Here is a 144,179-nt window from a genome sequence, read left to right on the forward strand (position 1 = left end):
CTGAGACTGAACTGCTTTGGTTATGCACAATAGACGTTGTCTCCTTGTACACGTCTATTCCTCACATGGACGCCATTGAAGCCATCGAATGGGCTTTACTGCGTCAAGATGATGTCAGAGCCAATAAAGTTTTTCTTGTTGAAATTTTGAACTTTTGTTTGTTCCATAGCTACTTCCAATGGAAAGGCCAATTTTTCTTGCAAGCCAATGGTACATCAATGGGCTTTTCTGGAGCCCCCAGCTACGCGAACATCTTTATGTTAAAATTTGAAACAGAACACATCTTGGCTGACAGTGCATGGACTTCAAGTCTCATATTATACCGTCGCTGCATTGACGATATACTCATCATTTGGCATGGGTCACGCTGTGACCTGGAAACTGAGATCTTGTCACTCAATCACATCAATCCTCGTATTCAATTTACACACCGGATTGAACCCTCCAGCATAGCATTCCTGGATGTATCTCTCACTTTATCTGGTTCTTCCATACAGACCACTGTTTTCACCAAATCCACTGATCGTAATAATGCATTATTGTTCCAAAGTTTTCATCCCTGGCCACTCAAACGCCACCTCCCTTACTCACAGTTTCTTAGGATTAAACGCATCACTTAAGACCCTGTGGTTGGCCTACAGACGATTGAAGTTTCCAAAAATAAATTCCTAAACAGAGGTTATCCTGCAAACATTGTAGATCAGGCAGCTATAAGGGCCACATCCCTCAATCGTGAAGATTTGTTGAAAAAGAAAACACCATCCACTGACAAGAATAGAGAGGTATTTGTCTCAACATTTTCCACTGATTCCCATTTGTTAAAAAAGAGCATATTACAGAGATGGGATTTACTCAAATGTGAGTCTGATTTTCAAGGGTTGATTTCTGATGTTCCTCTTTTCGCTTATAAGAGATCTTTGAACCTAAAAGAAATCTTGAATAAGTCTTGTAACAAACCCAACATGGTGTATAAGGGCATGTCCAAATGCATGAATTGCTCTCACTGCAATAATGTAATGGTAGGCAAGAGCTTACCACACCCACGAACTGGCAAAAATATTAATTTGTATTTCAACGCGAATTGCAATAGTCATCATGTAATTTACATCATTAAATGTCCTTGCGACTTATGCTATGTTGGCAAAACTGAACGTGTTCTTCGAACCAGGATCACCGAACATAAGAGTCAGATTCGCACCAAGACCATCAGTTCCCCACTCGCTCAACATTGGGCAACCGCTAGACACACCATTGCTCAGCTTAAATTTGGGGTTCTTGAAATTGCTGAGGTTGTCCCAGGGAGAAATATGTCGAAAATGTTGTTACAACGTGAGTCCCATTGGATATGGTTCATTCAATCATTGTCCCCATTGGGGCTGAATGATAAATTTGAATTATCATGTTTCTTATAGCAACCATTAATGTCATTGTTGTTATTAGCTCTGTTTATCCATAATCTCTCTGCTTGGTGCTCTATTTTGAATGATTGTATATACTTTCATTTATGTATTGTTTCAAATTTCTGTATATTGCTTTGTTATTAACCAGAGGTTCTTGATCACTTGATGGTGTTGATTTATGCCGTTTTTTACTTATCTCGCTCTTTTTGTACTCATGTTTTTCTCCACTTTTTTTCTCCACTCTCAAACTTTTTTCTCCACTCTCAACCTTTACACATATCTCATCCCCACATGCACTCTTTATCATGGCCGCCACTGTCGTCTTCGTTTTCACGTAGTCCTTTTTTCACCTCGGTGATTTTGCTAACGTGTGCACGCCTATAGATCCACCGGCTCACCTCCCACATACGCGGAAGCCGGCGTTGTGCTCACAGAAGCGGTCGCTTAAGCATTACGGGTAAGCGGTTTGGGGCTCCAAACAACAGTAGCATATCTTTACCACTTAGGCTTAGCACTTGACGTTCACTCGTTTGGTTCTGTGTTTTGATATTTTTCAGAAGTTGCTTCAACATCTCTTCTTTTTGGCCACTGTCGTGCTCAGTACAATATTACGCGGTAAGGCATTAGTGTGACATGCGGTTATTTTCTTTTTCTTTTTCTGTAATTATTACACTTTCGGTTACTATTGCCTTTGATTCATTTTTCAGGTTTTATTATCCACAAGATATTTGATAAAAATTCAGCTCAACACGATATTGATACTTTGACCGCTTTAAGGTATAACAGCTAGTATTGTTTCATTCCTTTCAAGGCTTTTGGTGGATTGGTGGCCACAGTTACGGGTGTTGGCTGTTCTTTCATCATCACTTTGGGTGCCTGAGATATTTTTTCACTTTCTATTCTAAGAATTTTTTTTCATTTTTTGTTCCTCCTCCATCATTATTGTGATCATTGGTTATTCTGGTATTCATGTCCTCCTATGAGCCATATTGTACATATACTTGTTGTATCCATGAATGTATACATATCGTCACTGTTTATTTTCTACAGATTCCCCTGACGAAGGGCTTTGTTTTATAGCCCGAAATGCATTGGGAAACTTGTACATCGAGACGGTTGTTCTGATTTTCATTTGCAAAAGCTGTTTTTGTGCTATAGCAACTTTTAACACTGGTATTCTTCAGCAATAAAAAAGAATCGTTCGCAATCAACATGTGACATCGACTGGACTCTGTTTGATTCAGCGAATATTAGCTGTATGGCCACGCCATCCCATTTTCTCCATCTCCTATCCCAGAAGTCCTGCCCTGGTACTGATGAACAGAGGCAGTAGAGGCCCTGCTAAAAACAGGGTAAACAGCTGCTGATCAATGCCCTGGGCAGCAGGCGAAAGGATTCCTGTGCAGTGAGAGTCCTTTTTTTCAAATCTTTTTGTTTTATATTTAAAAAAATCTTTGTCAGCTTCACAATCAGTGAATTGGGCAAAACATTTTATAAAAACTGCAAAGTTGCGAGCCACCAAGCTTCACCAAATCACTAAGCCTTACTACAAATAAGTTTTATTGCCTTGAGTGGAAGTCCTGCATGTGCAAAGGTCCAGAATGATGCACAAAGGTATTCAACATAGAATTAAGGGGAGATTATATTGTATAGCAAAACGGTAAGTAAATCTTGCACAGAAATTAACTATTGGTCTATTGCTCTCTAATCTTACTAGTAAATCCACAAACTATTGCCAGATGACGTTTCCATTGCAGATCCGGTGGATAAAAGAAATGAAACTTCATTGAAAAGAGCACATTCAGGATTGAATTTAGCCACTAGTGCTGCCATGTATTCACTGTACACCTCCCAGTCGCTAGTTTAGCACTTTCAGTCCATTTCAGCAGCCCTTCTGCATAAAAGGATGTGCACTAGGTTCTGGCAGATTTGGAATCCCATTCAAAGTATCTCTCTAATATAATATTTGACTTTTTAAAGGCTTCTACCATGGAAACAAGTGGGATGGCGGCTGCAAGACACCTTTATTTGAGAAATTGGAAAGTGGTGTCTTGCCTGCTAAAAATGCTATTTTCAGGGGACAATCTATTTGGAGAGGATTTGAAAAATGTATTCAAGAAATCTTTTAAAAGTAGGAAGCACATGCAGCCATTTAAGTTCCAGTTTAGAAAGATAAAATCAAAAAAGCTTATGAGAGCTCAAGGCACAACATTTATGGGGCATTAACAAATATATCTTGTTTCCAGAATACAAAGAATAATCAGCATTCCTGACTAAGCAGGAAACGAGAATTTTATGGGAGAGGTTGGAGGAAGATTGCTCCTGTCGCACAAGATTTGGCAGGAGCAGGTCGAAAACAATTAGATAAATCAAGTAGTTTCTCAAAGGTAGACATCCTCCCTAAAAATGTTTTTTTTCTGACCTCTACCATCAACCCCAAGAGAAACAGAAATGCTCTGTATCGGAATGCATTAATCCTAGTGCAAAAGAATGCAATAGTACCAGTTCCATAGTTGGGACAGTGATGTAATTTGTTGATCTCCTTGTTAAAAAAATCATCAGGTGAGTACTCTCTCATAATAGACTTAAAATACCTGAATGCGGTCCTAAAGACAATACACTTTAATATGAATACTCTTCAACAAATAACTTCATTGATAGCTCAATTGGTAGGGAAAGGAAACCTTTTGGCTTTCCGGATGCTTGTTTACATGTTCCTATCAGCCAAGACCTTTGAAGAGATTTGCTGTGGGGGGATGCCATTGGTAATTTTAGGTTCTGCGTTTTGGGTTGATAGCCTCCAGCAGGGTGTTTATCAAGATTCTGGGTCCCAATATTTGCAACTCCCCATGAGAGAGATGTTCAGGTTCATCCTTATTTGTACGATCTGTTGATTGTCTTTCTAGCCCAAGAAAACCTGATCATGAATCTGTGGGAGGTGATGTTGACATTAAGGAAAATATTTTTTGCTTCTGAATCACAGGAAATCAGTTCAGGGACCACCACACATCCTAGCGTACATAGCAACATGGTTCCATATGATTGTTGGGCTTGTTTGCTGGCTTAGAAGAGAGGGTTCAAGTTAGTTAAAAGACTATCAGCTCTCCTACAGTGGGGCTATGCCTCAGTGAGAGAATTCCTGCAGGTTTAGGGGGATATGGTAGGTTTTGCTATAGGCATACAAATATATTCAGACTTGCTACACCTTTTGCTGGGTTCTAATTTCCTTTACTTTGTAGCCAGCAGGCTGGGACCATTGGTTCTTCACATGCAGTGATATTGGAAATGTCAACGTCCTGATTCCAGTTTTAGATAACCTAAGGTTTTAGAGGAGGTGCTGGTTGGACTCTTTAAATCCAGACATGGTTGTTTCTTTTTTATCATAATCCCCGCAACCACAATTGTCAGCAAGGAGGATTGCGGTTATTTTTGGGATCAATATCAGCCTAGGGTCATTGGACAGTTCATCAGAGTGTTCATTTCTTGAATTGTAGAAAGCTGATAGCAGTTTTAGAGACTTGTTAGAGTCGGGGATCTCTGGTTGGCGCAAGGTTGCCCTTGTGTCAAGCAGGAACCCTCTCCTCCACGTCAGGGCGCAGGATAACCCCTCGCGAATGACCCTTGCTCACCCTCTAGGTGCGTGGCGTGAGCAGCCAAGGCGATTCCTCAGGCGTTGTTGGTTAAGCACTTACAATCGTACACACAGTAAATACATCAATCCCCCCAGAAACGGACACCAGGCTTGGATATATATAAAAATACGATTCTTTATGTAAAAATAGGTATATATATCTCAGCAGACTTATCACAAGACCAATAACGTTTTCGCTAGGCCACCAGGTTGTAAAGCAGGCAAATGTTCTTTGTTCGTAGCTTTAAATGGAGACCTTGTAGTCTCTTGCAAATGTTACTCGTGGTTCCAGTACTCAGAGATCGACTCCTGCGAACGGGGAAATAAGGCGTTGCGGGCCCCGAGCCCGATACTGGAACTTCTTTCGTGATGTGGAGAGTCAGCACAGGTCGGTGCGACTCTCAGCTTGGGAAGTGTTCTTGGGTCCTCAATCAGCAGGTGTGGGCACGTAGGCAGGCGCGGCCAGCGACCCTTTAGCACGGCGGTGCAGGAGGGTCTCCACAGCGGGGGCGGCGCGGCCTGAGATGTCCGGGGATAGCGAAGCGGGGTCGCAGGGCACGGTCAGTGCAGCTAGATGACCCGGCGTAGATCACAGTCGTCGGACGGCTTCCGGCGGGAGGGGTGATAGCGCGGTCAGCGCGCTCCAGTAGCAGGCGGTGACAGGGATGCAGGCGGCCTGGCCCGGGGACAGAGAGCGGCTCGGGACGGAGCGGGGCTCTCACGGGTGTGAGGCAGGCGAGCTTCTGAGTGTCACGGCCCTAGGAGGGGCGATGAGGGGCGCAGTCTCTTTCCAGCGGGATGCACACACGGCTCGAATTGGAGGACGAGCAAAAGCACAGAGAACCCACTGTTCCTGGGGTTCAGTTCAGGGGGCAAGCTCAGATCAAGCCCTTGGAGAATGTTCAAGCACAAAGTAGCAAAGTCTTTTCAGTAAGTCTCTTCCTCTCCTTTCTCAGCAAGGCAAGCAGCAGGCCAGCTCCTCCAGCGTCTTCTTCTCCTTCTAGTCGGGCAGAGGTTCTTTGTGGTAAACAGGATTCTGATTTCTTAGGAGCCAGGCTCCTACTTTTATACCATGATTCTTTTGTTCTTTAGCGCCAGGGGGCCTGGGCCTGGCTCAGTCCAGTTCTGGAGCACTTGGTTATGGTGACTCTGCTCTTTCCTTTCAGCAGCAGGGCAGAGACATCAGCCGCTCCACGGGGGGCGGCGCCGGCTTTGTGGTGGCAGAGCACAGGTCTATTCAAGAGTCAAGGTGTACTCCTCCCACCCATCCTGGTGTCACCTCTCCCCCCACCACCTGGCAGCCAACCTGTCTCTGGGGATTCCCCAACCCTGCTCCTTACTGTTGCCAGGCAGAACACACACACACAGCAGAGGCGGACTGAGATGGTCAGGTCAGTAAATACTAACTTTCTAAAAGTAGTATTTACAAACCCAGGATATTAAAATAAACTTGACTACAAGAAGTATTTTATCATCCTGAGTTCAGGCATACTAAACTTGACACTTCTACCATGCTCTCTGAGTCCACTGGGGTCACAGCGTTGGCGTGATCCCGGCAGCCCATTCTGGCCTATGGAGAGCAGGTAGCCTTCAATAGTGAAGAACGGAAATGGCTGTAATTCATTACTAAGACATGCCACACACATCAGGGCATGTCCTACCTTATGCCTACAATGCACCCTGCCCTTGGGCCTACCAGAGGGGTGGCTAATATGTAGGTAAGGGAAGGTTTAGGGACTGGCAAGTGGGGGCACTTGCGCAGTCAGCGCGACGGTCCCGGACCGCGCACAGGGTCTGCGGTGGCAGACCCTAGACACACTTTACAAGGCCGCTTCCGTGGGTGGCGCAACCAGCGCTGCAAGCCCACCAGCAGCATTGGCATTCACAAGCCCTGGCACCCCTGGTGCACTTTACTGGGGACTGACAGTGAATCCAATAAACCAATCATGAACATCAATTACAGGTACACTTTACTTAGGGAGCACTTGCACTGCGGCACGGATTAGCCGTGGCGCAGTGCCCTGAGCGGACAACACCAGCAAAACAATCGAGGCACACCATCAAAAAGTGGAAGGGAAACCCACGCCAAGGTGCCAGGTCTAACAAGACTCTTCCATTTTTTCAGAAGTAAAAAAAGCGGATTTAGTACTCTGAACGAACAACTCAATACCCGTGTATTTTTCAAAACAGGAAAATTGGCACAGGGACATCGTCTAGCAATCATCTGGTCCAAACAATTTGCTATTGGGTAGTGATCTAATCTCATTCAGGGCTGTTCATATAAAAGGGAAGGAGTAGATACCCAAAGCAGAGTATTCCCCTCATCTTAGAATCTGGGGCTCTTAATTCCGACATTTCAAGAGATATGTTTGAGGTTTTTCAACCTATAAGTGGATCTGTTTGATGGGCACCTCAATACTCTCTTTCCTCAATGGTCCTCAATTTATCAGGATCATCCAGCCTGATGGGTGGATGCTTTGGCATGTCAATGGCCAAAGAAAGTGTTACCTGAATTCCCTCCCATTCCTCCAATCACTCACCTACTGCAAATAATCAAGCCAGAGGAGGTGGAAGTAGTCCTGGTTTATCAATTTTAACCGAAAAGGTATTGGTTCCTACTTCTGAGGGCATATTTCCTGGGCCAAGTGTGGTTTATTCCTCTGCACCATGATCCTGCAGTTTTTTTGTTTACATGATGGATTTGACAAAGGTTGGTCTATCTCTAACTTGAAGCTACAATGGGTGACCATTAAAGCTTTTTGCTCTCCATGGGGAGCTCTGTCCGAAATTGAAAATTGGGTCTGTAATTGTATTACAAGTTTTGAGGATCCGAGACCTGGGGATAGCAATATGTTTCACAACTGGGACGCTTTTTTAGTATTAAATACTGAGCAGAAATCTCCCTTTGAGCCTTTTGAGGAAGGTATCCTTAAATTCATGGCTTTGGAAGTTATTTTTTTGTCGCCAGGGATATGGCTAGCTGTTTAGGAAATGGTTGTCCCCCTTATCTCAGGATCTTTGAGAATAGTATAGTGTTAAGGTTAGAGGCAGTAATTTGTTCCAAAGGTGAATACCACATTTCATGGATCTCAGGAAATAAATATTCCAGGTTTATCTTCCTAAATGATTTAGATTATGAAGAAGCGCTCAAAGTAGTTAGAACAACTAAGATGTATGTATGATTCATTGTTTATAAACTTTGGTCAGGCTAATAAAGGTGGAAGAGCTTCCCTTTCTACCTTAATCCTTTTGGGATAAGGAGGCATTTCAATTTCCTACATAAATTCTGTTCTTGAGCTTTCAGGGTCAGATCAGGCTTGATTGACCAGTGGGATGGCTGCCTCATTGGCAGAACGTCTTACTGATATTTTTGCAACAACGACTTTGTTCAAGACAATCTACTTTTGCTATGCATTGTATACTAAATTTGCACGAGGATCCAGAATTGTGGTTTGATACAAGGTTCTGAATGCAAGATATGTCTGATAAACTGTTGTGTATATGCTGATCTCAAGTTTATTTAACAAACTATTCGGTATGATTTCTGTCATGTATGCGTCTTTTTCTCTTGATGGAATTGCTTCGGTATACCTGCAATACTGGGGAATAGGACGAGGAATGTGGATGGGGATGGTAATGCTTAGATTACTTCAGTACTCTGATTCCACATTCCTCATCCCATTAGTGACGCTCCTGCGCAGCCTCCCTGGTGGGTAGGAACTAAATGAGCCCTTGTAACATCAGAGTGAGTTGGGATTGCACTTAGCTTTAATAGTTAAAGTGGTTGATATTGTTCTAGGGAAATAGTAGAATGTTGCTTTTTATGTGTGCCTGTAGTGAGGCTGGGCCTCACGACTGCAGTGGGGAGTAATGTGGAATCTGGGTAATGAAGATTACTGGTAAGTAACCTAGGCATTACCTTCCTCATCCCTCTTCCTCTTCACAGTCACCCAGGAGCACTACGTGTTTGGAGCACAGCATTCACCCATAGAAAAAAATCCCCACCCAACATGGAGGCCTGACAGGAAGTACCTGTCACCTGACCTATAAGGGTCGGGCAGCCCTAGACCACATCTTGTTTTGTTCTCTGTCTTCCAGCTGGAACACCCATGAATATTGCACTGCTATGCGGTGGTCAGTATGTTTTACTTTGATTTATGGGACTGCTACAGCGTCTCCATGTTTGCTTTTATTTTTTTCTTTATTTCAGTACTACCGCCGCTCCCGCTCTGGGTGTTGGTTCGGTGGTTTTGTTTGTTTTCCCTGTCATCTCCCCTCCTGCACCTAGGGATTGGGAGCGGAGGTGTGCTTCCTGTTTTTTATGCCTTAATTATGCTGCCGCTCCTTCGCTGAGTGACTAGGGAGCGGCGTTGGTGTGTTTTGTCTTTGCGCCACTCCTGCGCTTTGGCAGTCAGGAGCAGAGGTCACAGCTCATGGCATTGTGCGCCTCGGCTCACACGGGGCACCTGAGTCTTCCGCATTTTGGACAGGGTCTCCTGCCTGCTGCTTACCTGATTTCAGTCCTCCCGGCTGGTACTGGCCCCCCACAGGGTGGTTCTCGGGGGTGGTTACAGGTGTGAGATTACTGTTTTGGCATGCCGCGTTGCTTGGCAATAGTGTCTCTTGCATGCTTTTAAATGTTTGTTCTTACTCCATGTCGGCAGTTGTGTTTTTGTGTGCGGCCATGGAAGGTACACGCTCTGAGAAGCGTAAACATCAGTCTTCTGGTTCTGAGTCTGAGCCTGCTTCCTCCCAGCATCCTTTGGGCATGGATCTTGATGTCCTTCAGGCCATGATCAATAAGGCGGTGGAATCTGCTTTTGCGGCTCGGGAAGGGCCGGTGCCTAAAGTTCCCAGAGTTTCTTCTCAGCCTGACCCAGAATCTGATTGTTCGGATGAGGAACAGCGGGGATGCTTTGTTAAGGGCACTGAGTTGAACGAAATGATGACTCACTTGAAGAACAATTTGGCCTTTCAAACTGTGGTTCCTCTGGATGAGGAGGAGGATTTTTTCTCTCAGTACCGCCGGAAAGAGCCTGACTCTCTTCCCATCCATAAGGTCAGCTGGGGGCGTTTATCCAGGGAATGGTCTGATGTTGAAAAAGCTGGGTTCCCTCAGTTCCTCGTAAAGAAGTACCCTCTTCAGAGTTTCCTGACTGAGTTCCCCCCCTCAAGTGAAGGTGGACTCTTTGGTGGTGGGTTGGGCTTCCAGTGGTTCTATCATCTCGGAGGATGCCTCTCCTAGCAATCCAGTTGATATGAAGGTGGACAGTGCTGCCAAGCGGGCTTACTCCGCCGCTAACCTTTCCATCAGGGCTGGTGCATACACTTTGTATGTGGTTCAATGGCTCCTGCATGATTTTCAGGCCTTGTCAGAGGACCTTCAGCAAGGGGAGGATGTAAATTCGCATCTGTCTCTTATGGAAATGCAGGTTCGCTTCTTGTCTGACAATACCTTTGATTCTCTGTCCGCTGCAGCAGCCATTTCTGGTGCCATTGTTTCTGCTCGACGTAACATCTGGATGAGGTCATGGAAGGCGGAGGCCTCCCAGAAGTCCTTCCTGTCTTGTTTGCCCTATGAGTGGGCTACGTTGTTTGGCCTTCAACTAGAGGATCTTCTAAAGACATCGGTGGAGGTTCGTAAGCTCCTGGTGCCTTTGCGGCCTACAGTGAGAGGTTGGGGTTTGGTTATCAGCGAGCATTTGGGAATCCCCCCTCAGCTGGGAAGGGGCCCTCCCTGCTCTTTCGTGGGAGGGTTCATGTCTGTGGCACCCCCTTCTCTGATACGTCCCGGCACCAGCCTACGGGTGCTGCCCTTGCCAATTCCACTCCAAAATCCTGCCTATCTCTGGGCGGGTGGCCGGATTGGACTATATTCTTTCGCTTGGACAAGAGACGTCACCGATTCCAGGGTTCTTCACCTGATGGTCGAAGGTTATTCTATCTACTTTCCTTCTCGGCCTCCAGATCTTTTTGTCCTGACCCTGACTCCTCGGAATCCTTTGCGACTACTGTGTTTGAGGCAGGGGATCTTGGAACTTCTCGAGAAAGGTGCCATAATTTCTGTTCCCATTGACGAGTTGGGTCAGGGTTGCTACTCTCTGATGTTCCTGGTACAGAAGGCATCAGGGTGGATTCTGCCCTGTTCTAGATCACTGGATGGTGAATGCCTATGTGCCTTACCAGAGATTCGAGATGGTGAGTTTTCAGAAGATTCTGCCCCTTGTTTCCCCTGGGGCCTTTCTAACAAGCCTGGAACTTTTGAATGCTTATTTTCATATTCCGGTGCATCCTCTCCTCTAAAGGTATTTGCGGTGCTGTGCCCTGGGACAACATTTCCAATTTTGTGTCCTCCCCTTTAGTTTTGCCTCTGCCCCTCTGGTGTTCACAAAGGTCCTGGCTCCCCTGGTGGGTCTGTTGCATGCATGAGGGTTATTATGTTTCCCTACCTTGATGACTGCCTCATTTCTTCCTCGTCTTTCCTTAAGGCCCAGGAGGATGTGGCGTTGGTGCAGAATTGTCTGGAGCCCCATGGGTTCCTTGTGAATCTCAGCAAATCCCACCTCATCCTGTCTCAGGAACTCCAATTCATTGGCGCTCTCTTTTGATACCCGGTTGGGGATGGTGTTTCTTCCTCCGGCCAGCCAGCTTCGGCTCAGGTCTTGTCTGGAATCCCTCCTGTCTGCCCCATTGGCTTCCGCAAGAGACTGGTTGCGGGTTCAGGGGGCTGAGGGCCACCCTCGGGACACTTTCTTCTCAGGGTCCTTGGACTCCCGCAGAGAGCTGGATGTCTTCAAATTGGAAGGAACTGGCAGCGGTGTTTAAGGCTCTTCTACACCTTGCCCCTCATCTGCAGGACAAGTGGGTTCAGGTCCTGACGACAATCAGGTGGTGCGTGCCTATTTGAATCATTTGGATGGCACTCGCTGTCCACTTTTGGCTCTCCTGGTGGATCAGATTGGGGCTTGGGCGGAAGGCAACCTGCTGGGTCTGACGGCGACTATCTGCCGGGGAGGGAGAATGGGCATACGGATCAACTGAGTCGCCTTCTTCCTTGATTTCTCTGTCCCTGTCTCTTCTGATTTTTCAGGAGATTTCTGTGCAATTCGGGAGTCCTTGGTTGGATCTCTTTGCCTCCCCTCAAGATGCTCTTCTGCTGAGGTTTTGCACCCTTCTCCCTTGCAGGGAGGCATGAGGGGTGGATGCCCTGAATTTCCCTTGGCCTCTGGGTCTTCTCTTTGCCTTTCCTCCCATTCCCTTTCTCAGCAGGGTGTTGGCAAAGATCAGGAAGGAGGAGGTGGTTATGCTTTTTGTGGTCCCCTCTTGGCCTTGCCAGCCTTGGTGTCCCCTCCTGTTTGGTTTGGCTGTTGCTCCCACTTGGAGGTTCCTGCTGTCCCCTTCTCCGCTCTGCTTTCCTCTCCTGTCTTGCCAGGCCCTCGCCAGTTAGCGTTAGGGGTTTGGAAGTCGAGTCTCTTTTGGTTCTCCTCGGAGGTGGCACGGTCCATACAGAATGCTAGGAAGGTTAGTACCCTTCGGGTTTGCGAAAGTCACTAGAGGAATTTCTCTGCTTGGTGTTCTTCATGGGGATTTATCCCTGACTCTTGTGAGGGGGTTCTTTGCTTGAGTTCCTCCTTCATAGTTTCTTGATGGGGCTGTCGGTTTCTACTCTCCGCAGCTGGTGGTCCACCATTAAGGCTATCAGGAGGGCCTCTCTCCTCTCTTTTGAGTCCTTGGCTTCTCACCTTCTTCGCAGTTTCTTTCTTCAGCAGCCTGTCGTTGCTTCTCCTGTGCCTCCCTGGGATCTCACTCTGGTCCTTCATGCCTTGAAGCACTCCCTGTTTAAGCCCCTGCCTTCTGTGTCTCTGGAGTTTCTTACCATGAAGGTGTGTTTTCAGGTGGCTATTACCCCAGGGATGTATGGGGGAGCTTGGGGCCTTGCTTTGCCGCCTTCCCTTCTTGCGCTTTTTTTCCTTATGAGGCGGTCCTTCGCCCTGACCCGGCCTTTCTTCCCAAGGTGTCCTCTCCTTTCCATTCGTCCCAGGATATTGTCCTTCCGGCCTTTTTTCCTAACCCCTCTACGGCAGAGGAAATCCTACTTCATTTTCTGGATTTGACAAGCGCTCTTGCTATTTATCTTGAGCAGACCGCCTCCCTTCGCCAGGTGGATTTTTTGTTTGTCGTAGTGAGCACGGGACCCACGTCTGGGCATACCCTTCCCACATAGGGCGAACAGCAATCCACTCAAGTTGATGGACGGAATGATGCACAGTGGCAAAACATTCACCCCCAGTCACAGATCTGGGTTTAATTCATCGCCACTGGAGTCAAGCTATCCTGGCTGAAGAGGGGTGAAACCCCGAAACCGGTCCTAGGATGCTTGATTCCGGTCCAGGGAAGACCTGGCTTGGCAGTTCGGGCTGGACTGTTCCCATGAGGCACAGGGTCAAGACTGATTTGCATATGGCCATGTCTAAACTGGGGTGGCGTGGTGAGCAAAATAACGATGGATTAAACCCAGATCTGTGACTGGGGGTGAATGTTTTGCCAATGTGCAACATTCCGTCCATCATCTTGTGTGTTTTCCTGTGAGCCGCCATGTTGAGTGGGGAATTTTTTCTATGGGTGAACGCTGTGCCCCGAACACGTTGTGCTCCTGGGTGACTGTGAGAAGGAAAACTATGACTCGGAGTAATGAAGATTACCGGTAAGTAACGGAGTCATTTCCTTGAGCAGCTGTTTCTCTGTTTTTTAAACAATGCTTTTACCCATGCAGATTTCGTTCTTCCGGTCCCAAACGTTACTCCCTGAAGGCACCAGCCTACACCACAGAAACCTTTCCTCTGTGCAGAACTCCATAGTTCCTGCAGAACACTCACTGTGCAGGGCCCCTCCATCAGCTTAGAGCCCTCTCCTCCATTCAGAAGCCCCTCCACCTTTAGAATCACGTGCGCTAGTCATGCAGGGAAACCGCCATCTTGTATACTCCTCTCCTGCATACTTGCTAGGTCCCAACTTTTCTGCAGATGCCCCTACTTGCTGCAGAACCCCATTCTCTCTGCAGACACCCCCTCCTTTCCTCCTTTCAGAACGTTTTCTTCCCTGCAGGACCAGATCACTCATATGCGACGCTCGTGAGAGGCCTTCCTTCCCTGCAGCATGCTCACGTGCTTGTTTGTAGTAGGTTAAATGTACTTCCCCCTGTCCCATGCTAAACTCCAGTACAGTGTGCTCTATAGATGTCCGGTGTCCTCCGTCATTCCTCTACATCTGTTTGTGACCTAGGCAGGTGACTTGACAAAATGGAGGGTAGAGTTAGGTTACAGACCTGAGGCTGTGATGCGCGGGATCTGGTTGCCTAGCAGCCGCCCTCCTGCGCTATGTTCACCTGAGGCCAGGTATGGAAACAGCAGTAGCCTACGTAGTGTGTGAAATACAGGGTGCACAATGTGACTGGGCACTGCTCAGATGCACTGTTGTGAGTCGGAAATCCACCCTGCGGGCTGCGCCCAGAAGACAACACTCACTGACGCATCAGCGGAGCAAAGCAGAAAGATGCGACACCTCTGATGTGCGCGAAAGGATGACATAGGAGGAAAACAAGTGCACCACCGGAAGCATGAGCGGAGAAAAGGGAGTCAAAACTAGCCACGGGTGCTGTGGTGAGTACGTATCCGCTGTGCATTACTAGTTTAAAGTGCCTAGAGACCTGCGCTCCGTGGAGTGCAGAGCAACTGAACACACTAATTCTATTGTGATTCAAAACCTGGAAACTAAAATAGTAAAATATTCCATGGCACAGCGACGCCAGCTGCTACTTTACTGAACTCGTGCTTTCCAACAACACTTGAGCAGACAGACGCGTTGAATCGGGAGGGAGACGCTGAAACGGAATGCGATATGTACGAAGGCTTTTAGGGGAACATAACTGTTTGCGGTGCTTTAAATGACAGGCACTGTCCGGTACTGAGTACCTGCACTTCTTTAATTTTGAAGGAATAGTACCTGCACTTCTCAGCACCGCTGCAATACCTTTATTGAGAGAGTAGCAGTACTTCCCAGCAGCAAACAGGTACCCTCCTTAGTGAGTACCTGCACTTCTACGTGTCCATTTAAAGCCCTAACTGTTTGCCCAAAATGGAAGAGATGGGGAGGGAGGAGCTGCGTAACACTTTTATATCTCTTCAGCTAGGGTTTGAGGGAAGAGGTGGGAGATGGGGTGCAGCATCACTCTTCTATATCTCTTCAGCTAGGGTGTTTTGTTATGAGTTTGAGGGAAGAGTGGGAGATGGGGAGCAGCATCACTCTTCTACATCTCTTCAGCTAGGGTGTTTTGTTATGAGTTTGAGGGAAGAGTGGGAGATGGGGAGCAGCATCACTCTTCTATATCTCTTCAGCTAGGGTGCTTTGTTATGAGTTTGAGGGAAGAGTGGGAGATGGGGAGCAGCATCACTCTTCTACATCTCTTCAGCTAGGGTGTTTTGTTATGAGTTTGAGGGAAGAGTGGGAGATGGGGAGCAGCATCACTCTTCTATATCTCTTCAGCTAGGGTGCTTTGTTATGAGTTTGAGGGAAGAGTGGGAGATGGGGAGCAGCATCACTCTTCTATATCTCTTCAGCTAGGGTGCTTTGTTATGAGTTTGAGGGAAGAGTGGGAGATGGGGGGCAGCATCACTCTTCTACATCTCTTCAGGTAGGGTGATTTGTTAGGAGTTTGAGGGAAGAGTGGGAGATGGGGAGCAGCATCATTCTTCTATATCTCTTCAGCTAGGATGCTTTGTTATGAGTTTGAGGGAAGAGTGGGAGATGGGGAGCAGCATCACTCTTCTATATCTCTTCAGCTAGGGTGCTTTGTTATGAGTTTGAGGGAAGAGTGGGAGATGAGGAGCAGCATCATTCTTCTATATCTCTTCAGCTAGAGTGCTTTGTTATGAGTTTGAGGGAAGAGTGGGAGATGGGGAGCAGCATCACTCTTTTATGTCTCTGAAGCTAATGTGCTTTGTTATGAGTTTGAGGGAAGAGTGGGAAATGGGGAGCAGCATCACTCTTCTATATCTCTTCAGCTAGGGTGCTTTGTTATGAGTTTGAGGGAAGAGTGGGAGATGGGGAGCAGCATCATTCTTCTATATCTCTTAAGCTAGGGTGCTTTGTTATGAGTTTGAAAGAAGAGTGGGAAATGGGGAGCAGCATACCTCTTTTATGTCTCTGAAGCTAATGTGCTTTGTTATGAGTTTGAGGGAAGAGTGAGAAATGGGGAGCAGCATCATTCTTCTATATCTCTTAAGCTAGTGTACTTTGTTATGAGTTTGAGGGAAGAGTGGGAGATGGGGAGCAGCATCACTCTTCTATATCTCTTCAGCTAGGGTGCTTTGTTATGAGTTTGAGGGAAGAGTGGGAGATGGGGAGCAGCATCATTCTTCTATATCTCTTCAGCTAGGGTGCTTTGTTATGAGTTTGAGGGAAGAGTGAGAGATGGGGAGCAGCATCATTCTTCTATATCTCTTCAGCTAGGATGCTTTGTTATGAGTTTGAGGGAAGAGTGGGAGATGGGGAGCAGCATCATTCTTCTATATCTCTTCAGCTAGGATGCTTTGTTATGAGTTTGAGGGAAGAGTGGGAGATGGGGAGCAGCATCACTCTTCTATATCTCTTCAGCTAGGGTGCTTTGTTATGAGTTTGAGGGAAGAGTGGGAGATGGGGAGCAGCATCATTCTTCTATATCTCTTCAGCTAGGGTGCTTTGTTATGAGTTTGAGGGAAGAGTGGGAGATGGGGAGCAGCATCACTCTTTTATGTCTCTGAAGCTAATGTGCTTTGTTATGAGTTTGAGGGAAGAGTGGGAAATGGGGAGCAGCATCACTCTTCTATATCTCTTCAGCTAGGGTGCTTTGTTATGAGTTTGAGGGAAGAGTGGGAGATGGGGAGCAGCATCATTCTTCTATATCTCTTAAGCTAGGGTGCTTTGTTATGAGTTTGAGGGAAGAGTGGGAAATGGGGAGCAGCATACCTCTTTTATGTCTCTGAAGCTAATGTGCTTTGTTATGAGTTTGAGGGAAGAGTGGGAAATGGGGAGCAGCATCATTCTTCTATATAGCTAGTGTACTTTGTTATGAGTTTGAGGGAAGAGTGGGGGCTGGGGAGCAGCATCACTCTTTTATATCTCTTAAGCTAGTGTGCTTTGTTATGAGTTTGAGGGAAGAGTGGGAGATGGGGAGCAGCAGCACTCTTCTATATCTCTTCAGCTAGGGTGCTTTGTTATGTATTTGAGGGAAGACTGGGAAATGGAGAGCAGCATCACTCTTCTATATCTCTTTCGCTAGGGTGCTTTGGTATGCGTTTGAGGGAAGAGTGGGAGATGGAGAGCAGCATCACTCTTCTATATCTCTTCTGCTAGGGTGCTTTGTTATGCGTTTGACGGGTAACAGAATGAGCCACCTGCAAACAGCGTATGTGGATAACCTGAAGCTTACTGTAAAGTCAGGTAGCTAGAATCCTATCCTGAAATCATAAAGACAAGCAAGGGCAAGGCCAATAGGTCTGGCTTCCATGTGTATCACATCAAGAGTAGGAATTGACAAATACTGCAGCCATGCATTTTCTCATTAAAGTCAGACCTATTGGCGTTGCCAAAGCTTTTGTTGTTTCTCAAATAGCAACATTTATCTAATGACAAAGTACGCTAAGAAGGTGCTGCCACTCAATGGCAGGGTTTCTTTTGGGCATCTGCAGAGAGACATGCTCTGCTCTTTCATGCGGTATGCCAGTGCCCTACTTCTCGAAACTCGAAGGAATGCACCCGGGTCATTTAGTTTGGCTTAAACCAAGTGACATGAGTGAGTGCTGCTTAGAGATGTGCACCCTACTTGTGTGCTCAGGTTTCTCAAATATTCTGCACGATTTAGACCAGTGGTCGAAGTGGGGGAAAAAAAGTAGGGGAACTGTGGGCGGAGACTCAGGGGGCTGAAATAAGCAGAGGATTGGATTAGTGGGCTGAGTCGGAGGTGTGGCTAGAAATAGCAAAACATACCAATTTTTTGTACGTTTGGCATTTCACTGACCAGTTACAGTTTATAACGTTATTTAATTCAAACAATCGATAAACATGTTTATTTGAGGTTTAATATATAAGTTGTTTATATTTAATTCATGTACAATGTGGAACATGTTTCCAATCACAGAATATTCCAAATACGCTTATAAGTGGAATCATAAGCCATTTCTCTCCGAGCCATGCAGTTTCTTTCATCGGCACTTCTCCTCCCTTTTTCTAACCATTTCTGAACATAAAATTCAGGTTTAAATTCTATGACAGGACCCCCATGATTTTTATGAACATTATAGAAGACAGACGATTGATTGATATTCTGTTCCGCAGTGGTGTGAGCACATCATTCATTACACTAAAGCCCTGTTTACATTCAGCAGTTGAGGTACAAAAGGTGTTTAAAATGTGCATTAATGGTTTCAGGCCTTCAGGGCTGCAATTTTTATTTTGTTTGTACTCTCTGAAACCAAGGATGTACTGCCTGGTATCAAATACATGCAACCTGCTACAAAGGTTTTGTAATTCTCTCTCACCGTATAAGATGCCTACTGGATCTGGCCAATAAACTGGTTGTAGGAGTTTCATTCTATGTACTAACTCTTTGTATTCTATTTCATCATTGTTTGTGGTTGTGCATCTAGAAACATTTGATGCATTAGACATTGTCATCCTTTTTCGCAGGTTATTTGCTAAGCTCCTAAAGAACTGTGCCCTATTGATGCTAACACAGCCTTTGTTCTGTTGCAGTCCCACACCAGCAAACTGCATCCGTTCAGCAGCATTTAATGCAGTTGTAGCAAAGGGCTCAGGTGAATCAGCCATTGATTCAAACACTAAAATCTGCATCTGTATTGAACAATCGGCCTCATATATGGTCATATCACGCAGCTGCAGCCTTCTGGATAGGTGACCAAATTCTGTGAGAGCATCATATAATATGCCCATATTTTCAACAAACACCTGGGAGGTTAATAAACGGTTTAAACCAGCATATTTCCTCTGCTCAATGTCACTCCTCGTTGAGTCTTTGGAAGATTCCATGAAATGTTTACTAAGTGCTTTGTAGTTATTCCAAACAGCTCTCACAGATCTTTCACTTGAGGACACCCAACGTACATCTAGCACCTTTCCAATTGCCAGAAGTCTTACTTCTACTTCTAGAGCACATTCCCCAAGCTCTCTCTGATTTTTCGGAGCGGCATGGTAGGTGGTATATAGTTTATCCCAAAAAACTTTGAGCTGATTAATGCCTGTGACTTCTGTACAAACATCACCCATGGCAAGCTCCAGCTTGTTGTTAGCACAGTGCCATACACTTAACTGTGGATATTTTAGTTTCAGAAGAGTTGCCACACCGGATTTCCTACCTATCATGTTGGAAGCCCCATCTGTTACAAGCTGAACCAAATGCATTTTTAAATACTCATCAGTAAAACCGTGTCTCTGTAAGCATGCAAGTAAGGTATCTAAGATTATATCTGCTGCTGTGCTTGGCAGCTCAACAAGGTCTAAGAAAAAGGTCAGTGGCTCATCGTGTTTATCAATATATGCTCTTACACAGATAATCTTTGCATGCAGGATTGTTTTTGTGCTGGGAGGGGCACCTTCCTGTACAAAAACAATCTCGAGAGGCTTTTTCCTCTTTCTGTGTGTGCTGCTGAATAAAGCACACTTTGAAAGAGGAAAAAACCAGGAGAAATAAAGATATTTCTCCTAGTTATGCACGTGGGAGTTGTGTGGGAGACTTTTATTGTTGCAGGAAAACTACTGGGTGTACAAGGAACTCTGCAGTGATTTATGTGTTTTTAAGAGAGAGTCATTATGCTTCACAGTTCCACTGGTTTTGTTACTGAGGACTGATTTTGCAGCATTGCTGCAAAACCAGTTCCCAGTTACAAAACCAGCCTCCCATGCAACACCTACGCAACACCTCCATTGCACACAGTAAGGCAATGCAGCAGTTTGTGCTGCTTTGCACTACTCCATATCTATGAAGTAGTTCAAAGACATGCAAAGTGGCTTTACGTGGCTTTTAAAATATGACTTGGAGCTTTGCATTGTGCATGTACCACATTGCAAGGTGCAAGCATGACGCAAGGCCCTTGAAAACATGCTCCTTAGTCTGGTGTGCATGCAAAGCCTGCATTGCAAATCCCTGGTGAGTTGCATTAGTACTACTGGAACAAGGCCAATGAAGGCACCAATGGGTGAGGTGTACTGGCCTCAAGGGTCCTGTGACCCCAGTGACAAAGTCACTGTTGCTCAAGGGTGTGCAGCTTTGTAGGCCTGCCTGCAAGACCGGAGGTGAACTTCACAATGGATTGTGGTGGACAGGGCTTCAAGGTTAACCAACACTGGTCAACGGTAGGGTTCACCTGCTGGTGCTAAGAGACCAGGGCTTCTAAGGTCTAGTGGGTCCTTCTAAGGTGTATCATGGGAATGTGCTCCCTCAGGAGTGGTCTGAAGGACTAGGCATGAAGGCTGAACCAGGTTCCCCATTCCAAATTCGGTAGCTCTGGCCATAGTGCCACATCCTATCCCCACCGAACACCCTTCTGCCCCACAGAGTGAAACTCGCACTGTCTTCAGCTACAACCCAATTCTGCCCCATTATAAACACCTGGATGTGACTGATTTTAAATTATGCACTGCCTGAAAAAAAAAGTAATAACATTCTGGAAAAAGCAAACACTCATAGGGAATGCAGGATTATGTATGCAAAATATAAGCAGGAACGACATGTTACCTTAACGCTTTTACGCTCATTGTTCAGAAATCAATGAGTATTTTTTGTCTCAAACATTGAGGACATGAATATAGGGTGCCTCCAGTACACATGTGTTAATCAGGGCTCATAGACAAAGGAACTCTTCAAGAGAATCTGATCTGACTCACAGAAACCCACAAGGGCTCCTTCATATTCATGTCAAACATAGTATAGCACATATGTATTCAAATGTCCTGCAAAGAAGAATGAGTGCGAGTAAGTAAATGTGGGTGCGAATGATTGAGTGCCTGAATGTAACTGAGCATGAGTGAAAGAGTGTATGTGGATGAAAGTGAGAGAAAGTGAGTGAGAATGAGTCATGTAGAGTAAGTGAAACTGTAAGTTAGAATGAGGTAATCAGAGTAGGAAAAAGTGAGACTGGGTGAGAGTGAGAATGTGGTACCGAATGTTGAAGAGTGAGTGCAAGTGAGCAATTTTGAGTAAAAGGGAAAGTGAATGAGAATGAATAATGGGGGTAGTGAGCCTGAGTGAGATAACATGTGAGCTAGCATGACAAAACACAGGCCTTGGCAAAGTGGAGGTAAATATTTACTTATGGGAGAAACATATTGTGCATCTTGAAAAAAAATGTGGTCAACTCATGGGGAGCATCAGGCTATGTTGTCTTGACACAGTAATGGCTTTTGAGAGAATTTGTGTCAAAATGGGGTGTTGAACATAAAATGCAGTATTTGACCCTATAGTTTTTTTTCAAAATTATCTTGGGAGTAGCAACACCCAGACTGCAAATCCTCCTTAAAAAAAGGAACCCTTACTCGCTTTGTACGCTCTAGTTCAGCTCTAGCATTACTCTACACTACTCTCAAGCATCACCAGCCATGGTGAGAAAGGGTATTGTGGAAACCGAGACAGTTAAATAGTTTATACATTTAACTGTTCCATTGGCATAACACTCAGGAAAAGAAAACCTGCTGCAGTTCTTTATTGATCCTTCACTTTAAAGTGGATCCGAGAAACTACTAATCTCTCCTTACCGGACTACCAATAAGTGATAATATATCTTTTGGGCTCTCGCTACTGGCTTTCTGACTTTATCACTTTTATGGTATCATGTTTGAATAGGAATAAGACTTTCATCAACTGAAACAGCTCCAGCATTACCCGGGCGCTGAGAGAAACACATGACTGACTAGCAGAATTTTCTGCTAGCGCTTTCATGCTCCTCTATCTTGGATGACAGGCCAAGTTTAAAAGAGGTCATATTTTACTGTCATGCTTTCTGGGTTTATATTTCAGCGATAGCAGTAACTGGCACATACCTTTCAACCTAATAATGACTGCCTCTTAGAATGTAATGAGACTGAAGTCAGTTGGATTGCTTTCTCTGACATCATTAAAGCATGTAATTAATTTGCAAGAATTCTAATGAAAGTCGATAAAGCCAGCAGCAGTGTTACGCCATTTCTGCCAACGTTTAACCTCCGTATTATAGATAGAAAAAGGGATGCTCGGGGCAAGAGAATAATGCACAAACAAAAGATCAGCTTTGGCATTCTTTCGCAGAACGTCCCGCTGTACTAGCGGCAGGGCAGGACTTCCTCGTGCTAAATGTTCCCCTTGTTTTACGGTATTCCCGACGAGGAAAATGCAAGACAATCCAAGAACACACAAGACATATACCACGTTTACGATTTTCATACGTGGCTCGTTGGTCTTGAAAGATAGACCATCACGGTTTCCTAGTCTTCTTATTTAAAACAACCAGGTTCGGGTCTGGCAGGATGCTCAAGCATCTGCTATCATAGACAGCCTGATGTGAGGGGACCAAAACAATAAGGACATTAGGAGCTGGTGTGCCCGGCCAAGGTCAGAGTTGGAGGAGCACGAGCATCATGACTGGGTGTCTTCCTAACCCTGTCTGATTTTGGAACATTGTGCTGCTAGTTTCAGATGGGCAGATTGTGTTAAAGCCACAGTTTCGAAGGGGCAAACAAATGCCTATTTACTTCAATATCGGCTACTTCTTTGGATCTCTGGAAAACTGGACCTAGAGAGCTCGATATTCACATGTACTGAACACATTGGTGGCACTGTGAATGGAAATGCGGTGCATGAACTGCACATCTTGCTAGCATTTAAAAGGGGTGATTTGGAGCGAAAGGCAAGAACAAAATCAGCACACCCATCAAATCACTTAAAGCTTTGCCACCGAGGTCACAGAGCACCGGCCCAAAATATACATGAAAAGCTCTAACTCTCTTCAAACCACCCTGCAAGCCAGGTTTTTTTTATGCGGCCTCCTTTGACTGAGCGGGGCATTGAGGAGTAAGTCACACCTATTAACAAAACATCTATGTTCACAGTGGGGGCAGGCAGCGTCCTCACTAAATGAGGTGTGAATCATGGGTTCACGGCAGCAGCAGCGCCATCCGAGGTAGCCGTTTTCGTGCTCTGTTAATACTGATGGCCCTTTCAGTGTCACTTTGCAGGCCCCTAGACACAGAGGGGAAGGGGAGGAGGTCGAGCGCACTGCAGAGGCCTTCCTCAATGTGCACGGTGCACCACACAGGCTGAAAAATAAAGTTGTCATTTTAAAGTAGGGCTATTCTTGCAGTCCCGGTACACTTTTTTAAAAAAAAGAAGTAGGGGAACGGACTAACATAATTTTTAAAAGTAGGGGCACACCGTGCCCTTCCGATCCCGCCCACTTCTAACACTGATTTAGACGCACACTGACCCAGTACCTGCACTCAGTATGAAGGCGCATGCGCCATTTCGATCACCAAGCACTTCCAATCAGGTCAGGGTATCTGGAAAATGACAACTATAATGAAAAGGATCGTAGGGGAGTGGGCGCTGGTTAGGAGCTGCGTATTTAATGTTATACAAGTACTGGCAAAGCCAATATGTCTGACTTGTATTTGATTCCTGCCTACAATATTAAAGCAAGCATTGACAAAGACAATCGGTCTGGCATTGGCCACCAGCCTTGTATTTTTTTTATGGGTTGTGCAAACTATTATTGTTGCAGAAGCTGCCGCGACATCATCAATCTTAAAAAAATAAAACATTGTCTAAAAGCAAAATTATTTTCTCATCTCGAAAAGCACACTATAATAGTCCCTGGAACTTAAGCGAACTACTTTGTGGACTTCTTGTGAAATTGCTATGCAGTAGAGTCAAATAGAGGTTGTGGATTTGAAGTACTTCAACAAGTTACACCTTTTCCCAATTTTCTATCACCAGTCAAGTGATAATGGGCATAACCTTTGACCACATACTAGACACATAAGATATATGTCAAGTCTCCCACATTTGGTAGATGTTACCCTCTGTTATTGGTATATACCCATGTAATAAATAAAAAGCCTCCATAGACTTTAATGGTGTTAACCCCGTTTAAAAAAAAAACTTTGAACACCCTCCCAAAAATAGTTTGTTCTCTATTCACCCTGATAGGGTCACTCTCTAAAAACTTCACATGACCCACAATTTTAACTCAAGAGATTGACATGTATCAACTTGCCACTGATAAGACACCTTCTGCTAGGCCCTAAAGATAGTCCTACATAGTATGTTAAAATGCGCAACACACGTTTCTGAGACGAGCACTCTGGCATACAACCTTATAGACATACTCACAGCCCTACATTGTACATTATTCTGGAGTCTGCAATGCCTCAATATCTTTAGTGATAAAAACAACTTTGTTACATAAAATTGGTCTCTAGCATTGCATTACGCAGTGGAACACTGGTGCAAGTTTGCTTCACAAAGGGGACACAATTAACACAGAAAGCAACAAGGCAAGCTTCCCTCAGGAATAGATGAAGCATGGCACATACCACACAGATGCAACCTTCCCCAGCAAATGGAAAAGGTACAGCATGAAAGCAGCAGAAGGGAAATACTCAAAATAACACTTGCACACATATTGCGCTATAACCTTACCAATCCTGAGGAACTGAGCATTAAATATAAAGCAAAGAACACAATAAATAACTGCTTAAGAATACGTGTCACAGTCGCTGAATTCCATCCATCTTGTGGAGGAATAGCTGCACTACACTGTTTATAATACAGCAGATGTTCGAAAATGGGTCTCTAGTTGGCAGAGGTATTCACCTTGTCCAAGTAGGGACCACAGTCCTATTTAGGATAAGCCAGATACACAACCTAATTTAACTTGTGCTCACCCTCTGGTAGCTTGGCACAGAGCAGTCAGTCTTAACTTAAGAGGCAATGTGTAAAGTATTTGTGCAAAACTTATATTACAGTAACACAGTGAAAACACCACAATGAGGCTCCATAACAGTTAAGAAAAATAGAGAATATTTATCTGTGTAAAACAAGACCAAAATGACAAACACCCAATAAGTAGAACTCAAGATATGAATTTTTAAAGAAGAAGCAGCAATATGCTTAAAAGTCAATATGGCTTAGGGGTTAATTGAGGACGTACTGGACTGGGGTAAATCCAAAGTTTGAGGCGGACTGTGATGGAGGACAGGCTGGCTACAGGACTCACATAGGGCCTTCTGAAAGAGTACCTTGGATGGAGCAAGGGTCGCCGTTGGTTCTGATTAACTTTGGCGGGTCGATGTGTCGAAGTCGAGCCTCGCTGCCAGGTCCTGCGTTGTCATAGAAATCCTTACGATGCAGGCACTGCGTCTTTATCAAACCGCACAGTCGGGTCCTGTGTCATCATCGAGCCGCTCAGGTCTGTCTTTGGATCGGCACTGCGTCGGTGTGGAAGGGCACTGCGTCGGTTCTGATCGTCATAAAGTCATCATTGTGTCGATTTCTGCAGCAAACCCACTTTCAAGGCCACGGACGGACTAGATTGGCACCTCTTTGCAGGGCAGGACTCACAGTTGGCAGAGTCCAGTAGCAGAAACAAAGTTGCCAGCAGACCCTGGTTGCCAGTCTAGTTGTTGTACTAATCAGAGTTATGGATGCTTGAAGGCTTCCTCAGTACAAGGGACAATGAATTGACTTTGGTGTCGATAAAGTGTATGAGGCTCTGTCAACACTCATAATCATCAACCTTAAAGCTTATTATTAAAACACATATCTAAACATGCACCAAGAAAGGAAAGAGCCTAGATATGACATATGTCTTCTTACGGCTCTATTGTGTTTCTGTCACTAATTTTAACAAAGTTTTCAAAGTCTTTGCAAAACAAGATTGATAAAATATAGAACTGAATCTATAAACCAATAAAATTAGCTGTGAGAAGCTCAGTCTAGCTCGATGTCAACTGCTATTCGGCATTTAGACAGTAACAGATACTGTTCAAGGGCAATTTGCTTTAAATTCGAATTCGTTTTTCTTCTTGTTCCAGTTTGTAAAATGTAAAGAAATTGACTGGTTTATCAGTAAATCCGTCTGGGGTGAATGTCATCTAGAGAAACAAAACAGTTTTTGTCTCATTGGTATGTGCCAGGTTTGAGTAACCCACAAAGGCACCCTTCTAGAAGCAAATTGAAACAGTGTGCATACTTTCCCTCCTAGTGTTTCCACATACTGTAATTATTTACAGGTACATGCATCAATGTGGGCTTTTGCAATTCCTTAATTGCGATTATTAAGGCGTCACAATTAAGGAATTGCAAAAGCCTATGCATGTAGGAATCGCTATAAAATTAGCGATTCCCAAACATTCCTTAATTGCGACTTGCAAATTGCGAGTCTCAATTAAGGAATGCCTTCCCATTCATTAGGAATGAATGGGAGATTGCATGCGCAATTTGCGAGTACCAATAGGTACTCGCAAATTGCGCATGCAATTTCAAGAGTGCAAGGGTGTCAAAAGGACACCCTGCTGCACCCCTGAAATTGATCTGTGCACACATGTTGCACACACACATGTTCCAAAGGCATGTGTGTGTGTGTAACCTACAACTTTGAAAAATGCACTTTAGTGCATTTTTCAAAGTTTTCGCAAATTACCATCATGTAAAAATTGATGGTAATTTGCGCCCCCTATTAGCAAAATCGCTATTTGCGATTCCATCATGCATTGCATTTAAGGAATCGCAATTTGCTATTCCTTAAATGCAATCGTAATTTAAGAAATATCAATAATTTGTGATATTTTAAATTGCGAGAGGCTGACACGTTGATGCATCGCAGAAACCCTTTTTGTGGGTGAAAACGGCCGATTTTTGCAAATCGCACGTTTGCGCTCACATATATGGTTGATGCTTGTGCCTGTTACTCTTTAACTGCTTAGACTCTTATTTAACAGCCCCTTGATGACAACAATAATAAGCATTAATGCTGCACTATGAAGCTCTATTATTTTTAGATCTGGCATAAATGCTGCACTATGAAGCTCTATTATTTTTAGATCTGGTCCAACAGTGCAGCAATCTTCATGACCTATTAGTACCAATTCTTTAAAATAACATAAAGTGAGCTTTGGCTAAGCCAGGAACAGTTTTTTTCGCTCATCTCATGCTATTGGCTATTTGGTGTATACCTCTGCCTCCAATGGAATGCTGGCGTTGCTGTGCATGAGGCACAGTTTTACATCTTAAAAGTACCCTGAATCATCACAAATTAGGTTATGTCATAGATACAGCGTATACAGAAAGCAATCTTTTTTGTTTTGTTTACTGCAGTTGTCTGTTTGGATCTGGTGTTAGCCAAGACATTCTGATTTTACTCAAATGTTATGTATAATATACTTATAGGGGCTTTCAGACAGCCCTCTTCGTCCATTGTTCTGTTACTGTGTTATTCACATTTTTCTCCCGCCCACTTCAGCCTACAGTATGGGGCAATAGGACAGCCCACTAGTTATGTCTAGTGTTACTGAATGCATTTTTCCTCTACACACGGGCACAGCCACTCCAATAAATAACCCACTCCAGCAGCTGGGTTGGTGGGCCAATCTCTAATACAATTTCACACGAAACTTTTGTATCAAATTACTTGAAGTTCACGTCAGTTCAGACTAAAGGAGTTCTGGAATGTACTTTAAGTTATCAGACTTTTACTGGAAGCTAATATTATGCACTTTCTTTTGCAACCATACACATCAGACTTGTATTATCCAGTCCTAAAACTACCGCATGTTGCCAGCTATTAAAAGCCAGCTGTTGATGTCCAGATGTGCATCTGTCAAAGAAAAAAGAAACCCCTGTGGCATCTGCTCCTGGCTCCTTTAAGGACTAATGAGGATCCCCTGTGCATACACCCTTCCTCAACCCACATTTTGCCAAGTCCCTGATCAGGCAGCAAATCAGCAAACCCATACACAATAGGAGCTGTAGAGGGACTCTAAGATACCAAGGGCGCCCTCCACTCAAAAAGGCTAAATCAGCAGATGCTGGTTGCCAGTTTAGTTGTTGAACTAACAACAGTTATGGATGCCTGAAGGCGTCATATGTACAAGGGACAATGAATTGTCCTCTGGTATGGTTCATAAAGAATATCATCATTATATCAGATAACCATTCAGTCTTGGAAGAAATAAAAATGAGATACTGTCATGATACACTGATAACACCAAAAAGTAATACATCCTTGTTATACCTGCTGCTCAAAAAAACATCTTACATGATCTACCTTGGACTCATGGACATCTTTGTAATAATACTGTCCTGCTGCTGTTTATAGTTTCCAGATGCAAACTAAGCCCAGCAGGAAGTGAATTTTGTGACTTTTGCTCTCAAAACATTTTATTAGCATGTCAGGGAAATATAACGATTCCAGTGAGGATCAGAATTATAAAGCAAAGAAATCCTGCTAGAAACGAGTACAGAGAAGCATAAGAGTGCGACAGTATCAGGGCTCTCAGCACCGCGCCTCATATTGCAATACCTTTTAAACACGTCTCGCCTACCTCCCATTGTCCCCATCTGTGGGAGCTCATGGCAAACTCCTACAGTGCACTCACGTCACATTGTTTCTGATGCATTGGCCGAGTTCCAGATGCACACATTACTCTCTCTGCAACTTATTGGTGCTCCGCTGGCCCACCACCACATCACTAAAAGAGAGCCAGCACCTTCCACCTTGGGGGGAGAGCGGTACATGCTAACACCCCCACCCTCTCCAGGTAAGACACCAACGGTCTCCATTTGGCCTAAAATAGCATGTGAGTTCTGTGATACCACTGCGCTAGCCTTGGGCAGTCGGTCGTTTTCTAGTTGTGCGCTATCAACTTTTGATATTTTAAGGTGGTCTAGAAAATGCCCACAGCATCATTCCACACACTCACAATGTTTGCCCCAGACAGAATAACATGGAAGTGCAAGAGCTAGTTTTGCACATCTGGTTCCAGGTGCAGTGTTGGTAAACATTCACTGTGCTTTGTTTCCGGCAGGGGGTTCATAGGCGTTGGCTGTCTGGTTAGTACAACGTGAGCCCGTTCAAGATATCATAAACAGTAAATGTATAGTAGTATATTGTCTACAAATGATTTGTTTCCATGAGCACATACTGAGGTTGTGTCCCCTTTAAAATATGAACATCCAAATAAAAGGCGTGGCCAGTGTAACCATCTCTGTTCTTTCTTTCCATTGTAGTATCTTTTGCCAATCTCTTTGGATCTGCAAAGTTCTTGCTTTATCTGGGACATGCTCTGTCTACTTGGGTGAGTGAAATATTTGTCTACCTGCTGCAATCATTCACATGTGTTTGAACCAATATTGAGCAATACTGAGCAACACTGAGTTATGCCCACTTCTTTTATGTCTTACACCACTGTTCCACTGCCATGTAAGGCCAATGGCAGAATTTGCATTGTTGTATGAACCTCTAAAACACAATGATGGAAGTGCTCTTCTGGTTCATTGTTAAATTGGCACATGACATAGAACAGCCGAATTGTCCAGCCCCTCTAGCTCTTTGCTCCCACCTACACATGTGCTCTCATTCTCTGCACTAATTACCCCCACAAAGAGTCTTGGTGAGTCAGGTCGTTTCCCACCTAGCACCCTGCAGTGGAACAGTCTCCTACTTGAACTAAGAGCATTGACTTCCCTGCAAATGTTTACGAGGGCACAAAACAACCACCTTAATCAGGAGGCAGCTACAACACTGAGACATGCCTTACTCAGCGGGGCACACATCTGGGCTGTTTAGTACAGTTCCAAATAGGTCGATTTTGAATGCCATCTGTCTTGCCCTGTTTTCTACCAGGAGCACATGTGGCTTGCTGTGTGTACCCATCAGAATACCCGCTTTATATATTTTTTTGTCTGCCTATACCGCCAGCGCTTCACTTTCTCCCATTTCTTGGCTTATGCAAGTCGCTTTTAGTGTACCGATTTTTACCCCAATGTGCAGCATTTCTTGGCGAGACGCTTCAATAACCTATTATAATCAATCTTGTCATTGAAGGGAGATCGGATGTGGCACTTTGCAGTCTCCGTCTTTCTGGTGGAACTCTATGGACATAGCCTACTATTAACAGCTGTCTACGGGCTTGTGGTTGCAGGGTCAGTGCTTGTTTTCGGGGCCCTTATTGGAGACTGGGTGGACAAGAATGCAAGACTGAAAGGTACTAATCCAACATATGATTATTCACTCTTGATACTTTATATGGGGGATGAGGCTGCAAGGGAGTTTTTTGTTCAACATGTTGACTTATCCACTTGCCTTTGGACTCTCAAACAGTGGCACAGACTTCTCTGATTGTGCAGAACGCCTCCGTTGCCTTTTGTGCTGCCACGCTGATCGTCATCTTCCATTATAAGACGGAACTGATATCCCTGTATCATGGATGGCCCCTTGTAAGCATGAACATTTCAACTTGCTTTTGTTTACATATCAATTGCAATAATTTTGTGTCTTTTTTGGTTTAAATTAATGGAACTTTCACATGTAGGATAGAACCTTATGGGACAAATTCACAAAAGGTCTTATCTGATTAAGTCTAATTTAGTGGGTCAAAAAATGGCACCTTCAAACTGAACACTGAAATATACAAGAAAGTGATGGCTAGAATGCTTGAACTAATGTCAGCCACTGGTAATTACTTGGGTCTGTGTCCCGGTCCATAGTTATCTTGCACACCACACCATCTCAAGTTTGGACCCAGCCATATGCAAATCAGTCCTGGCCCTGGTCCAACGGGAACAGTTCAGGCTGACGGCCATGTCAGGTCCTTCCATCACTTCAGAATAGTGCTCAAATAGTCCACCCTGCTGCTTTTTGCCCCCCCCCCGCCCAGTTTACACCAGGTAAAATATAATACAAATCAGTTAAAACCTTATGAAAATTGTTCAGGTAAACAATGCACGTTCTGAGTTTGCACACATCGGGTCAGTTCAGAGTGCTAAAATAATGTTTTGGCTCATATCTCCAGCCGGAAAGGCTGCTTGATGTCCTTGCTGATCACTGTTTTATGTGTAGTTTTTTTTATCCTTATCTATATTAAAGTGCTGTCCTTTTCTAAAGTAAAGTAGAATGTATCCATTTTGACTGCCATTCTGGGGCTATCTGTGTTCCAAGTGCCCAATCTTCATCGCCTCCTTGTTTAGGCCTTTGACTGATGTGACTCGCTATTTTGAGAGTCAAATACTAAATGCAAGTACTAAGCCTTTCAGTCTGGGATCTGGTAATATAGTGGTCCCTGAACACAAATGATAAACAATTGCAGATGCCATAGGTAGAGCCCAGGAGCCTCTGACTGCAATGGGAATCCAGCAAAAAGATACTCATGTGTAAAAGAAAAGATCCTTCTAAAATCCAGAAAAAATATCACTGTAGTTAAATTTAACACCTCTGCTAAAGTTAGGGGGTGTGATTTCTGATAAATGGTTTCCTATGTAATTTTGACAAAGTTGCTCAATATCTTAAAGTCACCAGTCACAACAAAATTAAGATATGTTTTTTTGCTCTGCAAAAGTGTAGCTAAAGAACCTGGCCTTTGGCAGACTGTGAGCCAAAAAAGGTTCATAGTCCTCATCATGCTGCTAGAAGGTCCCTACAATGTCAACTGACTGTACTTCTCACGCTGAGAGAAGACCCAGAAATGTCCATTGGCTGTGCTCATCACACTGACACAAGGGCCCAGAAATGTCAATTGATTGTACTCATCGTGCTTATAGAATAGCCCAAAAATGCCCATTGGCTGTACTCCTTACATTGATTGAAGGGCTCAGATGTCCATTGCCTGTTTTGATCACACTTATGCACGAGCCCAGACATATTAATTGTCTGTACTCATCACAATGATAGAAAGTCCTGGGAATGGCTGTTGGATGTTCTTATCACACTGATAGATGTTCCCAGAAATGTCCATTGACTGAACTCATCATTCTGACAAAAGAGCCCAGAAATGTCCATAGATGGTACTCCTCACACCTATCAAAACCAAAGGGGATGATGGACGGAGTGTTGAACATTGCAAGCACTCACCCCCAGTCAACTGATCTGGGTTTAATCCATCATCATTCTTCAGCTCACTCCGCCACCCCAGTTCAGACATGCCCATATGCAAATCAGTCTGACCCCGTGCTTCATGGGAACAGTCCAGCCCTAACTGCCAAGCCATATCTTCCCTGGACCGGAAACAAGCATCCTGGGACCGGTTTCTGACTAATCAGCCATCACCAGCCAGGCTAGCTTGAATCCAGTGGCAAAGTGAGCAAGGGATCCACGTCTGGGCATACCCTGCCAACTTAGGGCGATCAAAGCAAAACCAAAGGGGACGATGGACGGAGTGTTGAACATTGCAAGCACTCACCCCCAGTCAACTGATCTGGGTTTAATCCATCATCATTCTTTAGCTCACTCCGCCACCCCAGTTCAGACATGGCCATATGCAAATCAGTCTGACCCCAGATCAGTTGACTGGGGATGAGTGCTTGCAATGTTCAACACTCCGTCCATCATCCCCTTTGGTTTTACTCCTCACACTGATACAATAGCCCAATAATGGCCATTGACTGCACTCATCCCACTGATAGAAGTGCTCAGAAATGGCCATTGGCTGTGCTAATCACACTGGTAGAAGTGCCCAGAAATGTCAATGGACTGTACACATTACACTGATACAATGGCATATGAATGTCCACTAGCTGCATTGATCACACTGATGCAAGAGTCCATTAACTGGAATCATCAAAATGATTCAAGATCCCAGATATTGCAATTGTCTACACTAACCACATTGATACAAGGGCCCAGGGATATCTATTGACTGTACCCATCACAATGATACAAAGGTCCTATAAATCCCCACTGGCTGCACTGATCACACTGATACAAGGGCCCAGAAATGTCCATTAACTGTACTCATCACATTGACAGAAGTGCCCATACAAGCCCATTGACTGTACTCTACACACTAATGGAAGTGCACTGAAATGTCCCTTGACTGCACTCATCACACTGATGGAAGGACCCAGAATGTCCATTCCTTGTTTTGATCACACTGATAAAAGATCCCAGAAATGTCCATTGACTCCACTCACCATAATGATAGAAGTGCCCAGAAATTTAGAAATGTCTATTAGATATGCTCGTCAAACTGATAGAAGTTCAGAGAAATGTCCATTGACGGTGCTCTTTACACTGATAGAAGTATGCAGAAATGTCCATTTACTCTACTCAGCACATTGATACAAGAAGCCAGAAATGGCCATTGGCTGTACTCATCCCCCTGATAGAAATGCCCAGAAATGACTATTGGCCGCACTCTTCACACTGATCAAATTGATACAAGGGCTTAGAAATCCCTCAGACTGTACTCATCACACTGATACAAGTGCCAAGAAATGCCTATTGGCTGCACTCCTCACACTGATAGAAGAGCCCGGATAGTGCATTAGATTCACTCATCACACTGATACAGGAGCCCAGAAATGTCAAGTTGTTGTACTCATCAGACTGATAGAAGGGTCCAGAAATGTCTAGTAACTGTACTAATCACACTGATAAGCAAAGGCAAATCATCCTGTAGAAACATGTGGAGTCTTGCACAAGGTGTGACTGCTTTGAATGGGTATTGTGGCTGTGACAGAAGAATCACTCATCCAGGCACAGCTCCTTCTCAAGAGCAGAGAAGTGTCACTCCGCCTGCTGCGAGCGCAGCAAACAAGCACAAATAAATAAAATGGCATGACAATGCCATTTTTTTATGTTCCTCCGCACTGGCTTGTGCAGTGTACAGCATGAGGGTGGGGGTGCGGCTGAATCCTGCAAATGCAGGATGCCAGCACTGGTCTACAGTGCGCATGTTGAATTGGCAGGCCGTCTTGCGAAGTCCTTCTCGTTCCTGCTTGTGGACAACCAAGATCCCGGCAGAGAAGTCCTGCACCGGTGGTGACCCGCTTTGCACTACGATGAGATGGGCGCCACTACGCCAAACCACAATTTATTAATGCTATCCGCCACTGCACACATCCCTGTATGTTGATCCACCTAAGCTGGCAAATGAATGACCAGATCAGTCAAATTGTATGATTTGTCCAAAGCATGAGGAGATGTATTGTGATCTTCACAAAATCAAAAGAACGCAGACTGGTCGTTTGTGAAATTTGACAACCAATCTGGGCCACCAACATATCTCTGCTATCACGGTCCAACCATGGAACAATTTAATATTTTTATTCCTGCACATGATATACTGCACTTTATTAAGTGTGAAAAATCTTAAATCCACTTGTTTGATTTACAGCACCTGCCAATGACCATTTCTATTAATAATACATTTATATGCCTTCTAAATCCAGACGATTTGCTACCTTGTGGTTATTACTATTGGGACCATTGCTACCCTAGCCAGTACTGCGACATCGATCACAATACAACGAGACTGGATCGTTGTGGTCGCCGGTGACAATCGAACCTGTTTGGCAGGTAAGAGTGCTCTGATGTGAATGGTCTGTACATGCTTCACTTGGCTGCACTGCTATACCAAAAGGCACTCTTTTTTTGCAGAGGAATATAAATGAACATCCACAGTTTCACAAGTTGCGCAACATTAAACCATGTATAAGGAAGTTGTGGTTTGGGCTCCAATCCATAGACAAGAACGTTTGTTTGGATCTTTGTTTAAAACATTTGTCCTGTGCTAAACTGTGCAACATGGACCCAGAACGTGCTTCTTATATTGTTTTCTAGAACAGATTAGGGAGAACATTCTGGTATCATTTGCCTTGTTAGAAGATAGTATAACTGCTCACCCTGTTTATGCGTATGGTTACATAGATGCTTCCATTACAGATAAAGGCTATATATGGCTAGATGCTTCTGGCAAAGTATTCACCATGCACTCAAGTTGCTACACTTCACATCAAACATTTTAAAAAACTGTTATAAAGTGCTATAACTGTCCTGGTGGTTCCTAGGATTGAGTGATGCTCCTGGGGGGTTTGTCTCAACAGAGCAAATAACCAAGTTCTTAAATATCCACCAAAACCTTAGGAGTTTGCATTGGGTGTGAACATCTATTGGCAATGTGTTTCAGAGACAGGCCACTTGCACGCAGAAGTGTTTCCTACCTACTCAGGCTGTACTTGCAGTTGGTATCATCATGCACAGCGTTGGATTTGGATGGGAGAGGATTCAACAATGAATACTTTTGTGTCACATTTTCATGAATTACCCATCATCAGATTGTTAATTGTTCCATGAATAATACACTATTCTAGGAGCTGGCTTTTGAGTGAGTAGTTCAGCTTTCACCCTTATGTGCCAGGTACAAGCAGTGCAAGGTAGTGGTTGCTACTGTCTCATAGTTAATACTCTCAGGTTGTGTGATGGACGAGGATGCCAGAATATGACCAATAATGGTCCCTGCCTATACCGCACTCTTTAAACTATGGACAAAACAACCTGCCCTTTTTGGTCACCGCTGTATCTTGTGCACACCTCTCTTGCCCTTGCACCTGCCTATGTCATATGTGTGACATCAGTCCATTTGGTAAGCAATCGGATATTATTTGGTATCAAATAGGATGATTTTTCAAAGGAATTTCATTGCAAATGTATTTACAGCAGCGGCATTTTGCTTCATTACTTTCCTGAATTCTTTTCTAGCAATGAATGCCACCATGCGAAGAATTGACCAAGTGACCAATATACTGTCCCCATTAGCAGTGGGACAGATAATTACGTTTGGCTCCCTGGTGACTGGCTGTGGGTTCATTGCTGGCTGGAACATTCTTTCAATGGGTCTGGAGTACCTGATACTGTGGAAGGTTTACCAGAAGACGCCAGCCCTAGCGATCAAAGGTGGTCAGAAGGGAGATGAACAGGAAATGCAACAACTAAATGAAAAGAAAGGTATTGTAGATATTGACCAATGTACGAAATATTTCATGAGCATGGCGTTCGCACAAGATTTGCCCATCATTTCAGCCAGAAATATTTGTACAATACGTTAAGAGGGCTGCATTTTTGGTATAGGGGCTTATGCCTTTTTGATGATTTTTCTATTCAAATGTAGTCACATGCTGGGTTCTTGAAGTCTCGTATTTGTTTTAAAACAATTATTGCCCTTTGTCATGCACCTTAACAAGGGTTCCGATCCCCAACAGAGGTCATTAGACACTGGCAAGTGCCTGCCCCAAAATGATGGACCAAAGTATAAAGCCAGGAGGCATGATGAGGGATGATGAGCTGTGTATGCCTGACATCATCAGAGGATAATAACACTTACGAAAGACTTTAACATATGGATTTGTGTCCCTAGTGTCACAGAACACAAGAAGATAAACTCACCCACTTTTCCTGTGTGCTTTAGGACCCCGCTGTTGAACCTCTGCTGCATGCAAACAGCAGTGGTTGTTCTCAGCATCCTGTGAATGCACACAGGGAACCTTTCTTATACCTTTCAATGGTCTTATGTCACTAAAGAACTCTCTGCAAGCCACAGAGAGTTGTTGACGTACAGATTATCATCCTTCAGTGAACACAGTAGATAACAAAATCAAACCACTTTTATAAGCAAGCATTTGGGAAAGAAAAATATTTATTCTGCTTCAATAAAGTCTTTACTCCTCTGAATTTACCTGAAGCATTTTTTTGTGATCAAGTAATTGAAAGATTCTCCTAAGCAAGTTGATTTCTCAATCTCAATAGACAAGTGCAATCATTTTCCATATTGATCTGTGGGTAAGATTGCCAATCAAGTTTGTTTGCTATAAGCTCAACACCTCGTTTTCACCCCATTTAGATATCCTTCCTGCCCTTCTTGATGTTCTGACATACTTCCACACACTGAGTTTACTGCAGTAGTTTCTTCCAGAATATCAACCAGTTCCCCTTGGAACCGATTATCACTTATAATGTATAAGAAATATTGCTTATTAGATTCCAACAGGCCAAGAGTGATTATTAATGCATCACTATTTACTAACATGGTGCCTGAACCTTTCAAATTGACATGAGCCACTCCCTTATTGAAAAAGGCTTCCATTGACCCGAACAACCTGGTCAATTATTGATCGATTTCCCAACTGCCTTATTTGGCTAAGCAGCTGGAGGAATCTATTTTTATCCAACTGTCCAAGTTTGTGAAGGCTAATCATTTTTTACTACCTGCCCAGAAGGGTTCTCACCCATGGCGTAGTACCATCTTGGCAGCCTCAGATTATATTTTCTGCTGTGCTGCCTCCAACATCTCAGCTGCTTTAATTTTACCAGATGTTCTGCTCACTTTTGACACCATAAGTCACAAAAATTCAATAGGCCATTGTGTCTGGGGAGAGAGGATTTAGCTTTCCTATGGTTCTCAAACTTTCTTTCAAAGATATCCTTTTAAATCTCACCTCCTCCTATCACGTCATTTGTTGAACCCTGTGTTTGTCATATTCCCTAATACTTTATCTTTTTACAACTGCTGTTCAATCTATGTATCATTCTGTTGGTTTACCATATCCAGTCCTTTGTGTTTAACTTATTTCTTCATATAAATTGTTTTCTTTGCCTTCACCAGGCCTGTTTTCTAAATTTCGTTTTTTTTGGCAGTAGGACTAAATTAGTGCTAAAGTGCTGGTGCTCTCACATTTGAACATGTACTTGTAAGTCCCTAGTAAAATAGTACTACATGTACCCAGGGCCTGCAAAGTAAATGCTACTAGTGGGCCTGCTACACTCATTGTGGCACCCACTAAAGTATGACTTTAAAATATATTTTAGGTATGCCATTGCAGCATTGCAAAGTTTAAACTACCAATTCAACCTGGCAAAATAAACCTTTTGTCAGATCTAAACCTCCTTTTTAATACATGTAAGTCACCCCCTAAGTTAACTGTAGGGCAGGGTGCTTTGCATTTAAAAAGTAGGGCTTGTGATTTTAATTTTAAATGTCCTGTTAGTGAAAAACTTGTAAATTCTTTTTTCGCTACTGTAAGGCCTACCTCTCTCATAGAATAACTTTGGGTTACCTTATAACATTTAATAAGCGCTAACTGTTGATTGGGAACAGGTGGAAATGTCATGTTTGGATTTAAATTAATTTTAATTTAAAATAATCATTAATTATAAAGTCAGATTTTGGATTACAATTTTGACAATGAAACTTTTAGAAAGTTTGCATTTTCCTGCCGAAAAGTTTCTAAGGCCTTCTAGTAGTTTCGAGCTGTCTGGGACTGTTAATGGCTCCCCCATTCTGAATGCGTATTTTGTAGAGGCAGTGAACAATAGGGGGCTAGTTGTGGGCAGGATAGGCCATGCTGCCAGGATGGTCAGGCGGAGCTGTTCCCTACACCATATATATGTCAATGGGCTTACCACCAACACACAGAAAAAAACCTAACACTAGCCTTTTGTGATGCTGGACTTTGTTGAGCCTTTACAGGCAAAGGGAGGAACTTTACAGAAATAGATGTTGGTGTAGTCTAGAAAATTCCCTTACTTTAAAAGATGGTAGCCGGTATAAATATTGGACCTCCTGAGCCACTCTTCAGTACACTTGTGGACCTCTGGACATTACAGAATAAAGACTGCTTATTCCACAGAGGACTGCCCTGATGCTTGAGGCCTGCCTTCTTCCCCAGTGGGCAGCCCTGCCGCTTGAGGCCTGCCTTGTTCCTCAGAGGACTTTCCTGCTGCTACCAGAGGACTGCCCCGTTGCATGAGAGTTGCCTTGTTCCTCAGGGGACTGCTTGGCTGCTTTAGGCCTGCCTTGTTACTCAGAGGACTTCCCTGCTGCTTGTGGCCTGCCCTGCTCTCTGCGAAGAAACACTGGACCTACTCCCTACATCCCGGGCTACCTGAGTGACTCCAAGGGTTAGTTGGCTGACCTCCTGTTCTGAGCTACAGGGATACAACAACCTCCAGATACCTCCCTGCTACTGCTCAGCTGACCTGCTGCAACTGTACCTGCCTGGATGTGCCTGTGCCCTGCTGGCCTGTACTAGAGTGAGTCCCTGATTCCCAAGAGGTGCCTCCCCTGTTCCTGGACCCCTGGCTGGCATCACGGTGCACACCACTACAAGTAAAGGTAAAATCCTGAAGTTCTGGACTCTTCACATCCCAACTTTAAGAAGGTAACCTTTCCGCTATACTCACCTGGACCCTGTATCTTTCCCCCAGTCTAGCATGACCAGATGCCTGCGAGTGGCACTTTGTGATTTTAAAATACCATTTTTCCGGTTCTACTGATTGGATTGGTTTGTGTCCTGCATAAATACCTTACACAGTGCCTGTAAGTTAAGCCTGACTGCTTTTGTACCAAGCTACCAGAGTGTTACGCAAAGGTTAATTTAGTGACTTTTAAGGTTTACCCTGACAAGGAATATGGTGGTTGCTTGACCAGGGCTTCACCCCCCCCCCCAACCAATAACCCAGTTTCTTACATAGATGATAGCCAAATTATTGTAAAGCTAACAGGAGATAGGATAGGTTTTCAGATATTTGTGGTACAGAAAGTTTTGGGTAGGCTTCGAAGGATTAATCTTTTTTATATCTTGACGGTTATTTCACAGACAGTCCTTGGTCCTGGGATATGCAGGATTCGCAGACCCGTATTTAAAAAAAACTGATTTAATTCCATTGGCAAAAGGTCTCCAAATAAATATATATATATATATTCCATAGGTCTGTGCACCGTTTTATGGGTTTATGAACCTCAGCAATCCACTGAGGGCTTCAGCCAGTGGCGGCCGGCATGTCTCGCGGGTAGTGGGGAGGAGGCAGGCACGCAGGAGAGTTACACGAGGATGCTCATAATAAAAAAAAAATTAACAAGACTTCCCGTCTGGTCCCGCGTCTCTGCTCCTGCTCTCCTCGAGGAACAGGAAGCACAGCCAGGCCCCACTGACCAATAACATTGCTGCAATGCAGCATTGTGATTGGTAGGCACCCAGTCTCCCCTGACCAATCACACCGCTGCAATGCAGCATTGTGATTGGTTTTGTTCGATGCTCAACCAGGAAATGGGGGCCTGGGCATGTACTGCATGCAGGCTGTAATGCAGCTCGCATGGAAAACGAGAAAAGTGCGCATGACTGGTTTGGGGGCCCCGGGGGCCAAACAAACAGTCATTGCGCACTATGGCGTTGGCAAACCACTCCCCCCCTGCTCCGGGAGCATAAAATGATAATAACTAAAATGTATTATCATTTTATGTTTCCTCTTCTCGCACTGCTTGAAAGCAGTGGGGCGACGCTCCTCTGTTATAGCAGAGGAGCCACTACTGGCTACAGTCCCCTGGTGGCTTCTATGTCTTACAGGATGTGTTTTAGGTATGCAGATCGACAAAACAAACGAAACAAAAGAAATTGGGAGTTGGTCACATACAGGATTGGGCACTTGGCTTGGCTGAAAGAAAGGCCCTGTAACCAATCGCTGATTTACACAGTTGTAGGCAGCATGAGGAGAGGGTGGCCCATAGAGAAGGTTGTTTGGGATGTTGAGAGGATTGCCTGACAGGTCGCTAATCTCTCTGGCCAACTCCACTGCGGATGGCTAAAACCAGTGGCCCAAAAGCTGTGCATATCTGCAGCTAGCCACACTCGAGGTCGTGTGCAGGGCTTTTGCAGTCACTCCCATTGTGCACAAAACACTTTCCTGTTTAGGATTGATATGCCTGGTCTTTTTTCAAGTGTCAGAACTGCATTTATCAATCTGAGGGTTTGGGCAAAAGTGAATGTGATAAGTGAAAGTGTGGCATTATATTTCTTTACGTCCTAGGGGACTGAAAAGAAATTCCAAATAATTATGAACAAATTTTTCCAATCAATCTACTCCCTCTCCCACTATCTCCACTACAGAATTATTTTCTTCAGTAGCAGGAATGATAGGGACGTTTAGGTGGTTTCTACTCAGAAAGAAATGGCATTTGTAGCTGCAAATCCACAACATGGCAGTTCTCCAAATTCTGATGGGAGACTTCTGATTTTAAAGTACGAAATGTCTTTGTTTCAACTTGCTCCCCTTAAAACTATCTCCACTTTAATGTAAATTAACGGGAACATTTAATTCTGACAGTTCATTTGTATTTCTCCCTTTTGTGTTTTCCCAAATCCTTATGTATTACCCAATGGCATTATTTGTTTAATTTGAGTCTGTGGGCTGTGAGCGGTCCCAAAGCACGACTTGAAGCAGGATTTCCTGTTTGAGAGTGCCAGGACTTCTATCCCGAGTGTGTGAACTGCTGACACTTAAAAAATAAGCTTTTGATATTTTCCAACACATTATGTGTGCCTGAAAATGAGCGTTTAAGAGGTGCCTATGTTCCATTTGATATTCCCTTTGAAATATGTGTTTCTAGTAAATAATGTCTCATAAAATTGTACACGGTCCTTTGACTCAGCTCTGGAGTCTGCAATCTTATAACTAAAAATGGTGCCCAGAGACCCTACTGTGGATTGTGTTAGAACTTCTGTTTTAGATGCCACAGACTTCAAGGGAAGGAATTTGCCTCTGGGTACTTATAATTAGTACCACGTTTCCATAAGAAATCGATTTTTTGGTTTACTTATAACTTTGGCGTTGTTTGACGCATCCTCACAAAACTTTCCCCAAAAAGATTCTTTCACCTCAGCTACTTTCTGGAAAATTTCGTAGTGATCTGCCAACCGGTGGCTGAGAAAAAGCAGGGGTTCTAAAATGTGTTTTCTCCTTTCAATTCAATTCAAAATCTTTATTCGGATAAAGGATTTATTCATAAAAGCATAGGTCACATAGCAGCATGATAGTACACAAGTCAACAATAAAATCAAATCTATTCATAATCAAACATCATAAGAAAACAGTTTTCAATAGGGCCCACTTAGTTTATGCCTGTCCTATATCATAAAATGATTAAAAAGACTGATCTATAAAAAAGTATCCCCATTTTTTTGACAATGATTGTGAATACAATATAAATGTAAAATCTTTAAGAACAATCTTCATAAAGTGCTCATTGTGTTACGAGCATGTACAGCAACTTTCAAAAAGGAGCCTGCACAAAGAATTAATTCTCCCTGTTCCAATTTGAGGATTTTAATGTAAGCTGCTTCATAGTGGACAGGGGCGTTTAAAAAAAAAAATGGTATCAGAAACCATTTTGCATATTTTAAGTAAAAATTAGAAAAAAATAAAAAGTCTAGCATTGTTTGCCTACTCCGGCCATCACAAGGGCATGGCAATTGATCTAGATTGGCATTATATCCCAGGGGAAAACAGAGTAGAAATTTCACTGTCCAAGCCCTTAGATGAAAGAGGAGTCCTCTCTCCCAGCGGCCTATTGGTTTTAAAAGGTAGGTAGATGGCGTATGGGAGACATCCTTGATAGACATGTACCTGACAACAGTGTTTTTCTGAACCTCCTTTTCATGTCTTGCTTTGCTGTAATGTGCATATAGGGCCTCCCGAAGGACTTTTTTATTCGTGCCATCTAAATCAGTAGGATTTAAAAAGACATGCGCGAGGTTCACGCTACTCCAGCTCTTCATCACTGCGGCTAACTATGGTATTTCCCTACCCCTCTTGCACTTGAGACACTCTGTTATTATATCTCTAGTGAGGGCTGCTGCCGGGTTATTCCAAATTGCCAGCCAGAATATGGCAGGGCGAGCCTTTTTTAAAATCTTCAACGTAAAACAATTTCAGTTCGCTTTATCAGACGCACTGCGATGCAGAGATCGGAGCTCCCAGGAGTTTTCGACAAAATCTATTTCCTTCGCCCTGAATGCTGTTACTTTTTTTGAAACACCAGACCTCTGCACCATATGTTGCAGTTGGGATACATTGTGATTTAAACATGTTTGTGATAGCTAGAACTACCTCTGTCTTTTTGGGCTGCAGGAGACCAAGGATTGAATTAATAGCTTTATAAAAAAAACGTATTCTTGCTGTGCACCACATGATCAACCCGGGAACCGTTAGCTGCAAATACCAGCCCCAGATAAGTAAAAGTGCAAGTGCATTGTAAACTTTGGTTGTCTATAATAATAGAATTTGAAAAATACTTTTTCGTCCCACAAGCCATTATAAACGATTTTTGAAAATTGGTACATAAATCTAAGCTAGCCATAAAATCGACAAAATCCCGCACTAAAACGCGTAAAGCATTGGGTGTGCGGCACATTAAGACTGCGTCATCAACATACAATAGGGCAGGAAGTGTATTGCCATTGATTTTAGGTATGTTGTTGGAGAGTGTTATCAATGATTTATGTAGGCCGTTGATATATAAGATAAAAAGGAGAGGGGCCAGGACATAACCCTGCCTGACCCCTCTACCCACTCCAATATAGTTTGAAACCTTCCCGCCCTTATTGATCTTCTCCCGAGCTTTCAAGTCCTTGGGCAAATAAGCTAAGAAGTGAACTAAAATCTCATCCAAACCATATTTTAATAAAATGGACCATAAGCGTGACCTGTTAACAAAATCAAAAGCTGAGGTAAGGTCCATAAAAGCCAAATAAATAGGGTATTTTTGAGCTGTATTATATTTTCCAATAATTAAGTTAAGGTTTAGACACTGTTCAATTGTACCTATTTTACTTCTGAAACCTAACTGGCATGGTTGTAAGATGCGATCTTCCTCAGCCAATATCTTGATCTTATTATACAGGATCCTCCCTAAGATTTTCAACGTATCATCTATCGGGAGAAAGGTCTAAAACAGCGTGGATTAGATCGATCGCCCTTTTAAAAAATTGGTACACTAATGCTAGTTGACCATGTGCTTGGAATCGGAGCATTAGTTAAATTGTTAAAAACGTTATTAAAGAGGGGCTCAGATCTCAGGTTTGTGTTTAATAATATCGATAGGCAGTCCGTCAGGTCTGGGAGCTTTGTTGCCCAAGCTCTGTTGGATAAAAACCTTGGGCCCGATTCACAGAACTAACTTAAGACAACATCCTAAACTTACTACCATTTTGGTATTCACAGAAGGCACTAACTCATTTTGGTATTCACAGAAGGCACTTACTCATTTCGGTATTCACAGAAGTTAGGAGTCCTAAGTTTAGGACTCCTAAATGCCTTCTGTGAATACCGAATGTCTTAAAATTAGGATTTTTCTCAGTTTAGTAGTAGTATAGTTAGGACTCCTAACTTTAGGACTCCTAAATGCCTTCTATGAATACCGAAAGTCTTAAAATTAGGATTTTTCTCAGTTTAGTAGTAGTATAGTTAGGACTCATAACTTTAGGACTCCTAAATGCCTTCTGTGAATACCGAAAGTCTTAAAATTAGGATTTTTCTCAATTTAGTAGTCCTAAATTTAGGACTCCTAACTTTAGGACTCCTAAATGCCTTCTGTGAATACCGAAAGCCTTAAAATTAGGATTTTTCTCAGTTTAGTAGTAGTATAGTTAGGACTCCTAACTTTAGGACTCCTACATGCCTTCTGTGAATACCGAAAGTCTTAAAATTAGGATTTTTCTCAAATTAGTAGTCCTAAATTTAGGACTCCTAAGTTTAGGACTCCTAAATGCCTTCTGTGAATACCGAAAGCCTTAAAATTAAGATTTTTCTCAGTTTAGTAGTAGTATAGTTAGGACTCCTAACTTTAGGACTCCTAAATGCCTTCTGTGAATACCGAAAGTCTTAAAATTAGGATTTTTCTCAATTTAGTAGTCCTAAATTTAGGACTCCTAACTTTAGGACTCCTAAATGCCTTCTGTGAATACCGAAAGCCTTAAAATTAGGTTTTTTCTCAGTTTAGTAGTTGTAAAGTTAGGAGTCCTAACCTTAGGACTCCTAAACTGAGAAAAATCCTAATTTTAAGACTTTCGGTATTCACAGAAGACATTTAGGAGTCCTAAATTTAGGACTAAAAAATTGAGAAAAATCCTAATTTTAAGACTTTCGGTATTCACAGAAGGCATTTAGGAGTCCTAAAGTTAGGAGTCCTAACTATACTACTACTAAACTGAGAAAAATCCTAATTTTAAGACTTTCGGTATTCACAGAAGGCATTTAGGAGTCCTAAACTTAGGAGTCCTAAACTTAGGACTACTAAATTGAGAAAAATCCTAATTTTAAGACTTTCGGTATTCACAGAAGGCATTTAGGAGTCCTAAAGTTAGGAGTCTTAACTATACTACTACTAAACTGAGAAAAATCCTAATTTTAAGACTTTCGGTATTCACAGAAGGCATTTAGGAGTCCTAAACTTAGGACTCCTAACTTCTGTGAATACCGAAATGAGTAAGTGCCTTCTGTGAATACCAAAATGAGTAAGTGCCTTCTGTGAATACCAAAATGGTAGTAAGTTTAGGATTTTATCTTAAGTTAGTTCTGTGAATCGGGCCCCTTAACTTCAGATAGGGATATTGGAACCCCAGTGGGGACCTGATGTTCAACAGGGTCCTCGTTTTGTGTTGGAGCTGAATAAATCATAGAAAAATGAGCTTCCCATGCCTCACTGGTTATATTGCAACTTATCGGGGTTAATGATTGTCCCATGGACCTCATGTCTTTAACCGCTGCCCAAAAGCCAATCCCGTTATTTAATGTGGCAGAACATGCAAGGGCGTCCCAACGCTCTTTTACAATTTCATCCTTCCAAAGCAAGGGAGCTACCTTGTACTTTTGGCTTAATAATTTAAGAAGAGCAGGGTCTCTGGGGTTCATGGAAAGTGCCTTCCGAAGCTGTCTGTTAACTGAAGAAAAGTCACTATTGAACCATTTTGGTCCATGTTGTGCTTCCACAATGGGTTTGGATAACATAGATTTGATACCCTCACAAAGTTTGTAAAAAGCTCGGATTACCTCAGGATTATGGTCTTGTAACAACAGGCACGTGTCGATGAGTTTCGGGTAGTCCCTTACCATCCTGTAAAATAGATCAGCATTGTTAACTCCTCGCCAAACTAGTCTTAGATTGTCAGTAGTGGGGGTCAGGTTCATAGCACCACACTCTTTATTTTGCCTTAGGGGCAATTCTCAGTATTATTTTAATAGGTTTGCGGTCACCATGAATGGTTGGGACGACCTCAGCTTTCAGCAAGCAAGGGTGGGGGAGATAAAAATATAGTCAATATTGGAAGCACTGCCCCTACCTCTGAATGTTGGGGTTTGTTATTGTTGGTTGTTGAAGCAATTTCCATTACGTTAATTAGGTTATGGTTACGCAGATGATCCAATAGTTCTACCCCTCTATTACACTGGGGCGCCCTAGTGATAGATTCTATAACTGGGATTGTTTCCCTGGGAATCTTGGCATTAAAATCTCCCCACAAACAGAAGCCAGCTAAATTATAAAAAGCCTTCATGGTATTGTAGTGTGGAGATAAATTCAAACAGGTTGGTGAGATTCATGTTCGGTGAAGTATGATAATCGTTATCATAAAAATTAAACAAACAAATTGATACACCCCTTTTATAAATTAATGCCTGGAATTTGTCATTTTTTATGTCTAGAGCCTTTACACTAGTTCCCGCAGAGACATTGACCCAGATTGAAAGGCAGCCAGATGGGCGGCTTAGCTTGGGGGTTGGAACAACAATATTAAAACAATCGAACCCTTCAAGATTTAGATCTTGTGAAGCCCAGGTCTCCTGAAACATAAGGATGTCCTGTTTTTGAACTATTTCTAGCCAATCTGGTAAGATTATTTTAGATGCCAAACCAGCAACGTTCCAGCCTAGTATATTTAAATTTGGATCAACAGTGGGCTTAATTAGGATATCATGCTCACGTGGCTCTGGTGGGTGCACATTGGGTGTAAGGATGATCTCATTGGGTACCAGTAAGGGTAACAGTCATTCCTGGCTATCCAAACCAGACAATGCTGAAAACCTATTACGTATGATTGGGAAGGGAGCGTCATTAGTTATAGACCCGGGGGACGGTTTGTCGAAGTAACCCACTGGCAATGGCCAGATATGAGTTGGATTGATGGTATTGACCTCCCGTACCTCCAATTATGATCTAACCATTGACAGGCTTCGAAAATGAATTACTACGCAATCTCCATCTATGTTCTTTAATGATGCCCCCACCCACCCTACTCTTCGTACCATGATGATATCGTTTATGTTTGACACCTTAAACCTTCTGTGTTTGGATAGCCAGTCCACGCATTTATTGTGCAGTTGATCCCACCTTTTTTCTTGATTTTTCTTAAGGGTAGGTACCCCTGCCAATACCAGAACATAGGGGTATGCTGCTGGTGGTAGACTCAAGACGTCCCTGCTGGGTTCGAGGGTTCTCATTCTCAAAGAGTCTGGGACACCCTCACTCAAACTGCCTGACCTTAGATTTACATTAACTGGGTTGTTCACAGGTTCACAATGGGGAGTAGGGGGCATATCCAGAACAGGACCAGACTTACTTCGAACGCCACTAAAGTTAGAAGGATTTTCAGGCACAGCAGTAAGCTTCGATGGAAAGCACTCCTTAAGTTTACTACATGTTCCACAAGAACGTTCAGTTGAGGAACCAATTGGGTGTGAATAATGTTGATGAAATAGTCTGTAAATTATGATTGAATACAGCATTAATTGACAGATTCAGATCCCCCTGTGATAGCATCAGACTGTTTTTTGTTGTTGGCTTAATTTGTTCATAAGGGTGTCCAGATGATCTAATTATTTCCATAGGCAAGTAAAGTTCTTATCTATTAAATCTTTAATACGTTAAAAAACTGTGTCTACAACGATATTGATGTCTCCAGAACCGCTACAGTCAAAAGTGGGAGTTGTAACCTCAGTCTGGGTGCTACTAGAACAACTCGGCTCCTCATTTAATACAGTCTCAACAATATCAACGTTCAGTGGGGGCAATGGGGGCTGTATCCTCGAGCTCATAACAGTGCAAGATGGACTGGAACAAATGGGTTGTTTCCTTTTGGAACAGATGGGCTTCCCAAGCTTCCTTTTACGTTTGGCCCTTAAAACTGTGGCAGGCACTGCTGAGCCCGTATGTAACCGTGACTCAACGTTATTGTCTCCCTTACAGTTCTCATTGGGGGGAATCCATGTTGTTGTAACCGGGTCCTGTAAGTAGTGAGGTGCTTGATGTAGTGGCGGGCACATTACTGAGTGTGGAAGGAAAGGCAGGGTCAGCTAGGGCCGCTCCTATCATAGGACCAATCTGTTGAGCCTCAATTCCAAGGGACAGGCGCCTCTCAGTTAGTTTGATTTCGTTAGAAACTATGCTGACAGCCCTTTCTAACATGCTGTCAATGCTGGTGGTGACAGGTCGCAGAGGTAGTGTCCCTGTACGCTTCCCCGTGATGGGTACTTAGAAATACTTGACTGTTACTTTTCAGTTATATGGGCACTTACCTCAAGTATCTTAGGGGTTGATGAATGAAAGAGAGGTGACCCAGCCCTGCCTCTTCCTGGCGCTGACGGGCGCATACGGGCCCACCCTTGGCCCGGGCGCGGACCGGACACTCCCGTGCATGTCCCGCTCCGCGGGAGCCCTGGCCGGGCTTTAAGCACCTCCCGGCGTGTCCGTATGACGCTGGCGGCGCCCGTGCCGCTTGGCTGGCGGGGGAGTTGAAGTTAGAGGTTCCCCCCGGTCACGAATTCTGCAAGAACGGGCTCCAGCAGCTGGCCAGGCTTTAAGTGCCTCCCGGCGCGTGCTGGTGATGTTGGCGGGGTCTGCGCTGCTTGGGTGGCTGGGGGTTGAAGTTAGAGCCCCCCCCCCGGTCACGGATTCTGCAAGAACGGGCTCCTTTCATTTTTCTATTGAAGACTTGAGCAGCAATACCTCAAAAACCGCTGAACGGAATTAAGCCAAATTTGGCAGCAAGCTAGATATTTGTTTGGAGAGGGTTCATTTTGTGATATGGTGTAAATATGTTTAGAAGTTTTGGGAAATGAAGGTTCAAAACGTATGTATATTTCACTCCATTGCGGCTCCACTGAGCTGACAGATCAAAAGGACTTAGGGACTTAGCCCCTGTGTCCTGTAAAAAGAAAAAAAACATTGGGACATAGTAGTGATACCCTGCCCTCTAACACTGGTGGGGGGTCCAGAGAAACTACACACAAATTATATTTTTGTTTTGATGGAACTGTGGTCCAAAACATTTTGGTGGGGTCCCTCCTTTTCTTTATTAATTGCGCCACTGGCTGGACCAGGGCTGAAGGGGTGTGGGGTATTAATTTTTGGGAAGGTGGGCATGTGGTTCCCCCTCCCTTGAGTCATACATCAGCCCCGGGAAACCCATTCTCTTGGGACAATATTTTTTTGGTGAGGAGGAGGGCATGCAGCCTACCTTCCCGAGCCGCAGTACGGCCCCCTCCTCTGTCTTTAATAAAATATGTATTTCCCCTGGGGCTGTAGTTATGGCTTTCACTGGGCATGAGCAAACATTTGCTGTTTTTCCCTGCCCATAAGTCTAGGCAAGGAAAAATATTTGCTACCATTGCAGTAGCAAAATATAAAATCTGCTCCCGCAGGACGGGAGGATATTTGTGGCTTGTTTCCGTCAGCACCCAGCATGGGTGCTGGAGGGGGAGCAAGGTGGGCACTGTGGCACCCACAACACCAAAGAGCTCGACTCCCGCCGTGGGAGCCAGCAAGGGCGGAGGGGGCCACTCAGCATTCACATACTTCTCACTATAAAAAAACTATATCCCACTGTGTGATTTTAGCAAAAGTTTGAGTTTTGACTAGGCGCGGGCAGATTTTGCGTTATGCAGCGTAATTAAGAGAACTTTAGTAATTTCATGCTACTCTTGTTAGGCAAAATTCCCCAAATGACCCTACTATGCTACATCCTGTAACTACATGGTGTCCAACGTACCAACATAAGCATGAATGTGCCATTCTCTCTAAAAGTTTACTGCAAACACAAGGGAATGACATGAACACAGAGCTTGAGTGGCTATTCTAAATGCTTATTTTTTGCACTATATTTTTGTGTGAAATGGCAGTTTTACATTTTGCATAATTTCATGTAACTTTGCTTAATTTTACCCAAATGTTGCGTAGTTATGCAAAACCAAATTACACAAATTCTGCAAACCCCTAGTTTGCAGGGTACTCTGGGTAAGAAGTGGTAATGACATCACTGTAAATCACACCAGCCTCAACTTCCCTAGGTGAATAGTTTTCAGAAATACCTCCGTTTGTTAGGTTTAACTGAGTGGTGGCAAAGCCCGGGCTCAAATTCCGTAACTAATACTAGAAAAAAGCAAGATTTTAACAGACGTTTGATGCTTTACAAGGGATTCTGGGTAAGAAAACTTGGTAGAATTCTTGCAAGTTACACCCCCCAGTAGATCCCTGGTTATCTTGTTTTCAGAAATATCTGGATTTGGTACGTTTCCCATAGTTGGCGGCTGAACCCAAGTCCAAATTCTACAGCTATCCACAGTGCCAAAATGTTTCATTTTTCATTGCAAAACTTAGACGTCTCCATATTGCACTTTGGGGCCTGTCATGGGAAACAGCCCACCCACAAAAGTGGGAAACCACCTTTATTGGAAGAAGTGTGGAACATAGAATAGTGCAACTTTTTTTGAATCGATTTTCTTTCCATTTTTGACTTTCAAATGTAAGCGAGAGTGCAAAAAATAACACATTTTGCAAAATGCCATCTGATTTACATGATATTATGGGTAACTCCAATTTCCGTTTTGTACCCCTAATCACTATTCCCAAAGTCAGTATCTTGGGCACATTTGCAGAAAGCTTAGATTTCCTTCATACCCATTTTTCTAACATTAGATTTGACCATATGAATTGAAATATAGTCGGTACACATTGAAAAATCATTATAAGCTTTTGCTCTGTTGTTGGCTCTGGGTATGGCTTGTTTTAGGGCAATCAGCAAGCACTCTCTCTATATATTGACAGAAGTGTCTGACGGACAAAAAGATATGTTACTTTTATTAATCGACAATTGGGGCAAAATATTACAGATGAAAATGTTGTCACCCATTTCTACTTTTCTGAATTATTTTAATTATTTTTTTCATTTAAATGATTAGTTTCTTTGAGAAAGTCATGATCAATCTATAGAAATGACCCTTTGCTGTATTCATTTTCCGGGTTCACCCATGGGTTTCCCACCTGTTTCTACCCCAAACTGCAAGTAGGTATAAACAACAAAAACTGCAACTAGGTAGAAAAGACCAAACCAATTGAAAGACTTGACTACTTCTTAGAAAATTGCAAAAACTGTTGTTAAAAAGGGATTATTTTTATCACTCTGCTTGTTCTCAAAAGCTGGGAAGATGGTGATCTTAGCACAATAAACGATTAGTTGATGCAATTTTTAGAAAAAAACATACGCTTTCTTGCAGAACACTTTTTCCCATTCATCCAATGCTTTCATGTCCAGCAACCCAGTATCTCGGTATGAATATATTCATGAGTTTGTACTAGCATTCTAAGTATTTACTTAGCTGGGCTGATTTGGAAATCCCATGCAGTATATTAGCAATGTGTAGCAAGGCAACTTTCTGTGCTGCATTGAGGAAAGGCAGAGAGCAGAAATGTGCCATATTTACTAAGATATGGCGCTCTTCTGCTCTCTCATAGTCTGGCACACTTCAGGCAGCCTAGCGCCAATGCAGGCACCCTTGCACCACCGTGCAAGAGTGCCTGCGTTACGAGAAGAATTGTTTTTGTGCAGGAAGGCATACCTTGCTACACAAAAGCAATCTCTCGAGGCATTTTTGTTTTTAGGTCTCACCTGGCAAACGCAGTGCGAAAGCGCTGTTGCCAGTGAGATCTATTGTTGCTGACTTGCCTCGGAAGTGGGACAGGAGATGGGCACGCGCAGGGCTTTTGGCGATTGTAGTCTGTGGACGCGCTTGTGGAGACGCGCTTGCATCTAAAGTGTACAGCTGGTGTTTGGCGGCGCGTTAATTAGGCTTGAGGCAGGAGGTAGTATTTACTTTGTGAACGCGCTCAGGAAGACGCGCTAGCATCCAGCATGTGTTTAGCTGGCGCCTGGCGCCATGCCGTGTTAATTAGCTTCCTGCTTTCCTGCTTTGTTGTTCACTAATTGAGGTTTATACAACTTTCCAAGAGAGGCTATGAGCGGCCGTCTCACTGGCTCCATGTGTATTTGTTTAATTAATACAACTTTTCAAGAGAGGACATGAGTGCCCATCTCACTGGCGATATGTGTACTTGGTTTATTAACAAACACTAAAGAAAACAAATGTATGTCGCTTTAGTGTTTAGTTTTTTTAATCTGTCTTAATGGTACTATGTTGGCTACTTTCTGAATGAATTTAGCGGACTTATTGTCTTGCTTTTTATATTTCCTAATTAATAAATTTAGCAGGCTTACAGTCTTGCTTTTGGTATTTCTTTATTGATAAATGTACCGAATTTAGCATCATGTATATTGCGCTGCATCGGGAATCATTGTTAAATTACTACAAGTCACTGCTAACAAAGCGGCTTTCCCCATCTTACAAGGCCCCCTTCTGCCACCGATACTCAGCTGATATTGCAAGGAGGGACGTATAGGTCACTGCTAACAAACCTACCTGGCAATAGCGTGTACCATATAAAAACTGCAGAGGCTTATAGTGAAATTATGTAAATGTTTATTAATTAGTTCTGTATTACGTGCAGTGCCTGCTGTAAATATATGTTAAAGCTTCATTTGCCTCTACCCCTACCATCACTGCTATCACAGTACTACACCGTGCCCCTCTTCTCTACTCCCGTCATTACTACTATTACATTACAGCACTGTGTCCCTCCGCTGTATTCCGCCATCACTGCTATCACACTAGGCCCTCGTGCCCGTCTGCTGTATCTTGTTATTACTGCTATTACACTGCAACACCGTGCCCCTTCGCTCCTTTTCGCTGCACGCCTGTCATCACTACTATTACACTAGAACACTGTGCTTCTCCGCTCTACTCCCATCATTACTGCTATCACAGTACCACACGGTGCCTCTCCGCTGCATCCTCGCCATCACTGCTATCACACAACTACACCGTGCTCCTCCTCTCTACTCCCGTCATTACTACTATTACATTACAACACCGTGTCCCTCCGCTGTATCCTACAACACCATGTCCCTCTGCTGTATCCTTGCCATAACTGCTATCCCACCACTACGCCGTGCCCCTCCTCTCTACTCCTGTCATTACTACTATTACACTACAACACCGTGTCCCTCCGCTGTATTACCGCCATCACTGCTATCACACAACTACACCGTGCCCGTTTTCTCTAACCCCATTATTCTTACTATTACACTACAACACCGTGTCACTCTGCTGTATTCCCGCCATCACTGCTATCACAATACGACCTCGTGCCCCTCTGCTGTATCCCCGTTATCACTGCTATTACATTAAAACACCGTGCCTCTTCGCTCTAACCCCCTCCATCACTGCTAATATACTACAACACCGTACCCCTCCGCTGTACCTTCGCCATCACTACTATTACACTATGACATCGTATCCCTGTGCTCTACCCGTAGCTTTGTATTATGTCAACAGTGGCATGTACAAATCTGGAGATTAATGTGCTCCGTGGTTGCCAAGACTGCAGCGAGATCTATTGTTGCTGACTTGCCTCGGAAGTGGGACAGGAGATGGGCAGGTGCAGGCTTTTGGCGGATTGGAGCCTGTGTATGCGCTTACAGACACTCAGCATGCACATCTCCTGTCCCCCTTCCGTCCTCGCAAGCCAGCATGCAGTTTCACTTTCACTTTTTTAAACCTCGCCCCATCATTGGAGCGGCCCGCAACGGCGGGTCCGCTCAGGAAATAAACATTGACACTGTGCCTTTATCGGCACAACCACTGGACAAATGGAGAATCCCCCATTCACCCGGTCTGCGGGGGAATCCTCCAGAACGGCGGCTGGCTGCGGCGCACTTCCGGAGCACTCCAGCTCCTCTATACTACTGCCAGCATGACGCGGGACTCTCTCCTTAGGCATGGGAGCCCTGCACTGCTATCTACTGCTCTTCACACGGGCCCCCTCCTGGGACCCGGGACTTCAGCTCCCGCACCTCCTCTCTCGCGCGGGGCTCCCTCTTCACCGGAAGGGGACAGGCGCTGCCTGCACTGGTCGCACGCTCCACCACTGGGCACGCGAAAGTTACAGGTACCGCGCCTGCGTGGGCAACCCTTGCCCTCCCAGGTCCCCTCCCCGGTCCGTATGTGAAGCTGCTTTCTGTTTTGCTTGTTATTGGATGTCTCAGATCCTTTCCATCGAGGAAATAACTTTTTTCCCTTTGAGCACTATAGGAAAGATGGTGCATTTTTTTACTTTCTCCCTCGTGTGCTACTTTTTCTGTGTAAGTGCACATAGTAGAAAAGTGGAGCAACATCACTAAGAGTGAGGTAAGCCGCTGGGTCAAGAGCGCTGCCCCTTGACACCATGCTTTATGCTGGTTGGGCGAACGAAAATGGGAATGAAAGAACTCCAAACATAAAAAAAGTTTACATTAATTGCCCTGTTTCAAAGAATGCACTCTCGTTGGTCCTTTAGATGTGAACACATGCACAGTGGTTACATAACCAATGAAACCACTTCTGTGTTAAGTAATTGATGGGGTCGGGATAAAATAACACAAAGCAGAGTAAAGGAGCAGTGTTTAAAGAATGGTGGGCCAAGGGGCTTTGGTGACAGTTGACATCATGAAACATAACTCAGTATCTGCATGAGGTACAAATAATTCAAATGAGATAAGCCAATGAGGCCAACCAGAGAAAACACATCACAATTTGAGCGACACGTACAGTAAGCCTTGGATGGGGGCCATCAAAACGTTTGGGAGGCGAGGATGTTTTGTTATGGTCTCACAAGCTATTATAGTCATTATATACATCTGTTGAGCGCATTCAGTTCAAAATCGGCAACAGGATGGTGAAACTGTTCGAACTTGTGATGGAGAGGCACAAACGGATGAATCACCAACTCGGATTATCAGAATCCCCTTTCTAAGGTTAATTTAAAAAAAGATTCATGCTATATCCTAAATACGGATTCCAAATGAAAGCTATATGGCCACCATTTAATTGTAGCAGTCATATTTTCGGTAGGGGTAACCTAATGGGACATTATCAAGAAGGATCGCTTATGGACAATTCAAGCAATATTTTCCTCCTTTACCAAACCGAAAGTCGCCACATTTTCTTTACACAAGAACAAAATTATATATGTATGAAGGTCTCACTTTAATTCCCAAAACATGTATTGCTTTGATGGAAGGCTTCGCTCTTAATAACTAACCTCCACTGCAGGTCCTCTCTCCAGAAACCATTGAGGTAACAATGACTACTTGTGGCAGGCATAAAAACGAATGAAGAAAATATGGATCGATAACCCAGTGAATTGGTAACTAATCAAACAAGCATTTGCAATGCAATAGGTCTCGCAGTTGTTAGAGTTTGAGCCATTGGCATTGTAAATGGCAATGCCTTTTATTTATGTGTTGGTTTTTAAAACGTAAATAAAAGGCATTGTCATTTACACTGCCAATATGTTAAACTCTCGCAAATGCGAGACCTATTGCATTGCAAATGCTTGTTCTGTGTGTGCTACAGACTAGACACATAAAGAGAGGAAAATATTTTTTTCTCCTCATTACGCCATTCTCTGGGAGGGATAGCAATTTTACGCAATGCCCAGGGGCAGCTCTTACATCAGAGCGGAGGACGTCACCCCACTAAAATGCCCTCAGAAAAGATTCAGAGACAAAAAATGATTTGTTAATAAAGTTAATTCATTTCCATTTTATTTTTTATCAACCCGCCCTGAACCGAGTGTCAGGACGGGGCGAGGCCTGCTGAGTGGCAGCAGTGGTTGGCTGCCTGTGCACTAGCTTATAGTGAACATGTCACTTTGGAGCGCTCCTGGGAATGATAGGTAACGCAATGCAGCGCAAGCCGTTGCATTGTGTTACATTTTTTTCACAAAGCCACGCAAGGCAGCTCAAATCGCCCCATGTGTGGCATTGTAAATATGTACTAGTATTTTGTATCATGAATGCACCTCAAAAGTGAAAAATGTTAGAAATTCTGGCCCTAAATGTGCTAAACTTATTTTGCCATCTGAGCTACCTCTGACCTCACTGATCTTCCCGAGAAAAATAAAATGTCACCAAAGTGTTCTTCAGTGGTGAAATCCTCCTCTCTCATCCCAGCTACCTTCTACAGAGAAATGCTTTTCTCCCTTTGCTTTCCTACTCATTGGTTAATTTTTAGTTCTAAGGCTAAAAAAAGGTACAGCCAAATACCATGGGAGCCGCTCCCTTTTTATTTGCACAGCTGTTGCACTTGGGATGGTGTCTCAAGTCCACTAAACTCATATTTGAGAAAGCCCAGCCTTGGTGGTGTCGGCTTTCCAAACCGCAGCAGCTTTGACAAAAACTGCACATTTTATATAGATTTTTTTTCCCTAGGAAAACAGATAGATAATTTGCCAGAAAAACAGTCAAACTCAAACTATTCATTGCAACCCAAGGAATCATTAGGTGCCGATCACGCCGCCAGAGATGAATTTTCCTCTTGCTCAGCAGTGAGGCTCCTTGAATTGGGGGGTGAAGGAACGCTCATAATCCCAGTCAAAGCATTTTTTTTGCAATGGACTTCAGAAGAGGAACTACTTCTCACTGGAAGGAAACAAAGTTCTACATCCTGTTTTAGGCAAACAACCTTCTGCTGACACAGTCAGAAGCCGTTGCACGTGCAACCTTGGCTGCCTAGTTAGGGGATGAGAACCAGTCCAGGCAACTCCACTCTTTTTGGGTAGCATGCATGATTTGTACTACTTAATTTAAATAAGTGTTTATTTAGTTATTTGTGTATTTATGAGGTTTATAAAGCACTACTTTTCTCCTTATGCTACTTGTCCCGTTTTGCTTACTTCAGAGCGCTTACAAAAAGGGTAAGTCCAGCTTGATTTTTAGATGGGATGGGGCCCTGGGAGTGCAATAGCATCAGGCAGGAAACCAAGTGCAATATGGATCAGTGAGGTGAGTGCCACAACGATGAATTTAGGTTATTTGGAGAAAACGTGATAAGCTAAGCTTTAAGGCAAGGGTTTCCGACAATGTGACAGTCAATTCAAGACTGTCAGCAGTGATCCCTTCAGTTCATTAGACAGTATTGCCAGCGATAAAGTACGATCGATTTGGAATGCATCTACATGAGTAATACATAACAGCCATAGCTGCTATTCCCTGGTACCGAGGTAATAATGTGAGTAATGAGTGTCTCCAACTAAAATAATAGCTTTACATTTATTTTTGGAAATGTAACCAATTTTCTCCAAACATCAGCTTATGAGTTCTAAAAATACACACATTTTCGTCTCTATTACATGCTTTTTAATTTTCGCATACAAACCATAATATAACCAAGCAAAGGCTTTCATGTTAGTAGTCTGAAATGCGCACAGGTGAGCTACTCACACGTAGCGCGAGAGCTACTAGTAGCTCATGAGCTACTCGCTAGAGGCGCCTGTTTTCAGAAGCTCCATGAAGTTCAGGTGGTTAGGTTTTGCTCTCAGGCTGGACTAAGAGCAAATTAGAGTCTCAACCCGTGAAAACCCAGTAACTGCGTCCATGTTTCAGCCTCTTGATGGAACTTTGATTGATCAGGTGGGCCATCAAGGACAAAGGTTTCTACTTAGGATGTGATGAGGAAATCCGTGGGCATGTTTTTTTTTGCAAGCACCCCTGTAGGGTTGATGTGATGCAGTGTGATAATGATAGCAGTGCATTGCACCCTTTTCATGGACACATCTAGCAATCAATACCAGTGGATTGATACTGGCTTATCAGACGGCTGTAGTTATGTGTATTATTTCATCAATTGAGAATTAGTTGTGTAAATCGGTATAAATTTAACCAAGACTATGAAAATTTACCAACCACCACCTTCAAAAATGTAACAACGCAAATGACGCTGATTGTTAGAAAATGCAATAAATGTAGATCAACGATCATAGCTTGCGAGGCATCTCTTTGCATACATTAGCCTCAGTTGGTTTTCTGAATAATCTGCAATATTTTGGGAGCTGGGAAAATACAATCTTTATGTGACAAGTACATTTAGAATGAGAAAAGGGGTCCAACTCACAAAGGCTGGTGTTTAAGTTAGTGTGAGTTAATCTTGTACTTGTGGCTTACTAATGATTTTCAGAATCAGACCCCAGGTTTATCCACTGGAGGTTGGGAGTATTACAGGAGTAAGTGCATCAAGCCCCATATGTTTAGTTTCGGACATTTTCTTTCCTGCAGCTAACACTGATGTAAATAGATTCATAGAAATGTGGAGTGTGGAGACGAGCCAGAAACATTTGCTGCTCTGCCCTTGCTCCTTTCAACTGTAACATTGTAGGCCTTATTGGTTGTCACCTATTCTTTCATGTTCCTGTGTACAGTCGGGTGTCTGTCACGTGCCTATTCAATTATTTTACTCTTTTGTCCCTATGACAAAAGAGTAAACGATGTTAACAGGAATGAGGTTTCCCCACACCCCTTATGTTTTGCGCGGTGTGAGACTTCCCCGCATGTTGTATCTCATGATCTCTGATTGAAAACATGGACATCGTTTTCTAACATGTGCCGGAATCCTGCACCTCACTAGTCCTTGCCTGACCCGTTGCCAGGGGATATGTCGAGGAATTTGAGAGGGAAAATTGCATAATTCGGTGAACCGCACATCAGAACAGGGGAAAGATCTACAAATCCTCTGTAGAAGTGCCAGATATGACACCTACGAAATACTTCACTCCATGGTATTGTTATTTCCCGGGTGCTATAACACGCAAAAAAATATCGAGGAAGTAAGAATGAGCCCTTTTGTGTGATGCAGGCTGCAGTGTGATGGTTGTAATTGAAGGCGAGACTATGCAATGAATGTCCGTGGAATTGGATGCACAATGGGAATACATCTGCACAATATTGGACAGTCTGCAATTATCCCTAGAAGTCAAGGGGCCTGATTTAGAATTTGGCAGAACGGATAAAAACATCTACCATATTGTAGTGCACTAGATCCTATGGTGCTTGTAATAGGGCAGATGGGCTAATTGTCCCATTTGTGACAAAGTATCCCATCTTTTTGTGACAGATATCCCATCTATTTGTGTCAGATATCCCATCTATTTTGACAGATATCCCATCTATTTATGACTAAGGGTGGGCGGAGAGCTCCGCTCCACCCACGGAGTGTGCAGAGTGTTGCCTACTCCGCGCTTCGCGAATAGGCGGAGTCGACAGCACCCCCCTACACACCGCGGCGGAGCATAGTTGACAACAGCCCCACCTCCCAACCGCCCTATTAACAATAGTTATAGAAGCTTAAAAAACAATATAAAGTATTAAAAACGCCTTACTTGAGCTGTGGCATCCTCAGGCTGCCCTCTTCCTCCATCGCGACTTCTTGATGACAACTGCGCATGCGCGAGTGCTTGTTAGAAATCTGCATGCGCGAGCACTCGAGCATGCGCAGTTGTCATCAAGAAGTCGCGATGGAGGAAGAGTGCAACCCGGGGATGCTGCAGCTCAGGTAAGGCGTTTTCAATACTTTATATTGTTTTTTGAGCTTCTATAACTATTGTTAATAGGGTGGGTGGGAGGTGGGTGGCGTGTAGCGGAGCTACGCGGAGTGTGCGGAGATTATTTTAACCTCCGTGGTGCTCTGAAACTGCTAGAGCATGGGTTAAAACTTAGGGGTGGCATAGTAGCTTTCGTGATTGAGGCACACAAATCAAACAAAACAGAGGTATTTTATTTGTGGGTTATATTCCCAGCAGCAAATGCCAGAACACAAACATTTCAGTCCTACACAGAAGGAGATGCACTAATGGAATATTGTCCGTTTGAGGACATTGAAGTTCCACTCATGTACCAGGAACACTTATATTGGTTTAAAGGCACCCTACCCCACATAAAAAGATGAGTAAGACTCAGCCTGCTCAGAGGAGATGGGGCAACATGGCCGATATTAGCGGCCTACACACCACATCCTGACATTGACACAATGCCACCAGGAGACTTACTCATACAACACAAAGAGTTGATTAAAATCTATAGAAATTTGACGCAATTCATCATGAGTACATTTACAGTCCAACCAGCAATTGTTGCAACAAATGGAACTCAAGCTCAGGGTGCATCAACTAAAATCACACCACAAACCTTACACGCAGCAATAGGCAAAATGCCCACAAAACATGAACAAATGCCATTCTGGGTAGCTCAGAAAATAACTCAGCTCGAGGCAATATTCCTGAATACTACCACGTATGAAAAACACAGAATGCTAACAATCTGCTTGCCCATGGGGATAACACCACAAGTAGAAGAGTGTACCACTTGGGGTACAGTCTTTGCTGCCATTTATGCCAGGACTCATGGCATTCCTTCATTAGCGGTGGTACCAGACGTATTGAGAAAAATACAAAATGAGTACGGAGCAGAGCCTGCCCTAAACTTAGGGATGACGTTACTAGGTAACTATGCCCAGGAATCGGCCATAATGCTAGCTATAATTAAAGGAGAAGCAGCTTCAGTGGCAATCCGCCAACGCCTAAGGGAGTTCAGTCCTTTAGAACCGGAACACGAACTACCCAAAATAATTGAAACTGCATATGCAGAATTAGGCAGAGACAGTTTGGGTGGGAAAGCTTTAAAACCACAACTGATGAGCAGTCCTGAAAATGGCATTTCCAAGCAGACACCTACTTCTAGAAAGAAGAAGTGGGATAATAAAAAACAAGAATAATAAATAATAGTGAAACATTGGAAGGCACATCAAATTTTGAATCTATGTATTGTTTTCAACATTACGGTCATAATTTTTTGCATAAATCTGCTAATCCTAGAAATGTGTTCACATACCACCAGTGGGAACATTTTTCAACACCATCGAAGGGCAGTTTAAAAACGTTTACTCAAGAGTTTTCATATTTTTCAAGGTTTAATATGTCTGACCCTGCCTCATATTATTATAAGGTCGCACCTCATCAGCAAAGAAAAATATGCTAACAAACACCAAGCAAATTTACCATGCATCCTTTATTGCCCAGTTGTCCGAACATGGTTTCAACTTATGTAAAGACACAATAGACTTAAAATCAGTCTGGGGTACTAGAGAATGGCAAGTGTAGGGAATGGAAGCTTTATTTAGAGCATGCCTCATCCCTCAAGAGATGATGTTTTTGAATGAGACAGTGCAACAGACGTCTTGCCTTGGACTAGCCAAGAACAAAGACTTGAACACACCTCGTCTGCCAACACCATCACTGACTGAGGATAATGAAACATCACAAGAGATGACATTGTATAATACAATAGATCAAACCCCGATTGGAAGAAATGGTTGATTTGGCCCACAGACACCAATGGTTGTCAGTCAAGATTCATGGGTAAAACCGAAGGGTTTAGCATCCATAGGCCAGATCCACGTTATGTACAAAGACAACATCCAGGGGTAGTGACATCCTACAGTGTTGGGAAGTTGTGCCTTGATTGGCTAAAAACCTCAACACTCACATAGGTGAAACAACACGAGGCCACAGAGAGATTATGGGAAATAGACCGTATAAACCTAGAAAAATCTCTAGCAGTGGTAGACAATGGGTTAACAACATTGACCTTAAGGATATATTCCTTAGGCAACATTGTATCTTCTGCGATAGACACCCTACAACAAGATTTGGCCATATTACAACACGGGCAATCTCAATTACGTTCTATCATGTTGTTAAGCTGGACGCTGTAATCTTTGCGTGCAGGCTATGTGCCTTGGCGTCTAATCAACAGCACGTCTCTGTTTTCTGAACACAATCTAACAGATAAACAGATAGAAGTGGAACAAAGGGGAGCAAAATATACAATGCTGCCTATTGAAAAACTGGATAGGTTACTATTTACAGTGGCATAATCACCGTCCACGGAATGGCTAATCCATGGCCACATAACTCTACCGGGCACTACTTTTCCGTTTCAGTATTGCCTTGAACAAAAGCAGTCAGGCAGATATGGAAAAATGGGTAAGGAATCATGGGAATTACCATACAGATTTCGATGCCGGAGTGGGGATTGAGAAGTGTTTCTAAGCGGTACAAACTGTGAGAACGCTTTAAGTGGATCACTCATATGTCAGGATATAATATTGCATGGGACTTGTAATGGTTCTGTAGCAAACTTGTTCTGTCATCTGAGGGGTGCCCCAGCTGCATTGAATACTCCAGTATTTGGGCTACTTTCAAATGGGAGTTACTTGATGCTGAACAATCAAGTCTGCTGCGGCATGCTTACGGGCATCGCATATCTGGTAACTGTGACTTATTGTATGCAAGTATTGTTTCCACCAACACATAGAGTCAGGGAGGTGCCATTATTACCTTCACTGAATGTTTCTTTAATACAGTTTGATACTCTAAGTAGAATGAAAGCCATGCTTCTACAGAAGTATGTGCCCCTAACCTCTCCTCAAGAGACTTTTGATCTCCAGATCGCAAGGTCTTCAGCAGAGATACAGGCGCCTATTTATAGCAACTGCCCTCATCATTTCGCAGAAATGGTAAACCGTATCTTTAATATGACTGATACGAGTGGCATTGTTTACCTATTTAAGACCATAGGTTCTGGACTTATGGGCACCTTTCAGACGGTACTTCGAGTTATACCAAACTTCATACACTCCGAATTCGGAAGCACCTTTGAAGGACTTCCGCTGATCCTATTTCTAATAGCAGGTATCCTGATTGTCTTCTATCTGCTACGCAATGGATGTCCCAGTCGCCAAGGAGATGGAAAAAGCACTCCTGGAGCGGAAATACCGTGATCGCATGATACAACATCGAGGCATGCCTCGCCTAAGAGAACTAAGTGCATCTTGGTTCTTGTCATTTCAACCAGTCTGGATGGACTGCATCTTACCTGTCCTCCGATGCCTGTGTTGCGGAGAAGAATGTGTGTTAGACCTTTGTTTGACACTCCCATCATGTGCACAACCGGACGTGAATGCTCTACTGGACCCGATAACAGCCCTTGTTCTCCAATGTCCTCAGCGTATTCCAATGTTGATGGCGGAATTCCTTGAGCCACCACTGGTAGTAACTGCACCTGTTGGTATGGACACCGGCTCCTCCACTGACACCAAGGCTTTGGACAGTGCACAGGCTGCCCCAGCACCGGCTGTGGACAGCGTAGAACATCATCTGTGCTCAATTGATGTTCTTTGCGAGGTGCTACATGGGTCGTCTACTGTGGAAGCAAGCAGCAGAAATGTTGCGTCTACCAGCCCGGACACATAAACACTTGACTCAATTTGCTCGTCATTTGCTGGGAAGAAATTCGCCCTTTCTTAAACAAGCTCAAATTTGAAACTCAAAACTTCATTTATTGGGCATACATGGCTTTCTAATGCTTATAGTGCTGTGGACTATAAATACAAACATTTCAAAGCTAGGCCTTGCATTATTTTTAACATTTTTGAAAGTTTTTAGAATTTTTTTAGAAGTTTTTAAACATTTTAGCCAAATCAATGTTTTTAAGACTTCTTAGTGTATGCGTACCAATATCTAATTAGATTAGTAATACGGTACTTAGTTACTTATGCCGTCCAGTCGGAAGAAGAGTGGGTGTTATATTCCATATAGGTACCCTATATAGGCTCAGGTAACATTATAAACTTTCACCTATATCCTTCACTACATTACATACATAACGGTTCTGGGGGACTGACCTTTTATCCAGATATGACACTGCAGTCAGAACGCGAGTTTTCCTAGTTCGATTCTCATACATTATGCATGAGGCTTCTTGGAAGCACAGCAGGACTAACAGCAGGATTACCATCTCCTGTATAATATCTCTGTATAAAGTTGAGGCCCAACGTCATCCTTTAGGCCGACACAGTAACACAGCAAGGTAGGACCCCTGGGGAGACCTATGGGTATAAATACATCACATCTTGCTTAGGAAGATAGAGGAGACCGTGACTTCCCGGCTGACACACTGACCAGAGACGCTGAGGTTCCTGCATGCAGATGCTCCAGCAAGCAGTGGTCTAACATTCTTCGCGGGGTGTCCAACTCGAGACCAGGATGGGGTCCCATGTTCTCTCATTCTCAGGTAATGGGGTGAACAAGATCCGAGTGGGATTCTTGGCATAACTCCTACATAGAGGCTAGGTACATTTAGGTACATCTAGTTAGGGAGACATGGTAGGAGTACACACTTTTTATCATGTGTTTTATATACTTGTATATATTCTTGATTATTGCAAGATGGTAGAGCTATACCATTCATTTACTTTCTTAGTGCTTCTAATATCTCTGCTACTGTCTAATGGTTGTTGCAGCTCATATATTGTACACTAGAATAACAACTCTTCAATAAATACTTATTGAAATGCCCAGCCTGTTTATTCTGTGTATCTCTGAGACAAAATAAGTAAGCACGAGTGACTGAGCGAAAAGTAGTATATTGTTTCCACGATCCTGGGGGATCAGGGTTGTTATGTTCTGAGGTTGCCAGAAACTATTCTCTCCCCGATAAGAGGAGATTCTAGTGGCATTGTGAGCTAGCTGATACAGACAGGATAACGTATCCGGTGTGGGTGCACGGAATCAGTCCGCCACCAATCCCACAGTTTAGGTTATCCAAACGTGCAGATCCTGTATAGGGTATATAAGAACTACACAACAATCCCATCTACCAAGCTCTAGATCAGGTCCAAGATCTACTATTAGTTTTAAATAATCCTAGGGACCCCTTTGGCTACAACGTTAGACAAATTACCCAAGATTGGGCAATAGTTAAATATGTTTTCTTTTTACTCCCTTTATTCTCTAGCACATAGAGCTTAGGTTTTTGGATGAACGACTGGAATGGGAATCAAATTCAGCCCTGACAAAAATGTTGAAACCAGGCCTGGGCCCTTCCTAGTTCTTTCTTTCCGTTCTTATTCAGTCTATCTCTCCTTCTCTTTCTCTCTCTTCTCTCTCTCTCTCTCTCTCTCTCTGATTTCATCTCTCGCTCCCTCTCTCTTCTTTTTCCCCTGCTGTTCATATTTCTTTAAACCCTCTGAAGCCAGAGTCAGGGGCAATGGCCATTGACTTTGAAAATGCCTTCAGCCCTCCCGCCCCTTTTCCACCTTTGCTTTGGGTTAATATTCTGTTGATAAATAGTCAGCACAGGTCTGTTTGAAGATGGTTAAAATCTTTCCTGAACAAAAACAGCGTGGGATTGTAACTGTGTAGAGCAAATTCAAAATGCTAAGTCCTATAAATAAAGATGGGACTAGATTACATATTTGAAATGTAAATGTCTTTCCAACAATATATGAACATATATGCACACTGGCGTAAATGTAGTTGGTCTGTTTACCATGTGTAAGAAATGTGAAAATGTAATATTTTAATTTTTACAGGACCACCTCCAGAAAAGAATGCCTCTGTAAATGGTCATTTGATGAAGGAGAAGTCTTCAAACAATGTGGTGCCTAAGGAGATGGAAACGCCCGGCTGCTCTGACAGCATCACCAGACCTTTCTATACCTTCCGAGATGCCTGGGTGGCCTACTATGAGCAGCCTGTGTTCCTGGCCGGCATGGGCCTTGCCTTCCTCTACATGACAGTTCTGGGATTTGAATCTATTGCCACTGGCTACGCCTACACGCAGGGCTTGAGTGGCTCTGTGTTGGGCATTCTAATGGGTCTCTCAGCCATTGTTGGCATCCTAGGGACAGTGGCCTTCACCCAGCTCCAGCGCAGATGTGGACTGGTTCGGACAGGGATTATTTCTGGAATAGCTCATCTCTCCAGCCTGATGTTGTGTGTGGTGTCCGTGTTCCTTCCCACACGCCCATTGGATGTATCTCCTTCTTCACTAACCAACATCAAGTCCTTAGGGAATATTTCATCTGCAGCTGATCTTCTGGATGCAATATTTGAAGTTAACCATACGACAGGAATGGAGAACTTGATAGCGAGTTCCAGCGTTGCCCTTGAGGGGATGGAGATGAGCCCCAACTATGTGCCCTTTCTATCTGTCAGCTTGTTGTTCGCTGGGATCATTGCTGCTAGAGCTGGTAAGTGTTTTTTCTACTAAAATAAGTGTGTGTCTTAACATTCATGTTATTCGGTTACTTTTAGCTTGGTATTACTTGAGCGCTAGGAAAATATGGCTCTATAACACAAAGGCGGACTGGTAAGCTAGGAACTGAGGAAAAATGTAATATAGAGTTACATAAATGCAACAGTGGGAGAAGTCCCTACTCAGAAAATAAGTTATTAGATGTTTCCTTATTCTTCTTGTATGCAGGAATACAGTTCCATACGATGCCAGGAAATATGGCTCACAATTTACTTGAGGTGCAGTAAATTGTGCAGAATTTCCTAATTGGCAAAGTGACTACTTTTTAGGTCTGGTGAAATCCAGGCTGCTAAAGCTTCTGTCATGAACGATGAGAATAAAAACTATAAAGATGGGGCCTTTAGCTCAGACCCTTTCAACCATTGCTTTCTGTCAATTAATTTCAGTCACTGCTTAAAGAAAGTGTCATTAACATTCTGGATCAGTCCAATAGAGTATTTGTTATCACTAGATTTTAATAGGTGTATTACGTGTGTCAGTGGAAGTGCGTCAATTGCTGTGCATGTACGGTGAAAGCCAATTGCACTGCACTGTGACAGCATACATTGAGGTAGTGATGCAGAGCGGGGTTGCAGCACGGAGAGTGAGTTCCCGACTACTAGACTTTGAGCTATGAATAAAATAAAAGTAGATTGCTGAGCTTGAGGCGGACAACAGCACCTTTTGTACTGTTACAGGAATCCACTCATCCAAGATGGCTGCCACTTGAACCAGGTGGCGTTGCTGCCACCTTATTTGTGGGAACAGAAGAGACCACTTTTTCACTTCTGCGTTCAAAGACTGAAGGTCCACATGGGCCAAGAACACGGAAGGAATGTGAACATGTATTTTGCTGAGAATTATGAAGGAGATAATTTCTGAACCAAGCACGCTGACCCTTGTGGAACTGGCCAAAAACACCCCTGAGCTATACTCACACCAATAACTTAGGCAGGAATGCTCAGTTCTGTTTGGTTGTAGAGAAAAGTAAAGTGCTTCACTGCCACACAAATTGCAAAAAGATTGTTTGAAAGCTGTTTAACAAACGAGCTAGTGTAAATCAGCACAAAACAATCATCACTTCACAGTACAAGAAAAGTCAACATAATTGCTGAAACAGCATGTGAGGGAAACGATTATGCCTAAGCATATTTATGACAAAGGATTGTGGATAATTAGTGTCATCCTCAGCTATCTCTTACACTCCTCCAGCTTGCCAGTAGAGTGCTTGTCCTTACCTTTTTTCCTTATTTTCAAATGCCTCTAACCGGGGACAAAAGAGACAGTATATGAGTGAACCTCTTGGACTTCATGCAGATAGCCATGAAATGGAAAGGTATTTGGAAAGCCACAGAAGCTCCAGGGTCTCTGCTGGAATGAGCATTGGCCTTCTTTTTAGTTGGAGCTTCTTTGATTGCGTAGGCGATTGTAAAAAAATCTGACAAACAAAGTGTCCAATAGAAGCATGTTGGTCTGGAACATTTCCACAATAGATACTGAAGATTGATTGAGGGAGACCAAATTATCTGAAGATATAAGTGACCATTCTCAAAATTCTACCCTCTTTCAGCTTATGAAGAGGGTTTTCAGCACATCAGAACAACAGGGAAGAAGCCTCAGAAGCTCAATAGGCTATTTGAAGAGCTTAGTCACTTAGAGCCTGATTATATATTGGTCAGAGTGTTATCTCCTGGTGGGATTCTGCTCCGCCCAATTAAACTGGCCTGGTGTTTCTGCACCCAGATTTCCTTATGCGGACACCAGACCTGATTTTACTGGCCACAAAATCAGCCGGCAAAATCGCTTTAGGGTTGGGCTCTAAGTGCAACCCAGCCCAGGGTTCCTACTCCTTCCTACAACATCCTGGAGTATGTAATGCTTCCTCATTTCAGGCCATATCATCTTCTGCCCACTGCTTCCCACCCACTCCACCAAACCCCACCCTAAACCGACGCTTGCCATTTACTACCTGCTCAAAGCAGAGCAAGTGGTAAATGGGCCAGTAATCTACATGGAATTGGGACTTCCATGAGGGATTTGACATGGACAAAACAGGTGCGGGTGATTACTCACTGTTTAACAGGAATTAACTTGCAATTGCCAGATTTATGTGTGGGGATATGGGCCACAAGCATGAATTCTGAGCCACATGGTATTCCACACAAAAATCCACGTTACTTGTAAGTGGGACTTTACTATTGATTCACTGACTTTATATGTAATTGTAGAGGAACTGCAAAATAGCTTGAGGACAGTACCATACACTTTGAATTTGTCCCCTTCCTTTTGCAAGATGAATTTGCCATTAAAAACTCACCAGGGCCAGTCTGACATGATCCGATTAATCTAAAACTAAAGGGGGCTATGGTACGTGGTGTGCCCCCACGTCAATGGGCACAAAGATGTTTGTACTGGAATTTGTTTTATCTTGCACAGGCAGATAATCAAAGCCCATATTCACCCCAGTGAGCGCGTATCTGTTTGTTTATTTATTTAGTTACATAATCTATTTTATATAGCACTAACAAGACCCAATAGTTATCTAAGCACTTTACAAAATACCCGTTTCATATTGCAGTTTACATGAGATCAGTTTTAAGATCATACAAATAGTTTCATACATGCTTTAGCAAGATTTCATGAATCAACTGAACAGCACGGTTAAAACAGGAAACGTAATCTAGTCCAGCAGCGTACCTTGGCAGTGTATCTTGGCCCTCAACCAAAATGGCTTCCAAATGGTCATACAGCAGTCAGAAAGTTTGGTTACATTCTTTCTTTCAAGACATATTTTCTTGGTTAGCACTCATGGTCGAGATGTATGGAGTAGCATAGTAGCTGTCGACTTAAAGCACTATGGCGCTAATTAAGGATAAGACGCTGTAGGAAACTGTCTCTGTATATACTATACCAAAGTAAGGTATAGTGTGCACAGTGTCCAGTGGACCCCCAAAGGTAGGCAGAGGTAAAAGTAGATAACATCTTTCTCTCTATTTGTGGTATTATGGGCGAGCAGTAAGGCTTTATCAGAGGGTAGTGTTAAGCATTTTTGTGCAAACTCAGGCAAGAAATGATGTCACACACTCAAAGACTGAACTCAGACCAATTTTGTTTGTATTAAAAATATGATTTAGTTATTTTATTTCTAGAACCAAGCCTGGCCTGCTGCAGGTAAGTGAAATAATACTTTGCAGTACTTATGCAATAAATTACAGTTGAATGCAGTATCAAATGCAGTTGGTTGATTTACAGGTAAGTCAATAATCAGAATTACTTTTCAATTACTTTGTAGATTACAGTACACGATACTTCTTGGATCACTTTTTAAGTTACTTTTGCTAACCAGTGTGATATGGCTAGATATCACACTGGGACATTTCCTAGACAAAAGGTAATTAATTCAGTTTTAGTACATTTGCAGTTTTTCAAGTTTTTATACAAACCAACTCCACAAAGAATTTTCATAGAAAAGCAGTCAATGCAATCCTATGAGAGGAAATGAAATTATCAGTTTACAGTATTTGTTTGTGGTAGTTGGGTTTCTGGGGTTAGAACCAGGATTCTCCCAGGGTCGAGGATGTCTCTCAGAACATCCTCAGCGGCACTCGGGAGGTCGGGTGTAGAGTGCTGAGGCCCAATGTTATCCAATGGGGGATCCGTTTGGTGGCTGCTCACGAGCAGGCCACAAGGTTGTGGGAGCAAAGCTCCTGGTGTTAGGCCCAGGGCAAAGGGGGATCAGAGTTAGCACACAAGGTGCACCTGCAGCGGCACAGGGGCGGCTGAGTGCAGGGTGCTATTTGGCACCTGTACCCTGTTGATTTCAATGGGGATTCTCCGGTTGCAACAAACACAGCAGGCTCGGGGACGAAGATCTTGTGGAGGTGACCACTGATTGGGGAGGTAAGTTGGGATGCCTGGGGATGCTGGGCCACTGTCGGTTGGGTCACCCAAGGCTGTGGGACATCGTGTGCAGGCAGCCACGGCCGCTGCAGGTAAGAACAGTGGGGCGGGCTGGGGGGGATTACGAGAGACAACCACAAGGGAAAATTAATTATTTATTTAATTTTCCCTTGTGGTCATCTCTCGAAATCCCCCCCAGCCAGATCCACCACTTTTACCTGCAACGCCGCGACTGGGTGCAGGGGTGTCTTTAGGCGTCGGGTTTATCTTACCAGCTACAGTCGCTGTCAGGGGAATCCTCCAGAAAGGGGCTGCAGACTTTGATTGGAGATTCGAGGTAGGTCAGAGATCACCAGACATCAGGTCAGGATCACCGGGGAGACCTCCTCGTGCTGTTGGGCCACACAAGCTCAGGCCGTGGGCGTTGGGTGCAGAGTGGTACAGACTCGTGGATTTGGCTGTAGCCAGAGTCTGTGGATGAGCAAATCTGATGCTCACTGGAGACAAAGTCTTGCTTTAAGAAGGCAGGGCAGGTCCTCTGGGTTCTTGGGGGCTGTTGGCTGCAGAACATGCAGGGAGTTTGCTGGAGTAGGTTTGAGGTGGGTACAGGCTGTTAGGCCTGGGGCCAAGTCAGTGAGCGTCCTCCTCTTCTTAGTTCAGCACGGCTTCTAAGGTCCTTCTTCTTCTCTCTTCTTGTTTGAGGAGGCAAGGTTCAGGGTTGCCCCTAAATACTAAATTCAGGGGTGTTACAGAGGTAGAGGTCGTACCAATGAGTCCCTTCCTTGGTGTGGGTACACCCCCTATTATGCCACCCTCCAATGGGAGGGGGGCATATGCCTCACTCGGGTTGGCTGAGTCCCCCATCTGCAAGATGGCAGGGACTGTGAGTTGTGCTTCACCTCGCCTCCCCCACCTGAGGGGTGGGGTTGGAAAAGGTGGACACACCTCTCCTCCTAACTTGGTTTTCCGACCGATTCTTCCACCCAAAGTGGGGGTCAGAACCGGTGGGGGCCAGTTGCTGGGAGCAGCAAATGGCTGGGATATCTCACAAAGGCGGCAAGCCTTTAAAGCTTCCCCTTCGTGGACCCTGCCCATCCTGGGGCAGGGGACTTGACACCTCGTCCCAGGATGTGCATTGTTTCAGGACCCCGAGAGTGACAGGCTCTCGACCCAGGGGTCCAGAAACATGTCGGGTGGTGGCAGCTGGCGAGCAGCCACTCAGGCAAGACACTAGATGTATGTCGTTTTCCAGGGAGCATCTCTAAGATGTGCTCCGAGTGCATTTTTAATTAAATCCCACGCTGGCGTCAGTGTGGGTTTAATGTGCTGAGAAGTTTGATACCACACTTCCCAGTTTTCAGTAAAGCCATCATGGTGTTGTGGAGTTTGTAATGATAAACTCCCAGTTCGGGGCTGTTTCTAGGATTTTTGGGGCCCTGGGCCGAAAGGGAATGTGCGAGGCCCCTCTACTTTGCATACGTTCAGGGCTCCAGAAGCTGCATTGTTCAGACTCCTCCTGGGCCACAGCTCCTCGTCTCAGCCACCTACAAGCACCTCTTTTACAGCCCATTTCGGGCTGGAGGTGTAAGAATTGCTGAGAGTTAAACCTGTGTGGCGCTAAAGTGCTGACAATGTGCGTCCCACAGTGTTTCTGAATGGGCAGCTGGGCAGGAGGCCTAATTGCAGGACAAACTTGCAAAATGCATCTCCTTGCAACTGGGACACCATCCCTAGGAGGCCCTGGGAAGGCCACCTCCCCTCCCTCCCATGGGGACAGTTGCAAAGAGACGCCTTTCTTTCAATTGAATGGGCAAGAGTACAAGAGGGCTGGTGGTGTGTTAAACTGGTGCGGGGCTCCATGCTGGTGGAATGTGAGACCCTGGCCACACTGCCCATGCCTAGTGCCGGACCTGCTCCCAGTACCATATACTCATAATGGCATTACTGCAATTACAAGGCCTAAGAATTGGCTTAGGGCTCATGCACCTGTACCCTCAACACTGGTCTAGTGCACCCAGCTAGAGGGGTGGCTTACCTGTGCCAGGGCAGTGGGTTGTAGGCATGGCACACAGAGATATGTGCCATGTCGACTCTTCACATTGTTCTGCACCAAAACATGTAGCCTGCATTGGCTGTGTGTGTGTGTGTGTGTGTGTGTAAAGGTACAGGGCCTCTAAGGGTACCACAATAAGTGCTGCAGCCCTTAGAGGCCCTCCCTGGTCACAGTGCCCTTGGTACCTAAGTTACCTTTTACAAGGGACTTACATGTGGCCAGAGAGTTGCCAATTTGGTTTTGTAACAGTACAATTTGGTGAAAGAACATAGGCCCTAGTACCTGGTTGGCAGGAACCCAGGCACACTCAGTCAAAGTACATCAACAGTTTGGCAAAAAGTGGAGGCAGCCATGCGAAAAGGGGCACTTTCCTACAGACGTGCCAATTAAATACAACTACTAAATGAATGTTTTAACTTTGTGTGTTTTTCTTTGGTAGACTATGAACGAGTTGTTACAATGTCTTGTCACAAGAACTTAATACTAGGACTACTAACTACTACTACTAAGGACCTCATTATGAGCAGTCTGGTTGCTTGGGAAATGTGCGGTAACTCCTGTTGCAGCAGATATTTATCAGTTGGTTATGAATATTTGAGGAAAAATTGCCAAGTATCTATCGTATCATATGGATTTTGGTGTGGTAAGCACCAAAATATGCTTGTTATTCCCCGAAAAACGTATAATTGTGCGGTAGTAATCACATCTAATATATTTCAACTCGGCAGAGGCAGAATTTATTGCATGTTATAAATATCATACCAATTACTGCAGGGCATATAGTGAGGGCCTATTTGGCTGGGTTCATTTCCACTAGAAGAACCTACTGAGAGGCATATTAGAGACAAGGATGTCCCTGTTTGTCCATTTGTCTACCGTCACACCCCGTTTTGAGCTTATCATTTTAAAGCTGCTGACTTTCTAGTAAAATGTATGAACCCATGTAATGTGTCCTGATGCATGTTTCCAATGTGTTGGTTTAGCAAATGCGCTCTAGTAACTTAAAAAAATTAAGAAATTCCACTTACAAAATTTCCAGTTCTAGAAAAATCTTTTACGTTTGAATTGTGAATTGTTAATTCTTACACATGCATAAGTCACCTTTTCCCAAACAAGTGAAAAATTCACGTTCATTAAACTATGGTGGCTAGTAAAAATAGGTTTTGGATAAAGAATGGCACTTTTTCTTTAATGGAAATCCTTTTCATTACAGGTCTTTGGTCTTTCGATCTAACTGTGACCCAGCTGATGCAAGAAAACGTGGCCGAGTCGGAGCGAGGCATTGTTAATGGCGTGCAGAGCTCCATGAATAACCACCTAGTCCTGCTGCACTTCGTCATGGTCATCATTGCGCCCAATCCTAAATCCTTTGGCCTGCTTGTGCTCATTTCAGCCTCGTTTGTGGCCATGGGGCACCTGATGTACTTTCGATATGCTCAAAAGACCCTGGGGAAGAAGCTCTTTGCTTGTTGCTCGCGAGAATCATCAGTGCCACCAGAGGCACAAGACACGGAATTAGCTGGAATCTGAACGTTTTTGGGGTGTTCCACCCTAAAGAAATCACGTTTTCAAAGTGTTTGATGGAGTGTTTTTTTTTTCTCCAGACCCATATTTTCACTAATGTTTGATAAATCCTTTCAAGCTTTATGACATTTCTAATCTATTACTCAGACCATTAACCCTTACAAAGCACTGTGTAAACTGTAGTGGCGTGTTAGAGGCAATGATGCAACGCAGCAATAAGAGGTATGATACGCTTCGAGCTATCATATGTACATGTATGTTAGCTCAAAACCTTTATTAACCCCCTGGCGCTGTGTTCAGCCTCAGGATGTGCATGAGTGCGTGCATGTATGCATTGCGTTGCCAGGGTGTGGTTGACGACGCACTACATTCCTCTGAAAATGTCTTGTGCTTAAGCAAAATACAATCTCAATAAAACATCTTTACATTCAAACATACGTCTCTGACAACTTCACCAGAGTCCCATGTCAAGGCTAGGGCTACCCCCACTCGTAGTCTTCTAGCTTCTTGGGCCTCCGGAATTTCTAACTCAGCTGGTACAGGGGGTCCGGACTCTCGGTCAAAATGTACCCCGATACAAAAACCCACGTTGATACTCTTTTGTGGGAGCTCCTGTTGGAGTTCCCTGACATTCAGAATCTCTGGTGACTTTGGGTAGTCCACTCACCCATATCTTGGCCACTCGTGTGATGTTCTGGCAGCTTGTTGAGTCCCACAGACTGAGGCTGAATACCACTTCCAGAAAACGAAAACATTTCTGGTGGCTTTTTGGCCACTTCTCGTGGAAGTTATCATAATGCCTTTCTGTCAAGTCACTCACAGAGGGTATCTTTCAAATGGGAGGTGGAACTTCGCACCCACTTATCGGTTGCGTATCTTGACCAAGTCAACCTCTTGGATGTCTGACTCTCTGGCTTTGCAGGTGTAGCTGCCTTTGGCGTTGTTGCGTTCACACCAACGTTGACTCGCCTGGCCGTCCATAGGATTATAGCCAAATAGCAAGTGCCATACCAATTTTTAGGCATTGAAAAATAAGCATGCTCTCCGCACAGCATACATAATGAACTTCGGGAACAACAGGATCTTTTCCTCATAATATTTGCTCTAAATTTCCTCCAGTTTCAAAAATGTGCTCACAATCACTCCTTCCCATAAATCCTTTATGGACTACATTCTTAACCCTATGTATAAACAGCTTGCCTTTATGTTGCCTATTTAAGGTCAATGTGGGTTGTGCCCCTAACTCCTTATGCTCGAGCTCTTCTTTAGCCCACTTGTCTTTCCCTATATCTTGTCCCATTTTCTTCCTTTCCTCAATCCCCCTTCTTCTACCCTCTAACTCATCTACACATTTCTTCTCAACATCAGTCAGAGAAAAAGTTAGGTTCTGTCTATGAACATAAGCCGTGTCGAGCTTCTTTATAGGCTGAAAAAAACTTCAAACAGTATCTATCTCTTTAGAATTTGGATGTAGGTTCAGATGCTTTTTCATGGGGACTTTTGAGAAAACTAAATTATGGTTTGCAAAATAATACTCAAAATGACCTTGTGTATATAAAAGTCTTGGCAAAATACTACAGGAACTACCATAAGTAAGAGGGGTATGATGATACGCAATTCTCTTAGCTACTAGAGCAGTTAACTGAGTACAAACATAACAATCTTCGGCATCCATTGTGTCAGTATATTCATAAAGCAACCTATAATAAGCATTGGAAGAAAAAAAACTTTTGAAGCATCTGGGTGCAGCAAATTATACTTGAAAGTATGTAAGTTCCCTACAGCAGAAGCGAGTGTGCTAGTGACAGGTCTAGCTTTAGATCCAATAGGACTTCAAGAGGTTGGTGAATTTAATCCTACAGGCAATATAATTAGCTCTATAACAACTGCTATTCATATGCCAGCTACTATAAATCTAGACTCATTTGGGTTACTGATTCTGATAACTTCACTACAATCAGACCTTTTGAGTAGAAAATAGTAGCAAAAAGAGTTTCTCTGTATGTTTCCACTTGTGCAATTGGCAAAACTGACTTCAATGATGAAAACAATTAGCTTATATAGTGGCTCACAAAGATTCACTGTAAATATGTTAATTGTTTTCATCATTGAAGTCAGTTTTGCCAATTGCACAAGTGGAAACATACAGAGAAACTCTTTTTGCTAATATTTTCTACTCAAAAAGGTCTGATTGTAGTGAAGTTATCAAAATCAGTCTTCTTCCAGAATGACACCCTTATGCTCCTTTAGCAGCCTCAGGCCTAGAAAAGCTTCTTCATTCTTTAAACACAGTTCATGAAATGTCAAAGTTTAATTACAAGTATCAGTAAAACACTGTTCAGCTCAGTTTAATCAGTGATAAGGTGAGTTCAATATCAGTATTCTACAGTCGGTTTGAGTTCATGGAGGTTCACTTGACACAGTCACAAAATAAGTCCACTCAGGCATTCAATCTCTCCGGCAAGGCTCTTTTAGATCTCCTGTGTGCAGGCTGTTCATCTTCACTGCCACTTAGAACATTAGCTACAGTTTCTTCTGTGAAAGCATGTGGTATGCTTTCAACAGACAGACTCAGTCTCACATCCCCTCCATCTTCAACTCGACTGGTCACCCAATTTGGCAATTCGCCAGGATCGTTAATCTGTCTCTACTCTAGATGCTGACACATCAAGACCCCCTCATGGGCCAAAGGTGTACTATTGCAGGTTCTTGGACTGCCAACGAGTCTTGAGTCTCTTGTTCATTCTCTGAACCCCCCTCTTGTTTTCTCTGGTGCTCTACAGTTGTAGTCTGCTCTTCAGGAAGAGGCACCCTCACATCATTAAGGAGGCACTCTACTCTCTGGACGTGCACCAAATTGGGAAAACCCTCCACACATAATGGCAGTGTTGATCACAATAATGTCCCTCCAGTCAGGTTCCAGACACCTTTTTCGACATGTTTCTTCACCAAAACCCAGTCACCAGGACTGAGGTCATGATACTTCTCTTGATGTGGCAGAGCGGTGGCAGTTCCAACCTGGTAAGACACAGAATACACCATATCAGCCACTCCTTTGTAGTAGTCAAGAATCATATAATCCTTAATATTCACAAGCACATTTGCAGGCAATCTCAGGGCTTGACCTATGATGATCTCATGGGGAGACATTCCTGTCATCCGATCAGAAATACTGCTTAGATTCATCGGCACCAAAGGCAAAGCATCCAGCCACTTCAAAGATTTAAACGTAGGGCTAACCGTGATTTCAGCACACTGTTGACCTGCTTCACAATGCCAGAAGTCTCAGGTCAATAGCTACAGTGCAGTCTCTGTTCCACTTGCAATGCTACAAACATAATTTTTAGGACCGCATTATTAAAATGAGTTTCTTTGTTTGACTCCAGCAAAGATGGAAACCCGAACCAGGGATGAGTTCCCTTAACAAAAAACCTGGCTAACGTAAGACTGTAATTTAAGACTGTCATTTCTCCTTGTCTTGTAAGTCTCAGCCCAACGTGAGAAAATACACACAGTCACAAGGACATATCTCAGCCTGTTACACAACAGCAAGCAATTGGTCAACAAGGGTTTTTCATCGGTTGACATTCATATTTCATCGTACCTCTCGACACAACAAGCTCTGATCCAACCCTGCTGTTTTGCTTCTGGTACTTACTCTTGCAAAATCGTAGCTACTTCCTAATTGTCAGCCACTGACAACAAAAGGTTAAGTTGGTCCGATTTTCAGATTCATTTACATATTCTCCATTAAATGTTTGAGACCCATGAGTGCAAAACTTTGCAACCTCATCAGCATAATGAATGCCAACGGTCGCATAGTAATTTCCGCTCCTGTGTGTCAAACCCTTTACAACAGCTATTTCTTTAGACAATTACAATGCTTTTAACAATTTCATCACATATTCCCCATTTCTAACGTGGGACCTGTTAATGTCATAAATCCACTCTAGGACCTTAACTGTCCAACGTCATGGACCACACCAAAGCCGTATTGCTTATCAGTGAGAATAGCCACTCTCAGTTGTTCTGAAACACAGCAGGCTCTAGTAAAACCAGCCAGTTCAGCCACTGGTGCAGAGGCTACACCTCAAAGTCAGGATACTTCCACAGTACAGACTGCATACGTAGCTCTCATAATTACCTCATCAAATCTTAGACAAGAGCTGTCAACAAACAGTATATACTCCGACTCTGCCAGAGGCTCATCCTGAACATCTAGTCTTGACTTGGTGCATAGTTTGATGACATCTAAATAGTCATGTTCAACCTCTCCATAGTCATATTCAGTTTTGGGCAATAGCAACAGAGTATCAGGATTCAGTGCAGCACACCTCCAAAGGGTGATGTTCTCTGCGGCAAGTATGGTCGGTGTATATTTGTTCAACCTGCTGTTTGTCAAGTACTGGGTACAGATACATGGCTACAAAATGTTGACGGAGGGAGGCACCATGACAGTTGAGGGTGTCCCATGGCTATGCTCTCACACCTTTCAATTTTGACACTACTGCTGCAACAGCTTTAAGGCAACCGGGCAGCACTGCAGCTACAGGATCAAGAGTAGCAGAACAATAAGCCACAGTTCTTTGAGCATCTCCATGCATTTGCCTTACCACTAAGAGAGCACAGCCCTCCCTCTCACTGCAAAAGAGCGTAAAAGCTTTATTGACTTTCTGCTCTAGGAACACAGCAAACAGTCATCTCATGGTAGTGGTACAGGCACATCCTTGTGCGTCAACCCTTGTAGAGGCTTAGCCACTAGGGAAAAGCTGGGTATCCACTGACAACAGTAGCCCACCATTTCCAGAAACATCATGACTTCTCTTTCTGTCATGGGCAAATTCATTTTTAGAATAGCAGAAATCTTTTCTTGTGGCACCTTCATTGCTCCCTTCTCAATGTGATGCCCTAAATACCGAACTTCTCTTTTTCTATACTTTAGCTTACTGTGGGACACTTTATGTCCATTTTTAGCCATGTAGTTCAGTAAAGCAATAGTATCTTGTTTACAGGCCTCTTGGATATCTTATGCCATCAAGTCGTCAATATACTAGACTAGGGTAGAATTACAGGGCATTACCAAAGATTCAAGGTTCTTTTTAAGTAACCTGATTAAAGATCGAAGGGCTTTCTGCAAAACCCTTGTCAGACTCTGCACCATGCCAAAGCACAGTTCTGGATCTGGAAGGCAAAAAGGAACTGACTGTCCTCATTCAAGGGTATTGAGAAAAAGGCCAGACACAAATCTACTCTGTTCTACATTCTCTGTCAACAACACCTGAGAGCCGCTATTGGAAAATATGCTTTTAAGAATATCCTAGCAGTTAGGCTTTTAACAATGCCTATATAGGAATACAGGGCATACTGGAAAAACTTTGCACAGGGGCATGAGCAATGTAGGCTGTGCAAATACCGCTCCAAATCGTTGCCCACATTCTATGCTATTGTGCAAGCCTAATACAACAGAGGCAGAGGCAAAGGTATCTAAGGCCAATCTTTGTGCAGCATGGTACAAGAACATGCAAGGAGGCTCTGTCGCCCATCTATACCACAGTGGTTCCAAAGGAACTAGCACAGTTTGGGAAAACATTCTCGGAAACGGGCAGGCTGCTACGCGAACTCAGCCGAACAATGAGTGCCGCCTGCCAGGGGTGAATATGCTTGAGCATGGTGGTCACCAGAAAGTAGCTCAACTATTGTCCTCTGTCCTTAAACAGTTGTCATCTGCTAAAACCTTAGGAACAATAAGGCAAGCCATTATGCAAATGAAGTCAATCTTGCTCGGCCCAACTTGAGCCCTATCCTCGGACCCAGTTGACCTAGATGAACCTTACCTTTACATATCCTGCCACAGTTGAAATTTGTAGCCCAGAACTAGCTTTCGGAATAAAGGCTGCGGTATTCTTATACACAACTAGCACTTTAATATTTTAAGGTTGTGTTGCACTTGAATTAATTTCTAATGTCGTGTTATTTATTTTTAACTTAACCGATTTGCACATGTGCAGTCTGGTCCAGCTATGATCGTAGAAGTGGGTGAAACACTGTGCTAGTTCACTGCACTTTAAATATAGTATAATAAGAGGTCACTCACTTTCATGTTGTACAATATGGACTGAAAGCACAACGAGATGCTGCTTAACGGTATAGAGTTGCACATGTACAGTTTGGTTCAGCTGCTCATTTGTACAGATTTTAATCCCAATCCAGTTAAACTTGCATATGTCGCTCTTGTTTTAACTCACATTGCATTTGACTGAATTGTAGAACGAGATGTGTATCTGTACAGATTTTAAGTTTGATCTATTTATGTCTGTATAATCTTTGTTTTGGACTAGGAATTGTTAATGGACCTAGTTATCTAAATAAACTGTAAGTGCCTTAACAGACACCATTGAAATGTGCAACCCTATTAATACTCACTCTCCTTGATTACTGCAACTCCTGCCAAACAGCTGGAATGCTGCCAACCTTTTAAAACGGTGCATGGGCTTTAGGGGCTTAGACTGGACTTAAACCACTCTAGATTTTATTAAAAAATGTATTTGAGCTCAATTCACTGCAGTGACTAATCATCCTACTTCTACCACTTGACAGAGTGCAGAAATCTGAACCAATTTTTTTCTTTATTCCCCCCATTTTTAGGTCGAGCCTAGCGCAGCGCGCATGCGCTGCCCTAGGAGAGGGCCTCTTGGAATCACTCCAGACTTTCGGTACACTCGTGTGTATGGCTTTTTATTTTCCACATATTCTATTGGCCTTTGCGTGTGGCTTTCAAAAATGAAAGCACGCAATTGGCCAAAGGCAGGGGCATGTCCCACCTCTTCTTAAAATGTTTACCCCCATGGCCTTTTGCTCTTGGGAGCGAACAGCGGCGGTCAGGCTGGCAGCTGCATTCATCCTGGGTCACGTGCTTTCGCTTTTATTTGTCCTTATAGTGCGCATGCGCGCATGCACCACTCGCGGGCTAGCAGATGACCATGCAGAGACCTCCGGTGCGAGTAATCTTCATGTTTCTCTTTCCTCTTCTCCTGTTTCTCTCGCCTTCTGTCTAACGCTCTCCGTTTGCCTCTCGACTTCCTTTATTCCATCTGCCTACCTTTCATAAGCAGCCGTTTCCTGCCCTACGACTACATAGTCACAGAAGCAGTCCTAAGCCTCCACTAAGACATGGTGCTTTCTACGACTGAGGTAAGTATGCAACGCCTGCTGCTGCGAGCCCTTCAGCGTGCAGTAAGTGTGCACTGCACCACGATCACAACGGGTGTGGTAAACTTGTCTCTCTTTTGAGTAGGTTCTCTCCTCACTTCTCTGTCGAGCTCTCTGCTTGTTGCCTAGTTTCGTCCTCCACTCCTTTTCTCTCTCTCCGGCAGTGCTTCATTTCATGTTTTTCCTTCTCTTCCCTTTCTCGGGTACTACTTCCCTTCACTCCTATCTGTCCATCTTTCGATCGGTCTTTCTTTTCGCTCGACTGTCTCTTAAGCTGCCCGCTCTCCCCTCTCCCCTGATCAAGTATTAGATAGCCCTGGTTGTGTAGTATTAGATAGTACTCCACATACATTTCAGTAAGCCACACTGACCAGTTCTAGACACAGCACACAATGTCCGTGTGTGGTAAACATCCTTCAAACTGTTTTGTCTATACCGAATACCACGTTTGGAGTGGACAGCATATTTAAAAGGCGTCATTGTGCTTGTGTTTAGCCGTCTGAAGAACAGACCGTGTGCGACTGGGATCTGGCAGCTTCTTCCAGCGCCTCGAAGCAGGGGGCTCCCTGAACAGCGCAGTGTAAGAGAAGTGTGCATTTCCCACCTAATGTGAGTGCAATATTGAATAACTGATGTCTGCTCGTGTGCTGCATGCACAGCACTGTCTGCACAGCCCTAACAAGACTCTCGGCACCGCCACAAACAAGAGAGGCTGAGCCGGACACCCAGGCCATGCCGGCCTGACATACAGTGAGCGGTCTGCACCGGAGGGCCAGGGAGGGGGCAGGACCCCGCCGTTATTGAATCTGTGTGCTGGAAACACTTTGATGTCATTCCTCGTGTCACCCCCTCCCCCATCCCTACCTCTGCTGCCCCTGTCCCCTCCCCCCCTGGATTCCTGGCAGCAAAGTGACCCGCACGTATCCAACCTGACCCCCTCGACCAGGTGCGGGTGGGGGCGGGGCCTGCGAGGAGTGGACAAACTGCTCCTACCTCACGTGATATCTTGAGTCCTGTGCGCGGGCTTATGGTCCAAGACGTTTCAGCTAGTCCCCCACCCCCATCCCCCACCGTGGCCCATGGCCCATGGCCGCATCCTGGTCAGGTGCAACCCACTAAGGGCAGTTATTGGACTCCCTCTCCGGCAGTGCTTCATTTCATGTTCTTCCTTCTCTTCCCTCTGTCGGGAACTACTTCCCTTCACTCCTCTCTGTCCACCTTTCGATCGGTCTTTCTTTTCGCTCAACTGTCTCTTAACCTGCCCGCTCCCCCACCTCTCCCCCGCTCAGCCCCTCCACTCTCTTGCCACCCATGGACACCTTTTCATTTCCTTTCCCCCTTGTTGTTTCTTTTCCCCCATTCTTCGCTGCCTTCAATTACTCTGCCTCTTCCACTGTTTGCTGCCTCTCCCGCTCCCTCCTCCACAGTCACATCATGTTTCTTCACACACTTCATGTCCTACACTGTGTCTCATGGGACGTCATGCACCCACACCCAGCAACAAGAGGACATGTTACACAGACTTTTCACATCAACCCAACACAGTGCAGAAACGACGCTTACACCATCCACTAGCCCCAGTCAATACACCAACTTACCACCATGCTGGGCACCCTGCAAGCCAAACATTCCAGATACCCCCTATGCACATCTGGAGTCCCCAGGCCACACCCAGAAAAAAAAGCTATATTATAGCTCATTGAGCGGTGGATGATGAAGCGCAATGGGCTAAAATCATGGCACTATGCGAAGGGCACTTCGCACCACCATCCATTGTAGAACAGGGCTTTTCTACCATCAGAGTTTGGCCCAGAGTAAAAAAGACAAGCATTGAGATAGCCAATAGGTCTCGCTTTTGGGACCTTATAAGTATTTAGTTATGCAGCACAATATCCTTGGTGCAGCAACATCAACTGTTGCATGGCTGAACACTTATAAGGTCTCAAAGGCGAGACCTATTGGCTATGCCAATGCTTGTTGTCTCTGTGATTTTGATGGCTTTAGGACTCTGAACGATTTACCACTGGTAAATTACAGTAGCGTGCCAGTCCTTCCCCCTAAAAATATGTTCTGTACATTGGAACTCTCTAGTGTATTTAACTTACCTATAAGTCCATTGTAAATAGGGCCTAAAATGCAGACATCACATGAAAGATTAACTTTCATATGTGGACTGCAGTTTGTATTTAAACTACTCATGCATATGACAAAGGTATATGTCTGCCCTATGCACCACTGCACTCTGGCCAGGCTGCAGTTTAGATGCAGTGCTCTCATAGTGAAATAAAAGCCAAAAGATATTCAACTGTGTAGGCTTTGCCAGACCTTAGCCGAAACAGGCATAGATGGGATTAGAATCTTTATTTTTTATCTCCACTAGATAAAATGATTGAAAAATGCTTCAAACGTATATCTTACTTAAGTTGTAAAATCAACTGTAATGGTGATGAGTGTTAACTGCTGACCACATTGAAGGAATTAGCTATCTGGGAGTGGACAGGAACAGTTAGAAGATCAATGGGCACTTTTAGCACTATCTCTTGGAAATGCCACAGTAGCTTCTCCTGTTTACTCCCAGGACCCTCCCAGACAGCCAAGCTACTGTCGCAGTCGTGTAGAGAACTGTTTTTCCCTCTGTCCGATGTGAGAAGATCACATCTAAATAGTGGAGGAGTGGTTAAGGAGTTGAACACAAGCCTACCTGATGACATCTGGGCTTTGCTTTATTGAAACAGGGACCTCTGGGTAATTTTACAGTAAAGCAGTAAAGAACATTGTTGCAAAAGAAGGAGAGGGACTGTGAGATGAGAATTGGGATTTGGTGGTAGAACTTCTGCAATCACTGGCTAGTGCACGGGATAAATCTGGTACCTCAATCACCGCTTCCTCAAAATATTCCTGGACCTGGGAAGATTTCACCTGAAGAAGAAGGGCCTGCTGGAAGAAATCACTTGTATTTTGCTGAAAGAAGAGGACTCACCTAAGGACTCCAGGGATCAAATATGCCTAAATCCTGTTGGCATCCAGGGACTGGAACTACTCTCCTGTTTGCCTGAGTAAGCAGAAGGGCCAAGCTGACCTCAGAACACTGGGCTCAACAGGAGACCTTGCTGGAGAGAAAGATACTGGGTACCAACAAGCCTGCACTGAGGAGATAGGGGCTGCTGGACTAAACAGAACAAACTTCCCCAGGAGTTGGAGAAAAGTAACCTTCAGGGGACCAGGACAGAGTGCTGAGGCTTGCCCATGATAGTTGCATCCAAGGTGGGCAGGAAATCCAGGTTTGTCCCACTCTGTGCTTTTTGCCACACTAAACGCAGGTGCAGAAGGACCTCACAGTCAGGGTATCTAGCAGGAGCGGTTCCTGTGGAGGAGCGTCGCCCCACTGCTTTTAAGCAGTGCACTGCAAAGGAAACATGAAATGATAATAACTATGAGTTATTATAATTTTATATTTCCCATTGCTTTGCAGGCAGGCGGGTGGGCAGGGCTGCGCTGCGCAGCTCTCGAAACAGGGCAGGGTAGGAGTGGTTGGCCCACTACTAAGTGCGCAATGACTGTTTGGTGTGCCATCTTGGCCCGCCCAAACCAGTTATGTGCACTTTCCCTGTTCTTCATGCAGGCTGCATTACAGCCAGCCTGGAGAACAAGCCCAGACCCCAATCCCTGGTTGAGCGTCAAACCAGGATGCTCAAAACCAACTACAATGCTGCATTGCAGTGTTGTGATTGGTCAAGGGGACCTTTTCTGTGCTTCCTGTGCCTCGGAGAGCAGGAGCAGAGACGCGGGACCGGCTCGGCAAGGTAAGCGTTTCTTTAAAAACAAAATTACAGTTCCCCTCCACTCCCTCTCGTGACCACAACCGTGAGCCTGCACCCGCCCTGCCACCCACAAACTATGCCGGCCACCACTGGTACGTAGCCATGTGGAGTCATGTTTCACTACAGCTTTCAAGAGAACCACCCACAGGGAAGGGGGGAAATGCCACCTGCCTAAGTTATAATGGAGCTGAAAAATCTCGCTAGTAGCAGAAGAGTCAAACATAAGCTTGGATCGAGATTCCTGAAAAATATATATCATAAGTCTACATTAACTTTTTCATTTTATTTGATGTTCATTCATTTATTATAGCAAAAATTGTACTCTGGACAGTTTGTTCGAATTATTTACATAGTAATATGTACATTTGATTTGAGTTTAAAAAAATATATATTTTTCTGCCTACCCCTCACCCTTCATTCAGAGACAAACACACCTCAACATATCATTCATTCATACCTCAGATATACTCATACAATGTACAAACTAGAAAACAAGAAAGACCAACTTCGTGTGACAAGAATGGTGGCAAAGCGTCAGATCTAACACTCATAGATCAGTAGTTGAAAGAATATTTTTCAATGTGAGTATAATCAGGTTTCTCTAGATCTATTTTTAGGAAGTATTCTTCAGGTGAATAAAATACAAAATTCTTTGATATTGTGTATACAATATATCAAGCAATTGTTTTTATTATGGTACAGTTCTTCGATAGATCCTTTCAACATAGGAACGAGGGTCCCCTTGTGTATACAACAACTGAGGTTATCAAGTATTCCTGTAAAAGGTGTGAAGCACTACAGCTTCAAGCCTTGCTCTGCTGGAGGATTCTGACTTCTAAACAAGTGACTTAGATGTAGGTAAAACCTTGGGCTAAAGTAGCAAATATTTTTGAACCGGGCAACAATCTTGGTGACTATAAAATCCAGAACTTTCCTCCTCAGAGCTTTTACTGATTCAGCGAGAGCTCGATGATTACGCATCTTACGTCTCAGGACCCTTAGTGACCTCCTCCTCGGACCTTACCTTGCTGGAACATTTTAACATCCATTTCCGATACTAAGTCCGAAGGTAAAGATTTTTGTGCGGATCGTTTGCTTGGTGCATCCGACCTCTCTCCATCCCAGTCTGCCTGAAATCACACCTATGCCCAGTTAACGCAAGCAGTGATAATTGGTTAGGGTTTTACTTTTTTTTTTTTTTTTGCAGTTTTATATAGCGCGAACTTGACCCGAATCCAATCAGGTATCAGAGCGCTTTACATAGCACCAGTTACGTTACATGAGGACACACATTCTTTTTTTTTTTGTTAGGCACGTTAGTTGTGTCTATTTTTCGAAAAATGTTTGTGTTCTTTACATTGAAATTGCTGGTACTGCTTGATTTTTACATACATGCATGTCTCTGACATTGATCGCGTATTGTGTCATAACTACCAAAGATTGAGTAGTGAGTCTCCCGAATAAGGTTTTTACCTAACCAGTCGCTTTATTAAGTTGGTATGAGCACCCACTGCCACATTATTAACTGTCTCCTCAATATGTACAGTATGTACGTTTATAAACAACATGACTGGAGCAAAAGGTCATTATGGAACATGCTGATAACATTCTTTTTTTTTTTTTTTTTTTATTGAAAGTTTTTCTGGTGTACACAGTAATCCAATCAATCGATACAAGTAACCAGTAATAGAATATATACACATTCTTCTACAACCAGACAGAATGAGAAAAATTACAAAATACAAGATCAGAAAATAACCCCTGCAGGAATCATCAGTTTGATCTTCTCCAACTATCGAGAGGAGCCCACATATTTCTACCCATATCCCTTATCCTTTCCCCTTTTTGGTCATATAGGCAAGACTCAATATTATGTATCGCAAGAAGCCTAGCAATCCACATTTGAAAGGTGGGTGGGGAAGGATCTTTCCATCCTGTTGGAATAAGGATGCGCAACACAGCAGCCGAGACAAATACCAATGCTTCAGCAGAGTTAGACAATTCAGCTTTGCTATCTACACCTACCACCACCTGTGTAGAGGATAAAACAATTCTGCATTTTAACAATCCAGCCAGAAAATCTGAAATTTCTCTAAGTATCAAGGATAACTTATCGCACTCAAAAAACATGTGTAATAAATCTGCAGGGCCAGTCTGACACCTAGGACACTTATCATTCTCCACCAATCCCCACGAAAACAATTTATCTGGAGTAAAGTACAAATTAAACAATGTTTTAAAATGCTGTGCCCTTAAATTAGATGAACGTAGCAATTTTTTGTTTAATATAAGAGCTAGGTCAAGATCCACATCCGGATCGTCTAACTTAATGGATAATGCATGTTCGGTTTTTTCCATACCATCCTGTATGCCTACCATAAAATGATTATAGATATGTTTAATTTTATTTCCCCCATTCCCTAAGTAGTCCAATAACGGACAGCGTGTTATTGCCGTGATTCTCGGTCTAATTGCCCTTAACGACTGAAATAGCTGACTATAGAGAAGCCAGTGAGTTGGTGGTACCCCGTAATTGAGCTGAATTACCTCAAACCCAATAACCGCTCCACTTTCCCACACATCCCCGATGGTCCAGATTCCCTGCTCTTTCCAAAATTGACAGTGCATACCTGTATCCAGATATGGAAACAGATTAGAATTCCATAAAGACAGATATGTATTAATTTTGGGAATCTGTAACAGCTTTTGAATAGCTTTCCACATCCTCCATACCCCGCTCACAATCTTGAGCCTAACCTTTGTATAATATCTGCGGTCGACTTCCCTCAAAAGTAGCCCTGCAGCCTTCTTCCCCAATAGAAGCTCGAAAATAGTTGGGGGGTCCTGACTGTCTCCCTGAATCCCTGGTAAATTATCATTTAATTGATATAAGATTGACATTTGGGCTAACTGGGAAGAGTAATGGTATAGTCGAAGGTTTGGGAGGGCCATTCCGCCTCTATCGTACGGGAGTGACATGAGCATCATAGATCGTCTTGTTTTCCCATATTGCCATATAAACCTATTGAAGATTGATTCCAGCTTCTTCAATAATTTTTCCTCCAGCAGAAAGGGGATGGCACGAAACAAATAAAGAATCTTGGGAAACATTGCCATTTTGAGAACGTTCACTCTCCCAACCAAGGATAGGTGTAAAACGTCTAGTCTTTTTAACTCCGCTTCTATCGAGCCTATAAGCGGACAATAATTTTCTGTATTGATCTTGTCTACTGCTGCGTTAATCCTCACCCCTAAATAAACTGCAGAATCAACATATCTATCATCTGTCTTAATGATATTCTTAGTGCCAATGATCTGAGTCTTCCCCTCATTTAACAGGTACCCGGATCTTCTACCAAATTCTTTTGCCAACTCTACGAGTGCCGTCATCGCCTGCTGTGGATGGGTCGTAAGAATCGCCAGATCATCGGCGTAGGCCAGCAGCTTATTACTATACCCGTTGACAATCACTGGGCTAATCGATGGACAGTTCAAGATTCTGTGGATCAAAGGATCTATATATAGCGCAAAAAGTATCGGGGAGCAGGGACAGCCCTGACGAGTGCCTCTCCTAATCATAATTTTATCGGAACTCTCACCCATTACTGATACCCTGGCTACCGGATCTTTATACATGGCTCTAATAGCGTTAACTGCTATTGAACCAAATCCCCTGTCTTCGAGGATACCCCAGAGATAGTCCCAGGCTACACGGTCAAAAGCCTTCTCTGCGTCGAGGAGGATCATGGCCATCTCGCCCCCCCTGGCAGCATGAGTGTCAAACAGAGCGATTGCTCTCCGTATGTGGTCTGTAGTGCCCTGCCCAGGCACAAACCCATGCTGCCAGGGGGATACAAGAGCGCCAATAACCCCCCCAACCTTTTGGCCCAGATTTTAGAATACAGTTTAGTGTCTGAATTAATAAGTGATATAGGCCTATACGAGCCTGGGTTTTCTTTAGGTTTGCCTTTTTTGTGAAAAATGATTACATTTGTTTCTTTCCACGAATCAGGGATAGTGCCTGTACACAGAATACCATTAAACAAATCCAACAAAATAGGAACAATCTCAGATTCGATGCTCTTATAGACTTCTAAGGGAATTCCATCGGGGCCTGCAGCCTTCCCGGCAGCAAGCTCATGCAATGCATCCTTAATTTCACTTTCAGTGATATCTCTATCCAGTTTTTCTCTGAGTAGTCCATCAAGAACTCGTCCACCATTATCGAACTCCCATCTTTGATGATCTTGCTGATCGATATGGAAATTCTCACAATCATACAATTTTTGATAAAAGTTTTTAAAGACTCTAAGGATGTCTTGTGACTCTGAATAATTTTTACCGTCCTCTTGAATACTTGTAATAACGTTCCTCGTTCTATCCTGTCTTATGCGTAGGGCAAGAATCCTACCTGCTTGCTCGCCTGTCTCATAACGCTTGGCCTTAGAAGCCTGATACTTGCCTACCTCCTTCTGTGTAACTAATCTCTGTATATTGGCTTTAATAATGGCCAAACTTTTTAGACTTTCAGAACCATCAATTCCATTGCCGATATCCCTAACATGGAGCTCCTCTGCCTTAACTAAATCCATCATTAAGCTATCCAGCTCCAGCTTATCTGCTTTCTTTAAATTCACTGAGCAGCTAGTTGATTCCCCTCTAAAAGCAGCCTTAAAAGTTTCCCACACAACATTCCTTGAGGTGCTATATCGATTGGCATCGAAGAACTCCTTGGTCCATTTTAGAATATGATCTATAAATCTATAATCAGATAATAATCTTCTTTCGAAGGTCCAATTGGTGCGGATTCGCCCTACCATATCTACACTACAAGATAGGATTAGAGGATTATGATCGGATATTGTTCTGGGAAGCTTCTTAATACAAACCTTACTCAGTTCTGACGAAGAAGTAAAAAAATAATCAAGTCTAATGTACTTTTGAAACGGGTATGAAAAATAAGTGTAGCCCGGGTTCTGTGATTTCATAAATCCCCAAACATCCTCCAACCCATGGGATCTAATAAAAGAGGAAAGAGCCCGAAAGACCCTTGGCTTCCGCCCAGAATATTTCTGTGAATTATGCCTATCCATAGAGATGTTTAGGTCGCCACATACTATCAATGGGGTTGGCCAGTCCGCTAATTCTTCCTCCAGCAAATCAAATATGTCAGGGTCATCACAGTTTGAACCATATATTGAACAGATTGTGTAGCCAAAATTCATTTCTGCGATCACCCACCTACCCATTCTGTCGCATTTAACCCTCTTCGCCCCCCCCAAAGACGTTCTACCCAGGATTACGACCCCCCCTTACGGTGGAGGTTTGTGTGGTACAGGCTATAATATCGAACCCTTTCATACAGAGTAAATTGCGGCTGGCCCAAGGTAAATGAGTCTCTTGTATACAAATTATATCTAACCTGTTAAATGTAGCAAAATGAGACAAATTTTGACGCTTTTTCCAATTGTTCAGCCCATTAACATTGACAGTACAAATATTAATATTAACCATTCTCATAATTCCAAACCTTCTTTATCACAAAGCATCCAACTGAATTCGGCACAAATTCGTGCGGCGGACCAAAGAAAAAGAACCAAGAGCCCCAGCACATATGACCTTCACTACATCTACATCGACATCTTTCAGTTTGACCTACCTCCCTACCACACCAGATAAACTCTCTTTTAGTTTTTTCCCCCCACTCCCCCAACCCCGACCCCCACCCACCAACCCTCTCCCACCTCCAAAACCCCCCCACACCCCTTACACCCCCATACCTTCCCCACGATTGAGGCGCTCAGAACTTGTCTGAGCATGTGATGCGAGCATGGTCACAAGAGAAAGAAAGAAATTAAGCCAAATAAAACTCAGCAACCCGTCAAATCATTAGAGCCTTCAAATTATGAGAGAAGAGAGGGCGAAAGAAACAGACCAAAACCTGTGCTTATCTGCAAAGCCTGACGAATACAATGATCAAGTTATTTTTCCCTTAAATCAGTGCTCCCAATTAGCCCAGTTAGCCCAAGGCATCGAGGAATTCCTTTGCCTTAATCTCAGAGGAGAAATAATTAATCTTCCCTTCATTAATAACTTTCAACTGGGCTGGATTAATCAGATAGGCTTGCAAATTTTTGTCCTGAAAAGGTTTGATGAGCTGCCGCAATCTCCATCTCCTTTCTACCGTGACATGACAAAAGTCTGGGCGAACGAAGAAAGTCACCCCTTCACTAGACCTCCTCATATCCGGCCTCGCCATCTCAGCAATAAGTTGTCTTAGAACAAAGTTGCCGAAAAAGATCAGGATAGCTCTAGGCTTGTCACCCTCTTTCGCATTTCTGCGCATTCTGAACGGGGTTCGATGAACCCTCTGAATTTCAGAGGGCCAATTCCAGCTGGATAGCTCAGGAAAGGCTTGACCAAACAGTTTAATAACATAAGCTCTAATATCTGGGCCTTCGGACCCTTTGGGGATCCCCAAGACCCTGAGATTGTTCCGCCTCAATCTGTTCTCCATGTCCTCGAGTTTCCACTGTATGTCTGAAAGCTGTGAGTTATGAGCATCGGCTTTGGCCACTGCCTCGGTGGCCTGAGCCTCTGTGGCTACAATCCTTTCTTCCAGATTGGAGACTCTATCGCCCAATGTTGTGCATGCCTTAGATAACTTCCTGACGGCCCCCTGCATTTTTCTCATGGCTGCTTGTGATTTCTTACTATCCTGGCGGGTCTCCTCGCGGTGAGCTATAATTTCTTGATGAATTATTTCCAATAATGACACCTGAGATGTCTCCGGGGTGAGATTCCCCTGCAGTGGCCTGTCCGACGAGTCTTCCCATCTAAGCTCCTGATTGACCTGGCTCTTGGAACTTTTAGAACCAGCCGTGGGCCTCACTGCGGTAGTAGGCAGCTCAGATTCTTGATCACTTCCTGTGCCCCGGGTGCTACCCTCTAGTAAGGAGCTTTGATCTTCTTCCTCGTCTGACCATTCAGCATCTTCGGATACCGAAAAGAAGCATTCGCTTGGAACCTTTTCAACTGGCCCCTGCCCCAACCTCTCAACTTCAACTTCTAGGGTGGCCTCCCTAGAAACAGGCTCGAGGGCTTCAGAGTCTGCATGTTTGTCATGTTTCTCCCCCTGTTGTTCATCGCTAAATTCTGGGGGGCCAATGCTGCCGATGGTTTGAAGACCTGCATTAACGACATCATCCGCTTTTGTGGAAGCCAATACCTCTGAGATATTAATAATACTGGGGGAGCCCGCAGGTACACAGCTCAAGGCACCGCACGCCGGCCCTCCTTCAACTAGAGGGTTGTCAAAGGCTTGTGACTTGTCCGCCTGTGCTCCTCCTACACTCACTTTAGTGGGAGCTGGCTCCTGTATTTTACCGGAGGGCTCCAACTGTAGACCGCCATTCACCCTCTTCTCCTTACTTAATTTCACAAACATATCAGCTATCATGGTAGAAGAAGCCTGACGAGTCTTACCAATTAACCGCTGTTTTCGGGCAAGGGGAGCATGAGTTCTGGTAGGGTGAGCTAATCCCTCCTGCCCCAATCCACCTGCCAGCCCTCCTTTCTCTTTCAATGTCGCCGGGCTTGCCTTAGCAGATTTCGGAGGCATAATGTCCGGTCTCGTCGTGCGAACCCTTCTCCTAGTCTTAGAGGGGTTTCTACCGGGGCACAGACGGCGTGGTCCCAAGTCCTGGATCCTGCTCGGCTCCTTACCTCCGAAGACCGAACTTGCGCGGAGTTCCGCTCCGCTGCACAGCCTCCTCCCCCAAGCTGCAGCTGAGCACCAGCGGCGAGACGCGCGAACCGCAGCAGCGGCTAGCGTCCACAGGAGAGGAGCTCTGGAACCGGTAGGTACAAGAAGCATTATTCCATTATTCCGGTAAAGATTGTGTCCTGTGCCATGCCATGCAATCAGCTGCCAGCTTCCCAAAACCCTTTCGGCTTACAGCTCCCTCTCCAGCACTAACGGCATCTCTCTCTTGCGACCTGCTACTCCCAGCCACTTCACGCGGCCGCCATCTTGCCTCTGCCTGACCCCTCGAACATGCTGATAACATTCAAAGAAGAAACTTATTCAAAGTCAGCAATAGTATTATAAAGAGGGATTTCAAATTTCTCAAAAGCACTACAAAGACTATATATTGCTACGTGAAAAACGGGAAGAAAAGAAGAGGCATTGAGGGGGAAAAACTTCAAGCAGCAAACTAATAGTCTAACAATACACTTAGGTTTCCTGCTCTGCACTGTAATTAGATCATCTCAACCCAGAGTTGTGTAGAGCTCCTGAATGCTAACACTAAATTACAGCTGACGACGAAAGTCATATGGCAACAATAAATTAGATATCACAAGGAATGCCATAAGACAGAGGTTTGGAGAGGTTCTACAGCAGCCGGTAAATATAAGTGAAAACCATTGTCTTTGTAAGACCCTGACAGAGATTGCATTCAGTATCAAGGCACACGCCATAAACATAGTGTTCAGTATTCTCTTTTTTTCATATTAGAGATTTATTATTTTTCTAAATTTAAGCACATGCATGCAGTAGCATAACACAGTTACATTTTACATCTAAGGCAATGATACAGTATTATAAATGGGATTTTGGTTGTCAGAGTAAGCCCGCTGACAAGCAGGGACCATCACTCTAGTCAGGGTAAGGTAGATGCACACTAAAATATAACCTGTGCTCACCCTCTGGTTGCTTGGCACAGAGCAGTCGGGCTTATCTAAAAAGGCCCTATTTTTATTGCATAAAATTGAGTTTATATATTTGAGGCCACGAGGTCGGGCACTCGCAATGATATTGCAAAGTACTATTTACTCAAATGAAATCCCCAGTAGGCACTTTGATTAGATATAGACCTTTATTTCCCAAGCCCACAAGGGTGGATTTAGTTACCCAACAAATATAACACTTTCTAAAAGTGGCATTTCTAAAATAGCAATGTTAAATCCAACTTTATCATTACCATTTCAAAGATATGAACCATGATGCAGCCACTCCTTTCTAATCAGGAATTACAACTGAAAAGTGTTTCAAAGAATTCCCAATGCTAGCCTATGAGAGGAGTAGACCTCACAGTAGGCAAAAAACGAATATAGCAGTGTGTCACTACCAGGACACGTAAAAGTTATTAGAGCATGTCCTACCTTTTACTTACACTGCACCCTTCCCTTAGGACTACCTAGGGCCTACCTTATGGTGGGGGGTGACTTATGTTTAATAAAAGGGGAGTTTAGGGGTTTGCAAGGAGTTTTAAATGCCAAGTCAAAGCAGCAAAACTACACACACTGGCCCTGCAATGGCAGGCCTGAGACAGGTTTGAAAGGCTACTTATGTGGGTGGCACAATCAGTGCTGCAAGCCCACTAATGCAAAAAGAACTATTGATGGACAGAATGCAGAACAATGTCATACATTCTCCCCAGTACAGAGATCTGGGCCTAAATCCATCGTTTTTTTGCTCACCATGCCATTCCAGTTTGGACCCAGCCATATGCAAATCAGTCTTGACCCTGTGCCCAATGGGAACTGTCCAGCCTGAACTGCCAGGCCAGGTCCTCCCTAGACTGGAAACAAGCATCCTAAGACCGATTTCGGGGTTTCACCCCTCTTCAGCCAGGATAGCTTGATTCCAGTGGCATGGAGAACACATGGCTTGGCAGTTTGGGCTGGACTGTTCCCATGAGGCACAGGGTCAAACTGATTTGCATATGGTAATTTCCGAACTGGGGTGGTTGAGTGAGCTAAAGAATGATGATGGATTAAACCCAGATCAGTTGGCTGGGGGTGAGTGTTTGATTTGCTCAAACGTTCCGTCCATCATCCCCTTTGGTATCGCTTTGTTCGCCCTAAGTTGGCAGGGTATGCCCAGACGTGGGTCCCTTGCTCACTTTGCCACTGTATTCAAGATAGCCTGGCTGATGAGGGTTATGAACCCGAAACCGGTCCCAGGATGCTTGTTTCCGGTCCAGGGAAGACATGGTTTGGCAGTTCGGGCTGCACTGTTCCCATGAGGTACAGGGTCAGACTGATTTACATATGGCCATGTCCGAACTGGGGTGGTGGAGTGAGCTAAAGAATGATGATGGATTAAACCCAGATCAGTTGACTGGGGGGCGGGGGTGTTTGATTTGCTCAAATGTTCCGTCCATCATCCCCTTTGGTATCGCTTTGCAAGCCCACTAGTAGCATTTAGGTTACAGCCCCTGGTATATATTACACCACTTTACAAGGGACTTATGTGTAAATAGAGTATGCCAATTGGATATGCACCAATGTCACCATGTTAAGGGGAGAAGCACATGTACTTTAGCACTGGCTAACAGTGCTAAAGTGTTCAGAGTCCTACAAAAAGATACAACAGAAAAAGGTGGTAAGCAGGCACAATGCTTGGTGGAAGACCACCCTAAGGATGACAGGTCTAACATACCGTATTTGTCTCGATCTGCATGACTTTTGAGTGCACCCACAGGTCATAAGGTTACTGAATTGTGGTGACAACTATACCAGACCAGCATCTGTGAATTCGGCTAGGCAACGGGACCATAGTTCCCATACATTAGGCATCATTTCTATTACAACATGCTATTGTGGTGTAAGAACAATACAACCTTGACCAAACAGAGCCTAACCTATATTTGTCCACTTTTTGAAGTGTGTCCATGGGCACTCCTCAAGGAGGGCCTCAGTTTGGTATCCATCTCGGCATATATGCAGGTGGAATGTGGGGAAAGGATCCCCCTTGCAAGGCAGCCTGATCCAGGGCTGTTGTCACACACCCTTGTGTTGGAGGGAGCAAAGAGCACCAAAGGGAGGAGCCCAGGCCCAGCAGCATGCCCGGCTCCACATTGAGTGAATTATCCGTTGTGTATGGTTCACTTCTGCATACTACTACTGCTGAATGTACCAGGAGTTGCCAGTCAATCCCCGTCAGATCTCACGGTGGCCATTTGTTCGTCTTCCCCATCAGTTTGTCTATACATGTTTCACACGTGTCCCAATGTGCTGCTTCCCCCGGCTACAGTGATGGCAAATGCCAAGTTGTAGTTTTGGCAGTGGCCCATTTGAGGAGGTCTTGCATCCACAGTGATAGGGGGGGGCTGTGGATTACCACGCCTTCATTATACGGTGTTATAACAGAACATATATGGCAAATCTAAAACTTTCATGGCACATTTGTTCTTACGAGTACACGAGTACAAGGAGTCAGCCCCAGCAAACAGTGAAGAGGGTCTACCTGCAAAAGTCCTCCCATGATATCCATCAATGTCTTCACAGTTTTTGTCCAGAATTGTCCGATTTCTGGGCAGGCCCACACCATATGCCAGAAGTCTGCCTCCAAACATGAACACCGTGGGCACTTCGAGTTTGCACTAGGCTAGATCTAGTGTAGCCCTGCAGTAGTGAGATATGTTTGATGAAGATAGTTGAATTGTGTATATTTTAGCCGCAGGTTCCTAGAGATCCTTCGGACCTGTTCAAGTGTGATGGACCACTGCTTCTCTATAAGCTCCTGTCCAAGTGCGACGGCCCATTTCTCCCTTAAGGTGTGGAATTTTGTGCCTCAAGACTCTAACACTCCCTTATAAATTAATGTAACTGCATGCCTGCCCACTCCATGCTCCAGGAGTAGCTGTAGCATAGGTGACGTGGTGGGCTCCACATGGTCTGGGCCCCACACGGTCCCTTTTGTGGCTGTATGGGCATTGTGGGCCAGAACCTGGCCTTCATCAACAGCATAACGATCGACCTCTCAGGTCTTGAAAGGTCACAATCATTTTATTTTATTGATTTTGAAAATGGACAAAAAACGTCATCGCCACGCAGGGCGGATTCTGTGGCTAACAAATCAACAGATCATAACATTATACCCACTGTGATATTACATTGCATTTGGTATTCTTTCACCTGGGCAACACAATATTCCTGCCTAACATTTGTCGGACAATTACTCGTGCTCATGCCTTCCTTCCTCAGTATCAGGGTCCGCTTCCTCTAGAGTTTGCGCCAGAAGATGCTGACACAATGGTTCCCATATGTCTTTGGATTTAGATGCTGCAGAGAGCTCCTCAACGTATAGTTCAAGGTTGTCTTTACAGTATACCATGTCCCTGATCCAGTGTTTAAGACGTGGGGTCAACTTACTTTCCCATGTGATTGATATGCGTCGCTTTCCCAATAACAGAGCAAGTCTCACATATTTGCCCATCAAAGGTCAGCAGTCATTTATGCTCGTACAGGTCACCTATGGTAAGAAGAGGCACCTCTGTCCATGGGCGTGTGGTATGGCAGTCGGCCACTATGCAAAAAGCTGGGAGCCTCCAAAGCAGTAGGGCAGAAGCATATGATGTGGGGAACTGCCCAGAGTATGCATACATCTGCCAGCAATATTTGGTTATTTGGGGGTCCATGAGCCCCTTCAGTATGTCCCGGACTACCATGGCTCATAGCACATAGGCCATTTTGGCGTTTGGTGCAGCCAACAGCAAGCACATGGCCACTGCAGCTGTGCCACTGCATATTACAGCTCATATTTGGGGACTCCAATTTGCATACAATTTGTGAAGGGCCATTCTCTTTCTCCCATTACCACATATCAAGATGTAAACAACAAGCTGCAGATCTTGGAAAATAGGTGGTATCAGAAGGACCGTAAAATAGTACAGCACCTAAGGTAGTATCAGCATTTTTGCTATTGCCTCTCTCCCCAACGAGGAGAGCGACAGGGACGTCCCAAATGCTAGGGACCAATGAAAGCCGGCCTTCACAATCCCCAGATTACCTTGTATGGGATCGTCATCTGAGTAGTAGATATTTATCCCCAAATAACAGAATGAGTTCTGTTGCGAGGTTAACTCTATGCAGTGGGGTCCATCACTTTCAGCTTTGTGAGTTTTCGGAGAGGAAAGATGCATAATTTAGTCTAGTTCAGCTTAAGGCCAGAAACCGCTCCAAATTCACTCATCGCTTCCTTAATACAGGGCAGAGATCTATGCATATCTCTCAGGCATACTAAAGCATCGTCTGCATAGAGCAACTTTGCCTCCCATGTGTCCCCGCTCGGTATCTTCCCCCGTGTGTGCCATAATTGGAACAAACCTGCCAACGGCTTCTTTGCTAGGGCAAATTTGATGCAGACAGTCCTGTTTGGGTCCACTGCCTACCCGAAAGGTTGCAGATATTTCCTTGCTTGTGCAATATTTTAAGCTGTGGTAGGACCGTTATGCTGACAGATCAATAGGTAAGATATGATTGGTTGCCAACATCATCAAAAACGTTGTGACAGCCACTTTAGGACTTGGGGACTCAGTTTCTGTCCTGAAAAAAACTTTGAAAAAACAATGGGGTGGGGGGCAGGATAGGGATACCCTGACCACCTGGTGGTGGGAGGAATCCCAGAGGGAAAAAATAAACATTGGGGCTCTTTTACAACGTCATCCCCTTGGGTGGGCTGGGCCCGGGGGGGTCACCACAATCTTTCTCTATTTTAAATATCAGGGCATTTGTGAGCTCCTCTTCTAGAGCTAGCTGTTGGCCCCATGAACCCCACCCTAGGTATAGGCACATTTAAAAAAAATCATTTATTATTGGGAAGGGGGACCTAAATTAAGACTGCTCCTACAAAAGAAGCACATTAATTGTTGCCGGCCTTAATGGCCTCCATGATGGGTGCTATCTGAGGAGCCTGGAGGGCCACGGTGGTCTTAACTCTACTTCTATGAAGCCGAACAAGTGCGCGTGTTGTGGCAGCCCTGGGAAGCACCGGGGTACTCACCAAATAAAAATTGTCCTGCTCCCAGTGGATGGTAATGTTATCGTTGCCCAATTTGGACTAGGGCACCCATCTAAAAAAAAAAAAAGAATTATCTTGCGCCGCACTGGCAAAGCAGAATGGGCTGCTCTGGGAAGCACAGCAACCCCTATGGCTGCATTTTGTGGCCAGAAGAGGGTTAAAGAAGGAATAAAAGACATGTTAATGGTTGTTTTAAATATAAAGATACTTTCTTTAAAGCATACATTGACATACAATGGTTTATAGTTTTTGATAAATTATTGTGGTTATTTTTTGACAGAGCCAATAGGTCTGCTTAATTTAGGATGATGTGACCTGCCCCCCGGTTAAAGTCAATTGGCCTACCTTTTATATTTTGGTGTTCAGATCCATTGATAACGCCAGTAAGTCTGCTGTACTTAAAGTGAAACCCTGTATATTGTTACTTTTAAAAAACTCAGAAATTCAATGAAAAAAAGCAAAGGTTAAAGTAATGTTATAGATAGATATGGTAATAATATCTTATGTTATATTTAAAAAAACTCAGAAATTCACTGAAACAAATGGTAAAGTGATCTTATAGTTAGGTGCCAATGTCAATACAAATGTAACATTTTAAACTAAAAAAACTACTGAAATTCACCAGTTCTAGTTAACTGAAGTAACTATAACTAATGTTTTTTCCATGCACTGCTAGAGTTTTAGCTCACATAAAGAAACCCTGGAAATTCACTGAAAAAAACAAAGGGTTAAAGTGATGTTATAGTTATAGTTTGTTCTCGTAATAATATAAAAACTATTGTGTTAAAACAAGAAACACTGAATATCACCTATGGTTTACACAGCTGACTATAACTTGCGCCCCTGCCATGCACTGCTTATGACCTCACATATTACATCACTCATGGCATGTTAAGGTGAAATGTATTTTATCATTTAATCTTAATTTGACTTTTAAAAAGTACCACTAATACTGAGTCTTTCCTTTCTGTACTTCAAAGATTTCATAAAAAAGTCTTTCCAAAAATCAGTTTGTCCTTTGTGCAGAACATATTGATTTTCAACACAGTAGATGCATGTATTGGCATATGATGGGTGCCCATTAGACACCACTGAAGCACCTGAAACCTGTAAACAGCATTTGGTGTTAGTTGTGGAGCAAATTTATTGAACTACAAGATAGAGTAATTACAACAAAAACATCATTGTAGTTTTCTTTGTTTCACAAGTGTCACTGCTTAGAGACCTTGACGATAAAACAATTTGATATTTGTGAGGTTGCTAATTTCTGTAGTTATTCCAAAAAGTGTAGTTTTTATCATTTGCATTATCATAAATATGTCTTTTATATTCACATATGGATATATTCCTCATTTGTAATGTTTTACTCAGTTTTTCTTCAGCCAGCGTTATGTAAATTGATGCTAAGTAGTTGAATATCCTTGTAAATCTATGTGATGCCTTTGATAATTCTATATGGTTAATAAGATTAGGTCTATTGAGATTTCATTAAGTGCAAATCTTCATCAATCATAAAACATACCTAAGAATAAAATAAACCGGAATTATAATATTACACCACAAATCATACATTGAAAACAATGCAGTAGATTTGGCTGGGATAAGTGAAAACAGGAATACAGAAGTTGTCTATGGTAACACATTAGTTAAAACTGCAAAAAGTTCCACAATCTTCCTTAAAAGAAAGCACCTAGAAAATGGTGATCAGCAGCTTGAATAACACCAGGGCAGACTGGGACAGAAATTGGTTTGGGTACAACAATAAAAGTGCCCCTTTTTAGTGAATTCGATAGCTAGAAATGTGGCCCATGTTTGCAAATTAGGGCAGGTTTGAACTTGTAAAGACACCCTTCTTAAGTGTTTTGTATAGAAGACTGCATAGATGAAAGCTTGCTGAATGCAATGTTTGTTTTAATATCAGGAACATCAACAGTAAAAACTTACCAGCAAGACCATAAAAGAAGCCCACAAACAACCAAAAAAGCAGCCCAAATGCTGACCTGTCAGACCAGCCTATCGGGTACTGCCTGATTGGCCTATTGGCCAGTCCGACCCTGAAAACCACTAATAAAGGACTGACAGAACATTCAGACCAGGATGGTATTATACATTGTGCCTTGGGGGCACAAAGGGCGCATGCACCCACTTTCTGTGCCCCTGGGGCCCAGTGACATTACAAGGGGTTGCAGATGCCTGTGCGACTCCTTCTTTATTACTTACAGCTCTTGCACATTTGTAGCTCCAAATCTCATGAAAGGGCATTTTCCCTTTGTAAATGAGGGAATCACTGTGCATCTATGCCCACATCATCATATAGATGCGAGCGCAGACACAAACAGGCCCTTTAGGAGGAGCACTCGCAGTACACCACAAACCAAAATGATTCACAGTCCTCCTGCAGCCTGCCCTCTGGAGGGGACTAAGGGGTCCCAATGGACACCCCAAACATCCCCCTGCAGGCATGTGCAGTCACTCACAGCACCCACCTGCAAGGGGGATCTCTCTCCCCTCTTTAAAATGCAGGGGGCATGCTATCTGCACTGTGAACACAGAGTGGCTTTGAAGCAGCCGCTCCGCATTTCATTGAATGTACTGCTCCCAGCACAGCGCAAGTTTGCGGCTGCCTTGGGGGCAGCACATTCATTGTAATAGGGTACACTGTCCCTGTTTACACCCAGTGCATCTGTATAAAGGTGCACCGTGGACAAGGCGCCTTTTCCATAATATTGCCCCAGATGTCCATCAGTGTACCTTCTAGTTCATTAGCATGAAAAAACGCATTATGGTAAGGGATCTTTTCTTTTTGATACAAGTTACACAATGCTCACAATTGAAACACGATCTAATACCAGCTTTTGATAGCAAATGGGAGAACTTAGCAAATGAAGTATGGGGACATTTTTTAAAGGATGAACTTGCAGCATCTGACTGCTTTTTGATTAATAGTAAATATGGAGTGAATTTAATATTTTATTGACTTTTTTTATGTTTTTAGGAAGTAGATGAAGTTCTATGTTTTCTTTATTGTAAAAGTTCATGTTTATAAAATGTAAAATTAAGGGGCTTAATGTGGTTTTCATGATGTTAAAGGGAATGGGTTTAAATTTATTTAATTCTATAGGTTATGAAAATTCATATGAATGAGTAGAGTCGAGGAATGATCCTGATGTAGGAGGTAACATCTAAAGTTTAATTAGCCCTCACATATCATAAGCACAAAAGATAATTTGATGTTGGAAATATGATTAGCAGTTTGATAGCAACAGTAAAATAAATGCTGAATTAATAAATGTAATATTTTCAAAGTACTTTGAAGATTTTTCATAAGCAAATAAGAATTCATACTGACTGAACAGGTCTATGGCTACCCGGCATAATACAATTTTTGCTCAAATTGTTTCTTTAGTGAATGGACAAAGCACCCTCAAATATTTGAACATGGAATAAAAACTGTACTGAGTGAACTGGATTTAATAGTTTTGTGTGAAAACAAGAACTTCTTTAGCATTGAATGAGTACCTAAGGGACAAGGGGGCCGTTGGAACGTACCTTTAGAATAACGATTTCCAAATAGCATTTATTTTCTAATCGCTATTTGGTAATCAGTATTCTAAAGGTATGAAATGTTTATTTCTTGATTTGCAATTCTTAGTGGAACACAAATTGACCTACATCATTAATATTAAGGAGGTAGGTCGCAATGTGCGACCCATTAGGAATTGCAGCCATCACAGGGAAGGTGGCCTACTAAGGTCAACAGACCACCATGTCTGTGGTTGCTTTTTAATAAATCTATCTTTTTTTAAATGCAGCATGTTTTCCTTAAAGAAAAATGGGATGCATTTAAAAAGAGAAAAATTAAACTTTTAATGTTCATCTTTTAAGAGAAGGCAGTGGTCCGTGGGACTACTGCCTGCCTTAAAAAATATTTATCTAACATTCTCAAAGGGGATTAACGAATGGGTTACCACCACTTGGTGGTAAAGTAATACTGTTATGCAACCAGAATTCAGTTGGAAAACAGTGATACTTACCATACCTCGGCATACAGCAAAATGCCCTTAAGTGCATCGCCTCCTTCCTTACAGGACGCACTCAGAACATCCTGCTGCCTCCCTTTACTTCCGAACCTAAAGACATCGTCTGTGGCCTTCCCCAAGGATAATCTCTTAGCCCTACATTGTTCAACACCTACATGATCCCCCTTGCAGACATTGTCAGATTCCATAACCTCAACATAATCTCATAAGCAGATGACACAAAACTCATCCACTCCCTCACTGTAGACCCCTCCAGCGCCAGAACCAACATCTGCGGTTCCATGACTAACATGGCCAACTGAATGAGAGATAACTGCCTTAAACTTAACTCCAACAAGAAAGAAGTACTATTCTTTGGAAAGAACACTTATGTATGGGACCACAGCTAGTTGCCAGCAGAACTCAGACCAACACCAATGCACACAGACCGTGCACGCAACCTAGGTATCATCCTCACAGCGAATTGACCGTGAAATGACAAGTCAATGCAGTCGCCTTCTCCTGCTCCCACACCTTTCTCATGCTCTGCAAAATCTTCAGATGGATCTCAGTCAACATCAGAAAAACTGTCACTCAGGCCCCCCATCATCAGCCGCCTTGACTACGGTGACACACTCTTCGCCGGCATCACCACCCATTCCCTCTAACCGATGACTCCAGACCATAGACAACACCATTCCAGAATCATTCTGAACCTTCCCATACGGACCCACATCAACCCTCACCTCAGAAACCACCACTGCCCCATCCAAAAGAGATGCCAATTCAAGATCCTCATGCACGCCTACAAAGCTCTACACGACTAGAGACCGTCCTATATCAACCATAGTCTAAACTTCCATCTACCCGTAAGACACCTGCATTCCTCCTCACTAGCCCGATTGCACATCCATCGCAGAGAAGGCCGCTCCTTCTCCCATATTACAGCCAATACCTGGCACGACCTTCCACTCCATCTTCAAACTATACCATCTCTGGCAGACTTCAGAAAGCAACTCAAGACCTGGCTTTTTGACTGAGATGTTGCAACCAGAATACACAGATACCCCTATGGGTGATAGCGCTGCGCTTTACAAATGCTGATTTATTGATACCAATTTGGGATTTGGAAGGGACTCTCAAAACGTGCGCCTTCCAAATCACAAATGCAAAATGCAATTTGGTAACAAGTTACCAAATCGCATATTGCATTTTGTATGTTTGAAAAAGCATTTTTCCAGTCTCAAACAGCTCGATTCTGCAAAGATCTCTGCAGTAGTAGTAGAATGCAAATATTCTGAGACCTACATGCAGGGGTCATGGTATCCATGTTGTGTTGTGGAGTGTGCTTACATGAAGGCTCCGTGGTACCATTACCTCGGTCTGGGATGCAGTGAGTGCTTATTGAAGGGTGATGCTGTGAGCGTTCTCTGTGGCGAATGTTATATTACAATTTTCATTTCCATGATAATGCAATTGATATATTGCTTTTTAATATTCATATGCACTTGTACCAAATGACTACGTTTTTCAAAAGAAAAGAAGGTGCTGCAGTTTTCAAATTGTGTTTAAATAAATACATTACGTGTGTGAGTTCCAATGAGGAAAGTGGATTGGGGTACAATTTACTATAAGTGCTGCTGTATGCACAGTCATTGTTGTGAGCGTTCCAGTTAGAGTGGGTGTTATTGTATGAAGCTATAGTTCTGGCCTCCTCTAGTGTAGAGGTACTGCTGCTGTTCTGCATAGTGTGGGGTGTAGAACCTCTTCTATATGGCTTGCTGCATTGGAGGAGCGTGACGCAGGCTGCTGCAGCACAAGGCCCTCCCTTCTCCTTCAAGAGTCCCCCAGTCAGCCCAAGGCCAAGGAACATGTGAGCTACCGGAGACTCTGCGACCCCTCGTCACATCTTGCAGGGAGGAGGGCATTATTTTGTGTTATGCCATTACCTGGTTGCATATGAGTTCTCATCAGTGTTGTCTTATGGATTGTGGGACTCATGCCCAAGACTTATTTTGGTTCCCCTGTATGGAGTGGATTTATATTTGATTACCCATTTTCTGCTAATTCAAGCCTGCATGGTGTCAAACACTAGTGTCTTCTCTATTAAATGTTAACAGGGTGACAAAACACCGTTCATAAACGTCTACCCGGGATACTGGGTAGGGAGACAGTCAGAGATCGAGGTAGGTAGGCAGGAAGGGAGGTTTAGTTATAAAAATAGAATACACAGAGGATAAATAGAGAAAAAGTTCACTTTACCCATTTTGCTTATGCCTTAAACGTCTATGGTTCTCATTATAGTAATACTCATTACTTGGTTGAACTAGGAATGGGAAGGGTTCTCTTGCATGCATTCTGGGCACTGAGATCAGAGGCTGAGCAGAAATGCCACTTTTACTCCTGGTGAGGCTTGTAATACATGTAGGGGACTTACCAAGAAGTAAATGAAGTTAGCCACGATTGAAGTGAACTGCCTGTGCCCTACCCTACTTGTAGAATGTTCGTTCTTCTGATGTTAACAATAGTGATAACATATAAAAGAGATTTCCAGATTTGGACCCGGTAGTGCCCCGCGGTGTGTTTGCATTTATTTGAGCCCCCAGCGTTCATTTACCAATGAACTCCTTAGTGCCTGACACTGAACCACAAACTGCACCTATTGAATTCCGCAATTTTCACCTGATAAATGTCAGCAGGTCAACCCTGCTGAAATATAGAGGGTGAAAATATGTAGTAAATTCGGATACATTCAGAATTTAGTGCAGTAACTATTACATTCCGATTGTCAGTCTTAATTTGTTTGCTAGAAAACTGAAGACAGCAGGTATTGATCGCACTAAGCAAATACCTCACCCAGCAGTGTTGGCATTTACTGTATGTGGCAAATACCTCACCTAGCAGTGTTGGCATTTACTGTGTGTGGCAAATACCTCACCCAGCAGTGTTGGTATTTATCATGTGTGGTAAATACCTCCCCCAGCAGTGTTGGCATTTACCGTGTGTGGTAAATACCTCACCCAGCAGTGTTGGCATTTACCGTGTGTGGTAAATACCTCACCCAGCAGTGTTGGCATTTATCATTTGTGGTAAATACCTCACCCAGCAGTGTTGGCATTTACTGTGTGTGGTAAATACCTCACCCAACAGTGTTGGCATTTACCGTGTGTGGTAAATACCTCACCCAGCAGTGTTGGCATTTACTGTGTGTGATAAATACCTCACCCTGCAGTGTTGGCATTTACTGTGTGTGGTAAATATCTCACCCGATAGCAGCAAACTCTTAGACCTTAGACGGTTTGGTAGCAACATTCCTTTGTGGGCTCTGGACCTGTGCGTGGACCACAGTATTACGCGTGAGGCTTGACTGTTCATGGGACCTGGGGCTACACAACTTTAGTGAATTGGTTATGTTGGATAGTTGAAACCACTGCAACACTTAAATGGTGATGCGCTGAATTTATTGTGTCCGTACTAGTGTGCAGTACCGAGCAACAGAAGATCCATTATTGCTTCTCGTCTCCCTGTGTCTTACATGCCCTCATTTGAAGTGTAGAATGAATAATAGGGAAAGGGGCGTTGACCGGAAGTGGTTACTATTAAGCCCTTTAAAAAAAAAAACATTTGAAGCTGTCTGGTTTTTTAAAGACATTTTGGGGACTTTCAGAAAGTCCGCCTGTTGATTACCATTGGTTTTGTGGTTTGGAACTCACATTTTCTGGCTTTCTATGTGCTGGCTTTTTTGCTTTATGCTCTCCAGGTCCAGTTTGTCCCTTCCATTGCCTAAAGCGTGTTTACTGTATTCTTCAATGAACTCCTTTTCTGTAAACAGACCATTAAATCTTGTTCTTATCTTGTCACATTTGCTGTGCATTTAAAGACCAAGGTCAAATGTCAGGTGATGTCTTCTGTGGGTGATTGTTTATTTTTCTTTCTCTGACTTCAAAGTGAAAGGATTTATGTGACAATCTTGCTGGATACTGGGGGTAGGAAAGAGGTTTTTTCTAGCACACGACAATATTTAAACAAACTGTGTAAGTATTCAGAAAATATATAAGCAACACAAATAAAGTAAGTTTTTTATTATTTCTGAAGAGTGTTGGAAACAAATACTTTAATATGATCAAAACAAATCATTATACTATGTGATGCAATTTCACACATTTCAGTTTGTGCACTGTATAGTTTTATTTGTAAAACTGTATGTCTGTGAAAATAGAATGCTTATTTCAATTGAAAATGTGTTGTCTGTAATGGCAGTGCGCTACCACACTATGCATACTCCACTCTATGCCACTCCACTCTACTCGGTGCCACTCCAAACCACTGCACTCTATTCTGCACCACTCCACTTTACACCACTCCACTCTATGCCTCTGCCGTCGATGCACTTCACGCTACTCCTCTCTACTCTACCATGTACCATTCTGCTCTATGCCAATGCACTGTTCACGACTCTACTCTACACCACTGCACTCCATGCCAATACAATCTACGCCAATGCACTTTACTCTGTAACACTCAACTCTATGCCACTGCGTTCTACGCCAATCCACTTCATGCCACTCTAATTTACTCTGCACCACTGCACTCTATGCCACTGCATTCTGCGCCCCTTTACACTATTAAACTCTATGCCACTCTACACAACTGAACTCTACACTGCACCACTCTACTGTACGGCAGTTCACTCTACTCTGAAACAATCTACTCTATGCCACTGCACTTTATGCCACTCTACTCCACCCGGCACCACTCCACTATGTCACTGCACTCTATGCCACTCTACTCTTAACTTCTGCACTCTGTGCCAATGCACTCTACACAACTGCACTCTTTGCCTCTGCACTGTACTCTGCATCACTGTACTCTGCGTCATGGCTCTCTATGCTAATCTACTACATTCTACAACACTGTACTCTGTTACTCCACTCTGCAAAACTACACTCTCCTCCACTGAACTCTATGCCACTCTATTCTGCACTACTCCACTCTACGCTACTCCACATTAGTTCACCCCACTCTACGCCAGTGCACTCTATGTCACAGCATTACACAACACTGTACACCACTCTGTACCATAATATGCTACTCTACTCTTCACCACTCTATGCCACTGCACTCTATGCAACTCGACTCTGCTCTGCACTCTAAACAACTGCACTCAACTCTACTCTTCACCACTGCCGTCTGCATCACTCAAATCTATGCTACTCCACTCTGCACCACTCTACGCCACTGTGTTCTGCTCCACTCTACTCTACGCCATTCAACTCTGCGCCCCTCCACTCTACTATGCTCCACTCTACTATGCACCACTCTACTATGCACCACTCTAATCAACGCAACTACACTGGCATTCTATGACTCTATATTGTATGCTGCTGAATTCAATGCCACTGCACTCAGTGCCACTCTACTCTATGCCACTATACTCTGCAACACTGTACACCAATGCACTCTACGCCAGTCCACCCTACTTCATGCCATTCCCCTCTACGTGACACCACAGGAAGACTATTCAAAACATGACACGCTCTGCCACTCTACAACACTCTACTCCGCTCTTCGCCATCCCACTTTACAACACTCCACACAACTCTTCTCTACATCATTAACTGTTGGCCATGCTGAACGACAGCCACGCTGGTGTACAACATGGCAACACACATTGGCAAAGCCAATAGCTCTTGCATAGACGAGACCTACTGGCTTTGCCAATGCTTGTTTAGGCCTTACTATTGACGGCTTTGCCTGTCTGGCAGACCTCTTGTTGCCAATACTTTATGTAGCTTCGACCACAGCTAACAGCGAGGGTAATTGCCTATGCCGATGTGTGGTTTAGGTCTCATATCAATGTGGGAAAGTGCCGAATGTTTTTTGGGTTCTTGCTTGTCTGATGGCGAGAGGAATAGGATGCCTGTGAGTTTTGCGGAAGCTAACAATAAGCGGAAGTGGGAAACGCTGAGTCAGAAAAGCGTTTCCGCAGTGAAAAATAAGAGCGGGCACAAAACCATGCATTGCGTAAAGGCAGTGAAGGCGGGTGCCTCACAGACCCCGGCGTGGCTGTTCATTGGCTGCCTTCTGATGGTCTCCCGTCATTATTGTCATACCGACTTATAGTAGGCATTTAGGGAACACCCAGGACTCGTCTTGCCAGTTTCATACTTGAGTTTAATGAATAATGATGCCACCTATCTTTACGTCAATGCGTAAAATGCGCATGGATGCGTTTGAATGTGTTAAGTTATTTCGGGAAATCCGCGAGTCGTGCCTCACAATGGGAGCTGTGTGAAAACTGTTGGATTTGTGCAGTGCCACCGACAGCGGGGGAAGGCCTTAATGCTTCCACGGTGGTGTAGTTCATATGCTACTATTCAGCACTGATGTATATTAAAGCAAAATATGTGGGTGCTCCAAATAAAAAAAGGGTTCAGTACAAAGAGTAGTTTGTGAGTCTTGTGACTTCAGCTGGGTCTGAGTTCTAGTGGTTATGAGTCCTTGTTAATTGGCTGTTCTAGGATTGAGCAGAGCCTCGTGGGTGCATGCAGAGGCATGCAGGCTGCAAACATCGAACTTCAAATGCTGTACCTTGTGATTGTCCACTCACAAACTTCAAATTATACTAAAAAGTTAATTTTCTAGTTATGAAATGGAAATATGAGACAATGTATTATGGCAGAAGTGGCTTTTAAAATTTCGTTAAAACAAGAAAATACATTATTCTTGTGGTTTAACATTTTAGACTCAATTATACTTTGAGAGTGTAGTGTCCTGAAAAAACCGTAGTAAACTTTATAAATGATGATGACTGGAATGTTCTGGTGATTACCCCAGGTGTAGGGTAGCAAGGCCACTAACTGACACACAATCCCACTATTTTCTGAGCATGCAGAGATGTATAATTATGTAAGGGGTGCATTATGTGACGCAGGGGAAGAGAACAAGCGATTGTATTGTTAATGCTTAGGTTTGCAATAGTACTGATCAGGAAAACCTGTGTATGAGAAGTGACTTCCCATTGATGGGGGTTGCAAGAACACCCTGTCCTTGTGGTTGTTGTGTTAGTTTGCTGCCCATTAGAGTGGTGTAGCAGCCACTCTTATGAACCGGACCATGACATATATCAACAGAGAGAAAGTAAACGAGTGTTCTCCATTGTCAGAGAGGGTCCAACTAGTGTTCATCGTGCTGGGAACAGTTTAAAACAGTCTGGCCAGGGATGTGACAGATCGAGAGACCCTCATACAGGAGTTACCAGCTCCTGAGGATGAATTATCTCCATGAATCAATAATGCACCTAGTAAACCAAAACGTAAAGTAAATAAAGATAATTTAATTCGTGGTATCATATGAAAGTAGGCACCACAGTTTATCAATAATTTGCAAAATTATAGTCTAGAAAGTCTTTCATTGATTGAATTCAATTTTTTTAATTTCATGTTCATTAAAATTCATAATCTGTTTCATAGTAACCTCGTCACTTTTCAAACCAACTAGAGTTTTTCTTGATTTTATAGCTAACACCTGTTTCACGGATACTACTGATTTATCAATTTGCTAATTACTTCTTTAAATTATTCCCAAATAAAAGATCATTGATGTTTGATACACATCTTCAGTTCCATCGTCAAATTGTCTTTCCCCATGTAATCTTTTAATCTTACAATCCATGATATGATTCACTCTAAAAGTTTCTTCAAATCATCTCATCTGTCCAATTTTCTTATTCTTATTCTTGATACCTATGATCGTTTTATTGGATTACAAGTGGTGATGCGCCCGCTGTTCTGTGTTTGTGTTCATGGCCACGCAGCAAAGCAGAACCGACCTGCTAAACGAGGTCCTGACCACACAGGGCTCCTGGTGTCCACATCACTTAATACACGGTCCCAGTCCACCCTCTAGATTGAAGGAAGTAGTGAGGGCAACAGCACATGCGATTGAAATAGGACTGTACTGGTTGAAGAAACCACAACAGGATGGATAAGGGAGCTGAATGATTTGCAACTGTAAAATGAATTTCAAGTATCTGTATTTCTTAAGCCCAGAGTATTTGCACCCGCTCTCATAATAGTTGTTATTAATTTATTAGACAAGGCACAACTTCTCTAAACCAAAACAAAAGAAACAAGCATTTGAAATGCAATAGGTCTCGCATTTGCTTGAGTTAGAGCTATTGGCACTGTAAATGGCCATGTCTTTTACCTATGTGTTATGGAGTGTATGTATGTGGTGTGTAGTGGAAATATGTGGTTTGGATTGGAATTGTTATTTGTGGAATTATGTGACATGGAATTTTGTAGAGCGGATTTGTGTTGTTGAATTATGTGGCACGGTGTACAGTGGAATTATGTTGATTGTAATTTTGTGGTATTGAGTGTGCTGAAATTATGTGGAGTGGGATTGTGTGTTATGGGGTGTAATTAAGTGCAATAGTATTTTGTGTTGCAGAGTGGTATGTAGTGGAGTTTGATTATGTATTGTGCTGTTGAATTTTGAGGCATGATGTGGAATTCTGCGGTGTGTATTGGATGTATGTGGCGTGTTGTGTAATTATGTTGTTTAGTTGAATTATGTGCTGTGGTGCTTATTTATGGGGTGTGGATTGGAAATTTGTAGAGTAGAATTGTGTGGCGTGGAACTGTGTGGATAGCTTTGCTTTTTGGTGACGAAAAAAACAACTAGGTAGAAACTAAGATCCAGACACGCGTCTTTGGTTGTTTAAAAAACTGATGTTAGGACACATACCTGGAGCCTCTATTGGGCTCTTTGTCATCATGTTGATGGGCAGGATGGAGTAGTGACAGAGGCAAAATATGCCACCTACCAGAGGAGAGAACGTTTTTTAAGAGGTACTACAGAAAGAAAGAGACAGAGGGTCCCACCTACCAGCAGAGAGTAGCTATTGCAAGACGGCTGCCGCAGAAAGGCTGGTGCCTGCAGAAATTCACAAGCAAAATCACCAAAAGACAGAATTAAAGACAGCAGCAAGACTGCAGCAAAACGGTTATCACATGCAAATCATATTGGAAGTGAGAAGTGAATATCACCCCATCTGCCCTCAACTATCCCATTGGCACAATTTTTTAAATTATTTGTTTGAAACATCGTTATAGTGCACAGAACCTACACAAATTAAACATTAGCAATATAGGATTAAAATCAAGCGAGCACTCTGCCTCTCTAAAATTTCAGGAGCAACATCGACTCTCGTTCTACCTTTGAGTGTTCAATCAACTGAGCTATAATATTAGAATTTATGAGATAATTAAACGCATACATTCTATATTATTACTTACATTTTAATTACCTTTGTGCTGGCAACAACAATCCAGTGGTTTAATATTTTGGGAAAAGGGGGATACCGCACCACTTAAAAAACACAAATATTTAGATACTCGATCACAAAATAGATAAGGAAACGAATGACGACTCAAACGCGCTACTTAGTACACACACAGCAGCAGAACGTTTATTAACCTACTGAAATATTGTCTGGCAGGTGTTATAATGTCTTGAGGCCGTCCGGTCTATTGAAGTCGTCTCTGGGCTGCACAGCAGGGCTGGTTTAGTCAAGGGACTGTGACCCCAGACGATGAAGCGGGCCCAATGGAGGCAGCAAAGCTATGCATAGCCCTTCAATGAAGCCCTTAAGTGGTCAAGGTAAGTCCCTTGGCCAGTTAAGGGCTACAGAAATGCCAGTAAACTTGGGTCTTGCACTGCTGCATGAAATCAACCCTATATTATTATTTAATTTATCAATAGTAAACATAACTATAATAAAACTGCGCACAAACTGGGTACATCATTTGGCGTCATGAGTTCACCATACATCAGATTGTATATCAGACAAACTGGTGCATGATACCGTCAGCAAAAATGAACCTCTGGGGGGGACAGTTTCTCGCATCACTTCATTAAAGGATAAGAAGCGGGTACTGTTGTTTGTTTCTCTGACTTGCCAATCTGAACCACCATGTGGCTATGGTCACTGGTAGTAAGCTAGAAGAATGTATGAATGTTCAATTAAGTTCCCGCATGTCACATCACAGCACTAGATTGTGCAGAGTGAATAAATCAAGTTAGGGCATGAAGGGTGTGAGAAAGTGCGATCTTTCTTGCATGGTATGCCCCCACTTTTTTCGGAATTGCTGATGTACTTTGACTGAGTGTCCCCTGGGCTCCTGCCAATCAGGTACCCAGGGCCTGTGTTCCTTCCCTAAAAACTGGATGAAGCCTAAACCCAATTGGCATCTCTGGAAACATGTCAGCCCCCGGTAAATGGTACCCTAGGTACCTAGGGCCTTGTGACCAGAGAAGGCCCCCTAAGGCCTGCAGCACTTATTGTGCCACCCTTAGAGGCCCTGTACCTTGACACACACACTGCCTTTGCAGGCTGAGTGTCTTGGTGCAGAACAAAACAGAGTCGACATGGCACACATCCCTTTGTGCCATAGCCACAACACACACTGCCCTGGCATACCTCAGTCACCCCTCTAGCTGGGTGCCCTATGCCAGTGGTGTGGGTACAGGTGCATGCGCCCTGTGCCCCTACAGTACCCAGTGCTGCCATTAAGAGTATAATGTGCAGGGAGGTCGTCAACACGAACTGAACAGCACCATGATGGCAACACTGAAGACTGAGAAGTTTGGTATCAAACTTCTCAGCACAATAAACCCGCACTGATGCCAGTGTGGGATTTAATGTACAATGCACGACAGAGGGCAACTTAGAGTTGCCCCTTGAACCTAACCTACAATTCACGTCTTGTTTGAGGGGCTGCCTAGGCTGCCACACAGCAGACATGTTGCTGGACCCCTGGGTAGAGAGCCATCTGCTCTCCTGGGCCTGCAACAATGCACATCCTGGGCGAGGTGCTAGGTCTCCTCCCCCAGTATGGGCAGAGGAAGCTTCAAAGGCATGCCGCCTTTGTGAGCTTCTCCAGGCCACTTGCTGTACTCAGCAACTGGCCCATACCGCTTCTGACCCCCACTCTGGCGGGAAGACTGGCGGGCAACCCCAAGGGAGGGAAGGGGGTGTGCCAGCCTCTGCCACCCCACCCCTCAGGTGGGGGAGGTGAGGTGAAGCACATCTCCGGGCTCTCGCCATCTTGAGGATTTAGGGGCATTCTTAACCTTCCTTCCTCAGATCCTGATTCCAAAACAAGCAAGAAGATCAAGAAACAAGAAGACCTGCCGTGCAGCTGCTATCAAGAGGAAGACACCAACTGATTTGGCCCCAGCCCTTCTGGCCTGTCAACCCTCGAACCTGCTCCTGCTAAATCCCGGCTTCTCCAGTGGTCAGCAACCTCAAAAACCCCGGGGGACCTGACTACCTTGTGACTCTTAAAGACTGGGACTCCCACGAGCAGTGGTTCTGCTCAAAGCAAGTAACAAGCCCCTGGTGCCAACCAGGAACCGCGACTCCTGCACACTCTCCACCTGCCAAGCCTGGCCTGTGCCGGAGTGGACAAAGACCCTGGGGATGTCCCCCCGGCGACTGTGACCCCGAATCCAGCACCAAAGGACCCACCTCGACGCGCCTGATGACACCTGCAGCCTCAGAACCAGGGACCCCTCCATCGGCGACCAGCTGAGGGTAAGATTTCCCAACGCGAAAATACACCCCTGCAACCGGTGCCCTGCTGCCCCCAGTGCCCAGCTCCTGGGTGCCTACCTAACCTACAGCTTTCCAACTTACCTCTTGAAGTGGTGGTCGCACCTGAAGAATCTTCGTCCTCGAGCTTGCAGCCTTTGTTCGTCACTGAGCTTCTCCATTGAAATCCATTGAGCGCCCTGCCCCCAGCCCGCCCGAGCGGCCCTGGGAGTGCAACATCTATCCTAATCTACTTCCCCACTTGCCCTGAGTAAGTGACCAGGAGCCCAGCTCCCACAGCCGCCATAGGATAACTTTGGGCCTAACTCTCTCTGCACCCGCTGCCCCTGTGCCGCTGAGGGTGTAACAACTGTACCTACCTGACCCTGGGAGACCCATGAGTCTGTTCCCAGAACCTTAACTCTGCCAGTCGAGTACTTACCCAAAAGCCGAAAACTCACTTTTCTTCCATAGGGTAACATTGACTGGTTTCACAAGTTTTGAAACTTTAAAATATTCCCTAAAAATCAGCCGATCAACGAAACGAATTACTCACCTGCTATCAGGAGAGATCCCAGTGCTGGATCTTGGTGCCCAGCACTGACCCTGAAAAGTAATTACAACCGTACTTACCTATAACTTGATTTTCCTCCATAGGATAACATTGCCTGGTTTTTGCCAGAAAGTCTTCTGTGTCGATTTTTCAAACTTACAAATATTCCTTAAAAATCGCCTGTGTAATAAAAACTATTTCTTTCAACTGTTTACAGGAAATGCACCAGGGTTGAATCCAGGATCCAACCCTGAGTAAGAAAATCATTCGTAAAGTAACTAAAATTGCATTTACTTAAAAAGTCCCATTGAGCTCAATGTTATAATTGTGTTTAAATTGTGTTGCCTATTGCAACAACTCTATCTATTGCATTCAAAAGTCTATTGCCTATTGAAAGTATTTAACTAAAGCATCTCATTCTGAGAAAGTATATTTTGATACCTATTGTTGTTTCTAAAATAAAACAACCATATATTTTTATATACAAACCATTGGCCTAGAGTTCAGTTCTTGAGTGTGTGAGACCATTTGCTGACTGAGAGTGTACAACAAATGCTTTACACTGTCCTCTGATACTGCCTTACTGCTCGACCAAGCTACCACTTTAGAGAGTAAGGTTATATCTAACTTTAGCCTCTGCCAAACATCTAGAGACTGTGGACTCGGTACACACTGTACCTATTTGGGGACAGTATATACAGAGCCACTTTCTTACAGAAGGCCATGTAACAATTTCCTTCAACTGGGGAACACTGGTGCAGTTTATGGCTGGACAGCAAGTAAACAAAACCTCCACTGTTAGGAAGATGGCAGACTCCGTGTCACAGGACACCCATGCAATTTTAATTCCATGTCGTTTCGAGCATTGTAGAGCTACAGAAAACGTTTTTTCACCCGCCCTCTGGTTCAACAAGTTCTAAAAGCGGTCGATAATCTAGTTCCGTGGTTGCTACCAATTTGTAAACAAAATCTAAACAAGATTTTGATGTAAGCAAAAGGTAGCAAGAAACATTTCTTATTCTGGGAGTTTTGGTGATGGGAGAGGGAGATGATGGAAGATGATGGGTGCGAGTCGGACTATGACTCCTGGTTGCGGGTGTACTCTTTGCTGCAACAATAGAAAGAGGACATGGTCACTTCAAAAAGAGGGGCAACAACAGCCAGCACACTACAGCGCGTGGTGTCCACAAGTAGTAGTATCCCTTTGTGTCGCCTCCAGCTTAAAGTGCTTCTTCCGAAGCCTGAACAGTGATATCAAACAGCGAGAAACCAAGCACGCCAATCAGATTTACAAGCAGCGCTCCATAGTATGGGCTTGCACAACACCCACTTGAGCTGTTGCTGAAATGGGCCCTGTCATTCCAGGCTTCACCCCAAAAAAGGTGCAAAATGAAGACTGACGTAATAAGCACTAGGTAAGATAGGCAAGAGCCAGTGCTTGGCGGAAAAGGCTGGAGCAGAGTTTTGAGGAATCCGGCCACCCGTACAGCAGACTCATCATGCTGTCCCTACGATGGTGCAAGTCAGGAAGGTGCTGCCAGAGTTAAGTGAATCTTCTGTTGCTTCTCTCCGAAGGCTGCTGACAGATCAGCACTACTCCTCTTGCTGTAGAGCAGAGACTATCAGTTCAAGGAAATGAAAAAGATATACAAAAGTTTGGCACGTGGCCGTAAAGCGGGAGCTGTGCAGCTAATGAGTCTGCTGTAAAGGCGTGTGTTTCTACTCACGGGTGTTGCAGTTGTAAACACGGCAACGACAAGTTGAGGTGGAAGGAAACTGTTGTTGGGCGGTGCTTCTCTGCAAAAAAACAGAAGTGAGGTATCGCATTGTGAACCACTTAGGAGGCAGCAAAGAAGAGCGACACTGGACTGAACCAATGGTAAACAGCAGGCAGGGGCAAAGTCCTTTATTCAATACAACAGGTCTTCCAGACAGCGCATGCAGGGATCTAGTGCTACTAGCTTTGAAGATAGAGTCCATAAAAGTACCCATAGTACAAATACAGAGAGGGTCTTCCACTCGCTAGGGTAGGGTGAATCGAAAGCCTCAGAATGGAGTCCCCCACTGGCCATGGATGGCCAGTGGGATGGCTCCTGATTCTGACAGTTGAAAGTGTCCTCTTGTTGGTTGTTAGCAGAGCTTGTGCAGGGTTGGTGACAGAAGTCTGACTTAGGGGGAAGAATGGGCCACATCCCCTTCTTGGCCATGGTGGTACAGTCTGCTTACTAGGATGCACCTATGAGCAATCTAGGGTTAGTACCCTCAGGGCTCGGGTCTGTCATAGACAGGGTTAATGGCTAGCAAAGATATCGACATAGGGGAATAGGTAGATTCAGAAGGTCATAGAACAGAGAAGTGCCACTGCAGAGGTGGTGATTTGTCCACCTTCTATCGTCTAAGCAGAAAAGACCATCAACTGATTGATTAGTCTACCCTAGCTCTTGGCTGAGGACAGCCGGTGTGATCACGCAGGATTTTTCACCCTATACTGAAGCCTATATTCTACTAGCCTTAGAAATCTGTGCACTTTACCCTTGCTAACCAGTCGAAAAGTGCCTGTGGTACCCTTTTAAACATGGTTGAATTGAAATATTTCTAACTGGGATATTTAACTTGCCTATAAGTCCCTAGTATATTGTATAAAGTGTACTCAGGACCTGGAAGTTAAATGTTACTAGTGGACTACGGCGCCTATTGTGCCATCCACTACTGTGACAGTGAAAACATGGCTTCAGGCCTATCACTATAGCCTAACTATAGCAATGTAAAACTGCAATTTAACGTGTCAAAACCCTCCTTTTGAATATTAATAAGTCACCCCTATTTAAGCCTTGCAGCTCACAAATCAGGGTGCATAGTATTAAAAGTTTCAAAGTTTGTTGATAGATCGAAAATATGATTTCATCATCAAAACATATCAGACAATATAAAAAAATAACATAAAAAATAGTAAGTAATGATAATAAATAGATAAAACCACAGGATTCCAGCAAATACACAAGTAATACAATAAATAGGTATAAAATTTCTTAAAAGCGGCATGGATAATAAGAGAACACATCGGTTCTCTAAAATTGAGCTAGCAATTTTAGTCTAATAAGCAATGCCGCATAAAGAAATTTAGATACGGCCACTACAAAACAGTTGAATAATTGCTTTTGAAAATTCTAAGGGCCTGTATTCGGTTTGTCAGTCCTACGCATCAGCAAAAGTGAACAATCCACCTTCTTCTGGTTTTAGCATAATTTGGACAGGAAAACAGAGGGGCTAGTTTACAAGTGTCTTCTCCGCCGGTGAGCCACTTTTAATATGAGAAAAAGTGATGTACCAGCAGTGCAAGGTGCTTGTAAAGAAGCCCCCATGGGTTCCTCTGTTTCATCCAGAAGAGTACAAGAAAAACAGCGTGCCCAGGTTGGACATAATACCATGTTGAAGTGAAACAGAAATTGGAAGGGTCCTGCATCCAAACTGCAAAAACAATGAAGGGGCATGCACCGGACAAATATAATAAAAATATTCCTCTGCCTTAGGTACAGATTTATGTAATAAAAATATCTTGTAAGGCTGCCCTTGTGGGGGGACAATTCATAATGGACAGCAGCTCTCTCCCAAAATCGTAATTTAACCATTAATCCTGCATTGGCCGGAATAGATGATGGATCTTCCCACAAATTGGCTAGGGCCAGGCCTACCCATGCTTTTTTTCACATAAGCTAACCACCTAATCTTCTTAGGGCATTGCAATTTTATTGATGTCACTGAGTCCCTCTCTATAGTGAATAGTTCAGTAGTAGTCCAAATGCACACCCAATAGAGTAGCGGCTTTAAAGCAATCAGCTCACTAACAGGGTTAATGCCCATGTCCAATGGCAATGGCACCAAGGACGTTTCACTTCCTAGACCAATTAGGGTCTAATAAAATTGTTTTCAGTGGTGCCCAAAGTATCAGTGTTACTATGCTCCCATATTTCAGCACCATATAGAGCCACACCCCTTACTTGCATCTTTTTAATTTCTGTTGCTGGGAGAATTTAGAACCAGGAAGTCCTTTTTGCAAATCTGAGAATTGTCCCAGCTCTCTGCTCTATCAAATGTAAGCGTTTGAGGATCTGTGGGGCCCAGGGACCAGAATCAGTCAGGTGAATCCCTAAGTAGTCAAATTCCCTAACCCTTCCCATTGGTTCCTTGCCCTTCACCCTATTCTTCCTAGAGTAGGTCATCTGTTTGGTTTTGGAAGCATTAATCTCAAGACCGTATTCAGAGCAGAACAGGCTAAAATTAACCACAAAATTTTGAAGACCTACCTTAGTTTTGGCAATTAAGAAGGTATCGTCGGCAAAGAAGAGAGCCGGGACTCTCTGTCCTGCCAGGATAGAAGAGTCATTGACACAATTAAATAAATGCTTAACACAATTAATAATGTAGAGAAGAAAGAGGGTAGGTGCCAGGACACAGCGCTAGTGTACGCCCTTACCAAAGGGAATTGCCTGGGATAGTTCTCCTTTTGTGCCACATTGGACCCCAACAAAATTCTCCTTATGGAGGCGTATGATGATTTCTAGCAAATTACAGGGGATCCCCATCCAATATAGGACCTCCCTTAATTTCATCCTCGGCACTAGTTTGAAAGCAGCCCAGAGGTCGATAAACGCTACAAAAAGTACTCCCCTCCTGTTAAACCTTGTACCATTGGTGTGAGTCTCCCTTTCATTTTTACTGATTGCCGCCTCTGTTTTTGATATGTTTTGCTGGTTTAGATGCCTTGGGCACTGTGCCACTGCTATTAAGTGCCCCAGTGCAAGTGCTCCCTATGTTAAATTGATGTATTGATTAGTGATTCCATGATTGGGTTATTTGATTTACTTGTCAGACCCTAGTACAGTGCACCATGTGTGCCCAGGGCTTGTAAATCAAATGCTGCTGGTGGGCTCGCAGCACTGGTTGTGCCACACACAAAAGCAGCCTGTAAAGTGTGTCTCAGGCCTGCCATGTGCAGTCTAGTACTGCAATGTCGACTTGGTAAGTGCACCCACTTGCCAATCCCCAAACCTTCCCTTTTCTTCATATCAGACACCCCTAAGGTAGGCCCAAGGGCAGGGTGAATTGTAAGTATAAGGTAGGACATGCCCTGGTGTGTGTGGCATGTCCTAATAGTGAATTACAGCCAATTTCGTTTTTCACTATTGCAAGGCTACCAGCCACCATAGGCCAGAATGGGCAATTTGATCATAACAGGGGATCCCCATCCAATATAGGACCTCCCTTAATTTCATCCTCGGCACTAGATTGAAAGCAGCAAAGAGGTCGATAAATGCTACAAAAAGTACTCCCCTCCTGTTAAACCTTGTACCATTGGTGTGAGTCTCCCTTTCATTTTTACTGATTTCCTCCTCTGTTTTTGATATGTTTACCTAACCATCCAGCCTGCCTCTGCTAGCTTGTATATTGTGTGGCTGGTTTTGTGAGTGACAGGGTTGGGGGATTTCAGGTGACAGGGTGTGTCAGCACAAGGCTGAATAGACCCATCTGCATTTAGAGTGGTGGGAGGAGTCAGCACCTGGGTCTGAATAGGGCTGTGCCTACCTTCCACAATGCTGGCTCCACCTCCTGTGGTGCGTCTGATGTCCCTGGCCCACCCTGCCAAAGGAAAGAAGGAGTCCTGTAAACAAAGTACTCCAGGACTGCACAGAACTGGGTTGGACTAAGTACAGGCCCCTCTGTCTTCAGAGGACAAAGGATTTAGTAGTATAAATATGGGAACCCAGACCCCAAGACTTTAGATCACTTTTGGGAAAACAAGACGAACCTTTGCCAAGGAGAAGAACCAAGGAAGCTGCAGGAGTTTGGACTGCCCCTCTGCCAGTGTGCTGTTTTGCTGGGTTGGCCTGCAGTGGTTTCTTTATTGCCAAGGAAAGCAGAAGGAACTTTTAAGGAACTTTCATCATCTTGCAGAATATTTCTCTGGGGGCTTGAACTTGTGCTTGCCTACTGCTGAAGTCTCAGGTACAAAAGACTTCACCGCCAGCTCCCCTCTGAATTCCCTTGCTGAGGGATTCTGTCTGCAGAAGCCTGCATGTCACTGGGAGCTGGAAGAACGACTCAACGAGAAGAAGCGTGTCGCTGTCGCAGCTGTTGCCGTCGCATCGCCGGAGAAGCGTGTCGCCGCCGCAGAGGCCACTACCGCATCACCAGAGAAGCATGTCGCAGGGCCTGTCGAGGCTCAGAAGTTGTCGAGTCACCACACGGCCGTCGGGCGTGCAAGCATTCCCTTCACATCGTAGCATCGCATCAAGAGCACCATCTTGCCGCATCATAAATGGAACGCAGTATGAGAATCAACGCATCACCTATCACCTCCTCTCCGGTAAGTAACAGACGCATCCCCTACTCTGCGCAAGCATTGAGGCACGACGCATCATCTCCCCCGAAGCAAGGAAGCGACGCATCACCCTCCCTGCGACCCTTTTGTTTGTTTTGCGTTACGCATCCAAGGTACTTTTGTGAGAAACATGTTGCATTTATCATCAACTTGAACTAAGTTACTTTTGCCACCTTTATGTCTATTTTGAGTACAGTATTGTGGATTTTTGTCGTTTGTGGTCTTGTTTTAAGTCTATAAAAAGAATGTTTATTTTTTAAAACCGGTGGGGTGTCCATCTGTAGTGTTTTCACTGTATTACTGTATATGTTCACAAATGCTTAACACACTGCCTTTGAGATAGGCCTTTCTGCTCGTGCCAAGCGACCAAGGGGATGAGCAGGGGTTATCCAGGAGTGTAAACCCCTTTCCCTGACATAGAAGCAAGGGTCCCTATTAAGTCAAAAGTGTATACCTCTGCCAACTATAGACCGCCATTTCTAACACCTCCAATATCCACAGTCTTCCATTTGACCAAAAGGAAGCAGAAGACCTGATCGATTAAGCCAGTCTTTGACCTAAAGCCTGCGTGCAGATTGGTTAGGATGTGGTTTTCCTTGATCCAGTCCAAATACTACTTGAGAACTTGTTTACAAAAACCTTTTGGAGGTTATCCAAGAAGCTGATTGGGCAGTAATTTGAGATGATGCTAGGGTTCCTCTTTTTAAAAACAGGAACAATCTCTACTATTTCCCTTTGTAACAGAAATTGCCACCTTGCTGCAATTGCGTTTGTTATAGCCTTAACATAGGGAACTCAAATAGTGGAGTCTAATTTAAAAAGATCAGCTGGGATCTTGTCTAATCCAGGGGGCCTTTCCTTGCTTCAGTGAGGTTATTGCAAAATCTGTCTCTGCTGGAGAATAGACTGCAGGAGTAGAGGGCAAGCTAGACATTAAGACACTCTCCAAACAGATGGGAGCCTTCATGCACACAAGAGTAAAGGTTCCCAAAATGCGTAACCCATTTACATGGTAAAATAGACAACTCAGCTGGCTTCCTGGTACTTCCCACCAGTTGCGCTAACTAGACACCAGAATTTCTGAAGATCATTGTATGATGAGGCTTCTAAGAGGTCAAACAAATTTTTGCACTTCCATGCAACTTAGGCTTGCTTTATTTCACACTGATATTCTACTCATGCATGCCCTCATCTCCTGGTTAACTCATTTTGTTTAATTCTAAGAAGATTACTCTTTGCCTCTCTACAGGTCTGAGTAAACCACCCATTCTCAGTGCCAACTGCCTCGCAAATTCTTTGAGAAGAAATCTTTGAGCCTGGCTACAATCGCTTCATTGTTCTCCCAATTGTCAAGCATACCTTCCATGTAGGAAGCAAAAACCGAATACAAGCATGAAAGAGTATTAGGAGAAAAATGCGCTGACTCTCACTTTAGATTCCTACGATTATTCATGACCTAGTCATATATCTTAGAAGTGGGAGGTGGAATAAGGGTAATCAACTGCTTCATAATTAATAATAAAGGATTGTGATCACTCTCATTCTGCTCTAGCACAATCATATCTTCCATCAGCCTCCACAGCCTAACATCTAGGATAATATAGTCAATTAAATTAACATACTACCATCTCCTGAATGTGGGGGCTAGAATAACATCTCAGGACGAATGGCAATTACAGGTTTGCAGCCAATAAAATAGGGTGAGATCTACCACCTGAAGGGTCTGTCACTAGGGGTGAGTGTCTGAAAGGTTTCAGAGCTCTGTTCATCATCTCCTTGTGTTTGCTTTGTTTGCCCTAAGTTGGCAGGCTATGCACAGACGTCGGTCCCTTTCTCACTTTGCCACTGGATTCAAGCTAGCCTGGCTGATAAGGGGTGTCACCCCGAAACCAGTACCAGGTTGCCTGTTTCTGGGTCAGAGAAGACCTGCCTTGGCAGTTCTGGCTGGACTGTTCCCATGAGGCACAGGGTCAAGTCTGATTTTCGTACAGCTGGGTCTGAACTGAGGTGGTGAAGTGAGCTAAAGAACGATGATGGATTCACCCCAAATCTGTGGCGCAGGGTGAGTGTCTGAAAAGTTTCAGCACTCCGTCTATCATCTCCTTGTGTTTGCTTTGTTTGCCCTAAGCTGGCAGGCTATGCCCAGACGTCGGTCACTTGCTCACTTTGCCACTGGATTCAAGCTTGCCTGGCTGACCAGGGGTGTTACCCCGAAACTGGTACCAGGATGCTTTTTCCAGTTTAGGGAACACTTGGCTTGGTAGTTCGGGCTGGACTGTTACCATGGGGCACAGGGTCAGACTGATTTGCATATAGCTGGGTCTGCACTGAGGTGGCGAAGTGAGCTAAAGAATGATGATGGATTCAACCGAGATCTGTGACTGTGGGTGAGTGTCTAAAAAGTTTCAGTGTTCCGTCCATCATCTCCTTGTGTTTGCTTAATACCTACTTGTATTCAGATGAAAGAGGAATGGCCCAGCCCAGCCTCTTCCGGTTGAAGAGGGATCCTCTCTTAGCCTGGTCTTCTCCAGGGCACTGTCCAGGCACGTCCCCTGCTGTGCCCAGGCATGCCCCGCACTCACCCCAAGAAGCTGTGGATTCCCTCATGCTTGATAGCACTGGGAGGCTAGCCTGCCTTCTCCTCCTCCCGGTGGCGACACTGGCAGCAAAGGATAATCAGCAGTGTAGTGCCCCAGTCTCAAGGTGCATGCCCAGTGCAGCGGTTGATTCCCTTGTGCCTAATAACACTGTGAGCATTAGCCCCGTCTTCTTCTCCTCCTGGTGGCAGAAGTGACTGCAAGGGATTATGGGCAGTGTAGTGTCCCAGTCTCAAGGTGTGTGCCCCACGCAGCAGTGCATTACCTTGTGCTAAATATCGATGTGAGTGTTGGCCCTGCCTTCTCCTTCTTGAAGCAGCGGAACTGGCAGCAAGGGATTTTGGGCAGTGTGGTGCCCCAGTCTCAAGGTGCACATCCTGCATAGTGATGGATTCTCTCATGCTAAATAGTGCTCTGAGCATTAGCTCCACCTTCTCTTCTCCTCGGCATCGGCAGTAGGGTATTATGGGCAGTGTAGTGTCCCAGTCTCAAGGTGTTTGTATTTAAAGTAGGACATGTAGGATTTTAATGTTACTATGTCCTTACAGTGACTAGCACCCAACAGCTATTTTTGACTGTGCTAGGCCTAGCAGTCCGATGTGAAAAATCAGAGTACAGATTAAAATCCAAATACTGTATCTCTGGAATGGGACCAGCTAGAAAAGTAATTTAACAACTATTTTTATGAGCTATTTAAATCCAATATAATGGTTGTAAGAAAGGGGGTTACTGGTTGACAGGGGTGGGAACTCTAGTCAGAAAGCAACCACACTCCTTGTCAGGGTGAGACACAAGCCAACCCTAAAATAACCTTTGCTCCACCCTCTATTTTCTTGGCACAGATCAGTGAGGCTTAATTTAGAGGCAATGTGTGAAGTGTTCACTCAGCACTTCAAACAGTAATAAAGTGAAAACACCACACAAAAAGGTTCCCACAACAAGGATAAAAAAATGAAGTAAGTTATTTTTTTATAAGTCAAATAATACCGAAAACGACAAAAATCTAATAAGTAGAACTGGAGATATGCTAGTTTCAAGATTTCAGTAAATATAGCACCAAAACAGCACAAATGGCTGACTGTGGATATCTGGTCACAGGACAAAGTTACAAATTAAGGCGACCGCGATGGTGCATGGGTCTGCTACAGGGACCCAGTTAGGCCCGCTGAACAAAGTACTATACATCCTGGATTGCAGACCGTTGCTAGGGTCTGCGTCTAAGTTGCTTTACCAAAGCGATGCGTCAGTTCTGAGGTGCAGCGACGCTGCAATTCTGCATTGACCGGATCCTCGATGATTTGTGCTTATGATACGAAGGCCAGCATCGAGGATGCGTCATAAAGTTGAGGCGATGTGTCAGTCCTGAGGAGCTGCAAGGCTGCGATGTGGAGTTCTGCGTCGTGGTTGAGGCTGACGTCGATGAGGGATGTGAGGGCCTGTGCAGAGGATGCATCTTGCAGTAGGCATTCCAATGTGACTTGGGATGCAATATGTTTTTTTGAGACAGGAAAGACCCATGCAGCGGTGATGATGTGTCGGTACTGCTCGGTGTTGACCAGCAGATAACATGAGTCCGTTTTGCTGGATCCACAGAGGCTGTCAGAACACCTTAGGCTCACATCCAAGGTTCCAGGAGTAGGGTGGCGCCACTTGGCAGGGTAGACTACCAATTTGCAGAGTTCAGGTGTTGGGGTCTAGGTTGCTGAAGGCTTTTGTCAGGAGTCAGCCAACTAGCCCTTGGAGTCACTCTGGGATCCTGGGTTCAACAGATTCAGGTCCAGTCCTTGTCACCGAGGTAGGAGGGCAGCAGGTCAGCACAGTAGGGTAGCAGTTTATTCAGAGCAGCAGTTCAACAGAGTGGCAGTCCTTTCAACAGCACAGCAGTCTTTCTTCCTGGCAGAGTATCCATAGGTCAAGAAGTGTACTGAAGACTTGGTGTCTTGAGGTCCAATATTTATACCGAGCTTTGCCTTTAAGGTGAAAGAAGCTTCTAGAGGCTTGCCTTTGAAGTGTACAGGTGCCCTGTCTTACTTGCCCTGGCTCCAGACTAACTACAGGGGTATGCACTCCTTTAAGTGGAGGCAGGGCATAGCTTATTCAAGTTTAAGTGGGGCTTTGCCTAGCTCCTGCCTCCCATCCTCCTAGTAATGGTCCATCCTCCATTCCTGGAGGCTAATTTCCATTGGCTCTCCAGCTTATCCCAGTTAGTAAATAGGATTGAATAGGTGTGGATAGATGTGAAATGCCTCCCAGGAACAAACAATAGGCAGACCAGACTGGGCAGAGATGACTCATCTGAAATCTACAGAATATGCAGGTTGGGGTCTGTAGGCATCCATTTTGACACTTTCCTACAGTGTGAAATCCTGTTTGACAGGTCTGCTGGGTTCTCATATAACAAATGAGCACTCTTATTAAGAGAGAGAACAGGATGCCAAGTTAATTCTTGTGGATCCACTGTCTTGTTGCGGAGGGACTTGGCTTTTGTCGTACCAGACTTCTGTCTTTGGGTTTAAGTCAAACTTGAAAGGGGAAACAACAGTTACAATAATGTAGATCCACATCTGATAGCCGAAAGCCTTTGCATTTGTCCTGTCAGACTTTTATCTCTAGGTTTGTTGTGGGTACAGTGGCTGCCTTAAACTGGATTTTATTTTTAAATGTGGGAGGACACTGAGATTACTATAGTATACTCCCGGGCTCACCCCCAGCCTTCAGAGCCTAGGTATTGTGTGCCTGAAAACATTCACCATCATGAAAATGCCCAAAGTGGGTAGCTTTGGCCCCGGGTACTTTTACACCATTGGTTAGGGCGTACCCAGGAGTGATTGCCACCACAAATAAATTTGACACCTCTAAGCACCCACTTCAAAACACTTTCTGGATCTGCAGAAGGTCAGAAGAGGACTGGTCCTGCTGTCTGTGACCTGGGAGAACCCGTGAAGAAATGGACCTGCTCCCCCTTGTACCAAGTTGATTCCAAGTGCCATTGGCTGGCCCCTGAGTGGATACAGGGAGGCAAAAAGCTCCAAGAGGCCTTTTCCTGGACGTACCCAGCTAAACAGTGCCACATGGACTTTGGCTCTGCCTGACACGCTGTAAGTTTCTAACTGCCTCACCTGAGGTCATGGAGGTTTTTAGAAGTATACTCCTGTGGTGGACTGGGACACAAAGGATTAATTCAGAAGGTAAAATATTTGACCAGGATGAACCTGTCTGGTGTATCCGACTAGCGCATCATCACAGCCAGCCTCAAATTGCATCTATTGCCCAGTCTACCACAGCCAGTGACTATTGTTGGCGCTTTGTGATTTTTGGCACTATATCTACTTAAAACTTTAAAAATGTACATCTCAAGTTCCCCTTTTTGGATTTTTGTCATTTCAATGTCATTTTTTAAATTAAATATTATTCTATTTTACTGATTCGCTTTTTATTTTTTTCCATTTTGAATCTATTACTGTTTTGATACTGCATAAATACTTTATACTTTGCCCTAAGTTAAGCCTGTCTGCTCTTTGCCATAGTTACCAGAGGACCGGGCTTGGATTAGTTTAGTGACTTTGAGAGTTCACCCTGTCAAGGGTTGTGATTTTTCCTGGAGGTGAGAAGCCATCCACCCCAAATAACAATCCAATTTCTTACAAGGAACAACTGGGTACACATTGGTTTTGACTGTTCTATAGGTTATGCCTGAGCATTTCATTACATTAACATTCATTTCATTGTGATATCTACGCACGTGGGGGAATTAGTGGTATATAATGAGGGATGCCTGTACAAAATGTGGCATTGATTTTTCCATTGCTTATATCCAGACACCTCATTCATTGACCAATATGTTTTGAGTATACATTCACACATAATAGCATTGACTGCCATACAATCAACCATACCTGGACATGTGATGATATTGACAAGAATATGATGAAGAGCCCCTGAGTAAGACTTTGCATTGACTGGCAAATGATGGTGATACCGCAGCACACTGTGGTATTCCCTCGTACATGGTGGGTGATACTGCACATATGACAGCATTAAGTAAGAATCATGTCCAGTGTATCTGTGCACATCATGGGATTGACCAACATACGATGGGGCACACATTGGCATACACTGGCACCAAGTAATTGTGGATACGTAGGAGTATCATGTTTGTGACTGTAATATAATGGGTATACATGGGCACATAATGGCATTGACTAGCACATGAGGATTACACCTGTGAAGATGATGGTATCTACTACCATATATTATGGTATACTTAGCCACGTGATGGTAATTGACTGCCATTTCATGAGGTACCTGAATACATGATGATAATGATTCACATAATGCAGACACCTGGGAACAAAATGGCAATAACTGACATATGTACTTCTTCTGCTGCGTCACTAGGGCGTGGTAGAAGGGGAAAAGACTGCCAGAGTTACATATGTTTACCTGCACTGCCCTAAAGAGAGTCTGTCTTGGTAGGCCGGAGCTGAGTGCTGGATACCAAACCATGGATCCACCCGTTTCGGAGAAAGGCTGAATGCTGGGTATTTTCAGTAAAGTATTCCTGTAATACAGGGCAAGCTGGCCAGTGGCAGTGCCTCCATCAAAGCGGAGGAGTATTGGTCTACAGCATGAAACATAAAAATAAAATGTTAATAAAACGCTTTTATTACCATTTTATTTTTCCTGCTGGCAGCAGCCAAGACTGGGGGCAGGGCAGCAGCAGAGAGGAAAACTGTGGACTTAGTTTAAAGTGTGAATGTCACTTTGGCCAGCCGTCTTGCGACAGCCAGCCTGACATACGCACTTTAAACACTCCAACCCATCTGTCTCAGACAGCTGGGTGGAGAACAAGCACAGAACCCCAGTGATTTAATAAGCGTCGCACCATAGCACTCCAGCCAATCCTGGTGCTTCTCTCATGCTGCTGAGAGAAGCATCTTGATTGGTGGAAAGGAGCTGCTTGCTGGAGGCGAACTCCTGGATCCTGTGCTGCCGAGATGAAGAGGAGCACCCAGCATGAGGCAAAAGGTAAGTATATCTTCTTTTCATATTAAGTTGCTGATAGGCCAGTGGCGGCTCCTACGGTAAGTCAGAGGAGTGTCGCCCCACTGCTGTGCAGCAGTGAAATGAAGGAAAAATAAAGTGATAATAAATCAAGGTTATTATCATTTTATTTTGTCCTGCTGCAGAAGCTCTGCAGGGCGGGCTGGGCTGCTCCAATACAGGAGCAGGAGGAGTGGCGAGTACACTTTGCAAGTGCGCATGAATGCCTGGCCGGCAGTCTGGGGCCGGCCAAACATTCATGCACACTTACCATGCTGTCCACCCATGCTACATTACAGCCTGAGTGGATAACCTGCCCAGGCACCCATTTCCTGGCTGAGCGCTGAATCGCGGCACTCAGACTTGCAGCATTGTGATTGGCTTAGGGAGCCTGGGTGTGCTTCCTGTCCTGTTCCGGTGGTGCTGAGCGACGAGGAAGAGAGACAGACAAGAGACGCGGCGGTACGGTAGTTTTTATTATATTTATTATTTTTTAAATTATTTTTATTCTCCTTTACCCTCCCCCCCCTGCCCCGCCATCCCAGATCGGTGCCGGAAGCGACTGTGACAAGCACTGTGAGAAACTCGCAGTGCCTTCAGTTTCGACTCCAGTGCTCTCAATCATGGTCTATTATGAACACAGATTAAAACAGACCACAGTTCACAGCTTTTGCTTTGGACCTAGGGGCACTGCTGGTTTGGTCAGGCATCAGCAAGCATTCACTGTCTGCCCGACCTGGAGTTATCTATAGAACCACGTTTTTCCATACGCTGACTCCACCGTCAATTTTCCTCACTGCTTCCTGACTGGTTCCTGCAGCCGATATGTCACTTCCCTTGAAGTCTCTAGAGCACCGGCCAAGTACAGTTACGTCACGCTGTGAATGCATCTCTGTTGGTTGGACAAACTCTTTTCCTACTGCTGCCCTTCACTGTGCTAGAAGTCCAGCTCCTGTCTTGCGGTGCCCCTACGCACTGCAGCATGTGCAGTGCCCTCCCCCACCATTAACTCATGCCGCTGTTTAAAAAAAAAAAAAGCATCAATCGGCATAGATGCAGCTACGTGCTGCAGTCCATGCGGCGCTCTCCCCCTCCTTTTTAAAAAATGCTTCTATCGGCATAGATACAGCTACGTGCTGCAGTCAGTGCAGTGCTCTCCCCCCCGCATTACCTCATGTTGCATTTTTTTATTTATTTATTTATTTATTAATGCTCCTAGCCGGCGACATAGTTGCAGCTACGTGCTGCATTCACTGCTAAATAGCTGTTATTATTATTATTATTATTATTATTTATTTTATAAAGCGCGATAGTCACCCGGAGGTATCCCAGCGCTGAGCTGTGGTAAGGCAATTTATTACAAGCATTGGCATAGCCAATAGGTCTCGCCTTTGGGACCTTATAAGGGCAACTGTTGCATAACTAAATACTTATAAGGTCCCAAAAGTGAAATCTATTGGCTATGCAAAGCGGCCAAAGTGAAAGTGATCGCCATCGCGATCACGATCAAACATCAAAGCGGCCGTGCGGCCGCGAAAGTGAAAGTAATCGCGGTAAAGCGAGGCGCGCGCGCCCACATGCACTATAGCTCTAGGCTGGCCTGGTAGCACTTTTTGGAGCCCTCTCAATAAGTCTCGCCAGACCAGCGCATGCGCTGGGTCAGGCGAGACCTAAAAAACGATGTGCAATGGCGTTATCAGGCACATCGTTTACATGAATATTCTGTTGTAAACAGGAGCACTGTAATACTGGCTGACTTCTCTTATTGTAAGGGATTTACCTTTGCTGCCAGTTCGTCGTGGGATTTACAGTGAGACTCCTTTTCAGCGCCAGCAACTCGCCGGACCCGCTGCGCGGGTCCCGCAGCGCCCTCTAAACACCGTAAGGTTGCTCTGGAACAGGGTTGAACTAAGCGGGGTGAGCGGTAGCAAACAGGGCTGCGAGCTGCAGGGGACTCCATTGCCCAGGAGTCCCTGCGTGCCCAATTGCTTACACCTGGGCTGCTCTCCCTGTCTGACACGCCCCCGTACCTATTCCCCCCTCCCATTTAGGGAAGGTCATTCCAGCGACGCGGGAGCGCCCGGGGCTAAGCCCGGGCAAAGGGCGGGCCGTCTGAGGCCGTCAGAGAAAGGAAGAGACCGGACCGGGCCCTGTCTCTAACAACGAGTTTGTTTGTGAACCGCTCTTTCTGAACTCCACCGATCATCTAGTTATTCTCTGCGTATGAGAGTCCTGTATAGCCTGGTCTAATATTTTTAATATTATTAGTTGGCGAATAACTGTATTGGGTGACTGTGGATATGGTTCTTACGAGAGGAAGCAAAACCAAAGTAAAGGGAGGTGGGGGAAAATGCTTAGGCCCCATAGATGACTTTATTGCCAAGGCAAATAACTTTATTGATCAAAGCATTAGTCTAATAGAAGGCAGGGTGTCTTTAGATCTTGCTCTGGCAAAGAGGTCGTCCATGGGAAATTTGAAGAACGCAAAAACCCCCGAGGTACAGCAAATTAGGGGGTGTGGGACGACTCCCATGGGTAGGAGAAGTCTCCAAAATAACGTAGATTTATCGGCCTCACATCTTTCTAATTTTCAATTAAGTCTGGACCTAGAAAGGACCCCAGAATTAATTCCCGAAATAACCCCAGATGAGATAAGGATTATCAGAGGGAGGAGAGAGGGAGCGATAAGGAAAAGAAGGATAAACCCTAAAAATCCGATTCATCACGACTCTAGCATCCAACACGAAGTAAAACTCACAACACCTCTACAAGACAATCTCCTTTCTGACAACTCAGCTATTAATCAGTCCATACATGACAATCCAGACTCTCTTAGCGTAGCAAACTCTATTCATTCCCCACCTAGTAAAACGCAAAGGGATAATGTCAACCCACTTTTAATAAACAACATAGCAGAGCTCTTAAAAATCGCTATTACACCACTTGAATTAAGACTGTCCCAGATGGAGCAACAATTACAGCTTCTTGTTAACATCATGAAACCTAAACAAGTACTAGGGGATAAAAAAAAGAGAGGAACCAAACCACCCCCTCAAAAGGTGCCACATATGCATAACAACAAACACGAAATTGCCCCAACAGAGTCCCCCTCAAAACTACAACCCCCCGAAGTACTTATAATAGAGAGAGCAGAAGAACCTATTGTTAACTCTAATACAAATTCTCTCCAGGTTAACGTCCCGGCCGTACTAACTACAGGTTCTAAAAATCCCTCCTTTAGGGGGAAAAAAACGGTGTACCAAACAAACACTTCGATTCTAAACAAGCAGGCCCCCAAAACAGCAACAACTGATTCCAGCATAGCCGATACGAGGGGCCCTAAAAGTAGATTGGTGGTAGACTTGCCACCAGAAGCAAGTCCATACGTTGTAGTTATGGTTGGTGTACCCGAGCTAGAAGATCATGCTGTGGAATCTACCTGGTCGTTGAAAAACAAGGTTCAGTTCTGGTTAAACAATAATCGCCCCATCACTGAACCCGGGTCATCTAGGATTTTGATGGTCCGTAGAACCCCTTGGGTGGGAAATAGCAGGAAAACAATACCAGGAGACTTGATCTTGATTTCATTTGAATATCCCTGGGTGGTGGATTATATATGCTCTTGGGAGTTTCCAAACACCTATGGTGAAATAGGAACTAGGCGACTCTCCTTTTTCTACCCCTCGAGGTTCTTTCGGGAGGTTCCTACCATCAATGCTCCTCCCCGGGTAACAACAGCCCCAGCCCACAACAATTATTCTAACCAATGGAAAACAGTGGGTTCTCGTTCCCGTGAGCATGGTGGTTATCGGCACATACCAGGGCCTCGATTTTGGGGCGGAGGTAGAGATGAATGGGGCGTCCACCAACAGTGGATATCAAATAGAGAGCCAATGCAAAGGGAAACCTGGTTTGGAATCCCAACTGACAATAGATTCAGTGTCCTTGAGATGGTTGACTGACTATCAATTCCTTCTAAGGTCACCAACCATAGTTCATCTCACTCATTATCCAATGCCACAATGGACTGCTCAATTCAAGAAATAGCGACTAACGCAGAATCGTATCAGTTATCTATTCTTTTTTGGAACATAGCGGGGCTTCGTTCCAAAATCGAAGATGGCTCGATAGCATATTTCCTGGAACAGGGGAAAATTATATGTCTACAGGAGACCTGGTCTCTAACGGAGCTTCATCTCCATGGGTTTCAAATGTATTTTACGTCAGCTTTGGGAGGAGGCATTGGTAGACCAAAGGGGGGGCTGACCACATATATTGCCAACACAGTAAATTATCTTACAACATCGCTGGTTGCGTCGGACCCAAACTTCCAACTATTAAAGCTCCTTTTCAATAAAACCGAGCCCATCCTCTTGCTTAATGTGTATAACAATCTCGAGGATGATCAATTTTTGTCTCTTATTAGTAAAATCAAGGAGAAATTAAGAAATAATTCTATAATTGGTAAAGGGCCAGTTCATTTCATATGTGGCGGAGATTTAAACATACATCCATGCCCACATGTCGGGAAAAATAGATGTGGAATTGTGGATGAAGATGACGCTCCTATTATGCACTTTACTCATAGTAAAGTGGGGACTGCTATGAATAACATGTTACTGGATTTAGAACTTGAAATAGTAAACGAATCAATTCCAGGGTCAAACCTCTTACAACCAACGTACGTGGGCAGGGGCCATAGTACGACAGTAGACTATATCCTCCTCTCGTCAGGATTGTCTCCTCGAATGAGGTCCTGTGAGGTGTTGCTAAACACCTTTAGCGACCATTCCGCTCTCAGATTAGAAATACAACGAACAAAGGGAAAACCTGAAATAGGCGCAATAGCGACAACCCTCGCACAAAATAAATTGGAGCTAGGCAGGACAAACGGGTATGCATTGAAGTGGGAGATGATCAATCCGGAGGTAATTATGGGGAAACTGGTAAAAGAGGCATACATAAATATAATCAACTGCCTCGATCTAGCGCTATCTGACGAAGAAGTTTTAACTAATTTTATACAAATATCAGAGAAGATCAAGGAACTTCTCACCACAACATCGAGGAGGCCACCCTCAACTAATAAAGGCTGGTTTAACCATTCCTGCACTATGGCCCTAGCTAATTTAAAAAAGGAAATAAAAAAAACAGTTAGAGTCCCTGAAACGATCCAATTGCTGAGGCGCCAATATCTTTCTGCACGAAAGCAAAGAATCGTTGAATTAAAAAAGAAATTATGGGACGATTTACACTCCAGTGCTGTATCAAAGAATAATCTGGCTTTTTGGCACACTGTCAAAACACCATATCTCTTGGATTCAGACAGCCCTAAGATAGAAGTGGCCATTGATGAAGTTACGTGGGTGGCACACTTCTCTAAAATTTTTAAAAACACAGCAACTGTTAGCAAAGGACCAGAACATTGTCTCCCAAATGTTGATTATCCCATTTCCCTATTTTTCGATATTACCGAAGTTTTAGCGGCCTTGAATGCAAGTAAGAGTGGGAAAGCCCCAGGCCCTGATGGGGTCCCAGTAGACCTGTTTAAATCTAATCCGGACCTCTGGACCCCCATCATAACAAGAGTATGCACTGCAGCGGCAAAAGTGGGCCTGATTGATTCTTGGACAAAGTCAATTATGGTCCCAATCTTTAAAAAAGGAGACCGCCAAGATGTTAATTGTTATCGTCCCATTTCCCTCTTGGACTCGCTAGGTAAAGTGGCTGGTAGAGTTGTCCTCGAACGACTCCGGCAGTGGGCTGAGGAGGGAAACATTATTTCAGATCTACAATTTGGATTTCGGGAGGGGTTTGGAACGGTGGAGCAGGCCCTTAATCTCAGTCTGATCCTGGGAAAATATTGCCAAGCAAAAAAAGAAACAGTTTATATGGTGTATGTAGATTTATCTGCCGCCTTTGACTGTGTCTCACACATAAAACTCTGGAACATCTTGATACATATGGGAGTGGACCCCCCTCTCGTAGATTTTATGAGAGAGTTATATTCTGGGGCCTCTGCAAGGGTGCGTTTTGGTACGAAGGGTGAATTGACCGCGCCTTTCGGAGTGGAGCGAGGAGTCAGGCAGGGGTGTGTCCTTGCCCCCTTCCTCTTCTCCTTGTATACAAATGGTTTGGAGGTGGAGATGATGAGGGGGGCTCTGGACCTACCTCGGGTAAAACGGCGTTTGATTCCTGCCTTGCTCTACGCGGACGATGCGGTCATTTTGGCCCGCACCCCATGCGAACTGCAGAAATCCCTAAATAGATATGTCGAGTTTATGGGTGGCTTGGACTTACAAGTCAATGTCAGAAAAACATTTGTCATGGTAGTCGGGCGAAAAAAGAAGCGAGTAAAGAACATCTTTCTCAAAGATCAAAAATTGGAGGTGACTACGAAGTATTGCTATCTGGGGGTAATGATTGACGACGGGCTCAACTGGAGAGCAGCAGTAGAGGCCAGATGTCATCTGTTTAAGAGAGCTATAATGTCCCTGATAAATTTCTCACAGAGACTAGGGAAAAGGCCCCCAGTGGAGCTTCTAAAAATCTACTCAGCTAAATGCCAGGCGATTGCCCTCTACGGAGCCGGAGTATGGGGATCCGTAGAGGTCAGCGCCCTCCAGGTTGCTGAAAATAACTTCCTGAGATTTCTTTTAGCCATACCAACGAGCACCTCAGTATACGCTCTCCATTTGGAGCTTGGAATCCCCTATCTTGAGGATTTGATAAGAATTCAGCCCCTATTGCTCTGGAGACGTATTTGGACGTCCGATAATAATGTCTTTTCGCAGGAAATTTTGACGGACTCAATGACCATAGACCATTCTGTAAAAATAAAATGGTTATGTTATGTAAGAAATTTCCTCATGGATCTTGGCTTGGAGAAATATTATTCCGACCCTAAAAAAATTATTGAAATCCCAAAGAGAACGCTGAAAAAATTGGCGTTAACGCATCTGGAGTCCTCGAGGATGACCTCTGTTGCGACAAAGCCATCGGCCGTTCATGCCAATCTGATTCAGATCACTTACTCCATTCAACCATACTTGACATTACAGATTAGCACCTATCATAGAATGTTGCTGACAAAATTCAGATTAGATTCTTTTTTCAGATTAGTTTCTTTCCCCGATAGAAATAGTTGGGATTCGATTCCCACTCTTTGTCCTTGCGATGAAGTATCAACACAGTCAAATTTACATACTATTCTGTTTTGTAAATTTCATCATCCACATAGGAAGGTTTGGTTACTACCTGTTTTAAAGCGATGGGGATTAAGACAATGTCGCCCGGCGATGCTACGTCTTCAAATGTTAGACTCTGAACTGATCTGTTATCATGTCCTCAACTTTCTAAGATGTATTGTGAAACATAGGAATAACCTGTAAATTGGAGTTTGATTTGAGGCTATGTTGACGAAACGAAACTATGTAATTCCATGGTTTAAAGCTATATGATATGATATTTGATTAGTTTTAACCAACACTTTTTAAGATTAGTGTGGTTTTTTTTTTCTCTTTCTTTTTCTGTTATTTTGTATTGTATTGTCGAAACAATTGTTCTTTTATGGTTTTTAAAATTGCAAAAAAAACGAATAAAGAAGATATTATTATTATTATTATTGTAAGGGCCATGTATACATCGAGGGTGTGGCATAATGGCTAGGGCGTCTGACTCCGACGCTGGGAAGAAAAGGCTCAAGTATCCTGGGATGTACTAATACAAGGACATGCAGACATGCCAACCCTCCCGATTCAGGCGGGAGACTACCGATTTGAAGGCTAGTCTCCCGCCTCCCGATTCATGCATCTAGAAACCCGATGCCAGCACAAAATTGAATAATGTGCGTCTCTTCTCTCATGAGAGGAAGTGGCAACCTGAACCTGCAGCAACAAACTGGAAAGAGCGGTTGACGGCACTGTGTGTCTCTATGCGGAAGTTACAACTAGTCTGTGAGAGCAGCAGGGAAGCCCTCATTTTGCGTTATCTGTATTGAAGTGAAAGTCGGTTTGTGTGCAGGAGCTGGAAACAATAGAGATAAGGGGTGAGTCTTTTCCTTCGCAGACAGCAGTGGGCCGTTTATACGCCTGTAAAGGAGCTGATCTTTTACAGGCGTATAAACACCTGATGCGTGGTACTTGGCAGGGCTGAGTGTTCCAAGCCCCTGCGACGGGCAGGGTGTGTCTACCTAGATTCCCACCTGAAGTGGATTCCTGAACAAACAGGACAGACCAGGTTAGGGAAGAGAGAGGGAACACAAGTTAGCTTAAAGGCATTATCTGTTTAAACAAACAAAACTTCTGTCAATGCTTGCTTGTTTTGCGCACATACTCGTCGCTTCCTGCTTTTGCTCATGCAGGGCACCTTTTGTATTCTGTCGTTCCAGAAATCAGCAGAAAGCATTCCACCACACCATAGCCAAGGTACGAAAAAAGAACATTCAGTAAAACCAAGAAATATGTGTTCCAACTCTATTGTTGTTTGAACACTTTGTAAAACTACCAACAATAAAATGTTGGTGCTAGTCTTCATTCACGCACCGCTTTATTCTCCCTCTCCAAGAATTACCTCAGATATCAAAGCTTAACACTTTGTCCTTAATTCTTGGAGGGGGAGTCAGGAGCATGTGATGGAAATCAGCATTTTTATTTTTGCCAGTTTTACATATAAGTGCACATAAAAACAAAGTCTAAAACTCTGTTTTTGTTAGTGCCAAAACGAAATGCTGATTTTTCGCCATACTCAGGATGTGGTGTTATTGCCAGAGTTGAAGACTTAGAAATAGGGAACCTGGTTCAAGTCCAGGAGTTGCTCATCATCCTGTGATTCCGGATAAATAATTTAATCTCCCCATCCCTGTAAGCAATGAGTGGTGACATTGTGTAATGTAATTGGTGCTTTAGTAAAGCACTCCTGTACCTTCATATTGTGTCTCCTATATGGACCATACGCTTTCTATCAGTTCATATTCCTACATGTCACTAAAGCTGAAACCAGTGACATAAATAACACATCTGCTTTCTGGGAACAATAATGTCTCTACTGCAATTTATTATCCAAATCTCGTCTTTATCGCCCTCTTTCTTTGTTACCAGCTCACCTCCCAAGTGTACACACAGACTAGTACAGTTTGTCTCCATTGAAACTCCGAAGCAGATGCGGCGACACTGCCCACTCTCACTGAAGTAATGCGATCGTGCATTCTCCAACAGCTGGCACACAGCACCCAACAGGACTTTCTGCCATAAAGCAAACAGAATTGATCCCGCTGGTGTCAGCAACCCCCAAAGTCCAGATGTTGAGCGCTCCTGCGCCTATAATGAACCGTCGACTCTCTGCCACCTTAGAATTGTAAAAAAGGTGTGATATATTATCAAGACAGCAGTGCATTATTTGTTTGTCCTGAAGATGATGCCCTATATTTAATGTGGCATCGAAACGTTGTCGACACCCAAACACCCTATGCACTAGACTCAAGCTATAACACATTGTGCAATGGTGTTAAATGATTAATTTGTGTCTGTCTATACTGAGAACAACTGTACAGACCCATTTTGGCTTGCCTTTTGGCCAATTCTGTGTTCATTGTTCTGCCTTGTGTTCTGTTGGTCACGGCTGTGCCCACTTGTCATTTGAATGTTTTATTTGATACTACTTTTGAAAAATACTATGAAAATAAATTCTTGTCCAGCTGGACAAAAGACATACATTCTATTCTAAGTGTATGGTTATCTATCACACTGTATTCCTCCTGAATAGGGACCACTGTTCTCTATAACAGTACATTTTGTGGCACCAGATTTTCACAAAAATGTAACTCAATATACAAGTGCACTGTGAAAACAGGAGTATCTGCTCTAATGTGCTCTCTCCACCTCATCTTCATCATCAGCTCATCTTCGAGGTCTTCAGATTTGTACTTGAGTGCCTCAGACTGTCACAGGTACAGACTCAGATTACAACAAGAACACTACTAGTGTACTGTGTGGGCAAAAACACCTCTTTGTAATTTTTTGCCTTCTTCATTACCCCCCTTGTATTTGTCACTGTCATTTCTTCTAGGTGTATTGGCTTATACACCTAGAAGAAACGACGCGCATATTTCTCCTTCTTATCGAAATTGAAATGTTATCATTGACCGTCAGAGGCAATTGGAACAATTAAGGACAGTCGCACAAAGCAAATGTGCGCCTTCATCAAAAGCAGTTCTGAATTACCTTCGGGTCGCGTTCCACTCTAAACACTAACACTCTTTGAAGTGCAGAGTGACTCTGCACTTCAAAGAGTGTTAGTGTTTATAGAGTGAGAAGTCAGACTGGTGCAAAAAAAATTTCTCACTCTGAAGCTACAGATCCGGTCAATGCAGCATTGCACCTCTGAGAAGCATACACACTGAGTGCCAGCACTGGGCCTAGCTGAAGAAGACAGAGAGTGAAGTGCTTCTTATTCTAGGAGGGTTTTATTACATGTAAGCTATGTTTTAAGTTATTTTTATTTACTTTAACTTTTAAAATATGAAGTGTCCCAACGCACCTAACAGCCCGTTGTAGCATAGCACTACCTCATCGTTCTCCCTAGATAAACGCCTTTCTTACTCCACCATTGTTTGCCATTTTGTGATGGTCAATTTAAGATGGTCTATATCATAAACATGATATGATTTATTTAAATTGATAATAGCATTACATTGTTTGAGAGGGCGATCAATAATTAAACATGAATGAGCGATTATTTCTTGCACCCTTTGAATCAGCCATTGTTGGACATTAGACAGACGCTGGATGCATTGCCACCAAGGGCTTCTCTCGGTGCAGACCGGCCGATCGAGCACACCCTCCAACATTTACAAGCATGCTGAAAATGGAGAGAATCCTGTATTTCCTGTCAGTGATGCACTGCTGCAAGAATGTCCTTGGAGTGTAAGTAATAGCGGCATTTGAAAAAACAACCGTAGCTTTAAACCTATTGTGTGAAAGTAGCAGATAATAGAAGCACCCTTCCCATCCACATTGCCTCATCTTTTAGTCTGTGCCACATGGCATTTTGCATTTCCTAGAATATGTCGCGGCAGGACTGAATAATCTCTTTAGCACACATACTCTTCCCGCTTCATTTCCTTTACGAGGTTTTTCATAGAACAGGCAAAAGCAGACATTTAAACACACTTGCACATTAAACAACTGTCAGACATAAAAGCTTTGACTTAAAATTGAAGGTGTACCTTCAGTGTTCATTGATGGGTTTGTGGTCATGAAGTATTGTTGATTAGTGAGGGGTGAATGCAAAAATGAGTCAACGGGTGGAGGAGTGGGTCGGGTGCAGGAAAGCAGGGAAGAGTGACAGAGTGTATCCATGATGTGTGACTATCTAAACTCACCAAGAAGGAGGATTGTTTGCAGGGACTGACAACCCAGCATTGTGCCTTGGTATTTTGTTGGTGTTCCTATACTCTTCTTGGTAATGTGTGATAATGCAGATCTTGACCCTCCTGCCAGTGACCCCTCTCTGGTCAATGCAGTCAGTGATTTTACAACGAGTAAAGTACTGTTGAAGCTAATTACATGGTGAATTGTGGGAGTGTGCCACTTTTGTCTGCTTTGCAGAATGTGATGGCACAGTCCTTAATACAGTTGCACTGTGAGAGGAACTCTCTTTCTCTCCTGTCAAGTGGAGATCAAGTACTCTCAAGCTGGCATGACTACATCTTACTCTGTATATGGTACAGCCCTTATAGGGGCAGGATTGCATTAAGTAAACTCTGTCCACCAATGGATGGACTTGAAGCTGCAGGCTTTAAGTTTTATTACCTGACACGGGCATTCGATACTTCTAAGTACTTGGGGGTTCAGATTTATCACCTGGAATTAGACATGATTGATGGGAACTTAGGCCGGGCTATAACACGTGCTCGATCGACCCTCCCGTTTTGGACGGGTCTCCCTTTGTCTCTAATGGGCTGGGTTGCGATATCTAAGATGTTAATCCATTCCTCGTCTCTTATACTTTTTCTGCATGCTCCCCTACCATCTACCCCGGAGACTCTTCCGAGACCTGGAGTCCCTACTGATATCGTTGATATGGGGGAATTCGCGGGCCAGGTTGGCGCTTTATACACTATATTTTCCACTGTCAGAGGGCGGCCTAGGTGTGCCGAATTAAGAACAAAATTATGCAGCGGCACAGCTGCAGTGGCCAATGCGGTTGGTCGCCAAAAGCAACCTGACTGAGTTGACCACTGGTGCCGTGAGCTGGGATCCCCGAACACTCCTGGAGTGGCTATCGGGAACGGTTACACCGACCCAGAAGCGACGAGGTAATTTATTAATGATGACAGCCAGGCAGCATTGGCCTAGGTATGAGAGACCCAGAGGTCACCCACCCCCTGACGCTCCCAGTTTACCATTGGAACTGTTCCCAGGCACGTACTCATGCCATGGACGACCGGAGTTGGGGGCCTGGAGGGAGAATGGGCTGGCACATGGGGTCACATGTACGCGGACTCACAGTTACTAACATTTGAGGACTTGGTGGAAACGTATGGTGTACCGCAGGGTTCCTTTTTACTACATGCCTTACTGACTCACTTGTCCCTGCAGCAATGCTTAATTTGTGCCGGTGCTTTCCAGGGCTGAGCACCGGCACTTATTTCTCAGGGCCGGGTCTACGTAGGGGTAGACAGAATTAAACATTCATAAACATTCAGCAGGGGAATTCCAATTTGATGCACGCTGAATGCTTCCAGTCTAACCCGGTCTCCTCGTTATGTGGGGCCTGTCTTGTTTTCGGCTCTTCTGCCAAGTCTTGCGCTTGTTTTTACTTTTATTCAGGCTAGGGACAGGTCACAGAAACACTGGATCACCGAGGTAGGAGGAGTGGCAGCACCCATGCTTTGCGAGCAGCGATCTAACATCTAGACCAGCCGAGCGGATGAGGCCATGCACTGGAAGGGCCAACAACAATCATACAAGTGGCACAAGAGCGAAATAGCAGACACCCGAGAACCATGCACCTCGCAGATGTCTACATGTGCGACGACAGAGCCAGGTGCTCTACTCACAGGCTGGGCTGTGAGTTCCTGCCGTACCTCCCAAGCTCTGTTCTCCACTCACCCAAAGTTTACAGTCACCTGACCTTGTTCAGCATCAGCACAGATCCCAAACTCCAGCAGGTCTGAGATTCTTTTATTTATGTGCGCCTGGACAGTGCATGCAGTGAGGAGAGAATGGCAGAGAATAGAACCTGAAACCATTCAGCACAACTGTTCACTCGCACATGGCATTAAATGCTGCACACTTGGAATGCGCCTCTGCACGGAGGTCATTCTTGCCCAGCCAGGGTCACTCATGTAAAGCGCTCCAATACCTTCAGTCGAGAAGGCGCTAAATAAATCTGCAGGGAAATAATCGTGATGCAGGTTTTGAGTGTGAGTCATTTCCACCACCCCCCTCCCATCCTCCAAAACATGCTCAGGGTTCTTCTGAGACTATACAGCAGCTTCTCAGGAGCTGTACAAATCGGGGTACCATTTCATGCCAGGTGTGATGTCAGTTTCAGTGCACAAGTTTGAAGCTGTCCCGGCAAATATGTAATTGTTATAGCGCTATACGTTTTGAATGGCGGGCTGTGTCAATAGTGTTGTTTATGTGGTGATATTTTTTGGTGGTCAATGGGCAATGGAACCGTCCGTCCAACAACAGCCAATGTCAGTGTGCTGCGCGTAGAGATGGTCTTTTTTCCTTGTTTTCATGCCAGTCACGCAGAGGGCCTACACACAGTCTTACATGGCTGCTGGGCTGTCATTAGCCCAGTGTGGAAGATGCCCAAGCTGGGCATATGCCACGCAGGAGTATGAGCTACTATTAGAATCAAAACTTTTAAAATCTTTGAGACATAGTGTAGGGTGCAATTCTTTTAAGTTTTAGAAGGGTGAGCTTCAAAAACCCAGGGAAGTTATAGAAACGATGAAACACTTCAGATAGGTGGCTAAGGGAGGTGGTATTTCCATTAGCCTAAAATAATTCTAGGCACTGTTGAGAAAATAACAGGAAAGTCAGCAATTTCTAAGTTATATGATGAGGGAGAGAGTGCCTTGATGCAGGGTCTGGTGAGTCAGTGGAGTAATGAATTCATTGCATCGATCTGTGTTCGGCCTCATAGTCATATGTTCGAAACCTGGCAAGGCCATGCAGGCTTTCATCCTCGAGGTCAACAATATGAGTTTTCTTGAGTGGGAAACACAGGACTGAGCATGCGTTTCAAAAAATACACATTATGAACTGGAAGCAAGCATGCAGAACAGTGAGGAACAGAAGCAAGACAAGGTGGACATAATGGATGATAGCAGGGGCATAGTGACTATTGGTGCGGCCGGTGCAATGTACCTGAGCCCAGAGGTAAGAGTGGTCCAGTCTGGCCTGCACCAAGTGATGACATTTCAGAGGGTGCCTGTGCCCAGGATGTGCACTCCTGGTCTCATCAGTGTCCCCTAATGCAGCTCAGTTTAGGAACCTACACAACACTGGTGAAAATGTTTTGGTAGGCCTTGCCGAGCTCAGCTCTTCTGAGGCACCTCATGCCTGCTTCCAGCTCTTACCAAACGGCCACAGCATAATAAACCCACACGGGTATTCTGCTAATTCCAAAGCATCAGTGTATCCCCAGGTCTCTGCCAGTGCTGCTCTCCCCTGATCCGTAGCTCTCACTGGCTGGGCAGTGGCCCTCCACTCACAGCTCTGCTGTGCCACCTCCGCCTCGGGCCTTTAACTGACACTTTTATCTTTTAGCAGGAGTACCAATTGTGATGCCACAAAACATCTTTTGATGGCATAGAACCATAACACAGTAAATGAATTGCTATTGTGTGTCTTGGACAGCACAGTTATGCATTGGTGAGACAGGCCAAGAATGATTCAGCCCTGTCATCCCTCAACTTTACATAATGAATTACTTTATAGGTAATAAAGCAAAGGTATACACTTTTCTTGCTCTCCCTCTGTATCTGCTTTTCTTTCACCTCTTCACACCTCACTCACTCCCTTCTCTCCATTCTTCCTTCACTATCTGCCCTTTGTCCATCTTTCCTCGAATTCACCTTCCTCTCTTTCCCTTCCACTTTCCTTTCACATATTCCCTGCTGTCTGCCCTCCTTCCTTTGCTTTTCTCCTCTTTCCACTTTTCATTCTCATTGTTTTCAAATTCAGTCTTGCACTCTCAATCTCTGCATCTCTGTTTTCCGCTTCTCTTCACATTCTTCGTCTACTGCATCTATCCTTGCCTTCAGACCTCTCTTCCTTCCTCACTCACTCTTTCATGCTTTTCCATCTTGAGCATCTATTTATATCCACTCCAGGAATCTTTGTTTTGAATCAGGGTCATAAATTTAAATCTTGATGTGGCCACTTGGTCTTTTTTCTTTCTGAGGTCGATAAAATTAGTGCCATTGAGCTGAATAACAACATTTTAAT

At 44.1% G+C, this 144,179-nt stretch overlaps 1 protein-coding gene across 1 annotated transcript; it reads left to right on the forward strand.

Annotated features, from left to right (window-relative positions):
- The first annotated feature begins 14,467 nt into the window (after positions 1–14,467).
- On the forward strand, positions 14,468–74,112 carry LOC146858041 (ferroportin-like). Its single transcript, XM_085648821.1, has 8 exons — positions 14,468–14,690; positions 29,339–29,406; positions 30,156–30,315; positions 30,432–30,547; positions 34,496–34,622; positions 35,805–36,050; positions 65,502–66,161; positions 73,372–74,112. Exons 1-8 carry the CDS (start codon positions 14,648–14,650, stop codon positions 73,686–73,688), a joined length of 1,737 nt encoding a protein of 578 aa, XP_085504947.1. The 5' UTR covers positions 14,468–14,647; the 3' UTR covers positions 73,689–74,112.
- Positions 74,113–144,179: the final 70,067 nt, after the last annotated feature.

Source organism: Triturus cristatus, chromosome 3_2 (assembly GCF_964204655.1).
Source record: "Triturus cristatus chromosome 3_2, aTriCri1.1, whole genome shotgun sequence".
In the NCBI taxonomy this organism is placed as follows: Eukaryota; Metazoa; Chordata; class Amphibia; order Caudata; family Salamandridae; genus Triturus; species Triturus cristatus.

Bases quoted from the DNA above. Each gene is read 5' to 3' on its own strand.
- LOC146858041 (XM_085648821.1), top strand. From the start codon at position 14,648: ATGAGCGGAGAAAAGGGAGTCAAAACTAGCCACGGGTGCTGTG. The intron at 30,316-30,431 runs GTACTAATCCAA...ACTCTCAAACAG, and splicing joins CAAGAATGCAAGACTGAAAG to TGGCACAGACTTCTCTGATT. The intron at 30,548-34,495 runs GTAAGCATGAAC...TTCTAAATCCAG, and splicing joins TGTATCATGGATGGCCCCTT to ACGATTTGCTACCTTGTGGT.